Below are 129,374 nucleotides of genomic sequence, written 5' to 3'. Positions count from 1 at the left end.
ATATATTTTTAATTCTCTACCGAGGCAGGAGAATTGCTTGGACTTGGGAGGCAGAGGTGCAGTGAGCCAAGATCACACTACTGCACTCCAGCCTGGGCGAAAGGGCAAGACTCCTTCATAAATAAATAAATAACCTGTTGGATACATTGGATATGAAAACATTAACTGCTCTAATCAATAATTCAGTGGAATGGGTTGGATGTTAAAACGGATATAGTTGAAAAAGCAATTACTGAACTGAGGAAATGACTCTGAAGTATTCATAAAGTAATCAGTAATGGATAGAGGTGGAGTAAATGAAAGAAAAGTTAATTAATAGAGAAGATAGAAGAATAAATGTCAAAACGCATCTAACGGTACCCTTATAAGAAGAGAATATAGTCATTAAAAAAGAAAGTGTACTTAAATAAGTAATGAATGAGAATTTCTCACATTTAGAAAAGTGACTTTTTTTTTTTTTTTGACATTTTCACTCTTGTTCCCTAGGCTGGAGTACAATGGTATGATCTTGCCTCACTGCAACCTCCACCTCCTAGGTTCAAGTGATTCTCCTGTCCACGCCTCCTGAGTGGCTGGGGTTACAGGCATGTCCCACCACACGCAGCTAATTTTGTATTTTTAGTAGAGATGGGGTTTCACCATGTTGGCCAGGCTGGTCTCAAACTCCTGACCTCAGGTGATCCTCCCACCTCAGCCTTCCGAAGTGCTGGGATTATAGGCGTGAGCCACCATGCCTGGTTAATCTGATAGTTTTTCCATATTACTCTTTTTTCCTGGGAAGATGTGTCAGCCCAGACATTCCACTTGAGTTTCAGGGTTTCTGGATTGATAGGACTTAGAGTACAGAGCCTCCAGAGCTGAGCTGAGACAATTCTTCTTTCCAGTCCTCAGCCTATGAGCCCCCAGAGACTCTTACAGGATTTCTGCCTTACAGTGTGGAGGGAGTCTACGGGTGAGTGATATTGGTTTTAATTGCCTAGCTCAGAGGGCAGAGGAAGAGGTAGGAAAGGAATGCTCAGTTACTGGCCAGCTTTGATGAGTCTGCACTTTTTCTAGGAGCTTTCCAAGCCCCCTGTTCCTTAATGTTATCACGCCACTTTGGGCTAGCACTGGGCCAGCCCTGCCAAGTGTCTGCTCTATAGTGTTTACAGAACAGGTAATAAGCCTTCCAGAAAACAAGGAGAAAACAAGAATGCAACTTAGAAAGCTCCACCTGGACTGATCCTCCATCTGTGGCTTCTGACCTTTTCCCATTCTAAGCTATCTCATCCTTCAGTGGGGCCAAACCATCAAGGGTTTTGTTACTGGGAACTGTTCTGAACTCCAACCACTTCCCACCTCTTCCGTGGCATCTGCAGTGTTAGGTTTGGGAAGGAAGCCAGCAGCTATTGCTGGTTCACCATCTTCTTCTGGAACCAGATATGCCTTTACATTTTAAAAGTAATGTGAAGTCATTACTGACAACAACTAAAATATATATACCACTTAACCACATGACACGTGCTATTCTAAATGCTTTACATGTACTTACCCATTTAATCATAGCAATCAAATGAGTTAGATAATGTGGTTATCCCCAGTTCACTCTTGAATAGCCTGAGACAGAGAAAGGTTATATGACTTACACAAGGTCACACAGCTTAATAAGTTGAGAAGCCAGAAACTGAACCCAACCTGTCTGGCTGTTGGGGGAACCAGCCCCCAATATTTCAACGTAGGTTCTTTTCTATTTCCCTAAGTGTCAGCTGGTCTGAGAAATAAAGAGAAAGATTACAAAGAGATAAATTTTACAGCTGGACCTCCGGGGGTGCCATCACATATTGGTAGGATTGTGATGGTGACCCTGAGCCACAAAACCAGCAAGTTTTTATTAGGGATTCCGAAAGGGGAGGGGTGTATGAATAGGGAGTGTGTCACAGAGATCACATGCTTCAAAGGGCAATAAAAGATCACAAGGCAAAAGGGCAGAGCAGGATCACAAGGCAAGAGCAAAATTAGAATTACTGATGAGGGTCCATGTCCTGTTGGGCATGCATTGTCTTGATAAACATCTTAACAGGAAACAGGGTTCGAGAGCAGACAACCGGTCTGACTAGAATTTACCAGGCTGAAATTTCCCAATCCTAGTAAGCCTGAGGGCACTGCAGGAGACCAGGGTATATGTCACCCCTTCTCTCAACTGCATAAGACAGACACTCCCAGATTGGTTGTCTATAGGCCTACCCCTGGGAATGCATTCCTTCCCCAGGGTTATCAATTATTAATATTCCTTGCTGGGAAAAGAATTCAGTGATATTTCTCCTACTCACATGCCTGTCCTCTGTGAGAAGGCTCTCTGTGAGAAGAAAAATATGGCTCTACTCTGCCCGACCACGCAGGCAGTCAGAGCTTATGGTTATCTTTCCTTGTTCCCTGAAAATCGCTGTTATTCTGTTCTTTTTCAGTGTGCCCTGATTTCATATTGTTCAAACACCCATGGTTTACAACCAGATTTCATATTGTTCAAACACACATGTTTCACAAAAAATTTGTACAGTTAACGCAATCATCACAGGGTCCTGAGGCAACAAACATCCTCAGTTTATGAAGATGACAGGATTAAGAGATTAAAATAAAGACAGACATAGGAAATTATGAGTACTGATCGGGGAAGTGATAAATGTCCATGAAATCTTCACAATTTATGTTCAGAGATTGCAGTAAAGACAGGTGTAAGAAATTATAAAATTATTAATTTTGGTAACTAATAAATGTCCATGAAATCTTCACAATTTATGTTCTTCTGCTGAGGCTTCAGCTAGTCCCTCTGTTCAGGGTCCCTGACTTCCCGCAACATCTGGCTGCAGAGTTTGTACTCTAAAATATTACTGTTAACTGGGCACAGTGACTCATGCCTGTAATCCCACCACTTTGAGAGGCAGAGGTGGTAGTTTTGTTTGAGGACAAGAGTTCAAGATCAGCCTGGGCAACATAGCAAGACTCTGTCTCTACCAAAAAATAAAAAAAATAATTAACCAGGGATGGTGGTTCATACCTGTAGTCCCAGCTACATGGAAGGCTGAGGCAGGAGGATCACTCGAGCTGAGGAGGCTGGGGCTACAGTGAGCCATGATTGTGCTATGGAACTCTAGCCTGGGCAACAGGGTGAGGCCCTGTCTAAAATGAACCAAAATAAAATGCTAGTGTTTTGACCATTCTACTGTTCTATCATTCACTAGCATCTGTATCCTTTCCTTGAACACCAAAATAACTTCTCTTTTCTTTCCTGTCCCTCCTCCCATCTTCCAAGTTTATAATACTAGGAATTTTAGTTCAAGACTGTAATTTTTTAAATTTACAATCTAAAGTTCACACTTTTCAATACATTTTACTATTTTTCTCCTCACCATTTGTTATTGAAACCACCTCCTTCCTCCTAAATTTAGTTTTCCCTTCTCATGGAACTGTATACCAATGATTATTTCTGAAGGGTATATGTGTCATGAATTTTCTGAAATATTTTTTCCCTCATTCTGGATTATCCTGGCTGTATATAGATATCTAGGTTCAACTTTTTAAATTTGTTTGTTTTTGCTTTGTTTCATTTTGTTTGAGACAGTGCCTGGCTCCATCACCCAGACTGGAATGCAGTGGAACCATCTCAGCTCATGGCAATCTCCACCTCCTGGACTCAGGTGATTCTCCTGCCTTAGCCTCCCAAGTAGCTGCGACTACAGGCAAATGGCACCACACCTGGCTAATTGTTGTGTTTTTTGTAGAGATGGGTTTTGCCTTCTTGGCCAGGCTGGTCTCAAACTCCGTAGCTCAAGCAATCCTACCATATTGACCTCCCAAAGGGACGTGACCACAGGAGTGAGTCACTGCGCCTGGCCCAAAGTTATCTTTAATCAGCTCCTTGAAAAACTTCTCCATTGCATTTTCTCTTCTCTCTTTCTCTCTGGGACTTTTCAGGATTTTATCTTTATCTTAGAAATTTTACTCCGGTGGGGTGTGTGTGTGGAGGGGTTGGGGTGGAGGGGGGTGCACACATGTGTGTGCGTGCACATGTGTGTTAATCACCCTCAGAACTAGGTGACTCTTTTCAGGTGAAGATTCATGTCTTTGTTCAGTTCAGAAAATTCTGGAACATTATTTCTTCAAGTACTTCCTTCTCTCCAGTATTTCTATTCTTTCTTTCTTTCTTTCTTTCTTTCTTTCTTTCTTTCTTTCTTTCTTTCTTTCTTTCTTTCTTTCTTTCTTTTTTTTTTTTATGAGTTTTGGTCTGCCACCCAGGGTGGAGTGCAGTGGCACAACCTCAGCTCACTGCAACCTCTGCCTCTGGAGTTAAAGTGATTCTTCTGCCCAGCATCCCAAGTAGCTGGGATTTCAGGCACCCACCACCACACCGGGCTAATTTTTGCATTTTTAGTAGAGACGGGGTTTCACCATGATGGCCAGGCTGGTCTTGAATCCTGACCTCAGATGATCTGCCTGCCTCAGCCTCCCAAAATGCTGGGATTACAGGTGTGAACCACCGCGCCTAGCCCAGTCTTTCTGTTCTGTATGCCTGGAACGTCTATTGAATGAATGTTGAAACTTCTGGGATCTATTCTCCATTTCCTTTATTATTTTACTTTCATACTTTCTATTTCATAATCCTTTTCTGCTATATGGTGAAGTAGTGCCATGCCTGAACACATTTTTTTTCATTGGGCTGTTCCAATTTCTCTTACTGATATGCAAAACCTTTGTTATATATTAGAGATGGTTACTATTAATTTACTGTGGATGCTTCACTAGTTTCTCCAAAATTTGCCTGTTTAAACAGTTGTTTATAGTGTCTTTTGACTTAGATGATACTTTAATTTTTACATCTTTAAGTATGTCAGATTCATTCTTCATAGCCTTGTTGTAATGTCAGAATGTGCCTATGCCAACTCAAGATGTCTTACACTGTAATATTTTCCTAAATTTTCATCTAGTTCTTTATGACTTCACGTTTTCACATTTAAGTGAGCGAATTTTTAGAATTTATTATTTTATGTGGCTTAAAGTAAGGATTTAGTCTTTATTGTTTCAAATGGATAGACACTTGTCAAGTAATTATTTATTATACAATGCATCTTTTGCCCACTGTTTGGAAATGCATGCTGAAGTTTGTACATAAATTAGTCTGTTTCTTGATTTTCTATTTTTTTCACTAATTAATCTGTTTCTATATGTATTCATTTTTTATTGTTGTTGTAACAAATTGTCAATAGCTAAGACAACGCTGGGTGCAGTGGCTCATGCTTGTAATCCCAGCACTTTGGTAGGCCGAGGCAGGTGGATCGATTGAGGTCAGGAGTTCGAGACCAGCCTGGCCAGCATGGCAAAACCCCGTCTCTACTAAAAATACAAAAATTAGCCGGGTGTGGTGGTGGGCACCTGAAATTTCAGCTATTCAGAAGGCTGAGACAGGAGAATCGCTTGAACATGGGAGGCAGAGATAGCAGTGAGCTGAGATCACCCCACTGCCCTCCAGCTTGGGTGACACAAGTGAGACTCCTCAAAAAATATTTATATAGCTAAGACAATTTTTGAAAAAGAAGAATAAGGTGGGAGGAATGGCTGTACCATATTTCAATACTTCTTATATAGCTACAGGAATCAAGACTAGGTAGTATTGGGAGAAGAATAGACACATAGATCACTGGAACAAAATAGAGAACCTAGAAATAGCCCCACACTGATTTTTTACCAAGAGACAAAAAGAATGAAGGATCGTCTGCTTAGCAAATGGTGCTGGAGCAGTTGGATATCCATAGGCAAAACAACAACAACAACAACAACAACAACAAAAACCCTAATTTTCATACGTTTGTATATATCTCAAGTGGATCACAGATTTAAATCTAAAATATAACACTAAAAAAACTTTTACAAGAAAGCGTAGGAGAAACGTCTGAGATAGTGAATGGTTCAAGAAACATAATCCATAAGGAAAAAGATAAATTAGATTTCATCCAATTTAAAACTTATGCTCTGTAGAAACTGTGTTAAAAGGATGAAAAAACAGGGTATAAACTGGGAGAAAATGTTTGTAAACCACATATCCAACAGAGGACTCACATTAAGAATATATAATGGATATGCATAGTACTCTCAAAACTCAACGGTATGCCGGGCATGGTGGCTCACACTTGTAATCCCAGCACTTTGGGAGGTGGAGGTGGATGGTGGGTAGATCCCTTGAGGCCAGGAGTTTGAGACCAGCCCGGGCAACATGGCAAAACCCATCTCTACTAAAAATACAAAAATTAGACAGGCATGATGATGCACGCCTGTAATCCCAGGTATGCTGGAGGCTGAGGCATGAGAATCGCTTGAACCTGGGAAGCAGAGGTTGCAATGAGCCAAGATCATGCCACTGTATTCCAGCCTCGGTAACAGAGCCAGACTCTGTCTCAAAAACAAAACAAAACAATGGTAAAAACAAACAAATAATTCAATTAAAACATTATGAAAATATATGAACATACATTTCACTGAAGAGGAAATAAGCAAATAAGCACATGAAAGGATGTTCAACATTTATTTGCTTCACTAGATGCAAATTAAGACCACGATGAGGCATCACTACACACTTATTACAACAGTTAAAATAAAAGACATAGTGACAATATGAAATGCTGGAAAGGATACAGAGAAACTGGATATCTAGTAAAATGTTGCTGGGAAGGTAAAATCTTACAGCCACCATGGCAAGCAGTTTGGTAGTTTCTTATACAAGTAAACATGCAGTGACCATGCAATTCAACAATCACACATCAGAGAAATTAAAATTTATCCCCATCCAGAAATTTGTACATAATTGTTCATAGCAGCTTTACTTGTAATAGCCAAAAGCTGGAAATAATCAATATGTCCTACAGTAAGTGAATGGTCAAGCTGTGGTACATCCATACCATAGAATACCATTCGGTAATAAAAATGAACTATTGGCCATGTGCGGTGGCTCATGCTTGTAATTCCAGTACTTTGGGAAGCCGAGGCAGGCAGATCATGAGGTCAGGAGGCAAGTAGATCATGAGGTCAGGAGTTCGAGACAAGCCTGGCTAATATGGTGAAACTCTGTATCTACTAATAATACAAAAATTAACTGGGCATGGTGGTGTGCACCTGTAGTCCCAAGTACTTGGGAAGCTGAGGCACAAGAATTGCTTAAACCTGGGAGGCAGAGGTTGCAGTGAACCAAAATCGTGCCACTGCACTCCAGCCTGGGCAACATAGTTAGACTCCATCTCAACAACAACAACAAAAATATGAACTATTGATACACAAATATTAATATCTTGGATGAATCTCCAGGTAATTATGTGGAGTGAAGTAAGCCTCTAAAATGTTATATACTATGAGATTTCGTTTGTACAGCATTCTAGAAAAGACAAAATTGTAGAAATGAAAAACAGATTAGTGGTTGCCAGGGGTTAGGGATGGTGGATGGGAGGAGAGTCGGTATTACTAAAAATGAGTAGCACAAGGGATAGCATTGTGGTGATGGAAATGGTCTGTACCTTTTTTTTTCTTTTTTTAAAATTCCAAGACTGAGTCTCACTTTGTCACCCAGGTTGGAGTGCAGTGGCAGGATCTTGGCTCGCTGCAACCTCTGCCTCCCAGGTTTGAGCCATTCTCCTGTCTCAGACTCCCATGTAGCTGGAATTACAGGCACATGCCACCATGCCTGGCTAAGTTTTGTATTTTTTTAGTAGAGATGGGGTTTCACCATGTTGGCCAGGCTGGTCTCAAACTCCTGACCTCAAGTGATCTGCCTACCTTGGCCTATCAATGTGCTGGGATTACAGCCATGAACCACTGCACCTTGCTATGTTCTGTATCTTTTTTCTTCTGAAATATATGCTTTATTTTAAATTTAAAGAAAAGAAATATTTAAAACAAACATTTTTTTCCCACAAATTACAATCAAGCACTCAAAACAATTTAGGAATTTTAAACACTAATTCTAATTCTTAATTCAAAGTAATGACATCCATAGAATACATTCTGGCATTGGCCCAATATGAAGTTTACTTAATATTGGTATTTTACATATGACTAACCATTCATCCTTCCTAAAATTCAATGGTAAAAGTGATTTGACTTTACAAGGTGAAGCCTTTTATGTAGTACCCCAGAGATAACTTTTTCAAATACAAAACATTTAGACCAGCAAGGAAATTATAAAAACATATGTAAAGTATACTGAAGGATGTGATTTAAAGGGTGTCTGTATACATAGATGCATTTCACCTTAAAAAGTACGCTTGCACATCAAAATGCTTTCACTGAATATAGATGCCATTACATTCTCTTACTTATATTACAAAGCAAACAGCAGGTTCATAAACGTTGTTCTATTATGTATCAACTGAAAAAAATGGATATTCCACAAAAAGGCTTTGGAGACACATGGGAGTGGAATGTGCCTACATTTAGAGCCAAGCTTTTACAGGACCACCTGTTTCCAGCCAGCTCCCATGGATCACTGAAAACAGCTGCTACCTTCAGAATGACAAGATGGTCTTGTTAATGATTTCACTGGACTCTCAAATCTTATCCTCCTTGATCACCAGTGGAGGCGCAAACCTGATGATGTCACCATGGGTTGGCTTGGCCAGAAGTCCATTATCTCGAGTCTTAGAAACACCTTCCAAGCGCTACGATCTTTGGTTTCTTTAATAACAATACTGTTTAACACTTCTTTTCCTCACTGGGCGTGGTGGCTCACGCCTGTAATCCCAGCATTTTGGGAGGCGTAGGTAGGGGGATCCATTGTTTTCTTAGTTGGAAATGATCCCGGCATTTAGTGAGTACCTATTACTTAATCTAACATAACATAACTTTAATATTTCATCTTCATATGGTAAGAGCAAGAGAAAAAAAGATTTCAAATTACATGAAAAGTTCACTTATAAACATGTATCTCACATTTACCTCATTTATTCATTTTAACAATTATACCTAGATTACTAATGAAAACTGACATATTGAACAAAGCCAGTCGGCCGGGGGTGGTGGCTCACGTCTGTAATCCCAGCACTTAGGGAGGCTGAGAAGGGCGGCTCACTTGAGGTCAGGAGTTCAAGACCAACCTGGCCAACACAGTGAAACCCCATCGCTACTAAAAATTATCCAGGCATGGGGCCGCATGCCTAGAGTCCCAGCTACTTGGGAGGCTGAGACAGGAAAATCTCTTGAACCTGGGAGGCAGAGGTTGCAGTGAGCTGAGATAGCACCACTACACTCCAGTCTGGGTGACAGAGGGAGACTCTGCTCTAAATAAATAAATAAATAAATAAATAAATAAATAAATAAATAAAGCTAGTCATCAGTTCGAGTTATTTTCCTGTTAAAACATTTTTATAGCCTGTAAATGTCAGGTGTTCACCTGAGCAAAAACCTTAAATATATGAGTATTTTGCCAATAACTCAGAAAATACAGAGGTTTTATTACACCCACAATATTAAATTAGTCTTACTTATCAAAGAATTGCACATAAAAGACCATTCGGTTTTTAGGTTAGGTTTATGTTTCATAACCTTAAAACATCTGACAGAGACAAATATAGAACCAGTAAAAGCAGCCAAAAATGTGTACTGACAATTTTGAAAACATTTATCATTTTATTTTACCAACAATTTTAAAACCAACTTATTTTTCAAAGACTTAATTAAGTTGCATGAACTAAATGCGTTTTAGTTAATTACTGTATATTTATACGAGCACCTATTTAAGCCAATCTGAATAGGATTCTTTAAATAATTGTTTGCCAACGATTCCAGATTTTACCATGTAGACACATTTAACATAACACATGTACATATGTATGAATATATCCAAACACAGATACGTACATAAACAAAGATAGCTTTCATTTTAGAATTTTGATTATGGGACAGTAAAACATACAAACTCACCAATTTATAAAAGACGTTGGATCTAATTTCTGACAAAATGGAAGAAGGCTAAACTTTAAGATTTTTCTCCTCAATAGGTAATCTTATGAAGGTGGTGACCCAAATTTTGGGTAAAGCAGTTTGAGTCAGTTACCAACATGCTGAATTAGACAAAGAATTGTTAACAGTAAAATGTGACTGAATTATGTGAGGAGGCCCAAAAGATAAGAGGTATTCTCATAAGCTTTGTATAGTGTTCTCTTGGTCTCAATTCCTCATCCTTGAAGAGAAGAGTTTTGTCTTTCCTTTTGGTATAGGAAGGAGATCTTTTACATGGGAATTTCATCTTTTGCTTTTAAGAAACACTACAAAGGTCAGTGATTTTATTTGTATCTGATGTTTTTCAACTGTCTTTATTTTAATAGTCAGTATGCCAGAGTAGCTGAGGCGTTTTGGAAAAAGAGTTTTGCTTAAAGAAGGATAAAGAGGAAGAGGTAAAGGAAGGAGAGGGGAAGGCTTTGGAGAAGAAAATCTCAGCTAGCTTTAGACAGTATTTTGCAGTGAGACAGTCTTTGAGTCTTGAATGTGTTCTGGAACCTCAAGATACCGAGACAGGAGTCCCATTTGGACTGTATTATTTTAGTTCACTTTGAGGAAAACAGACTGCGTGAATGATCCCCATAATGTTGGCACATATTACCAGCTGGCGTCCCAGAAAGAGGGAACTATGTTGGCATGCCTTTGAACTTTGAGAGCCTGTGTGTAAATAAATTAATCTAGGTGATTTGGTTTAATGCCTAATACACAAAAGCCAAATTAAACTCCAAGCATGCAAATGATTCTGAAAATAAAGTACAAACTTATCAGGAAGCATGAGAAGCCTTCTCTAACAGAAAAATCTCTGTAACCAGGCCTCATAACCAGGAGGGAGAAAATCCCTCTTAAACAGGCGGTCTCTGGCTGGGTATAGTGGCTCACGCCTGTAATCCCAGCACTTTGGGAGGCCGAGGTGGGCAGGTCACTTGAGCTCAGGAGTTCAAGACCAGCCCGCCTAACGGGGTGAAATCCCATGTCTACTAAAAAATACAAAAATTAGCCAGGCTAGTTGTGCACGCCTGTAATCCCAGTTACTCGGGAGGACGATGCACGAGAATCACTTGAGCCTGGGAGGTGAAAGTTGCAGTGAGCCCAGATCACACCACTGCACTGCAGCCTGGGCGACAGAGCAAAACACTGTCTCAAAAAAAAAAAAAAAAAAGAAAAGAGAAAAGAAAAGAGAAAAAAGACAAGACAAGAAAAGAAAGGAAAAGAAAAGAAAAGAGGAGGTTTCATAACCAGGAGAGAGAGAAAGACCCTTCCTAACAAATTCCCAAATAAAACTGAACTCAACCCCCCAGAAAATGGCAGTTTGATCCAAGAGAGACTCACCAGGGGGGGAAAGAGGCAACCAGAAAAGCAAAAGTTTAAGGGGGCCAAGTGTGCAGACCTCATGCCATAGCTCCAGAGGTCGTTGATGTCTCCAAGGCATGTCAGCTTTGGACCCCACTTCTGACACCACAAATATCAAAATCAAAGACTATGGAGATGAATCTCTTTTTTTTAACTACAATATTAAGGATGTTATATTATGTTTTTGTTTTTGTTTTCTGTTTTAAGACAGGGTCTCACTCTGTCGCGGATCACTCAAGTGATCCGCCAGCTTCAGCCTCCCAAAGGGCTGGGATTACAGGGTGAGCCATCACGCTAGCCATGAATCTCTAAACATTTTATTTGAGAATCATAGACACAAATTGGCTGGTCTTTGGTATGTCCAAAGAACAAAGAGAAAGTTGAGAGTTTTATTAGAAACAGAAATGTTACCTATATTTTTTAAAGCAAGTCCATTGGCACCAGAGAAGCTTTTGGGAGCTGTAAGCTCTGATTGGTGAGCGCGGACAATAGGTAAAATGAGCCTTAGAGTCATTGCAGGTTGTTTCAGCAGTTACTACATAAAAGTGGTTTTAGGGTGACAGCAGGCCATTTCAGCCACCAGCCTTGTGGAAAATTCAATTCTTGGAGCAGGTGCAATGTGCTCTGAGTGCTTTTTCCCCTGACCACCCAACTCTGACATAGTTGTGTATGCCAAGAATGACTCAATGTCTGGATTGTGGTGGAGCACGCCTGTAATCCCAGCACTTTGGGGGGCCAAGGCGGGCAGATGACTTGAGGTCAGCAGTTCCAGACGAGCCTGGTAAACATGGCAAAACCCTGTCTCTAGTAAAAATACAAAATTAGTGGGGTGTGGTGGCGCGTGACTGTAGTCCCAGCTACTCGGGAGGCTGAGGCAGGAGAATCGCTTCAACCCACGAACCTGAGGTTTCAGTGAGTCAAGATCACGCACTGCACTCCAGCCTGTGTGACACAGGGAGACTTCATCTAAAAAAAACCACACACACACAAAAAAACAAAACAAACAAACAAAACAAAAAAACCAAGCAAACAAAAAAACAACTAAGAACGGCTCACTTCATATAATCAACTTTTACAATGATTAAAGCAGAGTTCTGCTTAGCAATGCACAAAAATTCTCCGTTGTGATCCATTCATTATACTGCTGTTGACTTTATTGCTTATGCTTTCAGACAGACACTATCCTTTGACCAAACTTAAGTCGGGCTCCTCTGAGTCCTGTTTCTGACTAGGTCCCAACCTCAGGCTCCGTCCTTCATCCAGGGATTCTGCCCATTTAGCCTGTTTCAGTAAAAATTGTGTCAAGTCAGTTTAGCCAGAATCCCCCTGCCCCTGAGGTTTCCTCCAAGTAATTTCCCATCTTCTGACTCCCTGACCCTACTCCCTGACTAAAAATCCCCACTTGTCCTTGGTGGAGTTGAAGTTGATCCTAATATCACTCTCCCACTGCAAGACCCCATTGCAGTGGTCCCTGTACCTAGCACAGTAGTCTGAGTAAAATTGTCCTTATGATCTTTTTTTTTTTTCCATTTTCAGAGACAAAGTCTCACTCTGTCACTCAGGCTGGAGTGCAGTGACCCAATCCTAGCTCACTGCAGCCTCAAACTCCAGATCCCAAGCAATCTTCCTGCCCCAGCCTCCCGAGTAGCTGGGACTACAGGTGTGTACCACCATACCCAGGTTTTTTTTTTTTTTTTTTTTTTAATTATCTGCAGACCCAGGAACTTGATATGCCCATCTAATTTTTGTATTTTCTGTAGAGTTGGGGTTTCTCCATGTTGCCCAGACTGGTCTTGAGTTTCTGGGCTCAATGAATCCTCTTGCCTCGGGCTCCCAAAGTGCTGGGATTACAGGCATGAGCCACTGCAGCTGACCCTTCCTTACAGTCTTTAATAAGTGCAATACATACTTGTTTGCTTTAACATTTCCCTGTGTCTTCAATCTCCTGAAGTGTTATATGCCTGACATTGTCTTTACTTCACCCGATATAAAAATTCCTTTCTTTCGTCGGGCGCAGTGGCTTATGCATGTAATCCCAGCACTTTGGGAGGCCGAGGCGGGCAGATAACCTGAGGTCAGGAGTTCCAGACCATCCTGGCCAACAGAGCAAACCACCATCTCTACTAAAAGTACAAAAATTAGCTGGGTGTGGTGGTGTGCACCTGTAGCCCCAGCTACTCAGGAGGCTGAGGCAGGAGATTTGCTTGAACCCAGGAGGCAGAGGTTGCAGTGAGCCGAGATCACGCCACTGCACTCCTGCCTGGGTGACAATGTGAGACTCTGTCTCAAAAAAAAAATCATTTTTTTCAACATCTTGGAGTTATTACACCATTGTATCCTTGCCTCCAGTGTGGTGTTTGAGAGATCCGATGTCAGTTTAATTATTTTTCCTCTGTAAGTAACCTTTCTTTGTCTTTCACAATTTTACATTTCACTGTTCCTGTGTGTGTGTACTATAACATCTTTAATTCTTAAGTCATTTTTTTAAATCTGAGAAATTCTCATTGATTACTTATTTAAGTACACTCTCCTTTTTAATAACTATATTCTCTTCTTATAAGGCTACTATTAGATGTGTTTTGACATTTATTCTTCTATCCTCCCTATTAATTAACTTTTCTTTCTTTTAATTCTTCTCTATCCATTACTGATTACTTTTATGAATTCTTTAGATGCATTTCCTCAGCTCAGTAATTGCTTTTTCAACTATACCAGTTTTAACATCCAACCTATTCTGCTGAATTATTTATTTGAGCAGTTAATGTTTTCATATCCAATGTATGCAATAGGTTTCTTATTTATTTATTTATTTATTTATTTATTTAAGACAGAGTCTTCCTCTGTTGCCCAGTCTGGAGTGCAATGGCACAATCTTGGCTTATTGAACCTCTGTCTCCTGAGTCCAAGCAATTCTACTGCCTCAGCCTCTTGAGTAGCTGGAACCACAGGCATGTGATGCTGTGCCAGGCTAATTTTTTTATTTTTAGTAGAGACGGGGTTTCTCCTTGTTGGCCAGGCTGGTCTCGAACTCCTGACCTCAAGTGATCCACCTGCCTCAGCCTCTCAAAGTGCCGGGATTACAGGCGTGAGCCACTGTGCCTGGCCTTTTTAAAAAAAATTTATTTCTTTTTTAAGTTTTTTATTTTTTACAGAATTTCACTCTTGTTTTCCAGGCTGGAGTGCAATGCTGTGATCTCACCTCACTGCAACCTCCACCTCCCAGGTTCAAGTGATTCTCCTGCTCCAGCCTCCTGAGTAGCTCGGGTTAGAGGCGTGCACCACCACATTCTATCATTCATTAACATCTGTATTCATTCCTTGAACACCAAAAGAACTTCTCTTTTCTTTCCTGTCCCTACTCCCATCTTCCAAGTTTATAATACTGGGAATTTTAGTTCAAGACTGTGATTTTTTAAATTTACAATCTAAATTTATACTTTTCAATAAATTTTACTATTTTTCTCCTCACCATTGCTTACTGAAATCACCTCCTTCCTCCTAAATTTAGTTTTCCCTTCTCATAGAACTGTACACCAATGATTATTTCTGAAGGGTATATGCGTCATGAATTTTCTGGAATATTTTTCCCTCATTCTGAATTATCCTGGCTGTATATAGATATCTAGGCTCAACTTTTTTTGTTGCTTGTTCTTGTTTTGTTTTTTTGAGACAGTGCCTGGCTCTGTCACCCAGGCTAGAATGCAGTGGCACAATCTCGGCTCACTGCAATCTCCACCTCCTGGACTCAAGCAATTCTCCTGCCTCAGCCTCCCAAGTAGCTGGGACTACAGGCACGTGGCACCACACCTGGTTACTTGTATTTTTTGTAGAGATGAGTTTCTCCTTGTTGGCCAGGCTGGTTTCAAACTCCAGAGCTCGAGTGAGCATCCGTTCTTGGTGCCCAAAGTGCTGGGACTACATGCATGAGCCACTGTGCCTGGCCCAAAGTTATTTTAAATCAGCCCCTTGAAAAACTTCTCCATTGCATTCTCTCTTCTCTTTTTCTCTCTGGGACCTTTCTGGATTTTATCTTTATCCTAGAAATTTTACTCCAAGGGTGTGTGTGTGTGTGTGGGCTTGTGTGCCTGCAGGTGTGTGTGCACATGTGTGTTAATCAGGCTCAGAACCAAGTGGCTCTGTTCAGTTTGAAGATTCACGTCTTTGTTCAGTTGAGAAAATTCTAGGACATTATTTCTTCAATTAGTGCCTTCTCTCCAGTCTTTCTATTTTTTTTTTTTCATTTTTGAGACGGAGTTCTGCTCTGACACTGAGGTTGGAGTGCAGTGGCAGGACCTCAGCTCACTGCAATATCTGCTTCCTGGGCTCAAGTGATTCTCCTATCTCAGCCTCCCCAAGTAGCTGCGATTTCAGGCGCCCACCACCACACTGGGCTAATTTTTGTATTTTTAGTAGAGATGGGGTTTCACCATGTTGGACAGGCTGGTCTCGAACTCTTGACCTCAGGTAATCTGCCTGCCTTGGCCTCCCAAAGTGCTGAAATAACAGGCGTGAGCCACTGCGCCTGACCCAGTCTTTCTATTCTCTACCTCTGGATCTTCTATGGATGAACGTTGAGAGTTCTGGGATCTCTTCTCCATTTCCTTTATTATTTTCCTTTCATACTTTCTATTTCGTAATCCTTTTCTGCTATACGGTGAAGTAGTGCCATGCCAGAACACATTGTTTCATTGGGTTGTTCCAGTTTCTCTTATTGACATGGAAAAGCTTTGTTATGTTTTAGAGATGGTTACTGTTAATTTATTGGGGATCCTTCATTTTCCCCAAAATTTGCCTTTTTTTTTTTTTTTTTTTTTTTTTTTTTTTTTTTTTTTTTGAGACCGAGTCTCACTCTGTTGCCCAGGATGGAGTGCAGTGGTGCGATCTTGGCTCACTGCAAGCTCCACCTCCCAGGTTCACACCATTCTCCTGCCTCAGCCTCTCGAGTAGCTGGGACTACAGGTGCCCGCCACCACACTTGGCTAATGTTTTGTATTTTTAGTAGAGACGGGGTTTCACTGTGGTAGCCAGGATGGTCTTGATCTGCTGACCTCATGATCTGCCCGCCTTGGCCTCCCAAAGTACTGGGATTACAGGCATGAGTCACCGCGCCTGGCCTAAAATTTGCCTTTTTAAACAGTTTTTCTATGGTGTCTTTTGACTTAGATGATACTTTAATTTTTACATCTTTAAGTAAGTCAGATTCATTGTTCAAAGCCTTGGTGTAATGTCGGGAAGTGCCTATGCCAACTCAAAACGTCTTACACTGTAATATTTTCCTAAAATTTCATCTAGTTCTTTATGACTTCACGTTTTCACATTTAAGTCTCTGGATTTTTAGAATTTATTATTTTATGTGGTTGAAAGTAAGGATTTAATGTTTATTTTTCCAGATGGATAGACACTTGCCAACAATCCTTTTTTATACATCCCATCTTTTGCCCATTGTTTGGAAATGCATGCTGAAGTTTGTATATAAATTAGTCTGTTTCTTGAATTTCTATTTTGTTTCACTAATTAATCTGTTTCTATGTGTATTCATTATTTATTTATTTATTTATTTATTTATTTATTTATTTATTTTTTTATTATACTTTAAGTTCTAGGGTACATGTGCATAACATGCAGGTTTGTTACATATGTATACTTGTGCCATGTTGGTGTGCTGCACCCATCAACTCGTCAGCACCCATCAATTCGTCATTTATATCAGGTATAACTCCCAGTGCAATCCCTCCCCCTTCCCCCCTCCCCATGATAGGCCCCAATGTGTGATATTCCCCTTTCCAAGTCCAAGTGATGTCATTGTTCAGTTCCCACCTATGAGTGAGAACATGCGGTGTTTGGTTTTCTGTTCTTGTGATAGGTTGCTAAGAATGATGGCTTCCAGCTGCATCCATGTCCCTACAAAGGACGCAAACTCATCCTTTTTTTTTTTTTTTTTTTTTAATTGTACTTTAGGTTCTAGGGTACATGTGCACAACGTGCAGGTTTGTTACATATGTATATTTGTGCCATGTTGGTGTGCTGCACCCATCAACTAGTCAGCACCCATCAATTCGTCATTTATATCAGGTATAACTCCCAGTGCAATCCCTCCCCCCTCCCCCCTCCCCATGATAGGCCCCAATGTGTGATATTCCCCTTCCCGAGTCCAAGTGATGTCATTGTTCAGTTCCCACCTATGAGTGAGAACATGCGGTGTTTGGTTTTCTGTTCTTGTGATAGTTTGCTAAGAATGATGGCTTCCAGCTGCATCCATTTCCCTACAAAGGACGCAAACCGATCCTTTTTTATGGCTGCATAGTATTCCATGGTGCATATGTGCCACATTTTCTTAATCCAGTCTGTCACAGATGGACATTTGGGTTGATTCCAAGTCTTTGCTATTGTGAATAGTGCCGCAATAAACATACGTGTGCATGTGTCTTTGTAGTAGAATAATTTATAATCCTTTGGGTATATACCCAGTAGTGGGATGGCTGGGTCATATGGTACATCTAGTTCTAGATCCTTGAGGAATTGCCATACTGTTTTCCATAATGGTTGAACTAGTTTACAATCCCACCAACAGTGTCAAAGTGTTCCTATTTCTCCACATCCTCTCCAGCACCTGTTGTTTCCTGACTTTTTAATGATTGCCATTCTAACTGGTGTGAGATGGTATCTCATTGTGGTTTTGATTTGCATTTCTCTGATGGCCAGTGATGATGAGCATTTTTTCATGTGTCTGTTGGCTGTATGAATGTCTTCTTTTGAGAAATGTCTGTTCATATCCTTTCCCCACTTTTTGATGGGGTTGTTTTTTTCTTGTAAATTTGTTTGAGTTCTTTGTAGATTCTGGATATTAGCCCTTTGTCAGATGAGTAGATTGCAAAAATTTTCTCCCATTCTGTAGGTTGCCTGTTCACTCTGATGGTAGTCTCTTTTGCTGTGCAGAAGCTCTTTAGTTTAATTAGATCCCATTTGTCAATTTTGGCTTTTGCTGCCGTTGCTTTTGGTGTTTTAGACATGAAGTCCTTGCCCATGCCTATGTCCTGAATGGTACTACCTAGGTTTTCTTCTAGGGTTTTTATGGTATTAGGTCTAACATTTAAGTCTCTAATCCATCTTGAATTAATTTTCATATAAGGAGTAAGGAAAGGATCCAGTTTCAGCTTTCTACTTATGGCTAGCCAATTTTCCCAGCACCATTTATTAAATAGGGAATCCTTTCCCCATTTCTTGTTTCTCTCAGGTTTGTCAAAGATCAGATGGCTGTAGATATGTGGTATTATTTCTGAGGACTCTGTTCTGTTCCATTGGTCTATATCTCTGTTTTGGTACCAGTACCATGCTGTTTTGTTTACTGTAGCCTTGTAGTATAGTTTGAAGTCAGGTAGCGTGATGCCTCCAGCTCTGTTCTTATGACTTAGGATTGTCTTGGCAATGCGGGCTCTTTTTTGGTTCCATATGAACTTTAAAGCAGTTTTTCCAATTCTGTGAAGAAACTCATTGGTAGCTTGATGGGGATGGCATTGAATCTATAAATAACCTTGGGCAGTATGGCCATTTTCACAATATTGATTCTTCCTATCCATGAGCATGGTATGTTCTTCCATTTGTTAGTGTCCTCTTTTTTTTTCACTGAGCAGTGGTTTGTAGTTCTCCTTGAAGAGGTCCTTGACATCCCTTGTAAGTTGGATTCCTAGGTATTTTATTCTCTTTGAAGCAATTGTGAATGGAAGTTCATTCATGATTTGGCTCTCTGTTTGTCTGTTACTGGTGTATAAGAATGCTTGTGATTTTTGCACATTAATTTTGTATCCTGAGACTTTGCTGAAGTTGCTTATCAGCTTAAGGAGATTTTGGGCTGAGACAATGGGGTTTTCTAAATATACAATCATGTCATCTGCAAACAGGGACAATTTGACTTCTTCTTTTCCTAACTGGATACCCTTGATTTCTTTCTCTTGCCTGATTGCCCTAGCCAGAACTTCCAACACTATGTTGAATAGGAGTGGTGAGAGAGGGCATCCCTGTCTTGTGCCAGTTTTCAAAGGGAATTTTTCCAGTTTTTGCACATTCAGTATGATATTGGCTGTGGGTTTGTCATAAATAGCCCTTATTATTTTGAGGTACGTTCCATCAATACCGAATTTATTGAGCATTGTTAGCACGAAGGGCTGTTGAATTTTGTCAAAAGCCTTTTGTGCATCTATTGAGATAATCATGTGGTTCTTGACTTTGATTCTGTTTATATGCTGGATTATGTTTATTGATTTGTGAATGTTGAAGCAGCCTTGCATCCCAGGGATGAAGCCCACTTGATCATGGTGGATAAGCTTTTGGATGTGCTGCTGAATCCGGTTTGCCAGTATTTTATTGAGGATTTTTGCATCGATGTTCATCAGGGATATTGGTTTAAAATTCTCTTTTTTTGTTGTGTCTCTGCCAGGCTTTGGTATCAGGATGATGTTGGCCTCATAAAATGAGTTAGGGAGGATTCCCTCTTTTTCTATTGATTGGAATAGTTTCAGAAGGAATGGTACCAGCTCCTCCTTGTACCTCTGGTAGAATTCAGCTGTGAATCCATCTGGTCCTGGACTTTTTTTGGTGGGTAGGCTATTAATTGTTGCCTCAATTTCAGAGCCTGCTATTGGTCTATTCAGGGATTCAACTTCTTCCTGGTTTAGCCTTGGGAGAGTGTAGTAAGTGTCCAGGAAATTATCCATTTCTTCTAGATTTTCTAGTTGATTTGTGTAGAGGTGTTTATAGTATTCTCTGATGGTAGTTTGTATTTCTGTGGGGTCGGTGGTGATATCCCCTTTATCATTTTTTATTGCGTCTATTTGATTCTTCTCTCTTTTCTTCTTTATTAGTCTTGCTAGTGGTCTGTCAATTTTGTTGATTTTTTCAAAAAACCAACTCCTGGATTCATTGATTTTTTGGAGGGTTTTTTGTGTCTCTATCTCCTTCAGTTCTGCTCTGATCTTAGTTATTTCTTGCCTTCTGCTAGCTTTTGAATGTGTTTGCTCTTGCTTCTCCAGTTCTTTTAATTGTGATGTTAGAGTGTCAATTTTAGATCTTTCCAGCTTTCTCTTGTGGGCATTTAGTGCTATAAATTTCCCTCTACACACTGCTTTAAATGTGTCCCAGAGATTCTGATAAGTTGTATCTTTGTTCTCATTGGTTTCAAAGAACATCTTTATTTCTGCCTTCATTTCGTTATGTACCCAGTAGTCATTCAGGAGCAGGTTGTTCAGTTTCCATGTATTTGAGCGGTTTTGATTGAGTTTCTTAGTCCTGAGTTCTAGTTTGATTGCACTGTGGTCTGAGAGACAGTTTGTTATAATTTCTGTTCTTTTACATTTGCTGAGGAGTGCTTTACTTCCAATTATGTGGTCAATTTTGGAATAAGTGCGATGTGGTGCTGAGAAGAATGTATATTCTGTTGATTTGGGGTGGAGAGTTCCATAGATGTCTATTAGGTCCGCTTGTTGCAGAGATGAGTTCCATTCCTGGATATCCTTGTTAACTTTCTGTCTCGTTGATCTGTCTAATGTTGACAGTGGAGTGTTGAAGTCTCCCATTATTATTGTATGAGAGTCTAAGTCTCTTTGTAAGTCTCTAAGGATTTGCTTTATGAATTTGGGTGCTCCTGTATTGGGTGCATATATATTTAGGATAGTTAGCTCTTCCTGTTGAATTCATCCCTTTACCATTATGTAATGGCCTTCTTTGTCTCTTTTGATCTTTGATGGTTTAAAGTCTGTTTTATCAGAGACTAGGATTGCAACCCCTGCTTTTTTTTGTTCTCCATTTGCTTGGTAGATCTTCCTCCATCCCTTTATTTTGAGCCTATGTATGTCTCTGCATGTGAGATGGGTCTCCTGAATACAGCAGACTGATGGGTCTTGACTCTTTATCCAGTTTGCCAGTCTGTGTCTTTTAATTGGAGCATTTAGTCCATTAACATTTAAGGTTAATATTGTTATGTGTGAACTTGATCCTGCCATTATGATATTAACTGGTTATTTTGCTCGTTAGTTGATGCAGTTTCTTCCTAGCCTCGATGGTCTTTACATTTTGGCATGTTTTTGCAATGGCTGGTACCGGTTGTTCCTTTCCATGTTTAGGGCTTCCTTCAGGGTCTCTTGTAAGGCAGGCCTGGTGGTGACAAAATCTCTAAGCATTTGCTTATCTGTAAAGGATTTTATTTCTCCTTCACTTATGAAACTTAGTTTGGCTGGATATGAAATTCTGGGTTTAGAATTCTTTTCTTTAAGAACGTTGAATATTGGCCCCCACTCTCTTCTGGCTTGTAGAGTTTCTGCCGAGAGGTCTGCTGTTAGTCTGATGGGCTTCCCTTTGTGGGTAACCCGACCTTTCTCTCTGGCTGCCCTTAAGATTTTTTCCTTCATTTCAACTTTGGTGAATCTGGCAATTATGTGTCTTGGAGTTGCTCTTCTGGAGGAGTATCTTTGTGGTGTTCTCTGTATTTCCTGAATTTGAATGTTGGCCTGCCCTACTAGGTTGGGGAAGTTCTCCTGGATGATATCCTGAAGAGTGTTTTCCAACTTGGTTCCATTTTCCCCCTCACTTTCAGGCACCCCAATCAGACGTAGATTTGGTCTTTTTACATAATCCCATACTTCTTGCAGGCTTTGTTCATTTCTTTTTCTTCTTTTTTCTTTTGGTTTCTCTTCTCGCTTCATTTCATTCATTTGATCCTCAATCGCTGATACTCTTTCTTCCAGTTGATCGAGTCGGTTACTGAAGCTTGTGCATTTGTCACGTATTTCTCGTGTCATGGTTTTCATCTCTGTCATTTCATTTATGACCTTCTCTGCATTAATTATTCTAGCTATCAATTCTTCCACTCTTTTTTCAAGATTTTTAGTTTCTTTGTGCTGGGTACGTAATTCCTCCTTTAGCTCTGAGAAGTTTGATGGACTGAAGCCTTCTTCTCTCATCTCGTCAAAGTCATTCTCTGACCAACTTTGATCCGTTGCTGGCGATGAGCTGTGCTCCTTTGCAGAGGGAGATGCGCTCTTATTTTTTGAGTTTCCAGCTTTTCTGCCCTGCTTCTTCCCCATCTTTGTGGTTTTATCTGCCTCTGGTCTTTGATGATGGTGACGTACTGATGGGGTTTTGGTATAGGTGTTCTTCCTGTTTGATAGTTTTCCTTCTAATAGTCAGGACCCTCAGCTGTAGGTCTGTTGGAGATTGCTTGAGGTCCACTCCAGACCCTGTTTGCCTGGGTATCAGCACCAGAGGTTGCAGAAGATAGAATATTGCTGAACAGCGAGTGTACCTGTCTGATTCTTACTTTGGAAGCTTCCTCTCAGGGGTGTACTCCACCCTGTGAGGTGTGGGGTGTCAGACTGCCCCTAGTGGGGGATGTCTCCCAGTTAGGCTACCCAGGGGTCAGGGACCCACTTGAGCAGGCAGTCTGTCCGTTCTCAGATCTCAACCTCCGTGTTGGGAGATCCACTGCTCTCTTCAAAGCTGTCAGACAGAGTCGTTCGCATCTGCACAGGCCCCTGGTGCTTCCCCTGTTGTTATTTAGCTGTGCCCTGTCCCCAGAGGTGGAGTCTACAGAGACAGGCAGGTTTCCTTGAGCTGCTGTGAGCTCCACCCAGTTCGAGCTTCCCAGTGGCTTTGTTTACCTACTTAAGCCTCAGCAATGGCGGGCGCCCCTCCCCCAGCCTCGCTGCTGCCTTGTAGTTAGATTGCAGACTGCTGTGCTAGCAATGAGGGAGGCTCAGTGGCCATGGGACCCTCCCGGCCAGGTGTGGGTATAATCTCCTGGTGTGCCCGTTTGCTTAAAGCACAGTATTGGGGTGGGAATTACCCCATTTTCAAGGTGTTGTGTGTCTCAGTTCCCCTGGCTAGGAAAAGGGATTCCCTTCCCCCTTGCGCTTCCCAGGTGAGGCAATGCCTCGCCCTGCTTCAGCTCTCGCTGGTCGAGCTGCAGCAGCTGACCAGCACCGATTGTCTGGCACTCCCCAGTGAGATGACCCCAGTACCTCAGTTGAAAATGCAGAAATCACCTGTCTTCTGGGTCACTCGCGCTGGGAGTTGGAGACCGGAGCTGTTCCTATTCGGCCATCTTGCTCTGCCCTCCGTGTATTCATTTTTGATTGTTGCTGTAACAAATTGTCAATGGCTAAGACAACACTGGGCCTGGTGGCTCACGCCCATATTCCCAGCACTTTGGGAGGCTGAGATGGGCAGATCACTTGAGGTCAGGAGTTCGAGACCAGCCTGGCCAACATGGCAAAACCCTGTCTCTACTAAAAATACAAAAATTAGGCGGGTGTTGTGGCACGCGCCTGAAATCCCAGCTACTTGGGAAGCGGAGGTGGGAGAATCACTTAAACCCGGGAGGCAGAGGTTGCAGTGAGCCGGGATCACCCCACTGATCTCCAGCTTGGGTGACCCAAGTGGAGACTCCATCTCAAAAAATATTTATATAGCTAAGACAATTTTTGAAAAAGAAGAATAAGGTGGGAGGAATGGCTCTACCATATTTCAATACTTCTTATATAGCTACAGGAATCAAGGCTATATACTATTGGAAGAAGAATAGACACATAGATCACTGTAACAAAATAGAGATCCTAGAAGTAGCCCGACACTGATTTTTTACTAAGAGGCAAAAATAAGGAAGGATCATCTGCTTCACAAATGGTGCTGGAGCAGTTGGAGAGCCATAGGCAACAACAACAATAACAACAGAAAGTCCTAATGTTCATACCTTTATATAAAAAAGTAAGTCAAGTAGATCATAGATTTAAATCTAAAATATAAAACTAAAAAAGGCCGGGCACGGTGGCTTATGCCTGTAATCTCAGCACTTTGGCAGGCCGAGGTGGCCGGATCACGAGGTCAGGAGATTCAGACCATCCTGGTTGAAATGGTGAAACTCTGTCTCTACCAAAAATACAAACAAGTTAGCCCGGCGTAGTGGCAGGCGCCTGTAGTCCCAGCTACTTGGGAGGCTGAGGCAGGAGAATCGCGTGAACTCGGGAAGTGGAGCTTGCAGTGAGCTGAGATCCCACCAGTGCACTCCATCCTGGGCAACAGAGCAAGACTCCATCTCAATGAATAAATAAATCAATAAATAAATAACATAAAATAAAATAATAAACTTAAAAAAAAGCTTTTACAAGAAAATATAGGAGAAACGTCTGAGATCTAGGGCATAGTGAATGGTTCAAAAAGTATAATACATAAGGAAAAATGCAAATTAGATTTCATCCAATTTAAAACTTCTGCTCTGCAAGAAATCTTGTAAAAAGGATGAAAAAATAGGGTATGATCTGAGAGAAAAAGTTTGCAAACCACATATCCAATAAAGGACTCACATCCAGAATATGTAATGGATACGTATAGTACTCTCAAAACTTAACGGTAGGCTAGGCGTGGTGGCTCACACTTGTAATCCCAGCACTTTGAAAGGTCGAGGTGGACGGAGGGCAGATTCCTTGAGGACAGGAGTTCACGACCAGCCTGGGAAACATGGCAAAAACCCATCTCTACTAAAAATACAAAAATTAGACAGGCATGATGATGTATGCCTGTAATGCCAGCTACTCGGGAGGCTGAGGCACGAGAATCACTTTAACCTGGGAGGCGGAGGTTGGAGTGAGCCAAGATCGTGCCATTGCACTCCAGCCTGGGTAACAGAGCAAGACTCTGTCTCAAGAAAAAAAAATAATAAAAACCTCAATGGTAAAAAATACAAACAAATAATCCAATTAGAAAATCATGAAAAGATATGAACATACATTTCACTGAAGAGGAAACAAGCAAACAAGCACATGAAAAGATGTTCAACATTCATTTGCTTCACTAGATGCAAATTAAGACCATGATGAGGTATCACTACACACTTATTACAATAGCTAAAATAAAAGACATAGTGACAACACCAAATGGTAACGAGGATGCAGAGAAACTGAACACCTCATTAAGTGCTGCTGGGAAGGTAAAATCTTACAGTCACTCTGGAAAGCAGTTTGGTAGTTTCTTATAAAACTAAACAATGCAATGACCATACAATTCAACAATTACACTTCAGAGAAATTAAAATTTATGCCCATCCAGTAGCTTGTACATAATTGTTCATAGCAGCTTTACTTGTAATAGCCAATAGCTGGAAATAATCAATATGTCCTACCATAAGTGAATGCTCAAACTGTGGTACATCCATCCTCTGGAATACTATTCAGTAATAAAAATGAACCATTGGCAGGGCACAGTGGCTCACCCTGTTATCACAGCACTTTGGGAGGTCGAGGCTGGCGGATCATGACGTCAGGAGTTCAACACCTGCCTTGCCAATACGTTGAAACCCTGTCTTTACTACCAATACAAAAATTACCCGGGCGTGGTGGAGTGCACCTGTAGTCACAGCTACTCGGGAGGCTGAGGCTGGAAAATCACTTGAACCTGGGAGGCGGAGGTTGCAGTGAGCTGAGACACTGCACTCCAGCCTGGGCGACAGAGTGAGACTCTGTCTCAACAACAACAACAACAACAACAACAACAACAACAACAACAATCAACTGTTGACACACAAATATCAATATCTTGGAGGAATCTCCATGGAATTATGCTGAGTGAAATAAGCCCATAAAACGTTATATACTATAAGGTTTCACTTGTATAGCATTGTAGAAAAGACAAAATTGTGGAAATGAAAAACAGTAGAATAAGGGATAGCATTGCGGTGATGAAAATGTACTGTACCTTTTTTCCCCCCCCGGAGAGGGATTCTCACTCTGTCACCTAGGCTGTAGTGCAGAGGCACGCTCTCGGGCTTACTGCAACCTCTGCCTCCCGGGTTTGAGCTGTTCTCCTGTCTCAGCCTCCCATGTACCTGGGGCTACAGGCAGGTGCCACCATGCCCGGCTAATTTTTGTATTTTTAGTAGAGATGGGGTTTCTCCATGTTGGCCAGGCTGGTCTCAAACTCCTGACCTCAAGTGATCTGCCCACCTCGGCCTCCCAAAGTACTGGGATTACAAGCATGAACCACTACAGCTGGCCATGTTCTGTATTTTTTTTTATTTTCTGAAATATAAGCTTTGTTTAAAATGTAAAGAAATATTAAAAATAAACATTGTTTTTTACAAATTATAATCAAGCACTCAAAACAATTTAGGAATGTTAAACACTAATTCTTATTCAAAATAATGACATCCATAGAATATATCCTGGTGTTGGCCAGTATAAAGTTTACTTAATATTAGCATTTTATAGGCCGGGCGCAGTGGCTCACGACTGTAATCCCAACACTTTGGGAGGTTGAGGCGGACGGATCACGAGGTCAGGAGATTGAGACCATCCTGGCTAACACGGTGAAACCTCATCTCTACTAAAGATACAAAAAATTAGCCAGGCGTTGTGGTGGGCACCTGTAGTCCCAGCTACTGGGGAGGCTGAGGCAGGAGAATGGCGTGAACCCAGGAGGTGGAGCTTGCAATGAGCCGAGATCGAGCCACTGCATTCCAGCCTGGGCGACAGAGCGAGACTCTGTCTCAAAACAAAAACAAAAACAAAAACTAAAGAAAACAAAAAAGCTAGTATTTTATATATGCTCAACCACTGATCCTTCCTAAAATTCAATGATATCAATGATTTGACTTTATGAGGTGAAGCCTTTTATGTAATACACTAGAGATAACTTTTTCAAATACAAAACCTTTACACCAGCAAGGAAATTATGAAAACATATATAAAGTATACTGAAGGGTGTGATTTAAAGGCTGTCTATATATATAGATGCATTTCACCTTAGAAAGTACACATGCACATCAAAACACTTCCACTGAATATAGATGCCATTACATTCTCTTACGTTACAAAGCAAATGGCAGGTTCATAAACCTTGTTCTATTATGTATCAACTGAAAAAACATACATTCCACAAAAAGGTTTTGAAGATACATGGGAGTGGAATGTGCCCGCATTAAAAGCAGAGCTTTTACAGGACCACCTGTCTCCGGCAGGCTCCCAGGGACCACTGAAAACACCTGCTAACCTCAGCATGACAAGATGGTCTTGTTAATGATTTCACTGGACTCTTGAATCTCATCCTGCTTGACCACCAGCAGAGGTGAAACCTGATGATGTCACCATGGGTGGGCTTGGCCAGAAGTCCATAAACTCGAAGTCGTAGACACACCTTCCAAGCATCACAGTCATTGTTTTCTTTAACAGCAATAGCATTTAATAATTCTTTTCCTCCCAGGCACAGTGTCTCACAACACTTTGGGAGGCCAAGGCAGGTGGATCACCTGAGGTCAGGAGTTTGAGACCAGCCTGGCCAACATGGCGAAACCCTGTCTCTAATAAAAATACAAAAATTAGCCAGACATAGTGGTGTGTGCCTGTAATCCCAGCTACTCAAGAGGCTGAGGCAGAAAAATCGCTAGAACCCAGGAGGCAGAGGTTGCAGTGAGCCAAGATTGCACCATTGCAATCCATCCTGGGCAACCAGAGTGAACCTCTGACTCACAAAAAAAAAAAAAAAAAAAAAAAAAAAAAAAAAAAAAGAATTGTGTTCGTCTTATGGCAGTTACAACATCAGAAGGTAGCTTCATGGGTTCATTTCTCAAGATAATACCCATTTTTTTCCTGCATTTTCAGCAAGATTTTCTTCTTCTAAAACCTCGAGGGCTGCAATGGCCATTCGGCAGCCTAGTGGATTGCCACCATATGTGGACCCATGTTCCCCTGGCTTAATGGTCAGCATTATGCCATTGTCCCACAGCACTGCAGACACAGAGTATCAGCCCCCAGAAAGGGCCTTTCCAAGGAGGCTATATCAGGTCTGACTTTTCATGATCAACAGCCAGCCATCTACCGGTTCTGGCCAGTCCTATCTGTATTTCATCAGCAATGAACAGAACCAAGCTGGGAGCATGAGATGGGTTGAGGGTAAGTAAAAAATATCACCAAGCTCACTGTTCTTATGGAGATTCAGCTGGTCTTCCTTCCTTCCTCCCTCTCTCCCTCCCTCCCTCCTTTCTTTTTTCTTTCTTTTCTTTCTTCTCTCTCTCTCTTTCTCTCTTTCTTTCTTTCTCTTTTTTCAGTCTTGCTCTGTCACCCAAGCTAGAGTGCAGTGCTGTGATCTCAGCTCAATGCAACCTCCATTTCCCGGAATCAAATTATTGAGTGAGCCCAGGAGGTCAAGACCAGCCTGGGAAAAATAGCAAAAGGCAGGGTGGTGCATGCCTGTAGTCCCCAGGCCGAGGCGGGAGGATCACTTGAGCCCAGGAGGTAGAGACCAGCCTGGACAACATAGCAAAATTGTCTCTAATAGAAAAATTAAAAATATTAGTAGGGGTAGGGTGGTGTGAGCCTGTAGTCCCAAGGCCGAGGTGGGAGGATTGCTTGAGCCCAGGAGGTCGAGGGCAGCCTGGCCAACATAGCGAAACCCCATTTCTACTAACAACAAGAACAACAACAAAAAAGCATGGGTGGGGTGGCTCACCCCTGTAGTTCCCAGGCCAAGGTGGGAGGATTGCTTGAGCCCAGGAGGTCGATACCAGCCTGGCCAACAAAGCAAAAGCCTGTCTCTCCTAAAAAATGAATGAATGAATGAATGAATGAATAAATAAATAAATAAAAATGAGCAAGGCAGAATGACACACGCCTGTAGTCCTAAGGCCGAGGTGGAAGCATCATTTGAGCCCAAGAGATTGAGGCCAGCCTGGGTAACATAGCGAAACCTGGTTTCTACTAACATGAAACAAAACAAAACAAAAAATTGCTTGGGCAGGGTGGTGCATGCCTGTAGTCCTGAGGCCAAGGCGGGAGGATCCCTTGAGCACAGGAGCTTGATGCCGGCCTGGCCAACATAGCGAAACCTGGTTTCTACTACTAAAAAAAAAAAAAAAAAAAAAAAAAGCGTGGGCAGGGTGGTGAATGCCCTTAGTCCTGAGGCCGAGGTGGGAGGATGGGATGGTTCACGCCTGTAGTCCTGAGACTGAGGCGGGAGGATTGGCCAAGGCAGATGTAACCAATACCACAATCACATCCCATGAGTAAATACATTTTCCTCTCTCCAGGGCTACAGGTAAAGGATGGTAATTGTGCACACCACACTTAGATTCCCTTTCAAAAATGTAATCAGAGGTTGGAGAGCCTTGGACTGTTTTCTGAGTTGCAACAGATATAGAAGCCACTGAAGGATGAACGCCACAACTAAGTACAGCAAACCTCCGCAAATGTGCTAGTTTGGAAAACACTGTCTTTCAAGCAGAAAAATCACAGATGACTATTTTTTTCTTCCCACGGTTCAGACTAGAATACAGATTTTTAACCCAAGATCCAGGGACGGTCTTCAGAGAGATCAAAATCTCCTGACGACTCCTGAGGACCAACCACTTTGTCGCAGTGGTGACAAAGTGTGGCTGGAGGATGAGACATTATTGTGCAATGTCACTGCCCAAGGATGATGGACCAATCAGGGCAGTTAGTGAACTCCATCTGGCCAATCAGAGGTCAGAGTAGTAGGCGGAATAAGCGAAGCTGATGTGGCTTCTATCAGTCCAGGCTCCAGGGGCAGAACCTGCTCAAAGTGGGGGTGGAGACTCTCATTTTCCCGCCAAAAGCATCCCCTGGGATTGGCTACTTTCAGTTCAGAGTACGCATGCTCTGACTTTCTCTCTCTTTCGTTTCTTCCACACTTAGAGTACGCACGCTCTGATTCTCTCGATTCTTCCAAAATCAGAGTAAGCATGCACTGATTTTCTTTTTTCATTCTTCCTACCCCTCCCCTCCTCCGTGGTGCGTTTGTTATCTAGTTTTAATAAGGAGTGTATATGAAGCAGGTCGCCATCTCAAATCCTTCCTGTCAGTTTCTAACTTTTTCAGGTATGGGATTTTTCCTAAGAACTCCACAGTAACTTAAGAAATTTGGGCTGGGTGTGGTGGCTTATGCTTGTAATCCCTGCACGTTTGGAAGCCACAGCTGGTGGATCGCTTGAACCCACGAGGCGGAGGTTGCAGTGAGCCCTGATCACGCCAGTGTACCCCAGCCTGTCAACAGAGCGAGACCCTGTCTGGAAAAAAAAAAAAAAAAAAAAAGAAAGAAAAAGCTCACTAAAATCTTTCATGCTGGGCTGATGTGATCCTCTCGCCCAGGCCTTGGGACCACCGGGGCGCACCACCCGGCTTCTGCTAATTTTTTTTTTTTTTTTAGTAGAGATGGTTTCACTGTGTTTGCGGGCCTGGTCTCAAGCTCCTGGGCTCAGGCGATCCACCACCTTGGCCTTCCAAAGTGCTGGAATGGTACAGACCTGCTCCCCAACCTCCGGCTAACTTTTTGTATTTTTTGTAGATATGGGAGTTTTGCTATGTTTCCCAGCCCGGTCTCGACCTCCTGGGCTCAAGCGATCTGCACACCTCGGCCTCCCAAAGTGCTGGGATTACAGGCGTGAGCCACTGCGCCTGGCTGATTGATGCATCTTGAAATGCCCCACATTCTCTCTAAGTGATGGTGGGGTCTTATAGTCTCAGAAATTCCAGCTCTCTTCCTTCTAATAATTTACAAATCACCCAGTAATAGCCTCTAAACACGTTCATTACAGTGATGCTCATTTCTCTTCAACAGAACAGAACCCCCCCATCCCTCTGCCTGATCAAATCCATCACCAGAGATACCATGTTATCTCTGGGACTCACTTCCCATCCTTTATTTATTGAGTGGGGGTGTCAGAATGTCCCCACTGAATAAAATTACACAGTCACGTCCCTGCCTCCCCAACAAGGGTCTGTACATCTTTCAGGGTAAGCCTAGTCACAGGGAAACTACTAACAACAGTAGCCAAACTCCTCCCAAAGACTCAAGGCTGCCTTGCCCATAAGAAACCTGTCATTCCCCAATCAATACTTCTCCCAGAGACCCTTGGCTCCCTGTTTTCATCTGACTTCTCCCCATGTTCTTACTCAGGGACAGATAAGTCCCGGATGGAGAAATGCAGCACCTGATTCCAGGTGACTGAGTGTGGCCGGCCTTCACTGATTTCTCCCTCCACAGGACCAAAGGTCCTGCGGCTGGAAAGACTCAGGCAGTTTCTCTTGCAGGTCATACTGCTCCCGGTACCATGAACGGAGACGACGCCTTTGCAAGGAGACCTAGGGTTGGTGCTCAAATACCAGAGAAGATACAAAAGGTGAGGGGACCTGGAGGGGGCAGAGTAGTGGCCCAGGGGACAGTGTGGGGTGACTAGGTTTCTGAGGAGGGGAGGACAGAGATACTGGGGACAAGGAGCAGGGACTTGGAGGAGATCTGGACCCTTGTGAGTTTCCCATCCTTGCTCTGTTGTCACCTAGCATCCCTGGAGACAAGTCTGTGACCATGCACTACATTTGGTGAATTTCAATTCATTCTGGAAGGTGGGAAGAGAGCCAACCAGCAGCATTAAAGCCCTACTATGTGGCAGAGGAGAAGCTAGGGAAGGTCCCCCATGTTCTGTCAGTTAGCCACGGCATCAGCCAGGATGGTATATCATCCCTACTTCCGAGATCCAGCACACAGGAAGTGGCTCAATCTGAATGGCAGACATGCCTAGCTGAGTCACTGCCAAAATTTCTTTTTTTTTTTTTTCTAGCCCTTTGACGATATTGCCCAATACTTCTCTAAGAAAGAGTGGGAAAAGATGAAAGCCTCGGAGAAAATCATCTATGTGTACATGAAGAGAAAGTATGAGGCCATGACTAAACTAGGTAACAGAAAGTTCTAGGTACAGACAAGTCTGGGGACATATGAGAGTCCCTTTTCCTGCTTTGCCTACTTCTTAGGCTGCAGAAAGTACCTCACATTTTCCTTTTGTGCAGGGAAAATCGCAAGGCAGCTTCTGGGTGCTCTGCTCTTCTGTATTCTGTCAGGGCCGAGGGCAGGGACTGGCCACAGTGGAGCTCGTACCTGGATCCTGCACGTTTCTCTCCCATGGGCGTCTTTTCTGATGAGCCCAATGGTCTCTGTGGCATCCCGGCAACTCCCTCCATCCCCACCCCACACACACTGACCCTACCTTCTGTCGGCATGTCTCTTTCTTTTTCTTTTTATTCTTTTTTGAGTCAGAGTCTCAGTCTGTCACCTAGGCTAGAGTGCAGTAGTGCAATCACAGCTCACTGCAGCCTCGAATTCCTGGCCTCAAGCAATCCTCCAGCCTCAGCCTCCCAAAGTGCTGGTACGACAGACATGAGCCACCGTGCCAGGCCTAAGCTTGTCTCTTAAGGAATAAACATTTTGCTTCTTTCTAGGTTTCAAGGTCACCCTCCCACCTTTCATGCGTAATAAACGGGCCACAGACTTCCAGGGGAATGATTCTGATAATGACCGTAACCATGGGAATCAGGGTGAGTAGATGGGAAGGGGCTGGAAAGGGTCTCCTAAAGTCCAACTGCTTTTCAGCTCAGCTACCTGGGAAAGATCCTCAGACATTTGTTCCCTCATACACAGCAGGGCTGAGCGAAAAAAAAAAAAATGCATACAGAAAGTTAACTACAGAGGCCATTCATGTAAAATTTTAAAACATGCAAAACAAGAATATTTATTTTTATGGAAAATAAGTAAGTAGTAAATGTATACAAGCATGAATGTGAATAAAAAGACATCAAATTAAGGTGACTGGCTATAAGTGGAGAAGGAGGGGGGACAGAGATTCGTGAGTGCTGCACAGACAGCTTCAGTTGTGACTTGTTGATAGTGTGTTTTGTTTGTTTTTGTTTTTGAGATGGAGTTTCGCTCTTGTCGCCCAGGCTAGAGTGCAATAAGGCAATCTCAGCTCACTCCAAATTTCACCTCCCGGGTTCAAGTGATTCTCCTGCCTCAGCCTCCGGAGTAGCTGAGGTTACAGGCGCCCGCCCCCACACCCAGCTAATTTTTAAATTTTTGGTAGAGGCGGAGTTTCACCATATTGACCAGGCTGGTCTCAAACTTCCTGACCTCAGGTGATCCACCTGATTCAGCTTCCCAAAGTGCTGGGAATACAAGTGTGAGCTACCACTCCTGGTCTGTTTGTAGTATTTCTAATATTCTGAATTAATAAATCAGACCTAACATAGCTGTGGGGTAATGTTGAGATCTGACTGGCCTCAATATTATTCCCCATACTTTTCTGTGTGTTTGAAATATTTCGTTTTTAAAGGACATATTGTTCTTCCTAAGCACTGTTAATGAATCAAAGGACAGTTAAGAAAATGTTACAAGTAAAAAAAAAAAAAAAAGAAAGCAAATGTTAAAACTGTAGATCTGCAAAATCTCCCCGAGTTTGTTTCATTAACAGCATGTAGGTATTGGATAGGTATCTTAGTAGTAAGGGTGATGAACACATTATGTAAAAAAGGTTGCTGTTTCTCTGTATTTTATCAAAACCAAATAGTCTTCTCATTCCCAAAGAACCCTGATTCTTTGTGATGAGCTCAGAGATGAGTTTGAAAGAGTGATCCCTCATCCAACACACAGAAAGCTTTCCCACTTATCAGTGAGGAGAGATAACATGGGGTGATAAAACGACAGGTTATTGGGTAGAAATCTTTGTGCATTTCAGGAATATAAAGGGGACATATGTATTTACCTGCTCTTCTGCTCTGAAAACACAGTTATAAGACAAGGTCAGAATGTCCAAACTGTCTTCAATAGACCTATTACTCCCCAACTAAACAGGCCAGATTCTACCATCTCCCACAATCACTATAAGAGGTCTGAAAATCCAGTGCTTGAGTATCTGCCAAGTTTCTGACATTAAAGGAGTGTCTTTATACTGAAAATATTTCAGAGCCACTGGACTAAATCATCCATGGTTCATCACACGTTTAAGAGCTTAATTGACATACTATAAGATTCACCCATTTCAAGTGTACAATGATTTTCAGTTGTTGCACATCTTGAGTGAATACAGTTCAGATTCCCAAATAATCCATTAAGTTATTTGGGAAAAAGTGAAAGATATGTAATGGAAGAAGATGAGACTGTGATGGGGTTTAACCCCCATTTGATAAACCATGAGATGGAAAATTCTGAACTGATGCCACAGATAAATGCACCAACCAGGACTAAACATAATTCAGAAGCAAATCTCACATAACTCCTCAACAATGAGTAGACTGAAAACCCTCTGCTGCAGAATGCACTCATGCAACAGAAGTGTCTCTAGAGTTTGGAAATCTTTACCAACCAAGAAAAATTCTGATGTATTCTCTTTCAGTTGAACGTCCTCAGATGACTTTCAGCATGCTCCAGGGAATCTTCCCAAAGGTGAGTATCTCTCAGATCTAAAGGACCAGAGAACCTTTGTCCCTCCACAGATGCAAACACTGGTAAGAGTGGGAGAATATCAAAAATGCCCTCGTTGCCTCCTTCCCCCCATGTCTATCACAACACCTGATGTAGCACCGACAGCTTGATAATACTAAGAGTTGTGATCCTTAATACTTCTTTTGTTTTCATAGTGATGCCAGATACTATTTTAAGCAGTTCACATGGATTCATTTATTTAATCCTTAAGAAGACCTCTATGACGTTTCTATTATTATCTCCAAATAATAAAGAGTCACATACTTCGATTGTCATCCCTATAAAAGCCATGTGACTTGGCGCAAATCTTCTAAGTCCTCTCAGCTCCAGATTCCTGGTCCATGAAATGGAAGTAAAGAATCATAGCTCATGTTATAGATCCTAGTTATCAGCAACATAATAATAAAATGAGGCTGTAGTGGTACAGAGATGTTAATGAATGTTCCTGAGGCACAGTGGCAGTGGTAGTCTAATCCAGAGCTCCAAACCATTTAAAGCTCATTCATGTTTGCATTTTTTAATGACGTTTGGATGCTGCTCACTAGGACTTTACCTCATAGCACCTGCTGGAGCTTCCATTGAGACACTCACTCTCGTAACAGGAAGGACCAGCTGGTCTCTGCTGTGTTACTGGGGCCATCTGCGTGGCTTAGGAATCGCTTTGACTGTTGGCCCCTCCCTACTGTGAGCTCCTTGAGGGCCTTGTCTGTACCTGGGGCATCCGGGAAGCCCCCATCCCAGCCCGGTGATCCCTCGGAGGCCCCTAAATGAGTGACCCCACAACTGCAGATTCAACTCTGGGTTAGAGGGTATAGGGATCTGGGAGTTGGGTGGCCAGTGTGTAGACTGAATTCAAAGAAGGATCATGAAAGGTATTAATTGTTATTATTACTACATTTAAACAGTGTTTACAAGCTCAGAGAGGACTTTCCCGTAGCCTATTTTACATGTGTTGTTCACTATTTCATAAGTGAGGAAGCTGAATAAAATGTAGCTTAAGAACCAGGCACGGTGGCTCAAGACTACAATCCCAGCACTTTGGGAGGCCGAGGTGGGCGGATCACGAGGTCAAGAGATCAAGACCATCCTGCCCAATATGATGAAACCATGTCTCTACTAAAAATACAAAACTTAGCGGGGTGTGGTAGTGCCTGCCTGTAGTCTCAGCTACTCTGGAGGCTGAGGCAGGAGAATCGCTTAAACGTGGGGGTCAGATGTTGCAGTGAGCTGATCATGCCACTGCACCCCAGCCTGGCAACAGAGCATGACTCCGTCTTAGAAAAAAAAAAAAAAAAAAAAAAAAGAAAGAAAAAAAAAGTAGCTTAAGGTTGTTGGTCAGTGACATATCCCAATGCAAGCAGAATTGGTATGGGTGCCACCTCACTGAATTCCACATTCAATGTTGGTGCCTCTGTGGGGTGGTATGCCATATCTGGTACTGCTTTCTTTGCTGCTTAGATTAATTTCAGCAAACCATTTCTTTCCTTCTCCCTTTCCTGTATTCATCTCCCCACACTATCTTTCCCAGCAGTTTTTTGTCCCTTCTCTATGTTTTTACATTTACTCTCCCAGCAACTGTCGACAAGCTTATATGGGATCCCTTGTATTTTATAGAAGCTCTTCCTTTTGTAGACCTTGTGAATTCTTAGAATGCTATTCTTCTCCAAATCTTCTGTATATGACACTCTCAATTACATGGAGAATTTTGCTGTTTGCAAGAATGTCAGTCCTAAAAGAGTGTGAAGATAAGCATTCTATCCCTGGAAACCATATTCACATAGGCCATTCCTTTCCCATCTAACCTCCCAGGTTTCTTCTAATTTAGGCCTGTGTAACTCTCCCAGTGTTGTTGAGAGCATTGATTAAGTTAATGCATGTGAAAATGCTTTGTAAGCTCAAAAGCACTATAGAAATGTCACTGATACTGTTTATCTGTGACCTTCCCATTATAAAGATCACGCCCAAGAAGCCAGCAGAGGAAGGAAATGATTCGAAGGGAGTGCCAGAAGCATCTGGCCCACAGAACGATGGGAAACAGTTGTGCCCCCCGGGAAAACCAAGTACCTCTGAGAAGATTAACGCGACATCTGGTAAGAGGAAGCAATTCGGGAACAACCCCTGTGGCTTCCCTGGCTATGTTCAGGTGTGTGGACTGGGTGTGCGGCATGGATCCCAGACAAGCCTGGGTCCAGGTTGGGCTGAGGAGCTCGCCCAGCTCCAGATGAGATGTTAGACATGACTTCCAGAGACAGACTTGAGTTGTCACCCATAGAAAAAACCACGTGACTTGGGGCAAGTCTTTCAGATTTTCTCAGCTCCAGATACCTAGTCCATAAGATGGAAATAATCATAGTTCATCAGTTGTTTGGAGGCATTAAATTAAATCTAGAAGACCTGATGATGTGAAAGGTGCTCAAGCAATTCTATCTGTGATTACCTGGGATCATATCATACTCAGCTCAATGCCTGATACCCAATATAGATGTACTTCAGAGATATTGGAGGTTTGGTTCCAGACCACTGCAATAAAGTGAGTCACAGACTTTTCTTTTTTTTTGGTTTGGTAGTGCATAAAAACATTGTTTCTACTATAGTGTAGTCTACTACAACAGCATTACGTCTAAAAGTGTATATACCTTAATTTTAAACTAATTCATTGTTAAAAATGCTAACAATCTTTTGAGTCTCCAGTGAGTCACACTCTTTTTGCTGGTTGAGGGAGGGTCTTGCCTCGGTGGTGATGGCTGCTGACTGATCAAGGTGGCAGTTGCTGAAGCTTGGAGTGTCTGTGGCAGTTTCTTAAAAGAACACAACAATGAAATTTGCCACATAGATTAGCTCTCCCTTTCATGAAGTATTTCTCTGTAGTATGTGATGCTATTGGATAACATTTTACCCACAGTAGAACTTCTTTCAAAGTTGGAATCAATCCTCTGTAGCTATGAAAGTCCTGTATGGCATCACCTTCCAATGGAAGGCTATTTTATCTATATTGAAAATCTGTTGTTTAGTGTAGCCACCTTTCTCATCAGTGATCTTAGCTAGATCTTCTGGATAACTTGCTGAAGCTTCTCCATCAGAGTTTGCTGCTTCACCTTGCACTTTTATGTTATGGAGACGGCTTCTTTCCTTAAACCTCACGAACCAACCTCTGCTAGCTTCACACGTGTCTCCTGCTGCTTCTTAACCTCTCTCAATTTTCACGGACTTAAAGAGAGTTTGGGTCTTGTTCTGAATTAGACTTTGGCTTAAGAGAATGTTGTGGCTGGTTTCATCTTCTATCCTGACCACTCAGACTTCCTCTATTTCAGCAGTAAGGCTGTTTTGCTTGGTTATTTGTGTGTTCACTGGAATATTAGTATTACTATTTCCTTCAAGAACGTTTCCTTTGCATTATATGCTACTATTTCCTTCAAGAACTTTTCCTTTGCATTCACAGCTTGGCTGTTTGGTGCAAGAGGCCGAGCTTTCAGCCTGTCTTGGCTTTCAGCATGCTTTCCTTACTAAACTTAGCCATTTCTAGCTTCTGATTTAAAGTGAGAGACATGCAACTCTTCCTTTCACTTGAACATTTAGGGGCCATTGTAGGGTTGTTCGTTGTCCTAATTTCAGTATTCCTGTGTCTCAGGAAATAGGGAGGTCCAAGAAAAGGAAGAGAGACGTGGTACAGCTCACTGGTGGAGCAGTCAGAACACACACAACATTGGTCGATTAAGTTTATCATCATCTATGGGTGCAGTTCCTGTTACCCCCAAAACTATTACAAACAAGAGGGTGACTATAGTCAATAATAACTTAATTGTACATTAAAAAAAAACTAAAAGAGTGTAAATGGATTGTTTGTAACACAAGGATAAATGGTTGAGGGGATGAATATTCGATTTTCCATGATGCGATTATTATGCATGGCATGCCTGTATCTGCATCTCATGTACCCCATAAGTATATACACCTACTGTGGACCCACAAAAATAAAAAACAAAAATTATTTTAAAAGACTAAAAAACAGTAAAAGCAATTGCAGTAATAATATCAAAGCTCACTGATGACAGATCACCATAATAGATATTATAATAATGGAAAAGTGTAAAATTGGTGAGAATTTCCAAAAAAAATTGAAGCATCTGTGAAGCATTATGAAAATGAGGTGCGATAAAACAAGGTGTGCCTGTGTGGCCTTAATAAATATGTGCTGAATTAAAGAAGGTATGGGTGAATGTTCCTGTAAGTGAAGAGGTTGGGAATCTAAGCCTGACAAGGGAAGGAGCCAGAAGCTAAAACTTTAATTGGCATTTGGCCTGTATTGGTGTGGGTCTAAGATTTCAGCCTCTCTAAGCCAGAGAATGTGAAAAACTGGATAAAGAAGGCCCATGGGCACTTGGGAGGAAGGAGGCATCTCTTTTTTTTGAGTAAACAGAGCCTAACACTCTCCAGCCTACCCAACCCTCACTTTCCAACTCTTCTCCATCATAGGACTCAAAAGGGGGAAACATGCCTGGACCCACAGACTGTGTGAGAGAAAGCAGCTGGCGATTTATGAAGAGATCAGCGACCCTTAGGAAGATGACGAGTAACTTCGTAAGTGAACTTTCGGCTCATTCCCCACATCCCTGCAGATGTGCTATTCTGTTATGGTACTGGTATCCCATCTTATCACTTGTCCCCCAAATCATTCCCTTCTCATAATTTTCTAGGATATAGCATTGAGGCTGAATGATGAGATTCCCCATGCTCTTTCTACTCCCTACCCTGTATATCCAGGGATGCTCCCTACCCAGGATGCTGTGGGATCCCAAACCCGAGGTCAGCCGTGATACACGGGCCACACCTTCCTCTAGCCTAGGAATGGATAAATCAAGTGAGGAGGTCACTGTGCCATGAGCAGATGGTTCACTTCCAGGAACAGTGGAAGGCATGTGCAGGTCCTGAGGTAGGGCAGAATCGGAGTGTGCAGGGTCTGCAGGTTAGGAGGACTTGAGATTGAGTTGTCACGCGGTGGGAACTCATTGCCACTTACTTTCCTTCTCTCTTCTTGCCTCAGCCTCAGGGATATGACACATGCCCGTGATGAGAAGCAGACCTTGGTGACCTTTCACGAACATGGGCATGGCGGCGGACCCCTTGTCATCAGGTGTATAGCAAGTGAAAGCAAGTGTTCACAACAGTGAAAAGTTGAGTGTCATTTTTCTTAGTGTGCCAAGCATTCTATGTTAGCATTTCCATTGTAGTTTCTTGCAGTGTGCCATTCTGTTAGATATTAGCATTATCACTGATCAGCAAGACATACTTAATGCATATTTCAGTTTGTGTATCCATGCATCTACCTTAGAAAACAAGTATTGTCAGGTATTCTCTGCATAGAACAGCACTACCCTCCTCTCTCACCAGATGTGACTACTGAGGGTAGTTCTGAGTGTTTAATTTCAGATTTTTTCTTCTACATTTACACACCACACACACACACATACACACACACACACACACCAAGAACCACTATAAGTATCTCCCGTCTGCTTTTCCCATTGCCGTGCATCCTGCTCAAGCCCCGCTCACTCCATTTCCTGTTCAGCATGTACTCCCCTCATCCGATTTCCCTTTATCAAGTCACTGACAGTTAATAAACATTTGCAAACATTCCCTAGTTATTTGCTCCCCTCATTATTGTGCATACAGCTCTGTGCACATGTGTGAATATTTCTTTAGGAAAGTTTCTTAGAAGTGGAATTGCTGTGTCAAAGGAGTCATTTATTTAACAAAAACCTAATGAGTGTGAACTGGTACTGAGCGCTGTTCTAGGTGCTGGAGAGACATCAGGGAACAAGGCAGACAGATGTTCCTGACTACCATTCTAGAGGAGGATGTTTCCAGTTGTCTTTGTTTGTTTGTTTCTTCTAGAGATGGGGTCTTGCTCTGTCCAGACTAGAGTGCAGTGGCACGATCATAGGTTAATGCAGCCTTGAACTTGTGGGCTCAAGCGATCCTCCCACCTCAGCCTCCAGAGAAGCTGTGACTACAGGCATGCACCATCATGTTCCACTAATTTTTTTGGGTTTTGTCAAGAAAGTCTCGCTCCGTTACCTAGGCTGGTCTCAAATTCCTGGGCCAAAGTGATCCTCCCACTTTGGCCTCCTAAAGTGTTGAGATTACAGGCATGAGCTGCTGCACCTTGCCTCCAATTTTTATTTTGATAGAGACTATTCACTTCATTCCTGGAGCAGGATTCTGCAGCAGGGGGTTGGACATCTTGGCCTTTGCTCTCTAGATGATTTTCGGATTCTATGACTGGGACTGTCCATTTGGGAGTATGTGGGAGGAGACACAGATGAAATCGTCATCTGGGGAACATGGAGGAATGAGGAAGATGTGTGCACGGTAGACCCTGTGATGGACAGGGAATAGAAGAGTCCACCCAGGCTGCAGTGCAGTGATGCAAGTCCAGCTCACTGCAGCCTCGATCTCCCAGGCTCAAGGGATTCTCCCACTTCAGCTTCCATTCTAGCTGGGACTACAGGCTCACGCTACTACACCCAGCTAATTTTTGTATTTTTGGTAGAGACGGCATCCACTATTTTGCCCAGGCTGGTCTGTATCTCCTGGCCTCAGTCAATCATCCTGCCTCAGCCTCCCAAAGTGCTGGGATGACAAGCGTGAGCCACCTCGCCAGGCCTTCATTTCTTTAATGAACAATTATCAGAGTTTCATCTTAGAGGCAAAAGTGGCTACTGCCAGCCAATCTGAGTGTGGTGTTGGAGGGGAATCTGGCTGATTCAGACATTTCAAATGAACTTTTAAATTAACCTACCTGATGACTATCCTAAGATCTTTTCCAGCTCTGTTTTTTTTTTTCTTTTTTGTTTGTTTGTTTGTTTGATTCAGGGTTTGGAGATTTTCAGAGGCTTTGCTACAATGAGCATCTCCTGGGCGGGCGCGGTGACCCACGCTGTAATATCAGCACTTTGGGAGGCTGAGGCAGGCAGATCACTTGAGGTCAGGAGTTGGAGACCAGCCTGGCCAATTGGGTGAAACCCCCGTCTCCACTAAAAATACAAAAATTACCCATAGTGGTGGCTGGCCTCTGTGAATTCCGGTTACTGCGGGGAGTGAGGCGGGAGAATCACTTGAACCTGGGAGACGGAGGGTGCAGTGAGCCGAGATCACACCACTGCACTCCAGCCTGGGCGACAGAGTAAGTCTCTGTCTCAAAAACAAACAGCATCTCTTGCCTACAGTGATTTGAGCTGTGGTCTTGTCTCCTTGGGTTTCTCTATCAGTCTGATCCCATCTACTCTATCTCCCAGGAATGCCTCAATATTTCTGGTGGACCACTGACCCGTTTTCCTATTTTCCTCTACTGTTAAGAATTGACCCTTGAAAACATTTCTTCCCAGTTCAATGGAATGTTGAGTGGGGCAGGGGATCTACCTGCCGTCTTGCTCCAATCATCTGGTTTTAGATATTTTATGTATTTTTGTCACTACATAAGTATAATTTTTCTCAATTTGGTTTTCTAAATGGTTGTTATTGGTATGTAGAAAACCTATCTATTGTTGTATATAGTATTTTGTTACCTGTCTGGGTGCAGCTTCCCCTCCATTTTGGCACAAGACTCAACCTGTTTTATTCTCCAAAAGAAATGTGACAGGCTGGGTGTGGTCTGCGATTACATGCCTCTAATCCCAGCACTTTGCTAGACTGAGGCAGGTGGATCACCTGAGGTCAGGAGTTTGAGACCAGCCTGGCCAAGATGGTGAACCCCCTTCTCTTCTAAAAATACAAATAAAAAAATTAACCAGGCATTGGTGGTACATGCCTGTAGTGTCAGATACCAGGGCAGCTGAAGGGGGAGGATCTCTTAAACTCAGGAGGCAGAGATTGCAGTGAGCAGAGATCAGGGCACTACATCTTAGCCCAGGCGACAGAGACTCTATCTCTAAATAAAAAGAAAAAGAAAAAAAAAAAAAAAAAAAAGAAAATTCACTTCAGAGGCAATAAATATCCCACAGGCACGAACTCCCCCACGCTTCTAGATTGCATCACCTGCCCTTTTGGCAGCTATCTGGGAAGCCAGATCCCATACTTGGAAGTGTAGTGTTTCATACAATCCAAAAGTGGTAGCAGAGGCCAGGCGTGGTGGCTCACACCTGTAATCCCAGCACTTTGGTAGGCCGAGGCAGGCGTATCATGAGGTCAGGAGTTGGAGACCAGCCTGGCCATAATGGAGAAACCCCATCTTTACTAAAAATACAGAAATTAGTTGGGCATGGTGGTGTGCGCCTGTAATCCCAGCTACTCAGGAGACTGAGGCAGGATAATCGCTTGAACCTGCGAGGCGGAGGTTGCAATGAGTTGAGATCACACCACTGCATTCCAGCCTGGGCAACAGAGGAGATTCTGCCTCAAAAACAAACAAACAAAAAAAAGCAAAACAAACAAACAATGAAAAGTCCAGATATGTAGGCAATTGGCCTGGCTGTACAGCAGCAGCCAAGGGTGAACACTAAATGCTCCCAGGCAAGTCCTAAGTTCACCAAGTAACTGGAGTACCCACCTGTGTTAATTAATTGCCTTTATCTGAAGGAAAAATAAAACTCATATCTCTATGACAAGCAGGTGCTTACAGCTTGGAGCAAGGCACCTAGGGTAAACTCCCCGGGTGACAGGGAGACAAGGACATCATCTTCCTTGATGTTCACATTTCAAAGAGATGGCTCCAAGGCCCTGAAGATAGACATTCCTAGGGTACAAGTGTGGTGGCTCATGCCTGTAATCCCAACACTTTGGGAGGCTGAGGCTGGAGGATCACTTGAGACCTGGAGTTCAAGTTCAAGACATTCCTGGGTTCTAGGGTGGCCAGAGGCTTACAGATCAAAGGAAGAATTTACAAATACAAATTTTCTGAAGGAAATGCTCTAAGGAAAGTGAAATGGGGAAAGATCTCTTCTTCCCTTTTGGCAACAGGAAAAATTCAATTTCATGTTTAGTTACCCTTACAATTTTCCCCTTTTGTTATTGTATGATAGTAACACTGCAATTTTCTAATTATCTCCACTGTGGTTTCTATCTTTCTCTGGGTAGTTTACAGCCACCTAGATATCCAACACATCCACAGTAAGATGCAAAGCAAAGCAATTATCAAGATTGTAATAGAATGATTTTTTTTTTTCTGGGATGGAGTTTCACTCTTGTTGCCCAGGCTGGAGTGCAATGGTGCGATGTTGGCTCACTGCAACCTCTGTCTCCTGTGTTCATGTGATTCCCCTGCCTCAGCCTCCCAAGTAGCTGGGATTATAGGCATGTGCCATCATGCCCAGCTAATTTAGTATTTTCTTAGAGATGGGATTTCACCATTTTAGCCAGGCTGGTCTTGAACTCCTCACCCCAGGTGATTCACCCACCTTGGCTTCCCAAAGTGTTAGGATTACAGACGTGAGCAACCATGCCCGGGTTAGAATGAGTTTTTAAATTCAGTATAATACTCACCTTGTCAGGGGACGGGGCGACCTTTAAACACATCATAATGGTTAATTGTGTCAAAGTCAAAATAAATTATAGAGACAAATCCCTAAATCAAATGCTCTATTCGGGAATCACAAAATTGTAATTCAGGGCATACACATGGACTAGGGTGGTCTTCAGCATGTGCAACGAATGAAGAGAAGTTGGAAGTTTTATTAGAAAGAAAAATGTTACATATTGTTTTGAAATGAGGCTCACTGGCCCTGGAGAAGTTGGTTCATTCGCATAATCAGCTTTCACATTCCCTCTTTTGATCAGCATCTTTCTTTGAAAACCTCACTGATCAGCCATCTTAAAGTGAGGCTTCATTGTCATTCCATGCCAGGATGGACCTGGGCCAGTTGTCTTTGTCCCATGTCAAGGGGAAGGTAAGGGAGTCGATATCAGGGACATGGGCCACATTTGAGCAACAAAGTGTCCAGAAGGAAAAAAAAATTCAGGCATGTTTGTCTGGAGTTCAGCATCAAGTTCCATCTTGTTAGTTCCATCTATATTAGCAATCATCTTGATGCCCTGGGCTATCATTATTTTGTTGGGAGAACTGACTTAACAAATATTAGACAGGCAACAAGTACGGAGCTCAAAGATCGTAATACCAAAATAAGTAGCAATTGTTTTATTTTATTTTATTTTATTTTATTTTATTTTATTTTATTTTACTATGATGGATTCTTGCTCTGTCGCCCAGGCTGGAGTGCAGTGGCGTGATCCCGGCTCACTGCAACCTCCACCTCCTGGGTTCAAGCGATTCTCCTGCCTCAGCCTCTTGAGTAGCTGGAATTACAGGTGCCCACCAGCATGACTGGCTTATTTTTGTCTTTTCAGTAGAGACAGGGTTTCACCATGTTGGCCAGGCTAGTCTCAAATTCCTGACCTCAAGTGATCCACCCTCCTTGGCATCCCAAAGTGCTGGGATTACAGGCCTGAACCACGGCACCCAGCTATAATTAGCAATAGTATAATAAATTTAGTTTGTATAATGGTTTTGAACCAAGATCCCAAGACTAAGGGCCACCAGCTAAACAAATCAGACTATGGGGGAAGTGAATGAGGCCTCTTGTAGTCTTTGAGTAGCATTTTAGGACTGGGTTGAATTGTAGCAGAGTGCCAACTCTATAAAAGGGACCACTAGGTGAAGTAAAGGATTTGGGCGTCGGGTTCTGTCAAGTGAAAAATGTAGACATTCAGGGAGTAAGAGTCTCGTTATGATAGGAAGACTTACTCTGAAGTCTCGGGAAAAGCTGTTTACAGTGTGGAAACGTCAACTTCTCATCCTGATTTGTCGTTGGAATGTCTCTGGTTATGGCATTGGACAGTTTGGTGAACTTTTTGTGTGGTCCATACATCAGGCAACAAACTTGTTCCTTAAAATTTATGCAGTTTTATCTTATAGAACTTGTAGATCAAAAATAAAATCCTAACCCCTGCCACCCCGCAAGCATCTGAATGGACTTCTTCCTCAGCCAGGGCTCTTTAAAAATTTAACCTGAGAGACGATTTCAGGCCATGACAGGAAGTGGGGGTCAGGCATGCCTCATTATACCTCTCTGGCATCAACATCAACACAAACTTGAAGTCTAGTAAAAAACGTGTTACAACCTAGTCTCTCTGAAGCCAATACCTGAAGTCTTCCTCTGCAAATAAGAACTTGACTTTCCACAGTCCTTTATCTTAACCCAGGCATTCCTTTCTGTTGATCCTAGGGTTTTGTTTTGAGATGGAGTCTCTCTCTGTCTACCAGGCTGGAGTGCAATGGGCGGGATCTCGGCTCACTGCAACCTTTGTCTCCCGGGTTTAAGCAATTCTTGTGCCTCCTGTAGCTGGGACCACAGGCGCGGGCCACCATGTCCAGCTAATATTTTGTCCTTTTAGTAGAAAAGGGGTTTTGCGGTGTTGCTCAGCCTGGTCTTGAAGTCCTGGCCTCAAGTGATCCGTCTGCCTGGACCTCCCAAAGTGCTGGGATTCCAGGCATGAGCCATCATGCCTGGCCTACTAATTAGGTTTCTAATTGCTTAGGAAAACTGAGCTTTGAAAGGGTAGGTTTTTAAGTCCATCTAACTTTCTGTATTGCTTTTGAAGTCTGTTGACTATCACTCTGAGTGATATATCATGATGATCATGATGAAATAATGAGTGACTGTTATTTCACAATGACCTGTGATCCTGCTTTGAACAAATGTTTTGAGCCTTTTAACACCTTTGACAAACTTCCCCCAAATCCAATTCTTTTTTAATTTATCTATTGCTGTTGAACAAACTAATCAAATTTTAATTTAAGTCTTTTTAACCTGAAATTGATTTTGAAATTTACCAGTGAGGCCCCTGGAGAGCCTCAAAGAATGTGTCTCTCATTAGGCTTATTTGATATGTTAGATTATATGAAAACTAATGTCAGATAATAAAAAATACTAATCGCTGTTTACATTTATATAGATATGTTATTGATGTTAGTATTCTGAAGATCCTATAAAATTTACAGAGGTCTGATGGTCCTGGTGTAATGCTATCAGTCATGATTCTGGTTATTATCTTAAAATGCTCTATATAATAGAAATAACTGAATTTTCTCTTATTTTGAACCTTTCATCAGATTTTAATCATTACTGTTCTAAGCTTTATCATCTACAGTGCTGATTCTTCTCTAAAGGCATCCAGAATCAGATTCATAAAAAAGATTTTAACAACTACTGTTGAATATAGATTTGTAATAACTTTCAGATCAATGAACTAAATAAATTATTTTTCAAAACTCTAATGCAAACTGATGGGTTCATGCAACTGATTATCAAGATCAAGCAGAACAAACATTAATTATATGAGGCTAAATAACCAATAATGTTTTATGACCTTCATTTAAAACTTTATTTATTCTTTATTTATTCTTGGGCTGGGTGCAGTGGCTCACACCTCTGATCTCAGCACTTTCGGAGGCTGGGACAGGAGGATCCCTTGAGTGCAGGAGCTCAAGACCAACCTGGGAAAATATAGGAGACCAGGTTTCTGAAAGAAATTAAGAAAATAAAGCTATATTTGTTTTTTACCTAAATGTTTGGTTTTCCACATTTAAGAAAATTTTCTGGTGGGGTGCGGTGGCTCACTTTGGAAGCCAAGGCAGGAGGATCGTTTGAGTCCAGGAGTTTAAGACCAGTCTGGACAACATGGCAAAATCCTGTCTTTACAAAAACAGAAACAAAATGATTAGCTGGGCATGGTGGCACGTGCCTGTGGTCCCAGCTACTTGGGAGGCCGAGGTGGGAGGATCACTTGAGCCAGGAGGCAGAGGTTGCAGGGAGCCGTGTTTGAACCAGTGCACTCCAGCCTATGCAACAGGGCACAACCCTTTCTCAAAAAATGAAAAAAAAATTGAAAATTTTATCTGTTAAACTATCTATAGTTTTTAATAATTTTGTGAAGTATACTTTTGTAAACTAAGATGGAAATGTTTGCTTTTTCTTACTACTCAATTCCTCCAGAATTCAAAAACTATTTGTAAATATTCTTATGGCAATATGGTTATTTACACAGGTCCAGTAAAAACCTGCTCTCGGTGACTCATTCAACTCCAACATGGCAAAAATCTCCAGCCCTACAGAGAGTCCCTGATTGCTGTTTTCCAGAAATAGGCTGGAAAGGATGATTACAACAGCATTCACTCCAAGATAGAGTTCCAAAGCTTCATGAATAGAGAACTGGATGCCTTCACGAAGAACCAGAGGGCCCCAGTGTCCTTGATCACATGATGAAGAAACTGGACCTCACTAGTGATGGGCAGCTAGATTTCCAAGAATTTCTGCATCTGATGGATGGCATGACTGTGGCTTACCGTGACTCTTTTCTCAAGGCTGTGCATTCCAAGAAGCAGATCTGAGGATCCCTTGGGCCTGGTTTCCAAGCCACCCTCTTTCCTTCCAGCCTCACCATCACCGTCTCCTCACAGCCCACACATCCCCTGGGCCCAATACACCCACCATCTCAGGCAGGCCCTGCCTGCAGGTAGTAATAACCATTCCCTCCCCCATGCTCCTCCCCCCCCGCCCTCCCCTGTCCCCCTCCTCTCCCTCCCATCCCCCTTCTCCCCCTCCCCTTCTTTCCCCTTTCCTCCCCTCTCCTCCTTTCCTCTTCTCTTCTCTCAAGCACACCCACCACCTATGCAGGCCCTACCTGCAGGTAGTTATAAAACCTTCCTTCCTTTCTTCCTTCCTTCTTTCCTTCCTTCCTTCCTTCCTTTTTCTTTCTTTCTTTCTTTCTTTCTTTCTTTCTTTCTTTCTTTCTTTCTTTCTTTCTTTCTTTCTTTCTTTCTTTCTTTCTTTCTTTCTTTCTTTCTTTCTTTCTTTCTTTCTTTCTTTCTTTCCTTTCTTTCTTTTAGCAATGGGAGTCTAGTTATATTGCCCATGTTGATCTTGAACTTCTGGCCTCAAGTGGCCTCCCAAAGCACTGGGATTTTAGGTGTGAGCCATTGCACCTCACCCACCTTTTTTTCAAACACACACAAAAAAATCTGCTCTCTCTTTGTGGACAGATACAATTAAAAGCATTGGTTATAGGGCCGGGCATGGTGGCTCACACCTGTAATCCCAGCACTTTGGGAGACTGAGGTGGGTGGATCACCTGAGGTCAGGAGTTTGAGACCAGCCTGGCCAACATGGGAAAACCATATCTCTACTAAAAATATATATATATATAATATATTATATATATATGTGTGTGTATATATATATATATAGCAGGGCATGGTGGTGCACATGTGTAATCCTAGCTACTCAGGAGGCTGAGGCAAGAGAATTGCTTGAACCCAGGAGGTGGAGGCTGCAGTGAGCTGAGATCTCACCAGTATGGATGACAGAGCAAGACTCTGTCTCAAAAAGAAAAAAAAAATTTGGTTATATTACCAAGGCTTTCATCAAAATGCGTGGAATGCCTGACTTCAAGTGTTTTTAGCTTTACAGTGGGTGAATAAAAACGGTCACTTTCTGGCAGACCCAAGAGCCTTAAGAATGTGGGTGAAATCTAAAGTCGGCTTTGGTTTCACTTTCTATCCTCAAAAGGTTTTTAAATCTGAGATTCCTAAGTGATCAATGTATACAGAAAAGTTATGTTGCTAAAGAAAAGCTCTAATAGATCAGTTATTAGATTGTAGCTCTCTGCATTATTTTGAGTTCTTGTTTTTTCTTTTTTCTTTTTTTTTTTTTTTTTTTTTGAGGTGGAGTTTCACTCTTGTTGCCCAGGCTGGAGTGCAATGGTGCGATCTCGGCTCATAGCAACCTCTGCCTCTCGGGTTCAAGCCATTCTCCTGCCTCGGCCTCCCGAGTAGCTGGGATTACAGGCATGTGCCACCACGCCCGGCTAATTTTTTTTGGTATTTTTCGTAGAGATGGGGTTTCTCCATGTTGGTCAGGCTGGTCTCAAACTCCGGACCTCAAGTGATCTGCCCGCCTTGGCCTCCCAAAGTGCTGGGATTACAGGCATGAGCTATCGCGCCTGGCCTGTTGTTGTTGTTTTTGAGACAGAGACTCACTCTGTCACCAGGCAGGAGTGCAGTGGTGGGATCTCGGCTCACTGCAACCTCCGCCTCCTGCATTCAAATGATTCTCCTGCCTCAGCCTCCCAACTAGCTGGGACTACAGGCGCCCACCACCACGCCTGGCTAATTTTTGTATTTTTCGTAGAGATGGTGTTTCACCATGTTGGCCAAGATGGTCTTGATCTCTTGACCTCGTGATCCAGCCGCTTCAGCCTCTCAAAGTGGTGGGATTATAGGCATGAGCCACTGCGCCCAGCTAGACTAGACTAATCCTACTTTTCCCCATAAAATTACCAAAAACAGAAACTGCTGTGTTCCTGATGTCTCCAGATGAAAAGAGACAAACTCTGGAAAACATTTGGAGAGATTTATTCTGAGCCAAATAGGAGTGACCATGACCCATGACACGGCCTCAGGAGGTCCTGAGTTGCCCAAGGTGGTCAGGGTGCAGCGTGGTTTTACAGATTTTGTGGAGACTCAGTCAAATACTTTTAAGAAATACATTGGTTTGGTCCAGAAAGCCAGGACAACTCGAAGCAGGGGCTTTCAGCTTATAGGTAGATTTAAAAATTTTCTGGTTGACAATTGGTTGGGTTTTCTAAAAACCTAGGATTGGCCGGGCGCAATGGCTCACACCTATAATCCCAGCACTTTGGGAGGCTGAGGCAGATGAATCACCTGGGATCAGGAGATCGAGACCAGCCTGGCCAACATGGTGAAACCTGGTTTCTACTAAAATAATAATAAAAAAAAATTAGCTGGATGTGATGGCGGGTGCCTGTAACTCCAACTACTGGGTAGACTGAGACAGGAGAATTGCTTGAATCCGGGCAGCAGAGGTTACAGTGAGCCGAGAACGCACCATTGCACTCCAGCCTGGGCAACAGATCTAGATTCTGCCTCAAAACAAAAACAAACAAACAAACAAACAAACAAAAATGCACTGGATCAACAGAAAGGAATGTCTGGGTTAAGAAAGAGGATTGTGGTGACCTAAGTTCTTATTTGCAGAGAAAGCCTTCAGGGACTAGGCTTCAGAGAGATTAGGTTGTAACACGTTTCTTATGAGATTTAAGTCTGTGATGATGTTGATGCTAGAGAGGTATCATTATACCTGATATGTGTATGTCTGACCCATACATCCTACCATGGCCTAAACTGTCTCTCAGGTTAACTTTAAAAGAGCCCTGGCTGAGAAGGAAGTCCATTCAGATGGTTAAGGGGAGGAGAGGTGCTTGGGATGCTATTTTTGGTTTACAAATACTATAAGATAAAACCGCAAATGATTTTTTTTTTTTTTTTTGAGACAGAGTCTCACACTGTTGCCAAGGCTAGAGTGCAGTGGCGAGATCTCGGCTCACTGCAATCTCTACTTCCCGGGTTCAAGCGATTCTCCTGCCTAACCTCCCGAGTAGCTGGGACTACAGGCACATGACACCATCCTCGGCTAATTTTTTGTATTTTTAGTAGAGGCGAGGTCTCACCGAGTTACCCAGGATGGTCTTGATTTCCTGACCTCGTGATCTCCCCACCTCGGCCTCCCAAAGTGCTGGGATTACAGGCGTGAACCACTGCACTCAGCCAAACTGTATAAATTTTAAGAAACAAGTCTCGTGCCTGACGTATGGACCACACAAAAAGTTCAACAAAGTGTCCAATGCCGTAACCAAACACATTCCAATGACAAATCAGAATGAGAAGTTGATGTTTCTACACTGTAGACAGCTTTTCCCAAGACGTCAGAATAAGTCTTCGTATCATAATGAGACTCTTACCCCCGAATGTCTACATGTTTCACTTGACAGAACCTGATCCCCAAATCCTTTGACTCACCTAGTATTCCCTTTTGTAGAGTTGGCACTCTGCTTTAATTGAATCCAGCCCTAAAATGCTACTCAAAGACTACAAGAGGCCTCATTCACTTCCCCCACAGTCTTTTGATTAATTTAGCTGGTGGCCCTTGGGCTTGGGATCTTGGTTCAAAACCATTGTACAAACTAAATTTATTATACTATTGCTAATTATAGCTGGGTGCGGTGGCTCATGCCTGTAATCCCAGCACTTTGGGATGCCAAGGAGGGCTGATCGCTTGAGGTCAGGAGTGGGAGACCAGCCTGGCCAACATGGTGAAACCTCGTCTGTACTGAAAATACAAAAATTAGCCAGGCGAGGTGGTGAGCACTTGTAATCCAAGCTACTTGAGAGGCTGAGGCAGGAGAATCGCTTGAACCCAGGAGGTGGAGGTTGCAGTGAGCTGGGATCACACCACTGCACTGCAGCCTGGACAACAGAGTAAGATTGCATTGCAATAAAATAAAATAAAATAAAATAAAATAAAATAAAATAAAATAAAATAAAATGATATGAAATGAAATAAAATAAAATAAAACAATTGCTAATTACTTTTGTATTTTGATCTTTGAGCTCCATTCTTGTTGCCTGTCTCATATTTGTTAAGCCAATTCTCCCAACAGGAAAATGTTGGCCTAGTGCTTCAAGATGAATGCTAATATAGATGGGACTAATAAGATGGAATTTGATGCTGAACTCCAGACAAAGTTGCCTGAATTTTTTTTTCTTCTGGCCTCTTTGTGGCTCAAATGTGGCTCATGTCCGTGATATTGACTCCCTTACCTTTCCCTTGACATGGGACAAAGACAGCCGGCCCAGGTCCATCCTGGCATGGAATGACAATGAAGCCTCACTTTAAGATGGCTGATCAGTGAGGTTTTCAAAGAAAGATGTTGATCAAAAGAGGGAATGTGAAAGCTGATTGTGAGAATGAACCAGCTTCTCCAGGGCCAACGAGCCTCATTTCAAAACAATATGTAACATTTTTCTTTCTAATAAAACTTCCAACTTCTCTTCATTCGTTGCACATGCTAAAGACCACCCTAGTCCATGTGTATGCTCTGAATTACAATTTTGTGATTCCCGAATAGAGCATTTGATTTAGGGATTTGTCTCTATAATTTATCTTGACTTTGAACCACTATGATGTGTTTAAAGGTCATCCCGCTCCTACAAGGTGAGTATTATACTGAATTTAAAAATTCTTCCTAGGCAGGGCATGGTGGCTCACGTCTGTAATCCTAACACTTTGGGAGGCCGAGGTGGGCAGATCTCCTGGGGTGAGGAGTTCAAGACCAGCCTGGCTAAAATGGTGAAATCCCATCTCTAAAAAAATACTAAATTAGCTGGGCATGGTGGCACATGCCTGTAATCCCAGCTACTTGGGAGGCTGAGGCGGGAGAATCACTTGAACACAGGAGACAGAGGTTGCAGTGAGCCGACATCGCACCATTGCACTCCAGCCTGGGCAACAAGAGTGAAACTCCGTCCTGAAAAAAAAAATCATTATATTATAATCTTCATAATTGCTTTGCTTTGCATCTTACTATGGACTTGTTGGATAACTAGGTGGCTGTAAACTACCCAGAGAAAGATCGAAACAGCAGTGGAGATAATTAGAAAATTACAGTGTTACTATAAAAGAATAACAATAGGGGGAAATTGTAAGGGTAACTAAATATGAAATTGAATTTTTCCTGTTGCCAAAAGGGAAGAAGAGATCTTTCCCCATTTCACTTTCCTTAGAGCATTTCCTTCAGAAAATTTGTATTTGTAAATTCTTCCTTTGATCTGTAAGCCTCTGGCCACCCTAGAACCCAGGAATGTCTTGAACTTGAACTCCAGGTCTCAAGTGATCCTCCAGCCTCAGCCTCCCAAAGTGTTGGGATTACAGGCATGAGCCACCACGCCCAGCCCCTAGGAATGTCTATCTTCGGGGCCTTGGAGCCATCTCTTTGAAATGTGAACATCAAGGAAGATGATGTCTTTGTCTCCCTGTCACCCGGGGAGTTTACCCTAGGTGCCTTGCTCCAAGCTGTAAGCACCTGGTTGTCATAGAGACATGAGATTTATTTTTCCTTCAGATAAAGGGAATTAACTAACACAGATGGGTACTCTAATTACTCGGTGAACTTAGGACTTTCGTTGGAGTATTCAGTTTTCACCCTTGGCTGCTGCTGTACAACCAGGCCAATTAGCTACATACCTGGACTTTCTAAAATCTGCTACCACTGTTGCGTTTGTTTGTTTGTTTTGTTTTTTGTTTTTGAGAGTGAGTCTCGCTCTGTCGTCCAGGCTGGAGTGTAATGGTGCGATCTCAGCTCAGTACAACCTCTGCCTCTCGGGATTAAGCGATTCTCCTACCTCAGCCTCCTGAGTAGCTGGGATTACAGGTGCAGGCCACCATGCCCAGCTAAATTTGTACTTTTAGTAGAGACAGGGTTTCACCATGCTAGCCAGGCTGGTCTTGAACTCCTAACCTCATGATCCGCCTGCCTTGGCCTCCCAAAACGTGGAATTACAGGCGTGAGCCATCATGCCTGGCCTCTGCTACCACTTTTGGATTGTATGAAACACTACACTTCAAAGTGTGGGATCTGGCTTCCCAGACAGCTGCCAAGGGGGCAGATGATGCAGTCTAGAAGTGTAGCAGAGCTAGTGCCTGTGGGTTGAATTTTGACCATTAAGAAAAGGAACCAGGAGTGAGAGGGAGGGACGTAAATTCCCTCTCCTCTCCTCTCTTCATGCACCTTTCCAGGCATGGTTTCTCAGTATAGTCTATTCAGAGGTGTCCGCAATCATCCAAATTCTGTTTCTTTGGGAACCTGAGCTAAAACAATGGGCATTCAAACAGCCGAAGACAGTGTTAAGTGTTGTGGAGGACCTAGATCTGGGCAGAGGAAAGTTATCCCAATAAGAAAATGGACAATTTGAGGATTTGGAATAGAGGGAAGGACTAGAAGAACCAGTAGTAGAATGGCGTAGGGATAATAATTTTGGAGAAAAAGGCAGTTCTGGTGATTTTTCCTGTGAACTGCTCAGCTCTGTAAAATATATACTTCTTTCTTTCCATCAGTCTCCCCTATGAAATCTTCCATAAATTATCCTTTTATAACTATCTATTGCCTGTGAAGTGAATTTTCTTTTTTTCTTTTTATTTAGAGATAGAATCTCTGTTGCCCAGGCTGGAGTGGAGTGGTGCCATCTCGGCTCACTGTAATCTCCTCCTCCCGAGTTAAAATGATCCTGCTGTCTCAGCTGCCCTAGTAACTGGGAATACAGGCGTGCGCCACCAGGCTCGACTAATTTTTTTTTTTGTTTTGTATTTTTAGTAGAGATGGGGTTTCACCCTCTTGGCCAGGCTGGTCTCAAACTCCTGACCTCAGATGATCTACACACTGCGGCCTACCAAAGTGCTGGGATTACAGGCATAAGCCACCGCACCCAGGCTGTCAGTTTTTTTGTTTGTTTGTTTTGAATAAAACAGATTGAGTCTTGTCCCAAAATGCAGGGGAAGCTGCACCCAGACAGGTAACAAAACATTATATACAGTAATACATAGGTTGTCTACATACCAATAATAACTATTTAGAAAACCAAATTGAGAAAAATTACACATATACAGTGACAAAAGTACATAAAATATCTAAAACCAGATGATTGGAGCAAGATGGCAGATAGATCCCGTGCCCCACTCAACATTCCATTGAACTGGGAAGAAAATGTTTTCAAGGATCAATTCTTAACAGTAGAGGAAAACAAGAAAACGTGTCAGTGGTTCACCAGAAATATTGAGGCATTCCTGGGAGATAGAGTAGATGGGATCAGACTGTAGAGAAACCCGAGGAGACAAGACCAAAGCTGAAATCACTGTAGGAAAGAGATGCTGTTTGTTTTTTGAGACAGAGACTTACTCTGTCGCCCAGGCTGGAGTGCAATGGTGTGATCTCGGCTCACTGTATCCTCCGTCTCCCAGGTTCAAGTGATTCTCCCGCCTCACTTCCCGCAGTAACCGGAATTCACAGAGGCCAGCCACCACTATGGGTAATTTTTGTATTTTTAGTAGACACGGGGGTTTCGCCATTTTGGCCAGGCTGGTCTCATACTCCTGACCTCAAGTGATCTGCCTGCCTCGGCCTCCCAAAGTGCTGATATTACAGCATGGGTGACCGCGCCCGCCCAGGAGATGCTCATTGTAGCAAAGCCTCTGAAAATCTCCAAACCCTGAATCAAACAAACAAACAAACAAAAAAGAAAAAAAAACAGAGCTGGAAAAGATCTTAGGATAGTCATCAGGTAGGTTAATTTAAAAGTTCATTTGAAATGTCTGAATCAGCCAGATTCCCCTCCAACACCACACTCAGATTGGCTGGCAGTAGCCACTTTTGCCTCTAAGATGAAACTCTGATAATTGTTCATTAAAGAAATGAAGGCCTGGTGAGGTGGCTCACGCTTGTCATCCCAGCACTTTGGGAGGCTGAGGCAGGATGATTGACTGAGGCCAGGAGATACAGACCAGCCTGGGCAAAATAGTGGATGCCGTCTCTACCAAAAATACAAAAATTAGCTGGGTGTAGTAGCGTGTGCCTGTAGTCCCAGCTAGAATGGAAGCTGAAGTGGGAGAATCCCTTGAGCCTGGGAGATCGAGGCTGCAGTGAGCTGTAATTGCATCACTGCACTGCAGCCTGGGTGACAGAGTGCTATCCTGTCTCACAAAAACACTAAAAAAATAATGTATTGTTGGGCGTAGTGGCTCAGGCCTGTAATCCCAACACTTTGGGAGGCCAAAGTCAGCGGACCACGAGGTCAGGAGATTGAGATCATCATGGCTAACACAGTGAAACTCCGTCTCTACTAAAAATACAAAAAATTAGCTGGGTGTGGTGGCACGTGCCTGGATTTCCAGCTAGTCCGGAGACTGAGGTGGGAGAATCACTTGAACCTGGTAGGCAGAGCTTGCAGTGAGCCGAGATCTAGCCACTGTGCTCCAGCCTGGACGACAGAGTGACATTCTGTCTCAAAATAGGAATAATAATAATAATAATTATTATTATTATTATTATAATGAAGTAATGTATCAGAACTTGATGGAACTTCAGCCCTTCACAGTAATAGTGAAGGAGAAAAGCACATTTGTGGAGAGGGGACCATGTTCACTCTTTACCCTTGATAGACAAATAATCAGGAGCTTTATATACCCAAGGAACCTAAGGAAAAATGTTCCCTGTCACGACTCACAATCTTCCAGCCACCCTTTCTTGTACCTGTCTTGTGGGCTGGGGGACCCAAGTTATGGACTCCATCATCCCAGGGAGAAAGAAAAATCAAATCATGCTCTCTTCTATTTGCATGGAGGATAAGGCACTCAATATCTAGTATCGGAATGTTACATTTGTGTAATACAGAACCATGTTGGGATAAAATAGAATTTGTTTCCTCTGAGACACAGGTAGAAGTACGTCCACACTGACCTGGGTGGCAGCCACCTCTTCCTGCAGTGCCAGGCAGGGCATGCTCACAGATCTGGGGAACCTCTGCTGCTCCTGGAGCCCCACAACCTCCTTCCGGGCACCCTGATCCTCTGGTGGTTGTGACAGCCCACACTTGGGCCTTGGGTCTCTCCTGCTTCTTTGCCTGACCCTCTTCTGCCCACCCTGTATATCTCTGTCTCCCATTGTCCCCACCATGACCACGTTTGCCTCTCCCTCCCTGCTCTCTCTCTGTCCGAGTGATCCTTGTCTTGGGAATATGAACCCACAGCCTCTACATTGTGACTGGGGACAGAACCCTGGGCTTGTTCAATTCTCCCTCCCTCCATCACATGCACCTGTCCTCCTTAATGTTTCTAGAGTCACTGAGCTCTAAACTCAGCCTCTCCTGCACCTGCCAGCTGTAGGACCTGTGACAAGATGCCTACCATCTGTCTGGGACTCTGTTTCTCATCTATTATATAGGCATAATGATGATAGTGTCCTCCTTCCAAGGCTGGGGAGAACCAGGAGGCCAAAGTGATGGGCCACAAACAGTCAAAACAGCTCCAATCCTGCCTCCACCTGGGGCTGGTGTTTGAAGTCTGTTGTGTGTGAATGGAGCTTTAATGTCTTCATTCACACACAGTGGTTTGTTCTAAAGTAGACTCCCCTCTGCCCTTCCCTTCCCCACAACTGTTTCCCCTCTGCACCGTGCCGTGCCATGGTACCTGTGAGAAAGAACTGTCCCATTCCCAAATCATCATCCCCACCCTAGTCCCCAGACCCTTGGTTGATGAGACCCTTGATGGGCAGTCTCATGCTTCTGTCCAGGGGACTTTCCCACTGTTGCTCCCCTGCATGGAGACTAAGTGGACTCTTCTATTCCCTGTCCATCACAGGGTCTACCATGCACACACCTTCCTCATTCCTCCATGTTCTCCAGATGACGATTTCATCTGTGTCTCCTCCCACATACTCCCAAATGGACGGTCCCAGATCTTGAACTTGAAAATTGTTCAGAGAGCGAAGGCCAAGATGCCCAACCACCTGCTGCAGAATCCTGCTCCAGGACTGACGTGTATAGTCTCTATCAAAATAAAAACTGGAGGCCAGGCGTGGTGACTCACACCTGAATCCTAGCACTTTAGGAGGCCATGATGGGAGGGTCACTTGAGCCCAGGAGTTCAAGGCGGCATTGAGCTATGATCATGCCACTGCACTCCAGCCTGGACAGAGCAAGACCCCACCTCTAGAAAAAACAGACAAACAAACAAACCAACAACTGGAAACATCCTCCTCTGGAATGGTGGCCAGGAACATCTGTCTGCCTTGTTCCCTGATGTCTCTCCAGCACCTAGAACAGCACTCAGCACAAGGATGCACTCATTAGGTTTTTGTTGAATATATGACTCCTTTGACCCAGCAATTCCACTTCTAAAAATCTTTCCTAAAGAAATATTCACACATGTGCAGAGACCTGTGTCCAGAATAGTGAGAGGAGCAAAGAACTGGGGAACGTTTGCAAAGTTTTATTAACTGTTATTGACTGATACAGGGGAATCAGATGAGGGGAGTGCAGGAAGATGGAAGATGTTCATAGTGTTACTTGGTGTTTGTGTGGGTGTGTGTGTGGTGTGTAAATGCAGGGGAAAATATCTGAAATTAAACACTCAGAACTACCCTCAGTAGTCACATCTGGGGAGAGAGGAGGATAGTGCTGTCCTATGCAGAGAATACCTGACTGAGCTTGTTTTCTAAGGTAGGTGTATGGCTACACAGACCGACATATGCATTAAGTATGTCTTGCTCATCAATGAAAATGCTAATATCTAACAGAATGGTACACTGCAAGAAAATACAACAGAAACGCTAACATTGAACTCTTGTCACACTAAAAATAATGATGCTCAACTTTTCACTGTTGTGAACACTTGCTTTCACTTGCTATACACCTGATGGCAAGGGGTCCACAGCCATGCCCATGTTCGTGAAAGGTCACCAAGGTCTGTCTGCTTCTCATCACGGGCATGTGTCATATCCCTGAGGCTGAGGCAAGAAGAGAGAAGGAAAGTAAGTGGCAGAGAGTTCCCACCGCGTGACAACTCAATCTCAAGTCCTCCTGACCTGCAGACCCTACACACTCCGATTCTGCCCTACCTCAGGACCTGCACATGCCTTCTACGGTTCCTTGAAGTGAACCATCTGCTCATGCCACAGTGACTTCCTCGTCTACGTTATCAATTCCTAAGCTAGAGGAAGATGTGTCCGCATATCAGGGCTGACCTGGGGTTTGGGAACCCAATTCATCCTGGTTAGGGAGCATCGCTGGATATACAGGGTAGGGAGTAGAAAGAGCATGGTAAATCGGCTGGACGCGGTGGCTCACGCCTGTAAACCCAGCACTTTGGGAGACCAAGGTAGGTGGATCACGAGGTCAGGAGTTCGAGACCAGCCTGACCAACATGGTGAACGTTCATCTCTACTAAAAATACAAAAATTAGCTGTGTTTGGGGGTGCACACATGTAATCCCAGCTACTCAGGTTGCTGAGGCAAGAAAATCACTTGAACCCGGGATGTGGAAGTTGCAGTGAGGCAAAATCACCCCACCACATCCAGCCTGGGCAACAGAGCAAGAATCCCTCCAAAAAAGAAAAAGAAAAAAGAAAGAAAGAGAAAGGGGAGTTTCATCATTCAGCTTCAATGCTGTATCCTAGAAAAGGTAATGATTTGGGAACAAGTGACAAGATGGGATACCGGTACTGTAACAGAAGAGCACATCTGCAGGGATGTGAGGGATGAGCTGAAGGTTCACTTACGGAGTTACTCGTCATCTTCCTCAGGGTCGTTGATCTCTTCATAAATCACCAGCTGCTTTCTCTCACGCAGTCTGTGGGTCCAGGCATGTTTCCCCCTTTTGGGTCCTATGATGGAGAAGAGTTGGAAAGTGAGGGTTGGGTAAGTTAGACAGTGTTAGGCTCTGTTTACTCAAAAAAAGGAGATGCCTCCTTCCTCCCAAGTGCCCATGGGCCTTCTTTATCCAGTTTTTCACATTCTCTGGCTTAGAGAGGCTGAGACCTTAGATCCACACCAGTACACTGCAAATGCCAGTTAAAGTTTTAGCTTCTGGCTCCTTCCATTGTCAGGTTTAGATTTCCAACCTCTTCACTTACAGGAACATTCACCCATACCTCCTTCCATGCTGCACGTATTTGTTAAGGGCTTGCAGTCGTACCTTGTTTTATGGCACCTCATTTTTATACTGCTTCGCAAATACTGCAATTTTTTTTGAAATTCTCACCAATTTTACACTTTTCCATCATTATTATATCTGTTATGGTGATCTGTTATCAGTGAGCTTTGATATTATGATTGCAATTGTTTTGTTGTTCTTTGGTGTTTTAAAATAATTTTTGTTTTTTATTTTTGTGGGTACACAGTAAGTATATATTTGTATGGGGTACATGAGATGCTTTGATACAGGCATGCCATGGGTAATAATCACATCGTGGAAAATAGGGTCTCCATCCCCTCAACCATTTATCCTTCTGTTACAAACAATCCATTTACACTCTTTTAGTTTTTTAAAATGTACAATTAAGTTATTATGACTATAGACACCCCTTTGTGAGTAATTATTTTGGGGGTACCAGGAACTGCACCCATAGACGATGACAAACTTAATCGACCAATGTTGTGTGTGTTCTGACTGCTCCACCAATGAGCTGTTCCCCATCTCTCCTCCTTTTCTTGGGCCTCCCTATTTCCTGAGACACAGCAATACTGAAATTATGACAGTTAAGAATCCTACAATGGCTGCTAAGTGTTCAAATGAAGGGAAGAGTTGCATGTCTCTCACATTAAATCAGAAGCTAGAAATGGCTAAACCTAGTGAGGAAGGCATGCTGAAAGCCAAGAGAGGCTGAAAGCTTGGCCTCTTCCACCAAACAGTCAAGCTGTGAATGCAAAGGAAAGTTCATGAAGGAAATAATAATACTAATACTCTAGTGAACACACAAATAAGAATGCAAAGCAGCCTTACTGCTGAAATAGAGAAAGATTGTGTGGTGAGGATAGAACATGAAACCAGTCACAACATTCCCTTAAGCCAAAGTCTAATTCAGAGCAAGACCTGAACTCTCTTCAAGTCCATGAAAACTGAGAGAGGTGAAGAAGCTGCAGGAGAAAGGTGTGAAGCTAGTAGAGGTTGGTTCGTGAGGTTTAAGGAAGGAAGCCGTCTCCACAGCATAAAAATGCAAGGTGAAGCAGCAAACCCTGATGGAGAAGCTGCAGCAAGTTATTCGGAAGATCTAGCTAAGATCACTGATGAAGGTGGCTACACTAAACAACCGATTTTCAATGTAGATAAAATAGCCTTCTGTTGGAAGGAGATGCCATCTAGGACTTTCATAGCTAGAGAGGACTGACTCCAACTTTGAGGAAGTTCTACTGTGGGTAAAATGCTATCCAATAGCATCACATGCTACAGAGAAATCTTTCATGAAAGGGAGACCTAATCTATGCGGCAAATGTCATAGTTGTGTCCTTTTAAGAAACTTCCACAGCCACTCCAGGCTTCAGCAACCACCACCTTGATCAGCCAGCAGCCATCAACACCGAGGCAAGACCCTCCACCAGCAAAAAGAGTGTGACTCACTGAAGGCTCAGAAGATTGTTAGCATTTTTTATCAATGAATTATTTTAAAATTAAGATATGTACGTTTTTAGACATAATGCTATTGCACACTTAATGACTACAGTACAGTGTAAACATAAAGTTTTTATGCACTGCAAAACGACAACAACAAAAAAAATGTGTGACTTACTTTATTGCGGTGGCCTGAAATATCTCTGAAGTACACATGTATTGGGTATCAGGCATTGAGCTGAGTAAGCTATGATCCCAGGTAATTACAGACAGAATTGCTTGAGCACCTTTCATGTCATCAGGCCTTCTAGATTTAATTTAATGCCTCCAAACAATTTATGAACTCTGACTCTTTATTTCCATCTTATGGACTAGGAATCTGGAATTGAGAAAATTTGGAAGACTTGACCCAAGTCACGTGGTTTTTTATATGGATGACAGCTCCAGTCTGTGTCTCTGGAAGTCATGTCTAACATCTCATCTAGAGCTGGGTGAGCTCCTCAGCCCAGCCTGGACCCAGGCTTGTCTGGGATCCATGCCACACACCCAGTCCACACACCTGAACATAGCCAGGGAAGCCAGAGGGGTTGTTCCTGAACTGTTTCCTCTTACCAGATCTCTTGTTAATCTTCTCAGAGGTATTTGCTTTTCCCCAGGGGCACAGCTGTTTCCCATCGTTCTGTGGGCCAGATGTTTCCGGCACTCCCTTCGAATCATTGCCTTCCTCTGCTGGCTTCTTGAGTATGATCTTTATAATGTGAAGGTCACAGATAAACAGTATCAGTCACATTTCTATAGTGCTTTAGAGCTTACAAAGCATCTTCACATGCGTTATCTTAGTCAATGTTCTCAGCAATGCTGGGAGAGTTACCCTCACCTAAAGTAGGAGAAACCTGGGACATGGGGAGAATGAGGCAGTGAGGGCATTTTTTATATTCTCCCACTCTTACCAGTGTTTGCATCCATGGAGGGACAAAGGTTCTCTGGTCCTTTGGATTTGAGAGATACTCACCTTCAGGAAGATTCCCTGGAGCCTGCTGAAAGTCATCTGAGGACGTTCAACTAAAAGAGAATACATCAGAATTTTTCTTTGTTCGTAAAGATTTCCAAACTCCAGAGAGACTTCTGTCGCATGAGGGCATTCTGCAGCAGAGGGTTATGAGTCCACTCATTGTTGAGGAGTTATTTGAGATTTGCTTCTGAATTATGTTTAGTCATGGTTGATTCATTTATTGGTGGCATCAATTCAGAATTATCCATCTCATGGTTTATCAGATGGGGACTAAACTCCATCACAGTCTCATCTTATTTCATTACATATCTTTTACTTTTTCCCAAATAATTAAATTGATTGGTTGGGAATCTGAACTGTATCCACTCAAGATGTACAACAACTGAAAATCACTGTACACTTGAAATGGGTGAATCTCATGGTACGTCAATTAAGCTGTTAAATGTGTGGTGAACCATGGATGATTCAGTCCAGTGGCTCTGAAATATTTTCAATATAAAAACACTCCTTTAATGTCAAAAACTTGGCAGATACTCAAGCACTGGATTTTCAGATCTCTTATAGTGATTGTGGGAGACTGTAGAATCTGGCCTGTTTAGTTGGGGAGTAATAGGTCTACTGAAGACAGTTTAGACATTCTGACCTTGTTTTACAATAGTGTTGTCAGAGCAGATGAGCTCACATATGTCCCCTTTATATTCCTGAAATGCACAAATCTCGCTACCTAAGAACCTGTCTTTTTTTCACCCTATGTTATCTCTCGTCACTGACAAGTGGGAAAGTTCTCTGTGTGTTGGATAAGGGATCACTGTTTTAAAATCTCTTCCAAGCTCATCACGGAGATTCAGCGTTGTTTGAAAATGAGAAGGCTATTTGGTTTTGATAAAATACAGAGAAACAGCAATCTTTGTTACATAATGTGTTCATCATCCTCTCTGTTAAGATACTTATGAAATACCTACATGCTGTTAATGAAACATACTCTGGAAGTTTTTTGCGGATCTGTGATTTTAATATTTTCTTTCACTTGTAACATTTTCTTAACTGTCCTTTGATTCATTAGCAGTGCTTAGCAAGAACAACATGTCGTTTAAAAAAGAAACATTTCAAACACACAGAAAAGTATGGGGAATAATATTGAGTCCAGTCAGATCTCAACATTACCCCACAGCTATGTTAGAACTGATTTGTTTATTGAGAATATTAGAAATATTACAAACAGGGAGGGAGTGGGAGCTCATGCCTTTAATCCCAGCACTTCGGGAGGCTGAGGCAGGTGGATCACCTGAGGTCAGGAAGGTTGAGACCAGCCTGCCCAACATGGTGAAACCCCATCTGTACCAAAAATACAAAAATTAGCTGGGTATGGGAGTAGGTGCCTGTAAGCCTAGCTACATGGGAGACTGAGCAAGAAGAATCGCTTGAATCTGGGAGGTGAAGGTTGCCTTGAGCTGAGATTGACCTATAGCACTGCAGACTGGGCGATAAGAGCAAAACTGTATAAAAAAGAAAAGAAAAGAAAAGAAAAGAAAAGAAAAGAAAAGAAAAGAAAAGGATCTTTCCCAGGTAGCTGAGCTGAAAAGCAGTTGGGCTAGAGGAGACCACCCTTTCCAGCCCCTTCCCATCTACTCAGCCTGATTCCCACGGTTACAGTCATTATCAGAATCATTCCCCTGGAAGTCTGCAGCCCGTTTATTATGCATGAAAGGTGGGAGGGTGACCTTGAGACCTAGAAAGGAGCAAAATGTTTATTCTTTAAGAGACAAGCTTAGGCCTGGCATGATGGCTCGTGTTTGTAGTACCAGCACTTTGGGAGGCTGAGGATGCAGGAAAAGTTGAGGCCAGGAGCTCGAGACGAGTGTGGGCAACAGAGGACCACCGTATCTACAAAATATAAAATAATGTAAGTTGGGCATGGTGGCACGTGCCTGTAGCCTCAGCTACTCCAGAGGCTGGGCAGGAGGATTGCTTGAGCCCAGGAGTTCGAGGTTGCAGTGAGCTATGATTGCACTACTGCACTCTAGCCTAGGTGACAGAGTGAGACTCTGACTCAAAAAAAAAAAAAAAAAAAAAAAAGAGAGAGAGAGAGTGAGAGAGACAAGCCAAGGGAAGGAAGGTACGGTCGGTGGCAGGGTGCTGAGATGCCACAGAGACAGTTGGGCTCATCAGAACAGATGCCTATGGGAGAGAAAAGTGCAGGATCCAGGTATAAACTCCACTGTGGCTAGTCCCTGCCCTCAGCCCTGACAGGATGAAGAAGAGCAGAACACTCAGAAACTGCCTTGCGATCTTTCCCTGCACAAAAGGAAAATGTGGGGTACTTTCTGTAGCTAAGAAGTAGCCAGAGCAGGAAAAGGGATGCTCATGTGTCCCCAGACTTGTCTGTACCTAGAACTTTCTGTTACCTAGTTTGGTCATGGCCTCATACTTTCTCTTCATATACACATAGATGATTTTTCTCCGAGGCTTTCATCTTTTCCCACTCTTTCTTTCTTTTTTTTTTTTTTTTTTTTTTTTTGAGACGGAGTCTTGCTTTGCCGCCCAGGCTGGAGTGCAGTTGCCGGCTCTCAGCTCACTGCAAGCTCCGCCTCCCGGGTTCACGCCATTCTCCTGTCTCAGCCTCCCGAGTAGCTGGGACTACAGGCGCCCGCCTTGTCGCCCGGCTAGTTTTTTGTATTTTTTAGTAGAGACGGTGTTTCACCGTATTAGCCAGGATGGTCTCGATCTCCTGACCTCATGATCCGCCCGTCTTGGCCTCCCAAAGTGCTGGGATTACAGGCTTGAGCCACCGCGCCCGGCCTTCCCACTCTTTCTTAGAGAAGTATTTGGCAATATCATCAAAGGGCTAGAAAAAAAAAAAAAAAGAAAAGAAATTTTGGCAGTGACTCAGCTAGGCATGTCTGCCATTCAGCTGGAACTACTTCTTGTGTGCTGGATCTGGGAAGTGGGGATGATAATCTGTCCTGGTTGATGCCATGGCTAACTGAGACATCGGGGACCTACCCTGGCTTCTCCCTTGACACACAGTAGGACTTTAATGCTGCTGGCTGTCTCCCTTCCCGCCTTCCAGAATGGAGTGAAAGTTACCAAATGTAGTTAGTGCACGGTCACAGACTTGTCTCCAGGGATGCTAGGTGATGACAGAGCGAGAGCGGGAGGCTCCCAACGGTCCAGATCTCCCCCGAGACCCTGCTCCTTGTCTCCAGTACCTCTGCCCTCCCCTCCTCAGAAACCTGGTCACCCCACACTGTCTCCTGGTCCACTACTCTGCCCCCTCCAGGTCACCTCACTTTTCGTATCTTCTCTGGTATTTTAGAAGCAACCCTGGGTCTCCATTCATGGCACCGGGACCAGTCTGACCTGCAAGAGAAACTGCCTGAGTCTTTCCAGCCACAGGACCTTTTGTCCTGTGGAGGGAGAAATCAGTGAAGGCCGGCCACACTCAGTCACCTGGAATCAGGTGCTGCGTTTCTCCATCCGGGGCTCATCTGTCCCTAAGTAAGGACATGGGGAGAAGTCAGATGTAAACAGGGAGCCAGAGATCTCTGGGAGAAGTACTGATTGGGGATGACAGGTTTCCTATGGGCAAGGCAGCCTTGAGTCTTTGGGAGGGGGTTGGCTACTGTTGTTAGTAGTTTCCCTGGGGACTAGGCTTACCCTGAAAGATGTATAGACCCTTGTTGGGGAGGCAGGGACGTGACTTTGTAATTTTATTCAGTGGGGGCATTCTGACACCCCCACTCAATAATTAAAGGAAGGGAAGTGAGTCCCAGAGATAACATGGTCTCCCTGGTGATGGATCTGATCAGGCAGTGGGATGGGGGTTCTGTTCTGTTGAAGAGAAATGAGCATTGCTAATATGAACGGATTTAGAGGCTATTACTGTGTGATTTGTAAATTATCAGGAGGAAGAAAGCTAGAATTTCTGAGACTACAAGAGCCTGCCATCACTTAGAGAGAACGTGGGGTGTTTCAAGATGCAGCAATCAGCCAGGCGCAGTGGCTCACATCTGTAATCCCAGTAGTTTGGCAGGCCAAGGCGTGCAGATTGCTTGAGCCCAGGAGGTCGAGACAAGCTTGGGAAACACAGCAAACCCCCGCGTCTACAAAAAATACAAAAAATTAGCTGGGAGTGGTGGCGCAGGCCTGTGATATTGCAGCACTTTGGGAGGCCAAGGTTGGCGGATCACTTGAGCCCAGGAGGTAGGAGGTTGAAACCAGGTTGGTCAATATAGCAAAACCGTGTCTACTAAACAAACAAAGAAACAAACAAACAAAAAATTAGCAGGGGCCAGGTGGCCAGCACCTGTAGTCTCAAGGCTGAAGAGAGAGGACTGCTTGAGCCCAGGAGGAATGATTTGAGTGAGCTTTATTTTATTTTTTTTCCTTTCAAGACAGGGTCTCACTCTGTTGCCCAGGTTGGGGTACAGTGACCTGATCTTGGCTCACTGCAACCTCTGCCTCCCGGGTTCAAGCGATCCACCACCTGTGGCGTCCAAAAGTGCAGGGATTACCAGCGTGAGCCACCTCTCCCGGCCCAAATTTCTTAGGTTACTACAGAGTTCCTAGGAAAAATCCCATACCTGAAAATGTTGGAAACTGACAGGAAGGATTTGAGATGGCGGCCTGCCTCATATACGCTCTTTATTAAAACTAGATAACAAATGCACCACTGGTGGAGGGGTAGGGGAGAGGTTCGGAGAGGGGTAGGAAGAATGAAAAGACAAAATCAGTGCATCCTTACTCTGATTTTGGAAGTATCCAGAAAGACAGAAAGTCAGAGCATGCGTACTCTGAACTTAAAGTAGCTAATCCCAGGGGATGCTTTAGGTGTGAAAATCAGAGTCTCCGCCCTGGCTCCCCGCCCCCCGCCCCTTCCCGTTTGGGAAGGTTCTGTCCCTGGAGGCTGGACTGATAGACGCCACATCAGCTTCGCTTATCCCGCCTACTTTTCTGACTTCTGATTGGCCCGATGGAGTTCATTAACTGCCCTGATTGGTCCATCATCCTTGGGCAGTGACATTGCAGAATATTGTCGCCACCTCCAGCCACATTTTGTTGTGGCGTTCATTCTTTAGTGGCTTCTATATGTTGCAACTGAAAAAATAGTCCAAGGCCCTCCAACCTCTGATTACGTTTTTGAAAGGGAATCTAAGTGTGGTGTGCACAATTACCATCCTTTACCTGGAGCCCTGGAGACAGGAAAATGTATTTACTTATGGGATGTGATTGTGGTGTTGGTTACATCCGCCTTGTCCAATCCTCCCGCCTAGATCCCCAAACTACATCTATGCACCACCCCGCTCCAACTAATTTTTTTTTTTAGTAGAGCCTTCTTTGCTATGTTGGCCAGTCTGGTCTAGACCTCCTGTGCTCAAGTGATCCTCCCGCCTCGGCCTCGGGACTACAGGCATGCACCGCCCTGCCCAGGCTTTTTTTTTTTTTTTTTTTTTTGTGGAAACTGGGTTTCGCTATGTTAGCTAGGCTGGCCTTAACCTCTCAGGCTCAAGCAATCCTCCTGCCTCGGCCTTGGGACTACAGGCTCACACCACCCCGCTCCCACTGAAATTTTAAGTTTTCTAGTAGAGACAGTTTCGTTATGTTGTCAAGGCTGGTCTCGACCTCCTGGGCTGAAGCCATCCTCTTGCCTTGGCCTCTGGACTATAGGCCTGCACCACCCTGCCTATTGCTATGTTTCCCAGGCTGGTTTCAACCTCCTGGGCTTACTCAATGATTTGAACCCGGGAAGCAGAGTTTGCACTGAGCTGAGATCACACCACTGCACTCCAACCTGGGTGACAGAGCCAGACTGTCTCAAAAAGAAAAAAAAAAAGGAAAAAGAGAAAGGAAAGAAAGAAGAGAAAAGAAAAGAAAGGAAGATGGAAAGAAAGAAAGGGAGGGAGGGAAGAAAGAAAGAAAAAAGAATGAAAGAAAGAAGGTAGGAAGGGAAAGAAGGAAGGAAGGAAAGAAAGGAAAAGAAAGAAAGAAAAAAGGAAAGAAAGAAAGAAAGAGAAAAAACGAGCTGAATCTCCGTAAGAACAGTAAGCTTTGTGGTTTTTTAACTTACACTCATCCCAGCTCGTGCTCCCATCTTGGTTCCGTTCATTGCTGATGAAATACAGACAGGATTGGCCAGAACTGGTAGATGTCTGGTAATCTGGTAATCTGGTAATCAACTGGTTGTTGATTATGAAAATGTCAGACCTGATACAGTCCTCCTTGGAAAGGCCCTTTCTGGGGGCTGATAATCTGTGTCTGCCATGCTGAGGAACAATGACATAATGCTGACCATTAAGGCAGGGGAACATGGGTCCACATACTGTGGCAATCCACTAGGCTGCAGAGTGGCCATTTCAGCCCTTGAGGTTTTAGAAGAAGAAAACCTTGCTGAAAATGCAGAAAAAAATGGGTATTATCTTGAGAAATGAGCCCATGAAGTTACCTTCTGATGTTATAACTGCCATCAGAGGAAAATATTTATTTATTTATTTATTTATTTATTTATTTATTTATTTATTTATTTATTTATTTTGAGTCAGAGGTTCACTCTGGTTGCCCAGGCTGGAGTGCAATGGCGCGATCTTGGCTCCCCACAACCTCCATCTCTTCGGTTCAAGCAATTCTCCTGCCTCAGCCTCATGAGCAGCTGGGTTTACAGGCACGAGCCAGTATTCCTGGCTATTTTTGTACTTTTAGTAGAGATGGGGTTTCACCATGTTAGCCAGGCTGGTCTTGAACTCCTGACCTCAGGCTATCCACTCGCCTAGGCCTCCCAAAGTTTTGGGATTACAGGTGTGAGCCACCATGTCCGGTGAGGAAAAGAATTATTAGTCTCTAATGTTATTAAAGGAACCAAAGATTGTGCTGCTTGGAAGGTGTGTCTAAGACTTCGAGATAATGGACTTCTGGCCAAGCCCACCCATGGTGACATCATCAGGTTTCTCCTCCACTGGTAGTCAAGGAGGATGAGAGTCGAGAATCCATAGAAATCATTAACAAGACCATCTTGTCTTTCTGAGGGTAGCAGCTATTTTCAGTGGACGCTGGGAGCCAGCTGGAGACAGGTGGTCCTGTAAAAGCTTGGCTCTTAATGAGGGCACATTCCACTTCCATGTGTCTTCAAAACCTTTTTGTGGAATATATGCTTTTTTCAGTTGATACATAATAGAACAATGTTTATGAAGCTGCTGTTTGCTTTGCAATGTAAGAAAGGGAAAGTAATGGCATATTTTCTAAGGTGAAATGCATCTACGTATACAGATAGCCTTTAAATCATGTCCTTCAGTATACTTTATATATGTTTTTATAATTTCTTTGCTGGTATATATGTTTTGTATTTGAAAAAGTTATCTCCAGGGTATTAAATAAAAGGCTTCATCTTGTAAAGTCAAATCACTGTTAGCATTGAATTTCAGGAAGGATGAATGGTTAATCATATGTAAAACACCAATATTAAGTAAACTTCATATTGGGCCAATGCCAGAATGTATTCTATGGATGTCATTACTTTGAATTAATAATTTGTGTTTAAAATTCCTAAATTGTTTTGAGTGCTTGATTGTAATTTGAGAAAAAAAGTTTATTTTAAATATTTCTTTAAGTTTAAAATAAAGCATGTATTTCAGAAGAAAAAAGATACAGAACATAGCAAGGTGCAGTGGCTCACGCCTGTAATCTCAGCACATTGGTAGGCCAAGGTAGGCAGATCACTTGAGGTCAGGATTTTGAGACCAGCCTGGCCAACATGGTGAAACCCTATCTCTACTAAAAATACAAAAATTAGCCAGGCACGGTGGCACATGCCTGTAGTCACAGCTACATGGGAGTCTGAGACAGGTGAATGGCTCAAACCTGGGAGCAGAGGTTGCAGTGAGCTGAGATCCTACCATTGCACTCCAGCCTGGGTGACAAAGTGAGACACCGTCTTGGAATAAAAAAAAAAAAAAAAAGGTACAGACATTTCCGTCACCACAATGCTATCCCTTGTGCTACTTATTTTTAGTAATACCGACTCTCCTCCCATCTACCATCCCTAACCCGTGGCAACCACTAATCTGTTTTTCATTTCTACAATTTTGTCTTTTCTAGAATGCTGTACAAATGAAATCTCATAGTACATAACATTTTAGAGGCTTATTTCACTTAGCATAATTCCCTAGAGATTCATCCAAGATATTAATATTTGTGTATCAATAGTTCATATTTTTGTTGCTGTTGTTGAGACAGAGTCTCACTATGTTGCCAAGGCTGGAGTGCAGTGGTGTGATCTTGCCTCACTGCAACCTCTGCCTCCCGGATTCAAGCGATTCAGGTGCCTCAGCCTCCTGAGTAGCTGGGACTACAGGTGCACACCACCAGGCCCAACTAATTTTTGTATTATTAGTAGAGATGGGGTTTCACCATGTTGGCTACACTGGTCTTGAACTCCTGACCTCATGATCTGCCTGTCTCGGCTTCCCAAAGTACTGGGATAACAGACATGAGCCACGGTGCACGACCAATATTTCATTTTTATTACTGAGTAGTATTCCATGGGATGGATGTACCACAGCTTGACCATTCACTTATTGTAGGACATATTGATTATTTCCAGCTATTGGCTATTACAAGTAAAGCTGCTATGAACAATTATGTACAAATTTCTGGATGGGGATAAATTTTAATTTCTCTGAAGTGTAATTGTTGAATTGTATGGTCATTGCATGTTTAGTTGTATAAGAAACTACCAAACTGCTTTCCAGAGTGGCTGTAAGATTTTACCTTCCCAGCAGCATTTTATAAGATGTCCAGTTCCTCTGCATCCTTGTCACCATTTGATGTTGTCAGTACATCTTTTATTTGAGCTGTTGTAATAAGGGTGTAGTGATACCTCATCATGATCTTAATTTGCATCTAGTGAAGCAAATGAATGTTGAACATCTTTTCATATACTTCTTTGCTTATTTCCTCTTCAGTGAAATATATGTTCATATCTTTTCTTAATTTTCTAATTGGATTATTTGTTTGTTTGCTTTTATCAATGTTTTGTTTTGTTTTTGAAACAGAGTCTTGCTGTGTTACCCAGGCTGGAATGCAGTGGCATGATCTTGGCTCATTCCAACCTCTGCTTCCCAGGTTCAAGCGATTCTCATGCCTCAGCCTCCCGCATAGCTGGGATTACAGGCGCGACCCATCATGCCTGTCCAATTTTTGTATTTTTAGTAGAGATGGTTTTTGCCATGTTGCCCGGGCTAGTCTCGAACTCCTGGCCTCAAGGGATCTACGCTCCGTCCACCTCCACCTCCAAAGTGCTGGGATTACAAGCGTGAGCCACCACGCGCAGCCTACCGGTGAGTTTTGAGAGTACTATACATACCCGTTATATATTCTGGATGTGAGTCCTCGGTTGGATATGTGGTTTGCAAACATTTTCTCCCAGTTTATACCCTGTTTTTTCATCCTTTTAACACAGTTTCTACAGAGCCAAAGTTTTAAATTGGATGAAATCTAATTTATTTTTTTTCCTTATGGATTATGTTGTTTGAACCGTTCACTGTGCCCTAGATCTTAGACATTTCTCCTGTTTTCTTGTGAAAGTTTTTTTCAGTTTTATATTTTACATTTAAATCTATGATTCACTGGGTGTTGGGGTTTTTTTTTCTGTATAAAGATTTTTTTTTCTTTCTTTCTTTTTTGCCTATGGATATGCAACTGCTCCAGCGCCATTTGTTAAGCAGACGATCCTTCCTTCTTTTTGTCTCTTTGTAAAAAATCAGTGTGGGGCTATTTCTACGTTCTTTTCTAGGTTCTCTATTTTGTTCCAGTGATCTACGTGTCTATTCTTCTCACAATACTACAGTCTTGATTCCTGTAGCTGTATAAGAAGTATTCAAATATGGTAGAGCCATTCCTCCCACCTTATTCTTCTTTTTCAAAACTTGTCTTAGCTACATATGTATATTTTGAGATGGAGTCTCACTGTAGTCGTCCAAGTTGGAGCTCAGTGGGGTGATCCCGGCTCACTTCTATCTCCGCCTCCTGTGTTCAAGGGATCCTCCTGTCTCAGCCTCCTGAGTAGCTGGGATTACAGGCGTGTGCCATCACACCCGGCTAATTTTTGTATTTTTAGTAGAGATGGGGTTTCACCATGTTAGCCATGGTGGTCTCAAACTCCTGACCTCAAGCAATCCGCCCATCTCGGCTTTCCAAAGCGGTGGGATTACAGGCATGAGCCACCGCGTCCAGCATTGTCTTAGCTATTGCCAATTTGTTATAGCAACAATACAAAATGAATACACATAGAAACAGATTTATTAGTGAAACAAAATAGAAAATCAAGAAAGAGACTAATTTATGTGCAGACTTCAGCATGCATTTCCAGCACTTTGGGAGGCAGGCATTTCCAAACAGTGGGCAAAAGGTGGGTTGTATAATAAATTATTGCTTGACAAGTGTCTATCCATTTGAAAAAATAAAGATCAAATCCTCACTTTAAACCACATAAAATAGTAAATTCTAAAAATTCAGTGACTTAAATGTGAAAACATGAAATCATAAAGAACTAGATGAAAATTTAGGAAAATATTACAGTGTAAGACATCTTGAGTTGGCATAGGCACTTCCTGACATTACACCAAGGCTATAAACAATGAATCTGACATAAAGATGTAAAAGTTAAACTATCATCTAAGTCAAAAGACACCATAAACAACTGTTTAAAAAGGCAAATTTGGGGGAAAATGGTGAAGGATCCGCAATAAATTAAAAGTAACCATCTCTAATATACAACAGAGCTTTTGCATATCAGTAAGAGAAACTGGAACAACCCAGTGAAAAAAATGTGTTCAGGCATGGCACTACTTCACCGTATAGCAGAAAAGGACTATGCAATAGAAAGTATGAAAGAAAAATAATAAAGGAAATGGAGAATAGATCCCAGAAGTTTCAATGTTCATCCAATAGAAGTTCCAGAGATAGAGAATAGAAAGACCGGGTCAGGCGCGGTGGCTCATGCCTGTAATCCCAGCACTTTGGGAGGCAGGCACATCACCTGAGGTGAGGATTAGAGACCAGCCTGGCCAACATGGTGAAGCCCCATCTCTACTGAAAATACAAAAATTGGCCCAGTGGGGTGGTAGGCACCTGAAATCCCAGCTACTAGGGACACTGAGGCAGGAGAATCACATGAACTCCTGAGGCAGAGATTGCAGTGAGCTGAGGTTGTGCCACTGCACTCCAGACTGGGTGACAGAGTAAAACTCTGTGAAAAAAAAAAAAAAAAAAAAAAAGAAGAAAAGAATAGAAAGACTGGAGAGAAGGCAGCACTTGAAGAAATAATGTTTTAGAATTTTCTCAACTAAACAAAGACATGAATCTTCACCTGAAAAGAGCCACCTAGTTCTGAGCGTGATTAACACACATGTGCACACACACACACACACGGGTGCACCCTCGCTCCCCCACCCCCACCTCCACACACCATAGGAGTAAAATTTCTAGGAGAAAGATAAAATCCTGAAAGGTCCCAGAGAAAAAGAGAAGAGAAAATGCAATGGAGAAGTTTTTCCAGGAGCTGATTAAAGATAACTTTGGGCCGGGCGCAGTGGCTCATGCCTGTAGTACCAGCATTTGGGAGGCCGAGACGGGAGGATTGCTTGAGCTTAGGAGTTTGAGACTAGCCTGGCCAATAAGGCGAAACCCATCTCTACAAAAAATACAAGTAGCCAGATGTGGTGCCACGTGCCTGTAGTCCCAGCTAATTGAGAGGTTGAGGCAGGAGAATCGCTTGAGTCCAGGAGGTGGAGATTGCAGTGAGCTGAGATGGTGCCACTGCATTCCAGCCTGGGTGACAGAGCCAGACACTGTCTCAAAACAAAACAAAACAAAACAAAAACAAACAAACACAAAAAGGTGAACCTAGATATCTGTATACAGCCAGGATAATCCAGAATGAGGGAAAAAAATATTTCAGAAAATTCACGACACATATACCCTTCAGAAATCATTATTGGTATACAGTTCTATCAGAAGGGAAAACTAAATTTAGGAGAAAGGAGGTGATTTCAATCAGCAATGGTGAGGAGAAAAATAGTAAAATGTATTGAAAAGTGTAAACTTTAGACTGTAAATTTAAAAAATTACAGTCTTGAACTAAAATTCCCAGTATTATAAGCTTGGAAAATGGGAGGAGGAACAGGAAAGAAAAGAGAAGTTCTTTTGGTGTTCAAGGAACACCAACATGGCGAAACCCCATCTCTACTAAAATATAAAATTAGTTGGGCGTGGTGGTGCACACCTGTAACTCCAGCTACTCAAGAGGCTGGGGCAGGAGAATCACATGAAGCTGGGAGGCGGAGTTTGCAGTAAGCTGAGATCACACCATTGCACTCCAGCCTGGGCAACAACAGTGAAACTCCGTCTAAAAATAAATAAATAAAAAAAGGCCAGAGATGGGGGCTTATGCCTGTAATCCCAGCACTTTGGAAGGTCAAGGCAGGAGGATCACCTGAGGTCAGGAGTTCAAGAACAGCCTGGCCAATAAGAGTGAAACTCTGTCAAAAAAAAAAAAAAAAAAAAAAAAAAAAAAAAAAAAAAAAGGAAGGACAGGCACCGTGGCTCACGCCTATAATCCCAGCACTTTGGGAAGCTTAGGCGAGTGGATCACCTGAGGTCAGAAGTTCGAGACCAGCCTGCCAACATGGTGAAATCCTGTCTCTACTAAAAATACAAAAATTAGCCTGGCATAGTGTCACAGGCCTGTGGTTCCAGCTATTCAAGGGTCTGAGGCAGGAGAATTGCTTGGACTCGGGAGACAGAGGTTCAGTAAGCCAAGATCGTGCCACTGCACTCCAGCCTGGGTGACAGAGGAAGATTCTGTCTCAAATAAATGAAGAAATGAATCAATCAATAAAAAGAAAACCTATTGGATATGAAAACATTAACTGCTCAAACAAATAATTCAGTGGAATAGTTGGATGTTAAAATTGATATAGTTGAAAAAGCAATTACTGAGCTGAGGAAATGCATCTAAAGAATTCATAAAAGTAATCAGTAATGGATAGAGAAGAAGTAAATGAAGGAAAAGTTAATTAATAGGGAGGATAGAAGAACAAATATCAGAACACATCTAATAGTAGCCTTATAACAAGAAAATATAGTCATTAAAAAGGAGAGTATATTTAAGTAATGAATAAGAATTTCTCAGATTTAGAAAAATGACTTAAGAATTAAAGGTGTTATAGTACATACACACAGGAACAGTGAAATGTAAAATTGTGAAAGACAAGGAAAAAATATTTTAAAAATGATCAGTGAGAAATAGCAGGTTACTTACAGAGGAAAAATAATTAAACTGACATCGGATCTCTCGAACACCACACTGGAGGCAAGGATACAATGGTGTAATAACTCCAAACTGTTGAAAGAAAGGATTTTTTTTTTTTTTGAGACAGAGTTTCGCTTTGTCACCAAGGCTGGAGTGCAGTGGTATGATCTTGGCTCACTGCAACCTATGCCTCCTGGGTTCAAGCAAATCTCCTGCCTCAGCCTCCTGAATAGCTGGGGTTACAGGCACACACCACCACACCTGGCTAATTTTTATACTTTTAGTAGAGATGAGGTTTCGCCACGTTGGCCAGGCTGGTCTAGAATTCCTGACCTCAGGTGATCTGCCCGCCTCGGCCTCTCAAAGTGCTGGGATTACATGCGTAAGCCACTGAACCAACCAGACGACAGAAAGGAATTTTGATACCGAGTGGAGTAAAGACAATGTCAGGCATGTGAGACTTCAGGAGATTGAAGACACAGGGAAATGTTAAAGCAAACAAGTATTTATTGCACTTATTAAAGACTGTAAGGAAGGGTCAGCTGCAGTGACTCATGCCTATAATCCTAGCACTTTGGGAGCCCGAGGCAAGAGGATTGGTTGAGCCCAGCAGTTCATGACCGGCGTGGGCAACATGGCAGAACCCCGTCTCTAGAAATAATACAAAAATTAGCCGGGCACATCAAGTTCCTGGGTCTGTAGAGAATTAAACAACAACAACAACAACAACAAAAATAGCTGGATTTGGTGGTGCGTACCTGTAGTCCCAGCTAGTTGGGAGGCTGTGGCAGGAAGTTTGCTTGGGCCTGGAGTTTGAGGCTGCAGTGAGCTAGGATTGGGTCACTGCACTCCAGCCTGAGTGACAGAGTGAGACTTTGTCTCTGAAAATAGAGAAAAGATCATAAGGACGATTTTACTCAGAGGGAGGACTACTGTGATAGGTACAGGGACCATTGCAATGGGGTCTTGCGATGGGAGAGTGATATTAGGATTGACTTCAACTCCACCAAGGACAAGTGGGGAGTTTAGTCAGGGAGTAGGAGTAGGGGGTCAGAAGATGGGAAATTACTTGGAGGAAACCTCAGGGGCAGAGGGATTCTGGCTAAACTGACTTGACAGGATTTTTGCTGAAACAGGCTAAATGGGCAGAGTCCCTGGATGAAGGACGGAGCCTGAGGTTGGGACCTAGTCAGAAACAGGACTCAGAGGAGCCTGACTCAAGTTTGGTAAAAGGAGAGAGTCTGTCTGAAAGCATAAGCAATAAAGTCAACAGCAGTAAAATGAGTGGATCACAAGGGATAATTTTTGTGTATTGCTAAGCAGGACTCTGCTTTAACCATTGTGAAAGTTGATTATGTGAAGTGAGTCGTTCTTTTTTTGTTCTTTTTGTTTTTTTTTTTTTAGATGAAGTCTCGCTGTGTCATCCAGACTGAAGTGCAGTGCGTGATCTTGGCTCACTGAAACCTCAGCTTTCTGGGTTGAAGCGATTCTCCTGCCTCAGCCTCCTGAGTAGCTGGGACTATAGTCACGCGCCACCACACCCCACTAATTTTGTTTTTTTGCTAGAGACAGGGTTTTGCCATGTTTACCAGGCTGGTCTTGAACTCCTGACCTCAAGCCCTCTGCCCCCACCTTGGCCTCCCAAAGTGTTGGGATTACAGGCGTGCTCCACCACAACCCACCTGAATTGACTCAATTCTTGACATATACAACTATGTCAGAGTTGGGTGGCCAGGGGAAAAAGCACTCAGGGCACATTGCACCTGCTCCAAGAAGTGAATTTTCCACAAGGCTGGTGGCTGAAATGGCCTACTGCCACCCTAAGACCACTTTTGCTGTGTAAATGCTGAAACAACCTGCAATGACTCTAAGGCTTGTTTTACCTATTGTCCGCACTCACCAATCACAGCTTGCCAGCTCCCGAAAGCTTCTCTGGTGCCAATGGACTTGCTTTAAAAAATATAGGTAACATTTCTGTTTCTAATAAAACTCTCAACTTTCTCTTTGTTCTTTGGACATACCAAAGACCAGACAGTTTGTGTGTATGCCTCAGATTACAGTTTTATGATTCTGAAATAAAATGTTTAGAAATTCATGGCCGGGCATGGTGGCTCACGCCTGTAATCCCAGCCTTTTGGGAGGTCGAGGCTGGCGGATTGCTTGAGCCCAGGGGTTCGTGACCAGCCTGGACAACGTGGTGAAACCCTGTCTCTACAAAAAATACAAAAAATTAGCTGGATGTGGTGTTGCATGTCTGTAATCCCAGCTATTCCAGAGGCTGAGTAGGGGAGGCAGAGGTTGCAGTGAGGCGAGATTGTGCCCCTGCACGTCAGGGTGGGTGACAGAGCGAGACCCTGTCTTAAAACAAAAAAACCCCATAATATAACATCCTTGATATTGTAGTTATGAAAAGAGATTCATCTCCATAGTCTTTGACTTTGATATTTGTGGTGTCAGAAATGGGATCTGCAGCTGACTCACCTTGGAGACATCAATGACCTCTGGAACTATGGCGTGAGGTCTGCACACTTGGCCCCCTTGAGCTTTTGCTTTTCTGGTTGTTTCTTTCCCCCGTGGTGAGTCTTTCTTGGATCAAACTGCCATTTTCTGGGGGGGTTGAGTTCAGTTTTATTTGGGAATTTGTTAGGAAGGGTCTTTCTCTCCCTCCTGGTTATGAAACCTCCTCTTTTCTTTTCTTTTCTTGTCTTTTTTTCTTTTTTCTTTTCTTTTCTTTTCTCTTTTCTTCTTTTTTTTGAGTCAGGCTGCAGTGTAGTGGTGTGATCTGGGCTCACTGCAACCTTCACCTCCCAGGCTCAACTGATTCTCGTGCATTGTCCTCCTGAGTAACTGGAATTACAGGCGTGCGCCACTACACCTGGATAATTTTTGTAGTTTTTAGTAGAGATATGGTTTCACCCAGTTAGCCAGGCTGGTCTTAAACTCCTGACCTCAAGTGATCTGCCCACCTCGGCCTCCCAAAGTGCTGGAATTAGAGTCGTGAGCCAACATGCCCAGCCAACTGGCTTTGCTTGATATGTCAGTTTTCATAAGCAATCTAAGTATGATTGTTAAAATGAATAAATGAGGTAAATGTGAGATACATGCTTATAAAGTGAACTTTTCATGTAATTTGAAATCTTTTTTCTCTTGCTCTTACCATATGAAGATGAAATATTAAAGTTATGTTATGTTAGATTAAGTAATAGGTACTCACTAAATGCCGGGATCATTTCCAACTAAGAAAATAACAGATACAAATCGCTGAACATAAGTACAAGTTTGTTCTTGGCCCTTAAGTTTTATAAAAGAGAAAACGTATTTGGATCTGTTAATAAAATGCCCTGTTCCACATTGAAAATTGTTCTATAAAATATTTTTAAAGATTATAAAATATATATTCATGAGATGTTAATATATAACAATTCCCAACTACTTCCTAGGTTTTTACTAAAAATTAAGGTTACTAAAAATTAAAAGTTCTTAGTATATATAATTCTATATACAAAATGTAAAAAAATAATTTTTATATGACAAAATTTTGTGTGGTCTGACAATACATTTTTATCCTAAAATAAAATGATTGGTTGTGTTAATATAAAAAATAGTCGCCGGGCGCGGTGGCTCAAGCCTGTAATCCCAGCACTTTGGGAGGCCGGGACGGGCGGATCACGAGGTCACAAGATCGAGACCATCCTGGCTAACACGGTGAAACCCCGTCTCTACTAAAAAATACAAAAAAACAAGCCGGGCGAGGTGGGGGGCGCCTGTAGTCCCAGCTACTCGGGAGGCTGAGGCAGGAGAATGGCCTAAACCCTGGAGGCAGAGCTTGCAGTGAGCTGAGATCCGGCCACTGCACTCCAGCCTGGGCAACAGAGCGAGACTCCGTCTCAAAAAAAAAAAAAAAAAAAAAAAAAGTCTGTGGCCATACCACCCAGAATGTGCCAAATCTTGTCTAATCTCAGAAGTTAAATAGGGTCAGGCTTGGTTAGTACTTGGAATGGAGTCCAATATAAAAATGAAAATTTATATGGCTAAGACTGGGGGTAAGAAAATGACAGAATGTCGGCTGGGCGCGGTGGCTCACGCCTGTAATCCCAGCACTTTGGGAGGCCGAGGTGGGTGGATCACAAGGTCAGGAGATCGAGACCATCCTGGCTAACATGGTGAAACCCCGTCTCCACTTAAAAAAATACAAAAAATTAGCCGGGTGTGGTGGCGGGCGCCTGTGGTCCCGGCTACTCGGGAGGCTGAGGCAGGAGAGTAGCGTGGGTCTGGGGGGCGGAGCTTGCAGTGAGCCGAGATCGAGCCACTGCACTCCAGCCTGGGCGACAGAGTGAGACTTCGCCTCAAAAAAATAAAAATGACAGAATGTCTAAGCAAGTTGCTGAGGGTTTATGAAGGATGAGCCTTGGGAAGGAAGTCTTATATATGATGAGATAGGTTGGGATGGAAAAGAAATTGTTTATCAGTTTTTCTAAAAATTGAACATTAGTGTCAAGGGTGCACTGAAGCAGGGCGAGTCTGCTCCTCTAGGTTTCAAATAGGTTTTTTTTTTTTTTAACATGTTGATCTGTTTTTCTTTACCTTTTAAATAATCAGTCTATAATAACAGAGATTTCGCATTTTAAGAAAGGTTCTTAACTGTATTTGTTAAGTTTCTGTTTTTGTTTTCTAAGATGGAGTCTCGTTCTGTCGCCCAGGCTGGAGTGCAGTGGTGTGATCCAGCCAGTGCAGTGAGCAAGGTTGCTCACTGCAACCTCCACCTCCTGGGTTCAAGCGATTTTCCTGTCTCAGCCTCCCAAGTAGCTGGGATTACAGGAGCCCACCACCATGACTGGCTTACTTTTGTATTTTCAGTAGAGACGGGGTTTCACCATGTTGGCCAGGCTGGTGTCCAACTCACGACCTGAAGTGATCTGCCTGCCTTGGCATCCCAAAGTGCTGGGATTATAGGCATAAGCCAACGCACCCAGCTGTAATTAGCAATAGTATAATAAATTTAGTTTGTACAATAGTTTTGATCCAAGATCCCAAGCCTAGAGGCCACCAACTAAACAAATCAAAAGACTGTGGGGAAAGTGAATGAGACCACTTATAGTCTTTGAGTAGCATTTTAGGACTGGGTTGAATTAAAGCAGAGTGCCAACTCTATAAAAGGGAGCACTAGGTGAAGTAAAGGATTTGGGGATCAGGTTCTGTCAAGTGAAAAATGTAGACATTAAGTGGGTAAGAGTCTCATTATGATATGAAGACTTATTCTGGTGTCTTGGGAAAAGCTGTCTACAGTGTGGACACATGAACTTCTCATCCTGATTTGTTGTTGGAATGTCTCTGCTTATGGCATTGGACGGTTTGGTGAACTTTTTGTGTGGTGCATACATCAGGCATGAGACTTGTTCCTTAAAATTTATACAGTTTTATCTTATAGGACTTGTAAAGCAAAAATAAAATCCTAAACCCCTGCATCCCTGCAACCATCTGAGTGGACTTCTTCCTCAGCCAAGGCTCTTTTAAAATTGAGCCTGAGAGATGGTTTCAGGCCATGACAGGAAGTGGGGGTCAGACATGCCTCATTATACCTCTCTGACATCAACATCAACACAGACTTGAAGTCTGATAAGAAACATATTACGGATGGGCGCGGTGGCTCACAACTGTAATCCTAGTACTTTGGGAGGCTGAGGCAGGGGGATCACCTGAGGTCAGGAGTTTCAGACCAGCCTGACCAATATGGTGACACCCTGTTTCTACTAAAAATACGAAAATTAGCTGGGTGCGGTGGCAGGCGCCTGTAATCCCAGCTACTCAGGAGGCTGAGACAGGAGAATCACTTGAACCTGGGAGGCAGAGGTTGCAGTGAGCTGAGATCTCACCACTGTATTCTGGCTTGGGCAACAGAATGAGATGCCATCTGAAGAAATAAAAAAAGAAACATGTTAACAACCTGTTCTCTCTGTAGCCTGGTACCTGAAGGCTTCCTCTGCAAGGAAGAACTTGGGGCTCTGCAATCCTTTATCTTAACCTTGGCATTCCTTTCTGTTGATCCTAGGGTTTTGTTTTATTTTGTTTTGAGACGGAGTCTGTCTCTTTCGCCCAGGCTGGAGTGCAATGGCGTGATCTCCGCTCACTGTAACCTCCGTCTTCCAGGTTCAAGCAATTCTCATGCCTCGGAGTAGCTGGGACCACAGGCGCAGGCCACCGCACACAGTGAATTTTTTGTCCTTTTAATTGAGATGGGGTTTTACCATGCTGCTCAGGCTGGTCTTGAACTCCTGGCCTCAAGTGATCTCCCTGCCTCGGCCTCCCAAAGTGCTGGGATTCCAGGTGTGAGCCAACACGCCAGGCCTATAATTAGGTTTCTGATTGCTTAGGAAACTGAGCTTTGGAAAGGTTATGTTTTTAAGTCCATGTAACTTTCTGTATTGTTGTTGAAGTCTGTTGACTATCAATCTGGTTAAATGAGTGACTATTTTCTTTTTTCCCTTTTTCTTTTCTTTCTTTTAGAATTTATTTTTGGCCTGTGACACAGCCCTCAGGAGGTCCTGAGAACATGTGCCCCTAAATGAGTGACTCTTATTTCACAGTGACCCGTGATCCTATTTTGAACAAATGTTTTGAGCCTTTAAACATCTTTGACAAACTTCCCCCAAATCAAATTCTGTTTTAATTTATCTGTTGCTATTGAACAAACTAAGCAAATACTAATTTAAGTCTTTTTAACCTGAAATTGACTTTGAGATTTACCAGTGAGGCTCCTGGAGAGCCTCAAAGAATGTGTCTCTCATTAGGCTTATTTGATATGTTAGATTATATGAAAAGCAATGTCAAATAATAAAATAATACTAATTGCTGTTTACACTTATGTAGCTATGATATTGGTGTTAATGTTATATGTTTACACTTACATAGATATGTTATTGATGTTAATGTTTATATGATCTGAAGATCATATATAATTTACAGAGGTCTGATGATCCTGGTGTGATGCTATCAGTCATGATTCTGGTTATCTTAAAATGCTCTATATAATAGAAATATCTGAACTTTCATGTCAAATATTGAACTTTCATCAGATTTTAATCATCTCTATTTTAAGTTTTTTCATCTACAGTGCTGATTCTTCTCTAAAGCATCTAGAATCAGATTCATTAAAAAGATTCTAACAAGTACTGTTGAATATAGATTTCTAATATCTTTCAGATCAATGAACTAAATAATTTTTTTTCAAAACTCTGACAGAAACTGATGGGTTCATGCAACTGATCATCAAGATCAAGCAGAACAAAAATTAATTACATGAAGCTAAATAACTGATAAAGTTAATGTATTTTTGACCTTTATTTAAAACTTTATTTGCTCTTTGGCTGGGTGCGGTGGCTTATAGCTGTAATCCCAGCACTTTGGGAGGCTGAGACAGGAGAATCCCATGAGTGCAGGAGTTCAAGACTGACCTGGGAAACATAGGAGACCCAGTTTCTAAAAAAAAATTAAGACAATAAAAACTTTCTTTTTAATTAAATGTTTTGTTTTCCACATATAAGAAAATTTTCTGGTGGGGTGGGGTTGTTCACTTTGGAAAGCCAAGGAGGGAGGATCGCTTGAGCCTAGGAGTTCAAGACCACTCTGGGCAACATGGCAAAACCCCGCCTCTACAAAAAATACAAAAAAAATTAACTGGGCAAAGTGGCACACGCCTGTGGTCCCAGCAACTTGGGAGGCCGAGGTGGGAGGATCAGTTGAGCTGAAAGGCAGAGGTTGCAGGGAGCTGTGTTTGCACCACTGCACTCCAGCCTGTGCAACAGGGCACAAACCTTTCTCAAAAAAAAAAAAAAAAAAAAAAAAAAGAAAGAAAATAAAAAAAGAAAATTTTCTCTGTTAAAGTATCTATAGTTTATAACAATTTGGTTAAGTATGCTTTTGTAAACTAAGATGGAAATGTTTGCTTTCTCTTTCTTCTGGATTCCTCCAGAATTCGAAAGCCATTTGTAAATATTCTTATGGCAATATGGTTATTTACACAGGTCCAGTAAAAGCCTGCTCTTGGTGCCTCATTCAATTCCAACATGGCAAAAATCTCCAGCCCTACAGAGACAGAGCAGTGCATCAATTCCCCAATTTCTGTTTTCCAGAAATAGGCTGGAAAGCATGGTTACAACAGCATTCACCCCAAGATGGAGTTCCCAAGCTTCATGAATACGGACCTAGCTGCCTTCACAAAGAACCAGAAGCGCCCCAGTGTCCTTGAACACATGGTGAAGAAACTGGATCTCACTAGTGATGGGCAGTTAGATTTCCAAAAATTTCTGCATCTGATGGATGGTATGACTGTGGCTTACCATGACTCTTTTCTCAAGGCTGCCCATTTCAAGAAGTGGATCTGAGGATCCCTTGGGCCTGGCTTCCAAGCCACCCCCTTTCCTTGCAGCCTTGCCATCACCATCTACTCACAGCCCACATGTCCCCTGGGCCCAGTACACCTACCACCTCATGCAGGCCCTGCATGCAGGTAGTAATAAAACCATACTTCTCTTCTCTTTTCCTTTATTTAGTTATTTTTTTGAGATGGGGTTCTCCTTATGTTGGGCAGGCTGGTTTTGAACTCCTGGGCTCAAGTGGCTTCCCAAAGTTCCGGGAATACAGGTGTGAGCCATTGAACCTGGCCCACTTTTTTTTTTTTTTTAAGCACACACACACACACACACACAACCACTAAAAAAGCAACAACAACAACAAAGCACCTCTGCTCTCTCTTTATAGAGGGATACAACTGAAAACATTGGTTATAGGGCTGGGCAAAGTGGCTTGCGCCTGTAATCCCAGCACTTTGGGAGGCTGAGGCAAGTGGATCACTTGCAGTTGGGAGTTTGAGACCAACCTGGGCAACATGGTAAAACCACATGTCTACTAAAAATACAAAGTTAGCCAGGCTTGGTGGCACACGCCTGTAATCCTGGCTACTCAGGAAGCTGAGGCAGGAGAATTGGTTGAACCCAAGAGGCGGAGGCTGCAGTGAGCTGAGATCTCACCACTGCACATCAGCCTGGGCGACAGATCAAGACCCTGTCTCAAAAAGAAAAAAATAATGAAACATTGGTTATATTACGAAGGCTTTCATCAAAATGCAAGGAATGGCTAACTTCAAGTATTTTTAGCTTTACAGTGAGTAAATAAAAACGGTCACTTTCTGGCAGGCCCAGGAACCTTGAGAATGTAGGTGAAATCTAAAGTCCGCCTTGGTTTCACTTTCTATCCTCAAGAGGTTTTTAAATCTGAGATTCCTAAGTGATCAATATATAGAGAAAAATTATGTTGTTAAAGAAAAGTTCTAATAGAACAGTTATTAGATTGTGGCTGTCTGCATTGTTTCGAGGTCTTGGTTTTTTGTTTGTTTGTATTTGAGACAGAATCTCTCTGTCACCAGGCTGGAGTGCAGTGGTGCGATCTTGGCTCACTGCAACCTGCACCTCCCCTGTTTAAACGATTCTCCTGCCTCAGCCTCCAGAGTAGCTGGGACTACAGGCGCACGCCACCATGCCCAGTTAATTTTTGTATTTTTAGTAGAAATGGGGTTTCACCATGTTGGCCAGGATGGTCTTGATCTCTTGACCTCATGATCCACTCACCTCAGCCTCCGAAAGTACTGGGATTACAGGCATGAGCCACTGCGCCCAGCCGAGTTCTTGTTATCTACATATAGAATGGACTAATTCCAACCTTTCCCCATAAAATTACTAAAAACTGATTCTGCTCTGTTCCTGAAGCCTGCTGATGAAAAGAGTTAAATTCTGGAAAACATTTGAAGAAATTTATTCTGAGCCAAATAGGAGTGACCATAGCCCATGACGCGGCCTCAGGAGGTCCTGAGTTGCCCAAGGAGGTAGGGGTGCAGCTTGGTTTTATGCATTTTTTGGAGACTCAATCAAACACATTTAAGAAATACATTGGTTTGGTCCAGAAAGGCAGGACAACTCAAAGCAGGGGCTTCCAGCTTATGGGTAGATTTAAACATTTTCTGCTTGACAATTGGTTAGGTTTATCTAAAAACTTGGGATGGGCCAGACATGGTGGCTCACGCCTATAATCCCAGCACTTTGGGAGGCCAAGGTAGGCAGATCACCTGAGGTCAGGAGTTTGAGCCTAGCCTGCCCAACATGGTGAAACCTGGTCTCTATGAAAAATACAAAAAAATTAGCCAGATGTGGTGGCAGGTGCCTGTAATCCCAGCTACTCTGGATGCTGAGACAGGAGAACAGCTTGAACTCGGGAGATGGAGGTTGCAGTGAGTCGATATTGCACCACTGCACCCCAGCCGGGGCAAGAAGAGCGAAACTCCATCTCAAAAAAAAAAAAAAAAAAAAAAAAAAAATTTTTGTTTTCATCTTATTGTAATCCTGATAATTGCTTTGCTTTGCATCTTACTATGGACTTGTTGGATATCTAGGTGGCTGTAAACTACCCAGAGAAAGATAGAAACAGCAGTGGAGATAATTAGAAAATTGTAGTGTTACTATAAAAGAGTAACGAAAGGGGGAAATTGTAAGGGTAACTAAATATAAATTGAGTTTTTCCTCTTGCCAAAAGGGAAAGAGAGACCTTCCCCCATTTCACTTTCCTTAGAGTATTTCCTTGAGAAAATTTGTATTTGTAAATTCTTCCTTTGATATGTAAGCCTCTGTCCACCCTAGAACCCAGGAATGTCTTGAACTTGAACTCCAGGCCTCAAGTGATCCTCCAGCCTCAGCCTACCAAAGTGTTGGGATTACAGGCCTGAGCCACCACGCCCGGCCCCTGGAAATGTCTTTCTTCAAGACCTTGGAGCCATCTTTGAAATGTGAACGTTGAGGGAGATGATGTCCCTGTCTCCCTGTCACCAGGGGAGTTTAGCCTAGGTGCCTAGCTCCAACTTGTAAGCACCTGCTTGTCATAGAGATATGAGCTTTATTTTTCCTCAGATAAAGGCAACTAACTAACACAGATGGGTACTCCAGTTACTCGGTGAATTTAGGACTTGCCTTGGAGCATTAGTTTTCACCCTTGGCTGCTGCTGTACAACCAGGCAAAGTAGCTACATGCCTGGACTTTCTGACTTCTGCTACCACTTTTGTTTGTTTGTTTGTTCGTTTTTTAGATAGAGTCTTGCTCTGTCACTCAGGCTGAAGTGCAGTGGTGTGATCTCAGCTCACTGCAACCTCTGCCTCCCAGGTCAAGTGATTCTCCTACCTCAGTCTCCCAAGTAGCTGGGATTACAGGCGTGCACCACCATGCCCAGCTAATTTTTGTATTGTTGGTAGAGAAGGGGTTTCACCATGCTGCCCAGGCTGGTCTCAAATTCCTAACCTCATTCTCCACCTGCTTCGGCCTTCCAAAGTTTTGGGATTACAGGTGTGAGCCACCATGCCTGGCCTCTGCTACCACTTTTGGATTGTATGAAACACTACACTTCCAAGTGTGGGATCTGGCTTCCCAGACAGTTGCGAAAGGGACAGGTGATGCAATCTAGAAGCGTGGGGAAGTTCGTGCCTGTGGGGTAAATTTTGATCAATAAGAAAAGGAACTGGGAATGAGAGCCAGGTATGTAAATTCCCTCTCCTCTCCTCTCCCCATGCACCGTTTCAAGCATGGTTTCTCAGTATAGTCTGTCTAGAGGTGTCCTGTATAGCCCAAAGCCTGTTTCCTTGGGAACCTGAGCTAAAGCAATGGGCATTCAAACACTGAAGACAGTGTTGGAGTACCCAGACTTGGGCAGAGGAAAATTATCACAATAAGGAAATGGACAATTTGAAGATTTGGAATAGAGGGAAGGACTAGAAGAACCAGTAGTAGAATAGCTTATGAGTAAAATTTTTGGAGAAAAAGGCAGTTCTGTTGATTTTTGCAGTGAACTGCTCAGCTCTGTAAAAAAAAAAAAAACAAAAACAAAAAAAAAAAAAAACAAAAAAAGCACATATATCCTTTCTTTCCATCAGTCTCCCCTATGAAATCTTCCATACAGTATCCTTTTATAACTATCTATTGCCTGTGAGGTGAATTTTCTTTTTTTCTTTTTCTTTTTTATTTAGACATAGGGTCTCTGTCTCCCGGGCTGGAGTGCAGCGGCACGATCTCAGCTCACTGTAATCTCTGCCTCCTGAGTTCAAGTGATCCTCCTGCCTCAGTTGCCCTAGTAGGTGGGAATACAGGCACCCACCACCAATGCCCAGCTATATATACATATATATACACACATATATATACATATATACATACACACACACACACATATATATATATTTTGTATTTTTAGTAGAGATGGGGTTTCACTATCTTGGCCATGCTGGTCTCGAACTCTTGTCCTCAAGTGATCCACCCGCCTTGGACTACCAAAGTGCTGGGATTGTAGGCGTAAACCACTGCGCTCAGCTTGCCACTTTCCTTTTGGAGAATAAAACAGATTGAGTCTTGTGCCAAAATGCAGAGGAAGCTGCACCCAGACAGGTAATAAAATATTATGTACAATCATAGGTAGGTTTTCTACATACCACTAATAACCATTTAGAAAACCAAATTGAGAAAAATTAAACTTATATAGTGACAAAAGTACATAAAATATCTAAAACCAGATGATTGGAGCAAGATAGAAGATAGATCCCGTGCCCCACTCAACATTCCATTGAACTGGGAAGAAAATGTTTTCAAGGATCAATTCTTAACAGTAGAGGAAAATAGGAAAACAGGTCAGTGGTCCACCAGAAATATTGAGGCATTCCTGGGAGATAGAGTAGATGGGATCGGACTGATAGAGAAACCCAAGTAGAAAAGACCACAGCTCAAATCACTGTAGGAATGAGATGCTGTTTGTTTTTTGAGATAGAGACTTACTCTGTCACCCAGGCTGGAGTTCAGTGGCGTGATCTTGGCTCCCTGCACTCTCTGTGTCCCGGATTCAAGGGATTCTCCTGCCTCAGCCCCTGCAGTAACTGGGATTCACAGGGGCCTGCCACCACGGCCGGCTAATTTTTGTACTTTTAGTAGAGACAGGGCTTTCGCCATGTTGGCCAGGCTGGTCTCGAGCTCCTGACCTTAAGTGATCTACCTGCCTCAGCCTCCAAAAGTGCTGGCATCACGGTGTGAGTCACCGCGCCCGGCCAGGAGATGCTCTTTGTAATACCTCTGAAAAACTCCACACTCTGAATCAAAAAAACACGGAGCTGGAAAGGGCCTTAGGATAGTCATCAGGTAGGTTAATTTAAAAGTTCATTTAAAACATCTAAATCAGCCAGATTCCCCTCCAACACCACAGACAGATTGGCTGGCAGTAGCCACTTTTGCCTCTAAGATGAAACTCTGATAATTGTTCATTAAAGAAAGTGAAGGCCTGGCAAGGTGTCTCACACTTGTCATCCCAGCACATTGAGAGGCTGAAGCAGGAGGATTGCTGAGGCCAGGAGATCGAGACCAGCCTGGGAAACATAGTGGACACCCGCTCTAGAAAAAGTACAAAAACTAGCTGGGTATGGTGGCGTGTGCCTGTACTTCCAGCTAGTTTGGAAGCGGAAGTGGGAGAATCCCTTGAGCCTGGGAGATCGAGGCTGCAGTGAGCTGGACTTGCATCACCGCACTGCAGCCTGGGTGACAGAGTGAGATCCTGTCTCAAAAAACCACAAAAGTAGTGTATCATGACTTGGTGTAAATTCAACCCTTCACAGTAATAATGAAGGAGAGAAACACATTTGTGGAGAGGGGACCATGTTCACTCATTATCTACACATGATAGACAGAGAGTCAGGAGCTTTATACACCCAAGGAACTTAAGGAAAAATGTTCCCTGTCATGACTCAGAATCTTCCAGCCACCCTTCCTTGCACCTGTCTGGAAGGCTGGGGGACCCAACTTATGGATCCCATTTTCCCAGGGAGAAAGAAAAATCAAACCCTTCAGTATCTCTCTTGGGGCATCCTCTCCTCTATTTGCATGGAGGATAAGGCACTCAATATCTAGTAGCCGAATGTTACATTTGTGTAATACAGAACCATATTGGGATAAAATAGAATTTGCTTCCTCTGAGACACAGGTAGAGGTACGTCCACACTGACCTGGGTGGCAGCCACGTCTTCCTGCAGTGCCAGGCAGGGCATGCTCACAGATCTGGGGAACTTCTGCTGCTCCTGGAGCCCCACAACTTCCTTCCTGGCACCCTCTTCCTCTGGTGGTTGTGACAGCCCAAACTTGGCCTTGGGTCTCCCAGCTTCTTTGCCTGACCCTCTTCTGCCCACCCTGCATATCTCTGTCTCCCACTGTCCCTGCTGTGACTATGATTGCCTCTCCATCCTTGCACTCTCTCTCTCCTAGCACTCCTTGTCTTGGGTAAATGAACCCACAGCCTCTACATTGTGATTGGGGGCAGAACCCGGGACTTGTTCAATTCTCCCTCCGTCCATCATACACACCTGTCCTCCTTAATGTTTCTAGAGTCAGTGAGCTCCAAACTCAGCTTCTCCTGCACCTGCCAGCTGTAGGACCGGTGACAAGACACCTACCATCTTGTCTGGGACTCTGTCTCTCATCTATCATATAGGCATAATGATGATAGTGTCCTCCTTCCAAGGCTGGGGAGAACCAGGAGGCCAAGGTGATGGGCTACGGATGGTCAAAACAGCTCTGATCCTGCCTCTACCTGGGGCTGGTGTTTCAAGCCTGTTGTGTGTGAATGGAGCCTTAATGTCTTCATTCACACACAATGATTTGTTCTAAAACAGACACCCCTCTGCCCTTCCCTTCCCCACAACAGTTTCACCTCTGCACCGTGCAGTGGTACCTGTGAGAAAGAACTGACCCATTTCAAATCATCGTCCTCACCCCAATCCCAAGGCCCTTGGTTGGTGAGACCCTTGATGGGCAGTCTCATGCTTCTGTCCAGGGGACTTTCCCACTGTTGCTTCCCTGCATGGAGACTAAGTGGACTCTTCTATTCCCTGTCTATCACAGGGTCTACAGTGCACGCATCTTCCTCATTCCTCCACGTTTCCCAGATGAGGATTTCATCTGTGTCTCCTCCCACATACTCCCAAATGGACCGTCCCAGCCCTAGAACTTGAAAATCGTTCAGAGCGCGAAGGCCAAGATGCCCAACCAACCACTTGCTGCAGAATCCTGCTCCAGGACTGAAGCGTATGGTCTCTATCAAAATAAAAACTGGAGGCCAGGCAAGGAGGTTCATGCTTGTAATCCCAGCACTTTAGGAGGCCAAGGTGGGAGGATTGCTTGAGTCCAGGACTTCGAGACTAGCCTGGGTAACATAGTGAGACTCTCTAGGCAAAACCTAAAAAAAATTAGTAGATCGTGATGGTACGTGCCTGTAGTCACAGCTACTCTGGAGGCTGAGGTGGGAGGATTGCTTGAGTCCAGGAGTTCAAGGCTGCATTGAGCTATGTTCATTCCCCTGCACTCCAGCCTGGACAGAGCAAGACCCTGTCTCTAGAACAAACAAACAAATAACCAACCAACCAAACAAACAAACCCAACAACTGGAAACATCCTCCTCTAGAATGGTAGTCAGGAACATCTGTCTGCCTTGTTCCCTGATGTCTCTCCAGCACCTAGAACAGCGCTCAGCACCAGTTCGCTCTCATTAAGTTTTTGTTGAATAAATGACTCTTTTGACGCAGCAATTGCACTTCTAAGAATCTATCCTAAAGAAATATTTACACACGTGCACAGAACTGTGTGCACAATAATGAGAGGAACAAACAATTGGGGAACATTTGCAAATGCTTATTAACTGTCAATGATTGATAGAGGGGAATCGGATGAGGGAAGTGCATGCTGAACAGGAAACGGAGTGAGGGGGGCTTGACCAGGATGCATGGCAATGGAGAAAAGCAGATGGGAGATGCTTATAGTGGTACTTGGTGTGTGTGTGTGGGGGGAGTGTAAATGCAGAGGAGAAAATCTGAAATTAAACACTCAGAACTGCCCTCAGTAGTCACATCTGGGGAGAGAGGAGGGTAGTGCTATGCTATGGAGAGAATACCTGAAAATACTTGTTTTCTAAGGTAGGTGCATAGATACACAAATTGAAATATGCGTTAAGTATGTCTTGTTCATCAATGAAAACACTAATATCTAACAGAATGGCACACTGTAGGAAAATACAACGGAAAGGCTAACATTGAACTCTTGCCACACTAAGAAAAATGATGCTCAACTTTGCACTGTTGTGAACACTCGCTTTCACTTGCTATGTACCTGATGACGAGGGGTCCGCAGCCATGCCCATGTTCGTGAAAGGTCACCATGTTCTGCTTCTCATCATGGGCATGTGTCACATCCCTGAGGGTAAGGCAAGAAGAGAGAAGGTAAGTAAGTGGCAGTGAGTTCCCACTGCCTGATAACTCAATCTCAACTCCTCCTGACCTGCAGACCCTGCACACTCCGATTCTGCCCTACCTCAGGACCCACACAGGCCTTCCACGGTTCCTTGAAATGAACCATCTACACATGCCACAGTGACCTCCTCGCCTGGTTTATCCATTCCTAGGCTAGTGGAAGGTGTGGCTTGCATATCAGGGCTGACCTGGGGTTTGGGATCCCACAGCATCCTGGGTAGAGAGGATCCCTGCATATACAGGCAAGGGAGTAGAAAGAGCATGGGAGATCTCATCATTCAGCCTCAATGCTGTACCCTAGAAAATTATGAGAAGGGAATGATTTGGGGAACAAGTGACAAGATGGGCTACCAGTACCATAACAGAATAGCACATCTGCAGGGATGTGGGGGATGAGCCGAAGGTTCACTTACAGAGTTACTCATCATCTTCGTCAGGGTCGCTGATCTCTTCATAAATCACCAGCTGCTTTCTCTCACGCAGTCTGTGGGTCCAGGTTTGTTTCCCCCTTTTGGGTCCTATAATGGGGAAGATTGGAAAATGAGGGTTGGGTAGGCTGGAGAGTGTTAGTCTCTGTTTACTCAAAAAAAGGAGATGCCTCGCTTCTCCCAAGTGCCCATGTGCCTTCTTTATCCAGTTTCTCATTCTCTGGCTTAGAGAGGCTGATATCTTAGACCCATCATTACTATATCTGTTAGAGTAGTCTGTGAAAAATCTCAATGTAATTGAGAGTTTGGTATACAGAAGATTTGGAGAATAGCATTCTAAGAATTCACAAGGTCTATAAAAGGAAGAGCTTCTATAAAATACAAGGGATCCCATATAAGCTTGTAGACAGCTCCTGAGAGAGTAAATGTGAAAACATAGAGAGGGGACAAAACACTGCTGGGAAAGATGGTGTGTGGAGATGAATACAGGGAAGGGAGAGGGAAAGAAATGGTTTGCTGAAATTAATCTAGGCAGCAAAGAAAGCAGTACTAGATACTAGATACTGCATACCACCCTACCGAGGAACGAACACTGAATGTGGAATTAAGTGAGGTGGTACCCATACCAATTCTGGCTACACTGGGATGTGTCACTGACCAACATTGTCAAGCTACATTTACACAGCTTCTTCACTTATGAAATAGTGAAAAATACATGTAAAACAGGCTAAGGGAAAGTCCTCTCTGAGCTTGCAAACACTTTAAATGCAGTAGTAACAAAAGCTAATACTTTTCATGATCCTTCTTTGAATTTGTTCTCCACAATGGCAACCCAACTCACAGATCCCTTTACCCTCTAAACCAGAGTTGAATCTGCGCTTGTGGAATCACTTATTCAGGGGCCTCCGATGGATCCCCTGGGCTGGGACTGAGGCTTCCGGGATGCCCCAGGTGTAAACAAGGCCCTCAAGGGTTTCACAGTAGAAAGGGACCAACAGTCAAGCGATTCCTAAGCGATGCGAGTGGCCCCAGTAACAGAGCAGAGGCCAGCTGGTCCTTCCTGTTGCAAGAGTGGGTGTCTCAGTGGAAGCACCAGCAGGCCCTATGAGGTAAAGCCATAGTGAGCAGTATCTGAACTTCTTAAACAAATGCAAACGTGAATGAGCTTTAAACAGCTTGGAGCTCTGGATTAGACTACCACTGCCACTGAGCCTCAGGAAAATTCTTTAACATCTCTGTACCACGACAGCCTCATGTCATTATTATTTTGCTGATAACTAGGATCTATAACATGAACTATGATTCTTTACTTCCATTTCATGGACCAGGAGTCTGGAGCTCAGAGAACTTAGAAGATTTGCACCAAGTCACAAGGCTTTTGTGTGGATGACAACCGAAATGTATGAGACGTTATTATTCGGAGATAATTATAGAAACATCATCATAGAGGTCTTCTTAAAGATTAAATTCATCCATGTAAACTGTTTAGAATATCTGGCATCTCTATGAAAACAAAGAGGTATTAGGATTACAACTGTTAGTATTATCAAGCCGTCGATGCTACATCAGGTGTTGTGATAGACATGGGGAGAAGGAGGCAGTGAGGGCATTTTTTATATTCTCCCACTCTTACCAGTGTTTGCATCCGTGGAGGGACAAAGGTTCTCTGGCCCTTAAAATTTGAGAGATACTCACCTTTGGGAGGATTCTCTGGAGCTTGCTGAAAGTCATCTGAGGACGTTCAACTGAAAGAGAATACATCAGAATTTTTCTTTGTTCGTAAAGATTTCCAAACTCTAGAGAGACTTCTGTCGCATGAGGGCATTCTGCAGCAGAGGGTTATGAGTCCACTCATTGTTGAGGAGTTATTTGAGATTTGCTTCTGAATTATGTTTAGTCATGGTTGGTGCATTTATCTGTGGCATCAATTCAGAATTTTCCATCTAATTGTTTATCAAATGGGACTAAACCCCATCACAGTCTCATCTTATTCCATTACGTATCTTTTAATTTTTCTCAAATAATTAAATTATTTGGTTGGGAATCTGAACTGTATCCACTCAAGATGTACAACAACTAAAAATCATTTTACACTTGAAATGGGTGAATCTTATGGTATGTGAATTAAGCTGTTAAATGTGTGATGAACCATGGATGATTTAGTCCAGTGGCTCTGAAATATTTTCAGTATAAAGACACTCTTTTAATGTCAAAAACTTGGCAGATACTCAAGCACTGGATTTTCAGACCTCTTATAGTGATGGTGGGAGATGGTAGAATCTGGCCTGTTTAGTTGAGGAGTAATAGGTCTATTGGAGACAGTTTGGATATTCTGACCTTGTCTTATAACTGTGTTTTCAGAGCAGAAGAGCAAGTAAACATATATGTCCCCTTAATAGTCCTGAAATGCACAAAGATCTCTATGCAAGAACCTGTCTTTTTTTCACCCTATGTTATCTCTGCTCACTGAAAAGTGGGAAAGCTCTCTGTGTTGGATGAAGGATCACTCTTTCAAACTCTCTTCCAAGCTCATCACGGAGATTCAGGGTTGTTTGGGAATGAGAAGAGTATTTGGTTTTTGTAAAATAGAGAGAAACAGCGATCTTTATTACATAATATTTTCATTATCCTCTCTCATAAGATACTTATCCAATATCTACATGTTGTTAATCAAACAAACTCTGGAAGTTTTTTGCAGATCTGTGCTTTTAATACATTCTTTTTAAATCTTTTTCACTTGTAACACTTTCTTAACTGTCCTTTCGTTCATTAACAGTGCTTAGCAAGAACAACATGTCCTTTAAAAAAGAAATATTTCAAAAACACAGAAAAGTATGTGGAATACTATTGAGTCCAGTCGCATCTCAACAGTACCCCACAACTATGTTAGGTTTGATTTATTTATTCAGAATGTTAGAAATACTAAAAGCAGGCAGGGAGTGGTAGCTCATACCTGTAATCCCAGCACTGTGGGAGGCTGAGACAGGTGGATCACCTGAGATCAGGAAGTTTGAGACCAGCCTGGCAAACATGCTGAAATCCTGTCTCTACCAAACATACCAAAATTAGCTGGGTGTGGGGGTGGGCGCCTGTAATCCCAGCTACTCAGGAGGCAGGGGCAGGAGAATCACTTGAACCCAGGAAGTGAAGGTTGCAGTGAGCTGAGATTACGCTATAGCACTCCAGCCTGGGTGATAAGAGTCACTCCATAAAAACAAACAAACAAACCACAAAACAAAACAAACAAAAAACCCCCCCCATCAACAAGTCACGGCTGAAGCTGTCTGTGCAGCACTCACCAATCCCTGCCCTCCCTCCTTCTCCATTTACAGTCATTGTTCTCAATTTGATGGCTTTTTATTCGCATTCATGTTTTTATACATTTACCATTTACTTGTTATCCATGAAATATATATTCTTGTTTTGCATGTTTTAGCATTTTATATGAATGGCCTCTGTAGTTAACTTTCTGCAAGCAATTTTTTTTTTTTTTCACTCAGCCCTGATGTGTGTGAGGGAACAAATGCCTGAGGATCTTTCCCAGGTAGCTGAGCTGAAAAGTAGTCGGGCTTGAGGAGGCCCTTTCCATCCCCTTCCCATCTACTCACCCTGATTCCCGCCATTATGGTCATTATCAAAATCATTCCCCTGGAAGTCTGTGGCCCGTTTATTACATACGAAAGTTGGGAGGGTGACCTTGAAACCTAGAAAGAAGCAAAATGTTTATTCTTTAAGAGACAAGCTTAGGCCTGGCATGGTGGCTCATGTCTGTAGTACCAGCACTTTGGGAGGCTGAGGCGGGAGGATAGCTTGAGGTGAGGAGCTCAAGACAAGCCTGGGCAACATAGAGAGATTCTCTTATCTACAAAATATAAAATAAACTAGTTTGGCATGGTGGCACGTGCCTGTAGCCTCAGCTACTCCATAGGCTGAGCAGGAGGATTGTTTGAGCCCAGGAGTTCGAGGCTGCAATGCGCTATGATTGCACTACTGCACTCTAGCCTAGGTGACAGAGTGAGACTCAGACTCAAAAAAAAAAAAAAAAAAAAAAAAGAGAGACAAGCCGAGAGAAGGAAGGTAGGGTGGGTGGTGGTGGGGGTAGGGGGTGCCGGAATGCCACAGAGACAGTTGGACTCATCCGAACAGACGCCTAAGGGAGAGAAACGTGCAGGATCCAGGTATGAGCTCCACTGCGGCCAGTCCCTGCCCTCAGCCCTGACAGGATACAGAAGAGCAGAACATCCAGAAGCTGCCTTGCGATTTTTCCCTGCACAAAAGGAAAATGTGGGGTACTTTCTGCAGCCTAAGAAGTAGCCAAAGCAGGAAAAGGGACGCTCATGTGTCCCCAGACTTGCCTGTACCTAGAACTTTCTGCTACCTAGTTGAGTCATGGCCTCATACTTTCTCTTCATATACACATAGATGATTTTTTCCGAGAATTTATCTTTTCCCACTCTTTCTTAGAGAAGTATTGGGCAATATCATTGAAGGCCTGGAAAATAAAAAGGAATTCTGGCGATGACTCAGCTAGGCATGTCTGCCATTCAGCTGGAGCCACTTCCTGTGTGCTGGATCTGGGAAGTGGGGATGATAATCCGTCCTGGTTGATGCCATGGCTAACTGACAGAACATGGGGGACCTTCCCTAGCTTCTCCCCTGCCACACAGTAGGGCTTTAATGCTGCTGGCTGACTCCCTTCCCACTTTCCAGAATGGAGTGAGAGTCACCAAATGTAGTGCAAGGTCACAGACTTGTCTCCAGGGATGCTAGGTGATGACAGAGTGAAGGTGGGAGGCTCCCAAGGGTCCATATCTCCCCCAAGACCCTGCTCCCTGTCCCCAATATCTCTGTCTTCCCCTCCTCAGAAACCTAGTCACCCCACACTGTTCCCTGGGCTACTACTCTGCAAAGGCGGGCAGATCGCTTGAGTCCGGGATGTCCGGACCAGCCTGGCCAATACAGAGAAACCGTCTCTACTAAAAAAACCAATAATAATAATAATAACAATAATAATAATAATAATAAGCGGGGTGAGGTGGCACATGCCTGTAGTAACGAGGCGGAGGTGACAGGATGGATTGAGCCCAGGAGGAATGATTTGTGTGAGCTTTTTTTTGAGACAGGGTCTTGCTCCACTGCCCAGGGTGGGGTGCAGTAGCGTGATCGTAGTTCACTGCAACCTCTGCCTCCCGGGTTCATGAGATCCACTAGCTGTGTCCTCCAAAATGCTGGGATTACAAGCCTGAGCTACAGCGCCTGGCCCAAATTCCTTAAGTTAATAGAGAGTTCCTAGGAAAAAAATCCCATACCTGAAAAAGTTAGAAACTGACAGGAAGGATTTGAGATGGCGACCTGCCTTATTAAAAGTAGATAACAAATGCACCACGGTGGGGGGAGGGGTAGGAAGAATGGAAAGAGAAAATCAGCACATGCATACTCTGATTTTGGAAGAATGGAAAGAGCGTGGGTACTCTGAACTTAAAGTAGCCAATCCCAGGGGCTGCTTTATTCGGGAAAATCAGTCTCTGTCCCCTCTTCTCCCTCTCCCTGCCATCACCGCTTGGGAAGGTTGTCTCACTGGAGCCTGTACTGATAGACACTACATCAGCTTCGCTTGTCACACCTACTGTTCTGACTTCCAATTGGCCAGATCGAGTTCACTAACTGCCCTGATTGGTCCATCATCCTCGGGCAGTGACATTGCAGAATATTGTCTCCTCCTGCCACTGCGACAAAGTGGGAGGTCCTCAGGCACCATCAGGAGATTTTGATTTCTCTGAAGACCCTCCCTGGATCTTGGGTTAAACATCTGTATACTAGTCTGAACTGTGGGAAGAAATAAATGGTCAATCTGTCGTTTTTCTACTTGAAAGACACAATGTTTTCCAAACTAGCACACTTGCACAGCTTTGCTGGACTTAGTCACAGAGTTCATTCTTCAGTGGCTTCTACATCTGTTGCAACTAAAAAAAACAGTCTAAGGCCCTCTAATCTATGATTACATTTTTGAAAGGGAATCTAAGTATGGTGTGCACAATTACCATTCTTTACCTGTAGTCCTGGAGAGAGGAAAAGATATTTACTTATGGGATGTGGTTGTGGTGTTGGTAAAATCCGCCGTGGCCAATCCTCCTGCCTCGTTCTAGGGACTACAGGCATGCACCACCTCGCCCCCACTAATATTTTTATTTTTGTTTTTTCAGTAGAGACGGTTTTGCTATGTTGACCAGGTTGGTCTCGACCTCCTGGTCTCAAGCCATCCCCCCGGCAGGAAAGGATTTGGGGGTCAGGTTCTGTCAAGTGAAAAATGTAGATATTAAGGGTGTAAGAGTCTCATTATGATATGAAGACTTATTCTGACGTCTTGGGAAAAGCTGTCTACAATGTGGAAACATCAACTTCTCATCCTGATTTGTCATTCGAATGTCTCTGGTTATGGCATTGGACAGTTTGGTGAACTTTTTGTGTGGTCCATACATCCGGCACGACACTTGTTCTTTAAAATTTATGCAGTTTTATCTTATAGGACTTGTAAATCAAAAATAAAATCCTAAGCCCTCTGCCCCCAAGCATCTGAATGCATTTCCTCCTCAGCCAGGGCTCTTTTAAATTTTTTTTTAATTTTTTAATTTTTATTTTTTATTATACTTTAAGTTCTAGGGTACATGTGCATAACGTGCAGGTTTGTTACATATGTATATTTGTGCCATGTTGGTGTGCTGCACCCATCAACTCGTCAGCACCCATCAATTCATCATTTATATCATATACAACTCCCCAATGCAATCCCTCCCCCCTCCCCCATCCTCATGATAGGCCCCGGTGTGTGATGTTCCCCTTCTCGAGTCCAAGTGATCTCATTGTTCAGTTCCCACCTATGAGTGAGAACATGTGGTGTTTGGTTTTCTGTTCTTGTGATAGTTTGCTAAGAATGATGGTTTCCAGCTGCATCCATGTCCCTACAAAGGACGCAAACTCATCCTTTTTTATGGCTGCATAGTATTCCATGGTGTATATGTGCCACATTTTCTTAATCCAGTCTGTCACAGATGGACATTTGGGTTGATTCCAAGTCTTTGCTATTGTGAATAGTGCTGCAATAATTTAATCTGAGAGATGGTTTCAGGCCATGACAGGAAGTAGGGGTCAGGCATGCCTCATTATACCTCTCTGGCATCAACATCAACACAGACTTGAAGTCTGATAAGAAACATGTTGGCCGGGTGCGGTGGCTCATGACTATAATCTCGGCACTTAAGGGGGCCGAGGAGGACGGATCACGAGGTCAGGAGATCAACACCATCCTGGCTAACACAGTGAAACCCCGTCTCTACTAAAAATACAAAAAATTAGCCGGGTGTGGTGGCACACACCTGTAGTCTCAGCTACTCAGGAGGCTCAGGCAGGAAAATCGCCTGAACCCGGGAGCCGGAGGTTTTAGTGAGCGGAGAAGGAGCCACTGCACTGTAGCCTGGTGACATAGTGAGATTCTGTCTCAAAAAAAAAAAAAAAAAAAAAAAAAAAAAAAAAAGGTTACAATCTGTTCTCTCTGAAGCGTAGTAGCTGAAGGCTTCCTCTGTAAATAAGAACTTAAAAAAAACTAAGAACGACTCACTTCACATAATCAACTTTTACAATGATTAAAGCAGAGTCCTGCTTAGCATTGCACAAAAATTCTCCTTTGTGATCCATTCGTTTTACTGCTGTTGACTTTATTGCTTATGCTTTCAGACAGAGACACTCTCCTTTGACCAAACTTGAGTGGAGCTCCTCTGCGTCCTGCTTCTGACTAGGTCCCAACCTCAGGCTCTGTCCTTCATCCAGGGACTCTGCCCATTTAGCCTGTTTCAGCAAAAATCCTGTCAAGTCAGTTTAACCAGAATCCCCTGCACCTGAGATTTCCTTCAAGCAATTTCCCATCTTCTGACCGCCCCCCGCTCCCGCTCCTACTCCTTGACTGCAAATCCCCACTTGTCTTTGGTGGAGTCGAAGTCGATCCTAATATCACTCTCCCATCGCAAGACCCCATTGCAGTGGTCCCTGTACCTATCACAGTAGTCCCGCCTCTGAGTAAATTCGTCCTTACGATCTTTTTTTTTTTTTGCTTTCAGAGACAAAGTCTCACTCTGTCACTCAGGCTGGAGTGCAGTGACCCAATCCTAGCTCACTGCAGCCTCAAACTCCAGAGCCCAAGCAATCTTCCTGCCCCAGCCTCCTGAGCAGCTGGAACTACAGGTATGCACCACCACACCCAGGTTTTTTTTTTTGTTTGTTTGTTTGTTTTCAGTTCTCTACAGACTCAGGAACTTGATATGCCCATCTAATTTTTGTATATTCTGTAGAGATGGGGTTCCGCCACGTTGCCCAGGTTGGTCTTCAATTCCTGGGCTCAACAAATCCTCTTGCCTCGGGCTCCCAATGTGCTGGGATTACAGGCATGAGCCACTGCAGCTGGCCCTTCCTTACAGTCTTTAATAAGTGCAATAAATAGTTGTTTGCTTTAACATTTTCCTGTGTCTTCAATCTCCTGAAGTGTTATATGCCTGACATTGCCTTACTCCACCAAATATAAAAATTCCTTTCTTTTGCTGGGCGCAGTGGCTTACTCCTATAATCCCAGCACGTTGGGAGGCCAAGGCGGGCAGATCACTTCAGGTCAGGAGTTCGAGATCAGCCTGGCCAACATGGAAAAACCCCATCTCCGCTAAAACTACAAAAATTAGCTGAGTGTGGTAGTGTGCGTCTGTAGCTCCAGTTACTCAAGAGGCTGAGGAGAAGAATTGCTAGAAACTGGGAGGCAGATCATGCCACTGCACCCCAGCCTGAGTGACAAAGCGGACTCTGTCTCAAAAAAAAAAAAAAAAAAAAAACCTTTCGTTAAACACTTTGGAGTTATTACACCATTGTATCCTTGCCTCCAGTGTGGTGTTTGAGAGACCCAATGAAGGTTTAAATATTTTTCTTTTGTAAGTAACCTGCTCTTTCTCTCTGATCATTTTAAAAATATTTTTTCTTTGTCTTTCACAATTTTTTATTTCACTGTTCCTGTGTGTGTGTACAATGACCCCTTTAAATCTTAAGACATTTGTCTAAATCTGAGAAATTCTCTTTCATTATTTAAGTACACTCTCCTTTTAATGACTATATTCTGTTCTCATAAGGCTACTATTAACATTTATTCTTCTATCCTCCCTATTAATTAACTTTTCTTTCATTTACTTCATCTCTATCCATTACCGATTACTTTTATGAATTTTTTTTTTTTTTTTTTTTTTTTTTGAGACGGAGTCTCACTCTGTCACCCAGGCTGGACTGCAGTGGTGCAATGTTGGCTCACTGCAAGCTCCGCCTCCCGGGTTCACGCCATTCTCCTGCCTTAGCCTCCTGAGTAGCTGGGACTACAGGCGCCCACCACCACGCCTGGTTAATCGGCCTCCCAAAGTGCTGGGATTACAGGCATAAGCCACCTCATCCAGTCTACTTTTATGAATGCTTTAGACTCATTTCCTCAGGTCAGTAATTGCTTTTTCAACTCTATCCATTTTAATATCCAACCTATTTCACTGAATTATTCATTTGAGCAGTTAATGTTTTCATATCCAATCTATCCAATAGATTTTCTTTTTATTTATTTATTTGAAACAGAGTCTTATTCTTTCGCCCAGGCTGGAGTGCAGTGACTTGATCTTGCTCACTGCAGCTCTGCCTCCTGAGTCCAAGCAATTATCCTGCCTCAGCCCCTTGAGTAGCTGGGACCACAGGCGTGTGAGACTATGCCAGGTGAATTTTGTATTTTTAGTAGAGACGGGGGTTTCACCATGTTGGCCAGGCTAGTCTCGAACTCCTGACCTCAGGTGAGCCACCCATGTCAGCCTCCCAAAGTGCTGGGATTACAGGCGTAAGCCACCGTGCCTGGCCTTTTTTTTTTTCTTTTTTTGACAGTTTCACTATTGTTGCCCAGGCTGAAGTGCAATGGTGTGATCTCACCTCACTGCAACCTCCGCCTCCCAGGTTCAAGTGATTCTCCTGCCCCAGCCTCCTGAGTGGCTGGGGTTACAGGCAGGCACCATGATGCCCAGCTAATTTTGTATTTTTAGTAGAGATGGGGTTTTGCCATGTTGGCCAGGCTGGTTTCAAACTCCTGACCTCAGGTTATCCTCCCGCCTCTGCCTTCCAAAATGCCGGGATTACAGGCGTGAGCCACCATGCCTGGCCTATGCGATAGTTTTTCTATATAACTCTTTGTTCCTGGGAAGATGTGTCAGCCCAGAAACTCCACATGAGTTTCAGGGTTTCTGGATTGAAAGGACTTAGAGTACAGAGCCTCTAGAGCTGAGCTGAGTCAACTCTTCTTTCCAGTCCCTAGCCTATGAGCCCCCAGAGACCCTTACAGGATTTCTGCCTTACAGTGTGGAGGGAATCTACAGGTGCATGATATTGGTTGTAATTGCCCAGCTCAGCGGTCAGAGGGAGAGGTAGGAAAGGAATGCTCAGTTACTGGCCAGCTTTGATGAGTCTGCACTTTTTCTAGGAGCTTTCCAAGCCCCCATTCCTTAATATTATCATGCCACTTTGGGTTAGCACTGGGTCTGCCCTGCCAAGTGTCTGATCTATATATTCACAGAACAGGTAATAAGCCTTTCAGAAAACAAGGACAAAAAGAATGCAACTTAGAAAGCTCCACCTGGGCTGATCCTCCATCTATGGCCTCTGACCTTTTCCCACTCTAAGCCATCTAATTCCCCAGTGGGGCCAAACCATCAAGGGTTTTGTTACTGGGAACTGTTCTGAACTCCAACCACTTCCCACCTCTTCTGTGGCATCTGCAGTGTTGGGTTTGGGAAGGAAGCCAGCAGCTATTGCTGCTTCACCATCTTCTTCTGGAACCAGATATGCCTTTACATTTTAAAAGTAATTTGAAGTCATTACTAACAACAACTGAAATATATATACCACTTAACCACATGACAGGCACTATTCTAAGTGCTTTACATGTATTTCCCCATTTAATCATAGCAATCAAATGAGTTAGATAATGTAGTTATCCCCAGTTTACTCTTGAGTAGCCTGAGACACAGGAAGGTTATATGACTTATAGAAGGTCACACAGCTTAGTAAGTTGAGAAGCCAGAAACTGAACCCAAGCTACCTGGCTCCAGAGTTTGTACTCTAAAATACTAGCATTAACTGGGCACAGTGATTCACTTCTGTAATCCCACCCCTTTGAGAGGCGGAGGTGGGAGCATTGCTTGAGGACAAGAGTTCAAGATCAGCCTGGACAACGTAGTAAGACCCTGTCTCTACCAAAAAAAAAAAAAAAAAACTTAATTAGCCAGGGGTGGACCTGTAGTCCCAGCTACATGGGAGGCTGAGGCAGGAGGATCACTTGAGCTGAGGAGGCTGGGGCTACAGTGAGCCATGATTGTGCTATGGAACTCTAGCCTGGGCAACAGTGAGGTCCTGTCTAAAATTAAACAAAATAAAATGCTAGTGTTTTTAACTGTTCTACCATTTTATCATTCATTAGTATCCGTATCCATTCCTTGAACAGCAAAAGAACTTCTCTTTTCTTTCCTGTCCCTCCTCCCATCTTCCATGTTTATAATACCTGCAGTTTTAGTTCAAGACTATAACCTTTAAAATTTACAATCTAAACTTTACACTTTTCAATAAATTGTACTATTTTTCTCCTCACCATTGCTTATTGAAATCACCTCCTTCCTTTTAAATTTATAACCTCTGCCTCCCATGTTCAAGCGATTCTACTGCCTCAGGTTCCCAAGTAGCTGAGTCTACAGGTGCGTGCTACCACGCCTGGCTACTTTTTTGTATTTTTATTAGAGATGGGGTTTCATCGTGGTAGCCAGGATGCTGTTGATCTCCTAACCTCATGATCCGCCCTCCTCAGCTCCCTAAAGTGCTGGGATTACAGGTGTGAGTCACTGCGCCTGGCCTAAAATTTGCCTTTTTAAACAGTTATTTATGGTGTCTTTTGACTTAGATGACGCTTTAATTTTTATATCTTTAACTATGTCTGATTCATTGTTTATAGCCTTGGTGTAATGTCAGGAAGTGCCTATGCCAACTCAAGACGTCTTACACTGTAATATTTTCCTAAATTTTCGTCTAGTTCTTTATGACTTCACATTTTCACATTTACGTCTCTGAATTTTTAGAATTTATTATTTTATGTGGTTCAGAGTAAGGATTTATCTTTATGTTTTCAAATGGATATACACTTGTCAACAATCCTTTATTATACAACCCATCTTTTGCCCACTGTTTGGAAATGCATGCTGAAGTTGGTATAAAAATTAGTCTGTTTCTTGACTTTCTATTTTGTTTCACTAATCTGTTTCTATGTATATTAATTTTTGATTGTTGCTGTAACAAATTGTCAATAGCTAAGACAAAGCTGGGAGTGGTGGTTCACGCCTGTAATCCCAGCACTTTGGAAGGCCAAGATGGGCGGATCGCTTGAGGTCAGGAGTTTGAGACCAGCCTGGCCAACATGACAAAACGTCGTCTCTACTAAAAATACAAAAAGTAGCTGGACGTTGTGGCGTGTGCCTGAAATCCCAGCTACTCGGGAAGCTGAGGCAGGAGAATCACTTAAACCCGGGAGGCGGAGGTTGCAGTGAGCTGGGATCACCCCACTGATCTCCAGCTTGGGCGACCCAAATGAGACTCCATCTCAAAAAATATTTATATAGCTAAGACAATTTTTGAAAAAGAAGAATAAGGTGGGAGGAATGGCTCTACCATATTTCAATACTTTTTATATAGCTACAGGAATCAAGACTGTGTAGTATTGGGAGAAGAATAGGCACATAGATCACTGGAACAAAATAAAGAACCTAGAAATAGCCCCACACTGATTTTTTAGAAAGAGACAAAAAGAAGGAAGGATCATCTGCTTAACAAATGGTGCTGGAGCTGTTGTAGAGCCATAGACCAAAAAAAAAAAAAAAAAAAAAAAAAAAAGTCCTAATCTTCATACCTTTATACAAAAGTAACTCAAGTGGATCATAGACTTAAATCTAAAATGTAAAACTAAAAGAAAACTTTTACAAGAAAATACAGGAGAAACATCTGACATCTAGGGCATAGTGAACGGTCCAAAAAGCATAAACCATAAGGAAAAAAATAAATGAGATTTCATCCAATTTAAAACTTGTGCTCTGCAAGAAATCTTGTTAAAAGGATGAAAAAATAGGGTAAGACCTGGGAGAAAATGTTTGCAAACCACACATCCAAGAAAGGACTCACATCCAGAATATATAATGGATATGTAAACTACTATCAAAACTCAATGGTAGGCTGAATGTGGTGGCTCACACTTGTAATCCCAGCACTTTGAAAGGTCGAGGTGGACGGAGGGCAGATCCCTTGAGGCCAGGAGTTCAAGACCAGCCTGGGCAACATGGCAAAAAACCCATCTCTACTGAACTACAAAAATTAGACAGGCATGATGATGCCTTCCCATAATACCAGCTACTCGGGAGGCTGAGGCACAAGAATCGCTTGAACTTGGAAGGCAGAGGTTGGAGTGAGCCACGATCATGCCATTGCACTCCAGCCTGGGTAACACAGCAAGACTCTGTCTCAAGAAAAATAATAATAATAAAAAAACTCAATGGTAAAAAATACAAACAAATAATCCAATTAGAAAATCATGAAAAGATATGAACATACATTTCACTGAAGAGGAAATAAGCAAATAAGCACATGAAAAGATGTTCAACACTCATTTGCTTCACTAGATGCAAATTAAGACCACGATGTGGTATCACTACACACTTATTACAATAGCTAAAATAAAAGACATAGTGACAACACCAAATGGTGACAAGGATGCAGAGAAACTGGATGTCTGATTAAGCGCTGCTGGGAAGGTAAAATCTTACAGCCACTGTGGAAAGCAGTTTGGTAGTTTCTTATAAAACTAAATATGCAATGACCATACAATTCAACAATTACATTTCAGATAAATTAAAATGTATGCCCATTCAGAAACTTGTACATAATTGTTCATAGCAGCTTTACTTGTAATAGTCAGTAGCTGGAAATAATCAATATGTCCTACAATAAGTGAATGGTCAAACTGTGGTACATCCATCCTATGGAATACTACTCAGTAGTAAAAATGAACTATTGGCCGGGCACAGTGGCTCACCCTGTTATCCCAGCATTTTAGGAGGCCAAGGCAGACGGATCATGATGTCAGGAGTTCAAGACCAGCATTGCCAATATGTTGAAATCCCATCTCTACTACTAATACAAACATTAGCCGGGCATGGTGGCATGCACCTGTAGTCACAGCTACTCGGGGGGCTGAAGCTGGAAAATCGCTTGAACCTGGGTGGCAGAGGTTGCAGTGAGCCAAGACACTGCACTCCAGCCTGGGCGACAGAGTGAGACTCCGTCTCAACAACAACAACAACAACAACAACAACAACAACAACAATGAACTATTGATACACAAATATCAATATTTTGGAGGAATCTCCATGGAATTATGCTGAATGAAATAAGCCCCTAAAACATTATATACTATAAGATTTCATTTGTATGGCATTGTAGAAAAGACAAAATTGTAGAAATGAAAAGTAGATTAGTGGTTGCCAGGGGTTAGGAATGGTGGATGGGAGGAGAGTGAGTATTACTAAAAATGAGTAGCACAAGGGATAGCATTGTGGTGGTGGTGATGAAAATGTTCTTTACCTTTTTTTTTTTTTTTTTCTGAGAGGAATTCTCACTCTGTCACCTAGGCTGTAGTGCAGTGACATGATCTCGGCTCACTGCAACCTCTGCCTCCAGGGTTCAAGCGATTCTCCTGTCTCAGCCTCCCATGTAGCTGGGAATACAGGTGCATGCCACCATGCCCAGCTAATTTTTGTATTTTTAGTAGATACGGGGTTTCTCCATGTTGGCCAAGCTGGTCTCGAACTCCTGACCTCAAGTAATTTGCCAACCTCGCCCTCCCAAAGTGCTGGGATTACAAGCGTGAACCACTGCACCTGGTCATGTTCTGTATTTTTTTTTTCCAAATATAAGCTTTATGTTAAATTTAAAGAAATATTAAAAATAAACTTTTTTTCTTTTTTACAAATTATAATCAAGCACTCAAAACAATTTAGGAATGTTAAACACTAATTCTTAATTGAAAATAATGACATCCATAGAATACATCCTGGTGTTGGCCAACATGAAGTTTACTTAATATTAGTATTTCTTATTTGCTTAACCATTCATCCTTCCTAAAATTCAGTGACAACAATGATTTGACTTTATAAGGTGAAGTCTTTTATGTAATTCCCTAGAAATAACTTTTTCAAATACAAAACATTTATACCAACAAGGAAATTATAAAAACATATATAAAGTATACTAAAGGATGTGATTTAAAGGCTATCTGTACATGTAGATGCGTTTAACCTTAGAAAGTACATATACACATCAAAACACTTTCACCATTCAGATGCCATTATATTCTCTTACTTACATTACAAAGCAAACAGCAGCTGCATAAACGTTGTTCTATTATGTATTAACTGAAAAAAATGAATACTCCACAAAAAGGTTTTGAAGACACATGGAGTGGAATGTGCCCGCATTAAGAGCAGAGCTTTTACAGGACCGCCTGATCCAGCCGGCTCCCAGCGACCACTGAAAACAGCTGCTACCCTCAGAACGACAAGATGGTCTTGTTAATGATTTCACTAGACTCTCGAATCTCATTCTCCTTGACCACCAGCAGAGGCGAAACCTGATGATGTCACCATGGGTTGGCTTGGCCAGAAGTGGATAATCTTGAAGTTGTAGACACACCTTCGAAGCATCGCAATCTTTGGTTTCTTTAATAACAATAGCAATTAATAATTCTTTTCCCCCCAGGCACAGTGGCTTACGCCTGTAATCCCAACACTTTGGGAGGCCGAGGCGGGTGCATCACCTGAGGTCAGGAGTTCGAGACCAGCCTGGCCAACATGGTGAAACCCTGTCTCTACTAAAAATACAAAAATTAGTCGGGCATAGTGTTGCGCACCTGTGATCCCAGCTACTCAGGAGGCTGAGGCAGGAGAATTGCTACAACCCAGGAGGCAGAGGTTGCAGTGAGCCAAGATCACACCATTGCATCCAGGGCAACCAGAGTGAACCTCTGACTAAATACACACATACATGCATACATACATACACACATACATACAGTAATTCTTCTCCTCTTACAGCAGTTACAGCATCAGAAGGTAGCTTCATGGGTTAATTTCTCAAGAGAATACCCATTTTTTTCTGCATTTTCAGAAAGATTTTCTTCTTCTAAAACCTCAAGGGCTGTGATGCCCACTCAGCAGCCTAGTGGATTGCCACTGTATGTAGACCCATGTTTGCCTGGCTTAATGGTCAGCATTATGCCATTGTCCCACAGCACTGCAGACATGGAGTATCAGCCTCCAGAAAGGGCCTTTCCAAGGAGGACTATATCAGGTCTGACATTTTCATGATCAACAGCCAGCCATCTACCGGTTCTGGCTAATCCTATCTGTATTTCATCAGCAATGAACAGAACCAAGCTGGGAGCACGAGATGGGATGAGGGTAAGTTAATATACCACAAAGTTTACTGTTTTTATGGAGATTCAGCTGGTCTGTTCCTTCCTTCCTTCCTTCCTTCCTTCCTTCCTTCCTTCCTTCCTTCCTTCCTTCCTTCCTTCCTTCCTTCCTCCCTCCCTCCCTCCCTCCCTCCCTCTCTCTCTCTCTCTTTCTTTCTTTCTTTTTCTCTTTCTTTTCCTTTCATGTATGTATGTATTTCTTTATTTGACAGTCTTGCTCTGTCACCCAAGCTGGAGTGCAGTGGTGTGATCTCAGTACAATGCAACCTCTGCATCCCGGGTTCAAATCATTAAGTGAGCCTAGGAGGTGAAGACCAGCCTGGGAAACATAGCAAAAGGTAGGGTGGTGCATGCCTGTAGTCCCAAGGCCGAGGCAGGAGGATCTCTTGAGCCCAGGAGGTAGAGACCAGCCTGGACAACATAGCAAAACTGTCTCTACTAGAAAAATTAAAAATATTAGTGGGGGCAGAATGGTGTGAGCCTGTAGTCAGGAGGCTGAGGTGGGAGGATTCCTTGAGCCTAGGAGGTCGAGGCCAGCCTGGTCAACATAGCGAAACCCCATTTCTACTAACAACAAGAACAACAAAAAAATTGCCTGGGTGGGATGGCTCACCCCTGTCGTTGGGAGGCCAAGGTGGGAGGATGGCTTGAGCCCAGGAGGTCAATACCAGCCTGGCCAACATAGCAAAAGCCTGTCTCTGCTAAATAAATAAATAAATAAACAAACAAATAAATAAAATAAAAAAGAGCAGAGCAGAATGGCACATGCCTGTAGTCCTGAGGCTGAGGGGAAAGCATTACTTGAGCCCAGGAGATTGAGGCCAGCCTGGGCAACATAGCGAAACCCAGTTTCCACTAAAGAAACAAACAAACAAAGAAACAAACAAATAAAAAAATAGCGTAGGCAGGGTGGTGCATGCCTGTAGTCCGAAAGCCGAGGCGGGAGGATCCCTTGAGCCCAGGCCAACATAGCAAAACCTGGTTTCCACTAAAAAATAAAAAGCAAGCAAGCAAGCAAGCAAGCAAAGGCCGTGTGGTGCATGCCTGTAGTCCCGATGCTGTGGTGGAAGGATCCCTTGAGCCCAGGAGATTGAGGCCAGCCTGGTCAACATAGTGAAACCTGGCTTCTACCAAAAAAAAAAAAAAAAAAAAAAGGCGTGGACAAGGTGGTGCATGCCTGTAGTCCCGAGGCGGAGGCAGAAGGATCACTTGAGCGCAGGATGCCGAGACCAGCTTGGCCAACATAGCGAAACCATCTCTTTAAAAAAAACCAAAACCCAGCAAATATTTGTGGGGGTGGGGTGGTTCACGCCTGTAGTCCCGAGACGGAGGCGGGAGGATTGGCCAAGGCGGATGTAACCAATATCACAATCACATCCCGTAAGTAAGTACATGTTCTTCTCTCCAGGACTACAGGTAAAGGATGATATTGTGCACACCACACTTAGATTCCCTTTCAAAAATTTAATCAGAGGTTGGAGGGCCTCGGACTGTTTTTTTCAGTTGCAACAGATGTAGAAGCCACTGAAGAATGAACGCCACGACTAAGTACAGCAAAGCTCTGCAAATGTGCTAGTTTGGTAAACATTGTGTCTTTCAAGTAGAAAAATCACAGATCTGACTATTTTTTTCTTCCTACAGTTCAGACTAGAATACAGATTTTTAACCCAAGATCCAGGGACGGTCTTCAGAGAGATCAATTTCCCCTGACGGTGCCTGAGGACCACGCACTTTGTCGCAGTGGCAACAAAGTGTGGCTGGAAGAGGAGACAATATTATGCAATGTCACTGTCCAAGGATGATGGACCAATCAAGGCAGTTAGTGAACTCCATCTGGCCAATCAGAAGTCAGAACAGTAGGCGGGATAAGCGAAGCTCATGTGGCAACTATCAGTCCGGCCTCCAGGGACAGAACTTTCTCAAAGTGGGGGCGGAGACTCTGATTTTCCCGCCTAAAGCATCCCCAGGGATTGGCTACTTTAAGTTCAGAGTACGCATGCTCTAACTTTCTCTCTCTTTCGATTCTTCCATAGAGTACGCACGCTCTGATTTTCTCTTTCGATTCTTCCAAAATCAGAGTAAGTATGCGCTGATTTTCTTTTTCCATTCTTCCTACCCCTCCCCTCCTCCACGGTGCATTTGTTATCTAGTTTTAATAAGGAGTGTATATGAGGTAGGTCGCCATCTCAAATCCTTCCTGTCAGTTTCTAACTTTTTCAGGTACAGGATTTTTCCTAAGAACTCCACAGTAACTTAAGAAATTTGGGCGGCCAGGCGCGGTGGCTCAAGCCTGTAATCCCAGCACTTTGGGAGGCCGAGACGGGCGGATCACGAGGTCAGGAGATCGAGACCATCCTGGCTAACACTGTGAAACCCCGCCTCTACTAAAAAATACAAAAAACTAGCCAGGCGAGGTGGCGGGCGCCTGTAGTCCCAGCTACTCGGGAGGCTGAGGCAGGAGAATGGTGTGAACCCGGGAGGCGGAGCTTGCAGTGAGCTGAGATCCGGTCACTGCACTCCAGCCCCGGCGACAGAGTGAGACTCCGTCTCAAAAAAAAAAAAAAAAAAAAGAAATTTGGGCAAGGCACGGTGGCTCACACTTGTAATCCCAGCAGTTTTGGAGGCCACAGCTGGTGCTGGTGGATCACTTGAACCCATGAGGCGGAGGTTGCAGTGAGCCATGATCACACCACTGCATCCCAGCCTGGGCAACAGAGAGAGACGGTGTCTCAAAAAAAAAGCTCACTAAAATCTTTCCTCCTGGGATCAAGTGATCCTCTCGCTTAGGCCTTGGGACTACAGGCACACACCACTCTGCTTCTGCTAATTTTTTTTTTTTTTTTTTTGGTGTTTTAGTAGAGATGGTTTCGGTATATTGGCCAGGCTGGGCTCAAGCTCCTGGGCTCAAGCGATCCGCCCACCTTGGCCTCCCAAAGTGCTGGGGTGGTACAGGCCTGCTCCACCACCCCCAGCTAATTTTTTGTGTTTGTTGTAGACATGGGGGTTTTGCTGTTTTTCCCAGCCTGGTCTCGACCTCCTGGGCTCAAGCCATCTGCGTGTCTCAGCCTGCCAAAGTGCTGGGATTACAGGTGTGTGCCATGGTGTCTGGCTGATTGCTGCATCTTAAAACTCCCCACATTCTCTCTTAGTGTTGGTGGGCTCTTGTAGTCTCAGGTATTCTACCTGTTTTCTTCTAATAATGTACAGATCACCCAGTAATACCCTCTAAATCCGTTCATATTAGCCATGCTCATTTCTCTTCAACAGAACAGAATTCCCCATCCCTCTGCCTGATCGAATCCATCACCAGAGACTCCGGGACTCACTTCCCTTCCTTTATTTATTGAGTGGGGGTGTTTGAATGCCCCCACTGAATACAATTACACAGTCACGTCCCTGCCTCCGGAACAAGGGTCTGTACATCTTTCAGGGTAAGCCTAGCCCCAGGGAAACTACTAACAACAGTAACCAACCCCCTCCCAAAGACGCAAGGCGGCTTTGCCCTTAGGAAACCTGTCATCTCCAATCAATACTTCTCCCAGAGACCCCTGGCTCCCTGTTTCCATCTGACTTCTCCCCATGTCCTTACTTAGGGAGACATAAGCCCCGGATGGAGAAATGCAGCACCTGATTCCAGGTGACAGAGTGTGGGCGGCCTTCACTGATTTCTCCCTCCAGAGGACCAAAGGTCCTGTGGCTGGAAAGTCTCAGGCTGTTTCTCTTGCAGGTCAGACTGCTCCTGGTGCCATGAATGGAGACGACGCCTTTGCAAGGAGACCTAGGGTTGGTGCTCAAATAACAGAGAAGATACAAAAGGTGAGGTGACCTGGAGAGGGTACAGTAGTGACCCAGGGGACAGTGTGGCGTGAGCAGGTTTCTGAGGAGGGGAGGATAGAGATACTGGGGACAAGGAGCAGGGTCTTGGGGGAGATCTGGACCCTTGGGAACCTCCCACCCTCGCTCTGTCATCACCTAGCATCCCTGGAGACAAGTCTGTGACAGTGCACTATATTTGGTGACTCTTATTCCATTCAGGAAGGTGGGAGGAGAGCCAGCCAGCAGCATTAAAGCCCTACTGTGTGGCAGGGGAGAAGCTGGGGTAGGTCCCTGATGTTGTCTCAGTTAGCCATGGCATCAACCAGGACGGATTATCATCCCCACTTCCCAGATCCAGCACATAGGAAGCGGCTCCAGCTCAATGGCAGACATGCCTAGCTGAGTCACTGCCAAAATTCCTTTTTTTTTTTTTCCTAGGCCTTTGATGATATTGCCAAATACTTCTCTAAGAAAGAGTGGGAAAAGATGAAATGCTCAGAGAGAATCATCTCTGTGTATATGAAGAGAAAGTATGAGGCCATGAATAAACTAGGTAACAGAAAGTTCTAGGTACAGACAAGTCTGGGGACACATGAGTATCCCTTTTCCTGCTCTGGCTACTTCTTAGACTGCGGAAAGTACCCCACATTTTCCTTTTGTGCAGGGAAAAATCGCAAGGCAGCTTCTGGGTGTTCTGCTCTTTTGTATCCTGTCAGGGCTGAGGGCAAGGGCTGGCAACAGTGGAGCTCAGACCAGGATCCTGCACCTTTCTCTCCCTTAGGCGTCTGTTCGGATGAATCCAAGTGTCTCTGTGGCATCCTGGCACCCCCACACTGTCCCTACCTTCCTTCTCTCTGCTTGCGTCTTCCTTCCTTCCTTCCTTCCTTCCTTCCTTCCTTCCTTCCTTCCTTCCTTCCTTCCTTCCTTCCTTCCTTCCTTCCTTCCTTCCTTCCTTTCTTTCCTTTCTTTCGTCAGAGTCTCACTCTGTCACCTAGGTTAGAGTGCCGTAGTGCAATCATAGCTCACTGCAGCCTTGAACTCCTGGCCTCAAGCAATACTCCAGCCTTAGCCTCCCAATGTACTGGTACTACAGACATAAGCCACCGTGGCAGGCCTAAGCTTGTCTCTTAAGGAATAAACATTTTGCTTCTTTCTAGGTTTCAAGGTCACCCTCCCACCTTTCATGCATAATACAGTGGCTGCAGACTTCCAGGGGAATGATTCTGATAATGACCGTAACCACGGGAATCAGGGTGAGTAGATGGGAAGGGGCCGGAAAGGGTCTCCTCAAACCCAACTGCTTTTCAGCTCAGCTACCCGGGAAAGATCCTCAGGCATTTGTTCCCTCACACACATCAGGGCTGAGTGAAAAAAAATTGCATGCAGAAACTTAACTACAGAGGCCATTCATATAAAATTTTAAAACATGCAAAAGAATAATATATTTTTATAGATAATAAGTAAATGGTAAATGTATACAAACATGAATGTGAATAAAAAGCCATCAAATTAAGGTGACTGCCTGTAAGTGGAGGAGGGAAGGCAGGGATTGGTGAGTGCTGCACAGACAGCTTCAGCCGTGACTTGTTGATAGTGTGTTTTGTTTGTTTTTGAGATGCAGTTTCACTCTTGTCGCCCAGGCTGGAGTGCAATAAGGCAATCTCAGCTCACTCCAACTTTCACCTCCTAGGTTCAAGTGATTCTCTTGCCTCAGCCTCCCGAGTAGCTGCGGTTACAGGTGCCCACCCCCACACCCAGCTAATTTTTTTATTTTTGGTAAAGAAGGGGTTTCACCATGTTGGCCAGGCTGGTCTCAAACTTCCTGACCTCAGGTGATCCACCTGCCTCAGCCTCCCAAAGTGCTGGGATTACAAATGTGAACTACCATGCCTGGCCTGTTTGTAGTTTTTCTAATATTCTGAATAAATAAATCAGACCTAACATAGCTGTGGGGTGATGTTGAGATCTGACTGGACTCAGTATTATTCCCTATGCCTTTCTTTGTGTTTGAAATATTTCTTTTTTAAAGGACATGTTGTTCTTCCTAAGCACTGTTAATGAATCAAAGGACAGTTAAGAAAATGTTACAAGAAAAAAGAAAGAAAGAAAGAAAGAAAGAAAGAAAATGTTACAACTGTAGATCCGCCAAAAACTTCCAGAGTTTGTTTCATTAACAGCATGTAGGTATTGGATAGGTATCTTAAGAGTGAGGGTGATGAACACATTATGTAATAAAGATGGCTTGTTTTTCTGTATTTTATCAAAACCAAATAGTCTTCTCATTCCCAAAGAACTGATTCTCTGCGGTGAGCTGGGAGGTGAGTTTGAAAGAGTGATCCCTCATCCAACGCACAGAGAGTTTTCCCACTTGTCAGTGAGGAGAGACAATATAGGGTGAAAAAGCGACAGGTTACTGGGTAGAAATCTTTGTATATTTTGGGAATATAAAGGGGACATATGTATTTGCTTGCTCTTCTGCTCTGACCACACAATTATAAGACAAGGTCAGAATGTCCAAACTGTCTCCAATAGACCTATTACTCCTCAACTAAACAGGCCAGATTCTACCATCTCCCACCATCACTATAAGAGGTCTGAAAATCCAGTGCTTGAGTATCTGCCAAGTTTTTGACATTAAAAGAATGTCTTTATAAAGAAAATATTTCAGAGCCACTGGACTAAATCATCCATGGTTCATCACACATTTAACAGCTTAATTGACATACCATAAGATTCACCCATTTCAAGTGTACAGTGATTTTCAGTTGTTGCACATCTTGAGTGAATACAGTTCAGATTCCCAACCAATCTATTTAGTTATTTGGGAAAATGTGAAAGATATGTAATGGAATAAGATGAGACTGTGATGGGGTTTAACCCCCATTTAATAAACCATGAGACGGAAAATTCTGAACTGATGCCACAGGTAAATGCACCAACCATGACTAAACATAATTCAGAAGCAAATCTCAAATAACTCCTCGACAATGAGTGAACTCATAACCCTCTGCTGCAGAATGCCCTCATGTGACAGAAGTCTCTCTAGAGTTTGGAAATCTTTACCAACAAAGAAAAATTCTGATGTATTCTCTTTCAGTTGAACGTCCTCAGATGACTTTCGGCAGGCTCCAGGGAATCTTCCCGAAGGTGAGTATCTCTCAAATCTAAAGGACCAGACAACCTTTGTCTCTTCATGGATGTGAACACTGGTAAGAGCAGGAGAATATCAAAAATGCCCTCACTGCCTCCTTCCCCCCATGTCTATCACAACACCTGATGTAGCATCGACAGCTTGATAACACTAAGAGTTGTGATCCTTAATACTTCTTTTGTTTTCATAGTGATGCCAGATACTATTTTAAGCAGTTTACATGGATTAATTTATTTAATCCTTAAGAAGATCTCTATGACATTGTTTCTGTTATTATCTCCAAATAATAAAGAGTCACACACTTCGGTTTTCATCCATATAAAAGCCATGTGACTTGGTGCAAATCTTCTAAGTTCTCTGAGCTCCAGATTCCTGGTCCATGCAATGGAAGTAAAGAATCATAGTTCATGTTATAGATCCTAGTTATCAGCAACATAATAATAAAATGAGGCTATCCGGTACAGAGATGTTAAAGAATGTTCCTGGGGCACAGTGGCAGTGGTAGTCTAATCCAGAGCTCCAAGCCATTTAAAGCTCATTCAAGTTTGTATTTGTTTATGAAGTTCAGATGTTGCTCACTAGGGCTTTACCCCATAGGGCCTGCTGGTGCTTCCATTGAGACACCCACTCTCGCAACAGGAAGGACCAGCTGGCCTCTGCTCTGTAACTGGGGCCACTCACATGGTTTAAGAGTCACTTTGACTGTTGGCCCCTCCCTACTGTGAGCTCCTTGAGGGCCTTCTCTGCACCTGGGGCATCTGGAAAGCCCCAGTCCCAGCCCAGGGGATCCCTCAGAGGCCCCCGAATGAGTGATCCCACAAGTGCAGATTCAACTCTGGTTTAGAGGGTAAAGGGATCTGGGAGTTGGGTTGCCAGTGTGGAGACCGAATTCAAAGAAGGATCCAGAAAGGTATTGATTGTTATTGTTACTATATTTAAACAGTGTTTACAAGCTCAGAGAGGACTTTCCCTTAGCCTATTGCATATGTATTGTTCACTATTTCATAAGCGAGGAAGCTGAATAAAAAGTAGATTAAGAGCGGGGCACGGTGGCTCGCGACTGCAATCCCAGCACTTTGGGAGGCCAAGGCAGGTGGATCATGAGGTCAACAGATCAAGACCATCCTGGCCAACATGGTGAAACCTTGTCTCTACCTAAACTACAAAACTTAGCGGGGCATGGTAGTGCCTGCTTGCAGTCCCAGATACTCCGGAGGCTGTCACGGGAGAATCGCTTTAGCGCGGGAGTTGGATGTTGCTGTGAGCCGAGATTGTGCCACTGCACTGCAGCCTGGCAGCAGAGCGAGACTCCGTCTCAAAAAAAAAAAAAAAAAAAAAAAGGTAGCTTAAGGTTGTTGGTCAGTGACACATCCCAATATCCCAATGCAGTCAGAATTGTTATGGGTACCACCTCACTTAATTCCACATTCAGTAGTGGTGCCTTGGTAGGGTGGTATGCCATATCTGATAACTGCTTTCTTTGCTACCTAGATTAATTTCAGCAAACCATTTCTTTCCCTCTCCCTTCCCTGTATTCATCTCCACACACCATCTTTTTCAGCAGTGTTTTGTCTCCCCTCTATGTTTTTACATTTACTCTCCAGCAGCTGTCTAAGAACTTATATGAGATTCCTTGTATTTTATAGCTCTTCCTTTTGTAGACCTTGTGAATTCTTAGAATGCTGTAAGAATGCTTCTTCCAATCTTCTGTATACCAAACTCTCAGTTACATGGAGATTTTTGCTGTTTGCAAAAATGTCAGTCTTAAAAGAGTGTGAAGATAACCATTCTAACCCTGGAAACCATATTCACATAGGCCATTCCTTTCCCGTCTCACCTCCCAGGTTTCTCCTCATTTACGCCTGTGTAACTCTTCCAGTGTTGTTGAGAACATTGATTAAGGTAATGCATGTGAAGACGCTTTGTAAGCTCTAAAGCACTATAGAAATGTGACTGATACTGTTTATCTGTGACCTTCACATTATAAAGATCATGCCCGAGAAGCCAGCAAAGGAAGGAAATGATTCGAAGGAAGTGCCAGGAGCATCTGGCCCACAGAACGATGGGAAACAGCTGTGTCCCCCAGGAAAACCAAGTACCTCTAAGAAGATTAACAAGAGATCTGGTAAGAGGAAACAATTTGGGAACAACCCCTCTGGCTTCCCTGGCTATGTTCAGGTGTGTGGACTGGGTGTGTGGCATGGATCCCAGACAAGCCTGGGTCCAGGCTGGGCTGAGGAGCTTGCCCAACTCCAGATGAGATGATAGACATGGCTTCCAGAGACACAGACTGGAGTTGTCACCCATATAAAAAGCCACGTGACTTGGGGCAAGTCTTCCAAATTTTCTCAATTCCAGATTCCTAGTCCATAAGATGGGAATAAAGAATCATAGTTCATAAATTATTTGGAGGCATTAAATTAAATCTAGAAGGCCTGATGACATGAAAGGTGCTCAAGCAATTCTATCTTTGATAACGTGGGATCATATCTTACTCAGCTCAATGCCTGATACCCAGTGCAGGTGTACTTCAGAGATACTGTAGATTTGGTTCCAGACCACTGCAATCAAGTGAGTCACACACTTTTATTTTTTGGTTACGCAGTGCATAAAAACATTATGTTTTCACTATACTGTAGTCTACTAAGTGTGCAATAGCATTATGTCTAAAAATGTACATACTTTAATTTTAAAATAATTGTTTAAAATGCTAACAATCTTCTGAGTCTTCAGTGACTCCCTCTTTTTGCTGGTGGAGGGTCTTGCCTTGGTGTTGATGGCTGCTGGCTGATCAAGGTGGTGGTTGCTGAAGGGTGGAGTGGCTGTGGCAGTTTCTTAAAATAAGACAACAAAGAAGTTTGCCATATCGATTAGCTCTCCCTTTCATGAAGGATTTCTCTGTAGCATGTGATGCTATTGGATAGCATTTTACCCACAGTGGAACTTCTTTAAAGTTGGAGTCAATTCTCTCTAGCTATGAAAGTCCTAGAAGGCATCTCATCCAATAGAAGGCTATTTTATCTATAATGAAAATCTGTTGTTTAGTGTAGCCAACTTCAACAGTGATCTCAGCTTGATCTTCTGGATAACTTGCTGCAGCTTCTCCATCAGGGTTTGCTGCTACATCTTGCACTTTTATGTTATGGAGACGGCTTCTTTCCTTAAACCTCATGAACCACCCTCTGCTAGCTTCACACATTTTTCCTGCAGCTTCTTCACCTCTCTCAGCTTTCATGGACTTGAAGAGAGTTCGGGTCTTGCTCTGAATTAGACTTTGGCATAAGGGAATGTTGTGGCTGGTTTTGTCAAATATCCTGACCCCTCAAACTTTCCCTATTTCAGCAGTAAGTCTGTTTTGCTTTCTTATTCCTGTGTTCACTGGAGTATTAGTATTATTATTTCCTTCAAGAACTTTTCCTTTGCATTCACAGCTTGTCTGTTTGATGCAAGAGGCCTACCTTTCAGCCTGTCTTGGCTTTCAGCATGCCTTCCTCACTAAGCTTAGCCATTTCTAGCTTCTGATTTAAAGTGAGAGACATGTGACTCTTCCTTTCATTTGAATAATTAGCGGCCATTGTAGGGTTGTTAATTGTCCTAATTTCAGTGTTGCTGTGTCTCAGGAAATAGGGAGGCCCAAGAGAAGGAGGAGAGATGGGGAACAGCTCATCGGTAGAGCAGTCAGAACACACACAACATTGGTCGATTAAGTTTGTCATCTTCTATGGGTGCAGTTCCTGGTACCCCCGAAACAATTACACAGAAGAGGGTGATTATAGTCAATAATAACTTAATTGTACATTTTATAAAAACTAAAAGAGTAATTGGATTGTTTGTAACAGAAGGATAAATGGTTGAGGGGATGGAGACCCTATTTTCCATGATGTGATTATTACGCATGGCATGCCTGTATCAAAGCATCTCACGTACCCCATAAGAATATACACCTACTGTGGACCCACAAAAATAAAAGACACGGTCAGGCTCCGTGGCTTACGCCTGTAATCCCAGCACTTTGGGAGGCTGAGGCAGGCCGATCATGAGGTCAGGAGACTGAGACCATCCTGGCTAATACGGTGAAAACCTGTCTCTACTAAAAATACAAAAAGTTAGCCGGGTGTGGTGACGGGCACCTGTAGTCCCAACTCCTCGGGAGTCTGAGGCTGCAGAATCGCTTGAATCCAGCAGGCAGAGGTTGCAGTGAGCCGAGATTGCTCCATTGCACTCCAGTCTGGGCGACAGAGCCAGACTTTGTTTCAAAAAAATAAAAAATAAATAAAAAAGTAAAAAGTAAAATTATTTTAAAAGATTAAAAAACAACAAAAACAATGGCAGTAATAATATCAAAGCTCACTGATGACAGATCACTATAACAGATATAATAATAATGGAAAAGTGTAAAATTGATGAGAGTTTCCAAAAAAAAAATTGCAGCATCTGTGAAACACTATGAAAATGTGGTGCAATAAAAAAATGTATGCCTGTGTGCCCTTAATAAACACATGCTGAACGAAAGGAGGTATGGGTCCCATAAGTGAAGAGGTTGGGAATCTAAACTTGACAATGGAAGGAGCCAGAAGCTAAAATTTTAATTGGCATTTGGCGTGTGTTGTTGTGGGTCTAAGGTCTCAGACTCTAAGCCACAGAATGAAAAACTGGATAAAGAAGGCCCATGGGCACTTGGGAGGGCGGAGGCATCTACTTTTTTGGAGAAAACAGAGCCTAACACTCTCCACCCTACCCAACTCTCATCTTCCAACTCTTCCCCATCATAGGGCCCAAAAGGGGGAAACATGCCTGGACCCACAGACTGCGTAAGAGAAAGCAGCTGGTGATTTATGAAGAGATCAGCGACCCTTAGGAAGATGACGAGTAACTTCGTAAGTGAACCTTCGGCTCATTCCCCACATCCCTGCAGATGTGCTATTCTGTTATGGTACTGGTATCCCATCTTACTACTTGTTCCCCAAATCATTCCCTTCTCGTAATTTTCTAGGGTTCAGCATTGAGGCTGAATGATGAGATTTCCCATGTTTTTTGTTTTGTTTTGTGTTTTTCTCGGAGTATCCCTTTGTGGCCCAGGCTACAGTGCAGTGGCACGATCTCGGCTCACTGCAAGCTCCGACTCCCAGATTCATGCCATTCTCCTGCCTCAGCCTCCCCGGTAGCTGGGACTACAAGCACCCTCCACTACGCCTGGGTAATTTTTTTTGTATTTTTAGTAGAGAAGGGGTTTCACCGTGTTAGCCAGGATGGTCTCGGTCTTCTGATCTCGTGATCCGCCTGCCTCAGCCTCCCAAAGTGCTGGGATTACAGGCGTGAGCCACCGTGCCCGGCCTTCACAAGCTCTTTCTACTCCCTGCCCTGTATATCTAGGGATCCTCCCTACCCAGGAAGCTGTGGGATCCCAAAACCCAGGTCAGCCCTGATATGCTGGCCACACCTTCCTCTAGCCTAGGAATGGATAAACCAGATGAGGAAGTCACTGTGACATGTGCAGATGGTTCACTTCGCGGAACATTGGAAGGCCTGTGCAGGTCCTGAGGTAGGGCAGAATCAGAGCGTGCAGGATATGCAGGTCAGGAGGAGATGAGATTAAGTTGTCATGCAGAGGGAGCTCACTGCCACTTACTTTCCTTCTCTCTTCTCGCCTCAGCCTTGGAGATATGACGCATGCCGATGATGAGAAGCAGAACTTGGTGACCTTTCACGATCATGGGCATGGCTGCAGACCCCTCATCATCAGGTGTATAGGAAGTGAAAGCAAGTGTTCACAACAGTGAAAAGTTGAGTGTTATTTTTCTTAGTGTGCCAAGACTTCGATGTTAGCATTTCCATTGTATATTCTTACAGTGTGCCATTCTGTTAGATACTATCGTTTTCATTGATGAGCAAGATATGCTTAACGCATATTTCGGTTTGTGTATCCATGCACATACCTTAGAAAACAAGTATAGTCAGGTAATCTCCGCATAGAACAACACTGCTCTCCTCTCCTCCTAGATGTGACTACTGAGGACAAGTCTGAGTGTTTAATTTCAGATTTTCTCCTCTGCATTTACAAACCACACACACAGACATACACTAAGTACCACTATAAGCATCTCCCATCTGCTTTTCCCCGTTGCCATGCGTCCTGGTCAAGCCCCCCTCACTCCGTTTCCTGTTTAGCATGCACTCCCCTCATCTGATTCCCTGTCTCAGTCACTAACAGTTAATAAAACTTTGCAAACGTTCCCCAGTTGTTTGCTCCTCTCATTATTGTGCATACAGAGCTGTGCACATGTGTATTTCTTTAGAAAAGATTCTTAGAAGTGGAATTGCTGCGTCAAAGGAGTCATTTATTCAACAGAAACCTAATGAGTGTGTACTCGTGCTGAGTGCTGTTCTAGGTCTGGAAAGACATCAGGGAACAAGGCAGACAGATGTTCCTGACCACCATTCTAGAGGAGGATGTTTCCATTTGTTGGGTTTGTTTGTTTGTTTGATTGTTTTTTCTAGAGAAGGGGTCTTGCTCTGTCCAGGCTAGAGTGCAGTGTCATGATCATAGCTCAATGCAGCCTTAAACCCGTGGACTCAAGCGATCCTCCCACCTCAGCCTCCAGAGAAGCTGTGACTACAGGCATGCAACATCATGACCCACTGATTTTTTTTAAGGTTTTGTTAAGAAAATCTCTCTGTGTTACCCAGGCTGGTCTTGAACTCCTGGGCCAAAGCGATACTTCCACCTTGGTCTTCTAAAGTGTTGGGATTATAGGCATGTGCCACAGCACCTGGCCTCCAGTTTTTATTTTGATAGAGACTGTACACTTCAGTCCTGTAGCAGGATTCTGCGACAGGTGGTTGGGCATCTTGGCCTTTGCTCTCTGAATGATTTTCGGGTTCAAGGTCCGGGATGGTCCACTGGGGAGTATGTGGGAGGAGACACAGATGAAATCGTCATCTGGGGAATGTGGAGGAATGAGGAAGATGCGTTCACTGTAGACCCTGTAATGGACAGGGAATAGAAGAGTCCACTTAGTCTCCATGCAGGGGAGCAACGGTGGGAAAGTCCCCTGGACAGAAGCATGAGACTGCCCATCAAGGGTCTCACCAACCAAGGGCCTGGGGACTGGGGTGGGGACGATGATTTGGGAATGGGACTGTTCTTTCTCACAGGTACCACGGTATGGTGCAGAGGGGAAACAGTTGTGGGGAAGGGAAGGGCAGAGGGAAATCTATTTTAGAACAAACCATTGTGTGTGAATGGAGACATCAAAGCTCCATTCACACACAATGGACTTGAAACACCAGCCCCAGGTGGAGGCAGGATTGGAGCTGTTTTGGCAGTCCATAACCCATCACCTTGGCCTCCTGGTTCTCCCCAGCCTTGGAAGGAGGACACCATCATCATTTTGCCTATACGATAGATGAGAGATGGAGTCCCAGACAGATGGTAGGTGTCTTGTCACAGGTGCCACAGCTGGCAGGGGCAGGAGGAGCTGAGTTTGGAGCTCACTGACTCTAGAAACATTAAGGAGGACAGGTGCATGTGATGGAGGGAGGGAGAATTGAACAAGTCCCGGGTTCTGCCCCCAATCACAATGTAGAGGCTGTGGGTTCATTTACCCAAGACAAGGAGCCCTAGGAGAGACAGAGTGCAGGGAGGGAGAGGCAGTCGTGGTCATAGTGGGGACAGTGGGAGACAGAAATATGCAGGGTGGGCGGAAGAGGGGCAGGCAAAGAAGCAGGGGAGACCCAAGGCCAAGTGTGAGCTGTCACAACCACCAGAGGAAGAGGGTGCCAGTAAGGAGGTTGTGGGGCTCCAGGAACAGCAGAAGTTCCCCAGATCTGTGAGCATGTCCTGCCTGGCACTGCAGGAAGACGTGGCTGCCACCCAGGTCAGTGTGGACGTACCTTTACCTGTGTCTCAGAGGAAACAAATTCTATTTTATCCCAATATAGTTCTGTATTACACAAATGTGACATTCGGCTACTAGATATTGAGTGTCTTAACCTCCATGCAAATAGAGGAGAGGGTACCCCAAAAGAGATACTGAAGGATTTGATTTTTCTTTCCTCCTGGGATGATGGGATCCATAAGTTGGGTCTCCCAGCCCACAAGACAGGTGCAAGGAAGCATGGCTAGAAGATTCTGAGTCATGACAGGGAACATTTTTTCCTTAGGTTCTTTGGGTATACAAAGCTCCCGACTATCTGTCTGTCGTGGATAAAGAGTGAACATGGTCTCCTCACCACAAATGTGTTTCTGTCCTTCTTACTGTAAAGGGCTGAAGTTACACCAAGTTCTGATACGTTACTTTTTTTTTTTTGAGACAGGATCTCACTCTGTCTCCCAGGCTGGAGTGCAGTGATGTAAGTCCAGCTCACTGCAGCCTCGATCTCCCAGGCTCAAGGGATTCTCCCACTTCAGCTTCCAATCTAGCTGGGACTACACGCACATGCCACCACTCCCAGCTAGTTTTTGTATTTTTTTGTAGAGATGACATCCACTATTTTGCCCAGGCTGGTCTGGATCAATCCTCCTGCCCCAGCCTCCCAAAGTGCTGGGATGACAAGTGTGAGCCACCTCGCCCGGCCTTCACTTTCTTTAATGAACGATTATCAGAGTTTCATCTTAGAGGCAAAAATGGCTACTGCCAGTCAATCTGTCTGTGGTGTTGGAGGGGAATCTGGCTGATTCAGACGTTTCAAATGAACTTTTAAATTAACCTACCTGATGATTATCCTAAGGCCCTTTCCAGCTCCGTGTTTTTTTGTTTCAGGGTTAGGAGTTTTTCAGAGGGTTTGTTACAAGGAGCATCTCCTGGGCTGGCGCGGTGTCCCATGATGTAATGTCAGCACTTTGGGAGGCCGAGGCAGGCAGATCACTTGAGGTCAGGAGTTGGAGACCAGCCTGGCCAATTGGGTGAAACCCCTGTCTCTATAAAAATACAAAAATTAGCTTGCCGTGGTGATAGGCCTCTGTGAATTCCAGTTACAATGGGGAGTGAAGCAGGAAAATCACTTGAACCTGGGAGACAGAGGGTGCAGTCAGTCAAGATCACGCTACTGCACTCCAGCCTGGGCTACAGAGTCAGTCTCTGTCTCAAAAAACAAACAGCATCTCTTTCCTACGGTGATTTGAGCTGTGGTCTTGTCTCCTTGGGTTTCTCTATCAGTCTGATCCCATCACTCTATCTCCCAGGAATGCTTCAATATATCTGGTGGACCACTGACCTGTTTTCCTATTTTCCTCTACTGTTAAGAATTGACCCTTGATAACATTTTCTTATCAGTTCAATGGAATGTTGAGTGGGGCACGGGATCTATCCGCCATCTTGCTCCAATCATTTAGGTTTAGATATTTTATGTATATTTGTCACTATATAAGTGTAATTTTTCTCAATTTGGTTTTCTAAATGGTTAATATTGCTATGTAAAAACCAATCTATTATTGTGTATAATATTTTGTTTTATCCCCTGCATTTTGGCACAAGACTCAATCTGTTTTATTCTCCAAAAAGAAGTGACAGGCTGGGTGCGGTGGCTCACGCCTGTAATCCCAGCACTTTGGGAGACTGAGGTGGGTGGATCACCTGAGGTTAGGAGTTGGAGACTAGCCTGGCCAAGATCGTGAACTCCCTTCTCCACTAAAAATACAATAAAATAAAAAAATTAGCCAAGCATTTGTGGTGTGTACCTGTAGTGCCAGCTACTAGGGCAGCTGAGGTGGGAGGATCACTTGAACTCAGGAGGCAGAGATTGCAGGGAGCCGAGATTGTGCCACTGAACTCCAGCCCAGGCGACAGAGACTCTATCTCTACATAAAAAAGAAAAAGATAAAAAGAAAATTCACTTCACAGGCAATAGATAGTTATAAAAGGATACTTTATGGACGATTTCATAGGGGAGAGTGATTGAAAGAAAGGATATATATATTATATATATATACACACAGAGCTGAGCAGTTCACTGCAAAAATCACCAGAACTGCCTTTTTCTCCAAAAATATTACCCGTAAGCTATACTACTACTGGTTCTTCTAATCCTTCCCTCTATTCCGCATCCTCAAATTGTCCATTTTCTTATTGGGATAATTTTCCTCTGCCCAGATCTGGTCCTCAACAACATGTAACACTGTCTTCAGGTGTTTGAATGTCCATTGTTTTAGCTCATGTTCCCAAGGAAACAGAATTTGGGCCACACAGGACACCTCTAGACAGACTATACTGAGAAACAATGCCTGGAATGGTGTAGTGGGGAGAGGAGAGGAGAGGCAATTTACGTACCTGGCTCTCACTCCTGGTTCCTTTACTTATTGGTCAAAATTTACTCCACAGGCATGACTGCCCCCACACTTCTAGATTCCATCAGCTACCCCTCTGACAGCTGTCTGGGAAGCCAGATCCCACACTTTGAAGTGTAGTGTTTCATACAATCCAAAAGTGGTAGCAGAGGCCAGGCGTGATGGCTCACGCCCGTAATCTCAGCACTTTGGGAGGCCAAGGCAGGCGGATCATGAGGTTAAGAGTTCAAGACCATCCTGGCCAGCATGGTGAAACCCTGTCTCTACTAAAAATACAGAAAGTAGTTGGGCATGGTGGTGCACGCCTGTAATCCCAGCTACTTGGGAGGCTGTGGAAGAAGAATCACTGGATCCTGGGCGGCAGAGGTTGCAATGAACAGAGATCGCACCACTGCACTCCAGCCTGGGCAACAGAGGGCGATTCCACCTCAAAAACAAACAAACAAAAAAGCAAAACAAACAATAAAAAGTGGTAGCAGAAACCAGAAAGTCCAGATATGTAGCTAATTGGCCTGGTTGTACAGCAGCAGTCAAGGGTGAAAACTAAATGCCCCCAGGCAAGTTCTAAATTCACCGAGTAACTGGAGTACCCATTTAGTTAATTGCCTTTATCTGAAGGAAAAATAAAACTCATATCTCTATGACAAGCGGTGCTTACAGGTTGGAGCAAGGCACCTAGGCTAAACTCCCCTGGTGACAGGGAGACAGGGACATCATCTTCCTCAATGTTCACATTTCAAAGAGATGGTTCCAATGCCCTGAAGAAAGACATTTCTAGGGGACAGCTGTGGTGGTTCACGCCTGTAATCCCAACACTTTGGGAGGCTGAGGCTGGAGGATCACTTGAGGCCTGGAGTTCAAGTTCAAGACATTCCTGGGTTATAGGGCGACCAGAAGCTTACATATTAATGAAAGAATTTACAAATACAAATTTTCTCAAGGAAATGCTCTAAGGAAAGTGAAATGGGGAAAGGTTTCCTCTTGTGGTTTTGGCAACAGGAAAAATTCAATTTTATGTTTCGTTACTCTTACAATTTCCCCCTTTCGTTATTGTTTTATAGGAACACTACAATTTTCTAATGATCTTCACTGCTGTTTCTATCTTTCTCTGCGTAGTTTACAGCCACCTAGATATCCAACAAGTCCATAGTAAAATGCACAACAAAGCAATTATCAAAATTATAAAAGAATGATTTTTTTTTTCGGGACAGAGTTTTGCTCCCGTTGCCCAGGCTGGAGTGCAATGGTGCAATCTTGGCTTGCTGCAACCTCTGTCACCTGAGTTCAAGCGATTCTCCTGCCTCAGCCTCCCAAGTAGCTGGGATTACAGGCATGCGCCACCAGGCCCAGCTAATTTTGTATTTTTTGTAGAGATGGGGTTTCACCATTTTAGCTGGGCTGGTTTTGAACTCCTCACCCCAGGTGATCCACCTACCTAGGCCTCCCAAAGTGTTAGGATTACAGACATGAGCCACCTTGCTCAGTCTAGAATGAATTTTTAAATTCAGTATAATACTCACCTTGTCAGGGTGCGAGGTGACCTTTAAAGACATACTGATTAATTGTGTCAAAGTCAAAATAAATTATAGAGACAAATGCCTAAATCAAATGCTCTATTTGGGAATCACGAAATTGCAATTAAGGGCATACACACAGATTGGGGTGGTCTTCAGTATGTGCAACGAACAAAGAGAAGTTGGAAGTTTTATTAGAAAGAAAAATGTTACATATTATTTTGAAATGAGTCGCATTGGCACTGGAGAAGCTGATTCATTCCCACAATCAGCTTTCACATTCCCTCTTTTGATCAACATCTTTCTTTGAAAACCTCACTGATCAACCATCTTAAAGTGAGGCTTCATTGTCACTCCATGCCAGGTTTGTCTGGAGTTCAGCATCAAGTTCCATGTTATTAGTCCCATCTGTATTAGCAATCATCTTGACGCACTGGGCTAACATTGTCCTGTTAGGAGAACTGGCTTAACAAATATTAGACAGACAACAAGAATGGAGCTCAAAGATCATAATACCAAAATAAGCAGCAATTGTTTTATTTTATTTTAATTTTATTTCAATGGATTCTTGCTCTGTCTCCCAGGCTGAAGTGCGGTGGCATGATCCTGGCTTAAAGCAACCTCCATCTTCCAGGTTAAAGTGATTCTCCTGCCTCAGCCTCCGGTGTATCTGGGATTACAGTTGCTCACCGCCATGCCTGGCTAATTTTTGTATTTTCAGTAGAGATGAGGTTTCACCATGTTGGCCAGGCTGGTCTCCCACTCCTGACCTCAAGTGATCTGCCCTCCTTGGCATCCCAAAGTGCTGGGATTACAGGCGTGAGCCACCACACCCAGCTATAATTAGCAATAGTATAACAAATTTAGTTTGTACAATGGTTTTGAACCAAGATCCCAAGCCTAGGGGCCACCAGCTAAACAAATCAAAAGACTGTGGGGGAAGTGAATGAGACCTCTTGTAGTCTTTGAGTAGCATTTTAGGACTCAGTTGAATTAAATTAGAGTGCCAACTCTGTAAAAAGGACCACTAGCAGAAGTAAAGGATTTGGGGGTAGGGTTCTGTCAAGTGAAAAATATAGATATTCAGGGGTAAGAGTCTCATTATGATATGAAGACTTATTCTGATGTCTTTGGAAAAGCTGTCTACAGTGTGGAAATATCATCTCCTCACCCTGATTTGTCATTCGAATGTCTCTGGTTTGGCACTGGACAGTTTGGTGAA

At 43.3% G+C, this 129,374-nt stretch overlaps 2 protein-coding genes and 6 pseudogenes across 6 annotated transcripts; 5 read left to right on the top strand and 3 right to left on the bottom strand.

The window, feature by feature from the left end:
- Positions 1 to 8,522: 8,522 nt before the first annotated feature.
- LOC104681169 lies at positions 8,523 to 31,450 on the bottom strand (annotated as a pseudogene).
- Positions 29,981 to 40,293, top strand: LOC104681162 (protein SSX7). 4 transcript variants are annotated; one of them, XM_010387382.2, is made up of 8 exons: positions 29,981 to 30,091; positions 31,446 to 31,534; positions 31,973 to 32,087; positions 32,628 to 32,723; positions 34,574 to 34,623; positions 36,617 to 36,752; positions 39,136 to 39,240; positions 39,704 to 40,293. In XM_010387382.2, exons 2-7 carry the CDS (start codon positions 31,466 to 31,468, stop codon positions 39,219 to 39,221), a joined length of 552 nt encoding a protein of 183 aa, XP_010385684.2. In that variant the 5' UTR covers positions 29,981 to 30,091; positions 31,446 to 31,465; the 3' UTR covers positions 39,222 to 39,240; positions 39,704 to 40,293. The 4 variants fall into 4 exon arrangements, with proteins under 4 accessions (XP_010385684.2, XP_030790591.1, XP_030790593.1 ...); XM_030934731.1 differs by lacking the exons at positions 29,981 to 30,091; positions 39,704 to 40,293 and adding an exon at positions 38,291 to 38,368 and having other exon boundaries at positions 31,452 to 31,534; positions 39,136 to 39,221; XM_030934733.1 differs by lacking the exons at positions 29,981 to 30,091; positions 36,617 to 36,752 and having other exon boundaries at positions 31,452 to 31,534; positions 39,704 to 39,730.
- A 7,452-nt stretch (positions 40,294 to 47,745) lies between these two features.
- LOC115898779 lies at positions 47,746 to 48,046 on the top strand (annotated as a pseudogene).
- An 11,796-nt stretch (positions 48,047 to 59,842) lies between these two features.
- On the bottom strand, positions 59,843 to 98,475 carry LOC104681168 (annotated as a pseudogene).
- Positions 66,539 to 69,697, top strand: LOC104681164 (annotated as a pseudogene).
- Positions 84,046 to 84,363, top strand: LOC104681163 (annotated as a pseudogene).
- A 9,987-nt stretch (positions 98,476 to 108,462) lies between the features above and the next one.
- On the bottom strand, positions 108,463 to 111,493 carry LOC104681167 (annotated as a pseudogene).
- On the top strand, positions 111,403 to 121,211 carry LOC104681161 (putative protein SSX9). Of its 2 annotated transcripts, none has more exons than XM_030934730.1 (7): positions 111,403 to 111,464; positions 113,114 to 113,202; positions 113,641 to 113,755; positions 114,360 to 114,455; positions 116,300 to 116,349; positions 118,343 to 118,478; positions 121,126 to 121,211. In XM_030934730.1, the coding sequence occupies exons 2-7, from the start codon at positions 113,134 to 113,136 to the stop codon at positions 121,209 to 121,211; spliced, it is 552 nt and encodes a 183-aa protein (XP_030790590.1). In that variant the 5' UTR covers positions 111,403 to 111,464; positions 113,114 to 113,133. The 2 variants fall into 2 exon arrangements, with proteins under 2 accessions (XP_030790590.1, XP_030790589.1); XM_030934729.1 differs by lacking the exon at positions 111,403 to 111,464 and adding an exon at positions 113,363 to 113,485 and having other exon boundaries at positions 113,134 to 113,202.
- Positions 121,212 to 129,374: the final 8,163 nt, after the last annotated feature.

The sequence above is a fragment of the Rhinopithecus roxellana genome, chromosome 7, assembly GCF_007565055.1.
Source record: "Rhinopithecus roxellana isolate Shanxi Qingling chromosome 7, ASM756505v1, whole genome shotgun sequence".
NCBI classification, from domain to species: Eukaryota; Metazoa; Chordata; class Mammalia; order Primates; family Cercopithecidae; genus Rhinopithecus; species Rhinopithecus roxellana.
The sequence above is the reverse complement of the archived record's forward strand: the minus strand, read 5'-3'. Positions and strand labels throughout refer to the sequence as shown.

Bases quoted from the DNA above. Each gene is read 5' to 3' on its own strand.
- LOC104681161 (XM_030934729.1), top strand. From the start codon at position 113,134: ATGAATGGAGACGACGCCTTTGCAAGGAGACCTAGGGTTGGTGCTCAA. The intron at 113,203-113,362 runs GTGAGGTGACCT...GTCATCACCTAG, and splicing joins TAACAGAGAAGATACAAAAG to CATCCCTGGAGACAAGTCTG. The intron at 114,456-116,299 runs GTGAGTAGATGG...ATTCTCTTTCAG, and splicing joins CCGTAACCACGGGAATCAGG to TTGAACGTCCTCAGATGACT.
- LOC104681162 (XM_030934731.1), top strand. From the start codon at position 31,466: ATGAACGGAGACGACGCCTTTGCAAGGAGACCTAGGGTTGGTGCTCAA. The intron at 32,088-32,627 runs GTAACAGAAAGT...GCTTCTTTCTAG, and splicing joins TGAGGCCATGACTAAACTAG to GTTTCAAGGTCACCCTCCCA. The intron at 34,624-36,616 runs GTGAGTATCTCT...CCCATTATAAAG, and splicing joins TCCAGGGAATCTTCCCAAAG to ATCACGCCCAAGAAGCCAGC.